At 36.8% G+C, this 121,896-nt stretch overlaps 1 protein-coding gene across 2 annotated transcripts; it reads left to right on the plus strand.

The window, feature by feature from the left end:
- Positions 48,372 to 121,600, plus strand: APOOL (apolipoprotein O like). Of its 2 annotated transcripts, XM_001925965.6 has the most exons (9): positions 48,372 to 48,517; positions 90,627 to 90,731; positions 93,845 to 93,964; positions 96,924 to 96,978; positions 98,410 to 98,508; positions 104,576 to 104,667; positions 113,845 to 113,958; positions 114,167 to 114,284; positions 121,026 to 121,600. In XM_001925965.6, the coding sequence occupies exons 1-9, from the start codon at positions 48,503 to 48,505 to the stop codon at positions 121,112 to 121,114; spliced, it is 807 nt and encodes a 268-aa protein (XP_001926000.1). In that variant the 5' UTR covers positions 48,372 to 48,502; the 3' UTR covers positions 121,115 to 121,600. The 2 variants fall into 2 exon arrangements, with proteins under 2 accessions (XP_001926000.1, XP_005657902.1); XM_005657845.3 differs by lacking the exon at positions 90,627 to 90,731 and having other exon boundaries at positions 48,391 to 48,517.

A 121,896-nucleotide genomic window follows, 5' to 3' on the forward strand; every position in this document is an offset into this window, starting at 1 on the left:
TTATATGTTTGATAGAATTCACCTGGGAAGCCATCTGGTCCTGGACTTTTATTTGTAGGGAGTGATTTTATGACCTCTTCAATTTCATTTCTGGTGATCGGTCTGTTCAGTTGGTCTGTTTCTGCTTGATTCAGTTTTGGCAGGCTGTAAGATTCTAGAAAATTGTCCATTTCTTCCAGATTGTCAAACTTGTTGCCGTATAGTTCATAGTATTCTCTTATGGTTTTTTGTATTTCTGCTGTATCCGTTGTGATTTCTCCTTTTTCATTTATAATTTTGGTTATTTGGGTTCTTTCTCTCCTCTTTTTAGTGAGTCTGGCCAGGGGTTTGTCAATTTTGTTCACCTTTTCAAAGAACCAGCTCTTGGTTTTATTAATTTTCTCTATTGTTTTTTGAGTCTCTATTTTATTCATTTCTTCTTTGATCTGTATAATTTCCTTCCTTCTGCTGACTTTAGGTCTTTTTTGTTCTTCTTTTTCTAGTTCGTTTAGGTGGAGGCTTAAGTTGTCCATTTGGGATCTTTCTTCTTTTTTGAGAAAGGCCTCTACTGCTATACATTTCCGTCTGAGCACTGATTTTGCAGCATCCCATAGATTTTGAGAGGTTGTGTCTTCATTATCATTTGTTTCAAGGTAGTTTTAAATTTCCTTCTTGATTTCCTCATTGACCCACTGTTTTTTTAGTAGCATGTTGTTTAGTCTCCATGGAGTAGGTTTTTTCTCTTTCCTTTTCCCATGGTTGATTTCTAATTTCATGGCATTGTGGTCAGAGAAGATACTTGAGATAATGTCTATGCTCCCAAATTTATTGAGATTCGCTTTATGTCCCAATATGTGGTCGGTTCTTGAGAATGTTCCATGAGCATTTGAGAAGAATGTGTATTCTGCTTTTTTTGGATGTAGTGTCCTGAAGATATCAATTAAGTCTAACTTTTCTATTGTTTCCTTTAGGCTCTCTGTTGCTTTATTGGTTTTCTGTCTAGAGGATCTGTCCATTGATGTGAGGGGGGTATTAAGGTCTCCTACTATGATTGTATTCTCATCAATATCTCCCTTTATGTCTGTTAATATTTGTGGTATGTATCTGGGTGCTCCTATATTTGGGGCTTATATGTTGACGATAGTAACATCCTCTCTTTGGATGGATCCGTTAATCATTAATAGTGTCCTTCTTTGTCTTTCTTTATGTCTTTTGTTTTAAAGTCTATTTTGTCTGATATGAGCATTGCGACTCCTGCTTTTCTGTCATGTCTATTGGCGTGAATTATTTTTCCCCACCCTTTCACTGTCAATCTATATATATCTTTTGTCCTAAGGTGAGTTTCTTGTAGGCAGCATATTGAAGGTTTTTGCCTTTTTATCCACTCAGCCACTCTGTGTCTTTTGATTGGGGCATTCAGTCCATTGACTTTTAAGGTGCTAATTGATAGATGATTATTTATTGCCATTTGATCCTCGTGTTCCAGTTGATTCTATGGTTCTCCATTCTTCCTTTCTTTTTTTTTTTTTCTTTTTTTTTTTTGGCTGGATGGTCTCCTGTTATTTTCTGCTTGAGTGTATTTTTTTTTCATTTTTTGCAAATGCAATATTTGGTTTTGGCTTGGGGTTGCCCTGTTTTTTAAGTATGCTAACCCCTTCCCATAATTGTGTGTTTTAGCCTGATGGTCCTGTAAGTTCAAACACTTCATTATTATATTAAAATTAAGAAGAGAGACATACATACAAACAAAAAGGGTTATTTACCTCCTAACATCCCTTGCCCACATTTTATGGTTTTGATGACTCTTTTATTTTTTTCTTTTTAATTTTATTTTGTTTGAAGCATGTTCATGATTAAATCTGTATGCTGGCTTATTTGAGTGACTGCTCTCTGATTGCGGTTTCCTCAGTCCTAGTTCTTCCTCTTCTTCTTCTTTTTTGTTTTTTTCTTCTCTTTCCTTCCTTTCTAATTGGTTTAGAGAAGCTCTTTCAGTATTTCTTTTAGCCTGGGTTTTGTGTTGCTGTATTCTTTCAGCTTTTGTTTGTGGGAAAAAATTTTTATTTCCCCTTCTATTTTAAATGATATTCTTGCTGGATAGAGTATTCTAGGTTGCATATTTTTTTTCCTTTTAGCATTTTAAATATCTCTTGCCATTCCCTCCTGGCCTGTAGTGTTTCTGTAGAGAAATCAGCTGATATTCTTATGGGGGTTCCCTTGTAGGTAACATTCTGTTTTTCTCTTGCTGCCTTTAGGATCCTCTCTTTATCACTAACTTTTGCCATTTTTATGATAATGTGTCTTGGTGTGGGTCTGTTTGGGTTCAGTTTGTTTGGGGCCCTCTGTGCTTCTTGTATCTTGAATCCAGTATCCTTTAGATTTGGGAAGTTTCCAGCGATAATTTCTTCAAATATATTTTCCATTCCCTTAACTTTTTCTACTCCTTCTGGAATTCCTATTATGCGTAGATTGGCCCGTTTTATATTATCCCATAGGTCTCTTATATTGCTTTCCAGTTTTTTGATTCGGTTTTCTGTCTGTTGACCAGATTGAGTGATTTCCATTATTCTATCTTCCATAGCACTGATTCGTTCTTCTGCATTATTCATTCTGGTTTTTACTGCCCCTAGTTCAGTTTGCATCTCTGCAAATGAATGTTCTAGTTTTTCTTGGCTCCTCCTTATATTTTCTAGCTCCTTTCTGAAGGTATCTGCATTACTGTTCATATCTTCTCTTCATTCCTTCAGTATTTTCACTATTTCTCTTTTGAACTCCAGGTCTGTCTGACTGCAGAGATCTGTTTCATTGTTGACTGTTTTAGGTGAGTTCTCCTGTTGGTTTGACTGGGGGTGGTTTCTCAGCTTCTTCATCTTGCTTGTTGTTTTCTTTCTCCTGAGGGAGTTGTACTCTCCGTTAATGGGTAGTGTTTGCCTTGTCACTGCCGTGGAATATTTCCTGAGGGCTGGCATTGTTGGTCAATCTTTTTTGAGGCAGTGTGGCTTTTCTGGAGTGTTGATGGGACTAACAGTGTTTCTTTGAAGCAAAGGAGGACTTCCTGAGGGCAGACAGGACTGGGAGGTCCACACCACGATGGTAGCAGATTTCACTTGGTTCTCAGCACCCCCTGGGGTCTTGGGCGGGTAGCAGGGCCCTTGGAGACCCAAGAGGCTCCTCCCCAGGGCAGCCCGATTCAGAAAAACCGTCTGAGATCTTTTCCTGATTCGGCCAGGCTTGTTGCAGCTTTTCTGGGCTGCAGGGGGTCCTGCCTGGAGCTGGCAGTCCTATGTAGCTGGTCCACTAGGTCTCAGCACCCCTTGGGGTCTTGGGCATGTAGCAGGGCCCTTGGAGACCCAAGAGGCTCCTCCCCAGGGCAGCCTGATTCAGAAAAACTGTCTGAGATCTTTTCCCAACTCGGCCAGGCTTGTTGCAGCTTTTCTGGGCTGCAGGGAGTCCTGCCTGGAGCTGGCAGTCCTATGCAGCTGGTCCACTAGGTCTCAGCATTCCCTGGGGGCTTGGGCGGGTAGCAGGGCCCTTGGAGACTCAAGAGGCTCCTCCCCAGGGCAGCCCGATTCAGAAAGACCGTCTGAGATCTTTTCCCAACTGGGCCAGGCTTGTTGCAGCTTTTCTGGGCTGCAGGGGGTCCTGCCTGGAGCTGGCAGACCTATGCAGCTGGTCCACTAGGTCTCAGCATTCCCTGGGGGCTTGGGCGGGTACAGGGCCCTTGGAGACTCAAGAGGCTCCTCCCCGGGGCAGCCCGTCTCAGAAAAACCGTCGGAGAATTAGGCCGATCTATTCACGGCCTGGCTAGGCTTGTTCTAGCTTTTCTGGGCTGCAGGCCTTTTCTAGGGGGCTGGTGGTGTTTGGTGCTGCTCTGTGGAAGTGTAGCCCCTCCAAAGAGCAAGCAGGCCTGTTCAGGGAGAGCCCTTGCGGTGGTAGGCTTCAGGCAATCGTTGAGGCCAGCCCTCCTGGATGGCAGGCAGCCCCAGGTCTGGTGAGAGCGTAGGGGGTGGCGGGGGTGAGGGGAGGGAATGCACTGGGAAGCACAGCTTTCTGCTATCTAGTGGGCCTGTAAGCTTGCTGTGGCATGGGGGGTATTCTATGGGGACCCACCCCTCCTTCTCTCCCCTCCCAAGCTCGGGTGCAGACCAGGCTCTTCTCCCAGGTTCCCTCTGATGCAGCTTTCTACTTCCCCGCCCCTAGAGTATTGTTCCCTTCCTCTGCGACAGTTTTGTTTTCTAGTCTCCCAGGCAGTCTCTGCCCCATCAAATGGTTTCTAGACCTCCCAAGCAGTTTCCGCTCTTCCCCGCCCCCCTAGCCCGGGGACTAATCTCTGGAGCCGAGGTCTCGGTGCCCAGCCCCCACCCAGGCGTCCCCCGGCCCTTTCTTGGGGATTAACCTTCGGAGGCGAGGTCTCGGTGCCCAGCCCCCACCCAGGCGTCCCCCGGCCCCCTCTCAGGGACTAACCTTCAGAGGCGAGGTCTCGGTACCCAGCCCCCACCCAGGCGTCCCCCGGCCCTTTCCCGGGGACTAACCTCTGGAGCTGAGGATTCGGTGCCCAGCCCCCACCCAGGCATCTCAATTTTTGGTGACTGTGCCCGTAGTTCAGATGGTCCGTTGGGTTCTTGATCGGTTTTTCCGTACTCCGACTTACTGCTACACTCTTCTCTGCATCTGGGGATTCCTCCGGTTCATTTGATCTTTCGCCCGGTAGGTGATTTTCCAGGGTGCGGGATCCCTTTCTCCTCCGCAGTTCCCTTTCGGGAGCGCCCGTCCCGCTGGGATTCACCTTCTCTCACTCTCCTCTTTTCTCCCGTTCTGCCCAGTAATGTCACGAACTTCTTGCCGTTATTGGAGTTTAGGTTCCTCTGCCAGCGATTGGTTGCTGTTCTGTGCGAGTCATTTCTTCTGTAGATGTGCTTTTTTTGTTGTGTTTGTGGGAGAGGGCTAGCGTGTCCCCCTACTCCTCCGCCATCTTGTCCTCTCTCCTATTTCTTTAATTTTAAATGAAGTTAAAATGTTACTATTGCCTAGTCTAACAGAGATAGCAACTTAATCATTATAAACACATTCAACCTGGTGGATTAATTAGTTAATTTGCATGTCCTTTTCTTTATAGGCTTTTATAAATTTTTTCATGAAGGCAAAATCCCAAAACTGGCCCAATTGTAAGTTTCTGTTTGTTGGTTCTGTTCCCTTTTGTTTCCTGTAAATATGTTTTCCTCAACTGCTATTTACGTTGAGGCACTAAAGCATAATTGCTGATGTTTGACTCTATCTCAGAGGTGCTACAGAATTTTTTAATGGTCACATGAGCAGATATTTATTTATATATGTGCATGCCAAATCAAAATTGCCTGTTAGCAAAAGTCATTCAATGGAGGAGTTCCCATCATGACTCTGTGGTAATGAATCTGACTAGCATCCATGAGGATGCAGGTTCAATCCCAGGCCTCACTCAGTGGGTTAAGGATCTGGTGTTGCTGTGAGCTGTAGTGTAGACTGCAGATGCAGCTCAGATCTGTGGCTGTGGCTGTAGTATAGGCCCATAGCTACAGGTCTGATTTGACCCCTAGCCTGAGAACTTCCATATGCTGTGGGTGCTGCCCTAAAAAAGCAAAAAGAAAAAAGTAATTCAATGGAAACATCTGGGGCTAAGAATTGGACATGATCAAACTTTAGTCAAGTGCATGTATTTTCCTTTTGTCAGTCATTTTTTCACGTTATCCCAGTTTCATAATGTAATTTTAGTGGAATTAAAGTAGAACACATAAAAATTGTATAAGCAGTAGCTATTAGCTACAACTATCCATTTATCCAAACCTGCTATGCCTTAACCACTTATTAGTCTTCTGCCTGGCTTTAACCATTTATTGATAGCGTCACACAAATGGTTTGGTCTTACTGGATAATTGGATTATAAATTTGGGTAAATGATATGGATCAATAAAATAGGTTTAAAAATAAAGATGGGCAAAATAATCTGACTGCTAATTAAGATGGGCAAAATAATCTGACTGCTAATTAAACTTAAAAAATCATCAAGTAGCGGTAGTGTTTTGTTTTTAACATTGTGATGAGATCATTCTTATAAGAAGCCCACCTTTTGGTGAGTCCTAATAATTGAACAGATTTTCACTGTCATGATAATTTTAAGAAATCTGACCTCACTGAACAAGATCTGCATATCAAAGGTGACATTTTCATAAACAATTAGAATGTTATCCTTAATTTGAAACCCTACAGACTCTTTAAGAGAATTCTAAACAATCTCACCAGGGATTAGTGGACCAAGATAGGCAACTGGTATAATAAGAGATTTGGGTTTTCAACCAAACTCTGTCAACAACTAGCACATGTCACTTGATTTCTGTTAGATTTCTTTCTTTATAAGTAGAGCAAAAAAAACAAGATAAATTATCTCGAAAGTCCCTTCTAGCTTAAAGATTTTGTAGTTCTAATATGCTGGAGAAGACTTTATCTGGAAAAACCTTCCTTCTATAGTAGAGGGAGGAGGTAATGGCCATAATTTGAGGAGTAATTTTACAAAATTATTGCAATCTTAGATGCCCCCCAAACATTTATATCAGTGTGAACTCACAGAAGGAAAAGGTGGCCTACTGCACAAGTAGTACCATGGTTTTAGAATTCTAAGATAAATTGTCCTCTTTAGTAACATTTCCTTAAGAGGTAGCTGACCATAGGAAAAAATGTGTAGCTTGGTTTGGCTTTGTGAAAAGGCCTGTACTTTGAGCATAAACTCTTCAAATAAAAATGACTTGGACTATCCAACTGAAACCTGCCAGAAAACTTGTTCATATTAGTAAAACCCTGTGAGATTAGAGAATATTATAAAATTGAACAGGATAAAGCAATAGTAATTTGATAATTAGTGTAACTATTACAGGTTGGACTGTAGAGATATGTGTTTCTAAAAATGCACTAAATTTAATAACATTATATAGCTGTAAGACCCTTATAATCAATATAAAAATATAAACTGGATTTTTAAAGAAAATGTCTAATATTATAAATTTAGGCTTTTGAGGAAAAGCAATATCTGCATTGGGGAGGAACTCAGTACATAGAAGTATGCTGAGATAAAATTTTCATGTTTATTATATTGAGATGTTTTAAAGGGATGAAAAAAAGCCTAATTCCATTCTCAATCATGTTCTTAATCTTGTTCACTTGGTACAGATAAAGATTGATTTATGTCCAACAAGTGTTATTTTCACTTAAACCAAAGCAAAATTTTTGGTACAGCTTTATTGTTTTAGGCTATTTATCTACACATAGAATAAGAAACTCCAAAATATTGTGATTAAAACCATCTGTGCCATCTATTAAATAACAGTAATAAAATGATAGCCAGGAATATAAAGAAAATTTCCAAGATACTAACAAACTATAAAATACATAAGAACAAATTTAATATGAAACATATAAGATACACATGGGGAGAAATGCAGAATTTTTCAGAGAGGAACAGAGATAGTCTTGAATAAATTTTATATGGCCATGTTCCTGCCTTAGGAAACTCATCATAAATATGACAAATCTCCTGGAATCAATTTTAAGTGTAATTCTATTTCAATCAAAAGTTTAATGGGATTTGTTTGGAAGTTGATCCTAACTCTAAAAGTTTATCTGTGGAAAAAAAGCATCAGAAAAATCCATGAAAAAAATTCTAAGTTTAATTAAGAGGTAATTAATTAAATAAATTAGGATAAATAAATTAAACCCTAAAAAAATCCTCAAATATACTCTAAGTGTGTAATGATTAATACACTGTTGTTATGGCAATAGTATATACAAAATGCATATATATATATATGAACATCAAAATGAAACAAATTAGAAGATCAAGAAGCAGACTAGTATAAAACATAATTTAGTATATTATGAAGGCAATATTTCAAATTATGGAGAAAAGATGGATTATTCAATAGATAATGTGGGGCAACTGTCAAGACATTTGGAGAAGAAAAATATACCTAAATCACCATATACCATATACAAAAATAATTCCAGACATACTAATGATTTGAAAGCAAAGAAAATTAAACACTTCTAAACACAATTCTAAAATCAGAAAACAATATTAATATCTGTGACTAAATAGTTAAAACTGTATACATACAAAATGCTATAAATAAAAGTAAAAGACAAGATTTTTGGGGGGAAACATTTATGCAACATATAGGACAGACAAAAGGTTAATATCCTTAATATATCAGTCGGTAAGAAAAGATTTACAGACCAATAGGAAACAAATGGCTAGAAGATAGTTAAGAAATATAAATGGCCATAAGTAAATAAAAGATAAACATATTGTCATTTGTAGTAAAAAGAAAAATTTTGTCCAAGGGTTGCTGGATTATGTTAAACTTGTGAAAATGTAATTATTTAAAATCTGCATTGTTATGGTATCCAAACTGATTTTTATCCTATGTTTTTGCAGTGTCTTGTTTTAGAAGGATCTTGCCCTCATTTTTCTCTGAGGAAGACCATTATTTTTGGTCTAGAACTCAATTTCATGCAACAGCCTGTACTGAATTGGATCATGGGAAATGCGAGGGATGGCTTTGGATAAAAAGACAGTCTAGAGGAATCTCCTTTTTTAGTTGGAAAAGATACTGGTTTATTTTGAAACAGTCAACTCTCTACTGGTTGTCGCATCTGAATGTAAGTGTACCGGGAAGGAAAGAAAATCTATGTATTATCACTGAGTTAAAATAATCCTTAATCTTTGTACTAATATTAGAGAATTTCTGACAAATAAAGGTATGCTCATAATATCTAATATTGAGAAATAGGTCACTGATGTTACTTTCTGTTAGAAAATAATTTATAGGGAAGACATTGTAATTAATGATTTTGAAACCCAAAACACCTGGTTTGTAATCCAGGTTCTTGTACTTATTAGCTTTGAAAGATTGGGCAAGTTACTTCTCTGAGACTCATTTTCTTCATTTTCTCAGAACAAATAATAGTATTTACCAAGTATTTTCATCTCTCTCTTATATATCTCTCCCTTTTAAGTGGATCCACCCTATAGACTTTTAAACATACTGAAGTCTTTCTATTTAAATAAAAGGCAGATAAATGACATAACTTTTAATGATTTTGAATGCGCCCTAAAACGACTATTTTGTGCAGAGGAGAAGGCCCCAGGCCTCATATGGATCCCATACCTCTCCAGTCACATCTTGTTCCATGCACCCCTGTGGTTTTTACCTTCCAGCCACACTGGCCTTTTTTAAGTTCCTCTAATGTGCTATGTTCCATCTATCTATAGAAACCTTCCATACTCCCTTCCTTCTTCCTGAACCCCTCACCTGATTAACTCCTAGGCTTCCTACAGATCTCACCTCAATATATCAATCTTTTAGGATAGCCTTCCCTGATCTTTTTCCCCTGACTTGATCAATAATTATTAGTTCATAACATCATGTACTTCTCTTTCATAGCATTTAACATATTTGTAGTTTTGCTTTTTTTTTGGATTCTTGTATTAAAGTCTATCCTCTATGAATCATAAGCTTTCACAAGTTTCTCTCTGTCTGTCTCTCTCTTTCTCCCTCACTCCCAACCCCCCATCCCCAATAGATCAACAGTGTATCCAGCTTGTGGCACAATATATATGCTCAATCGATATTATCTGAATTAATGCAAAGTTGTGATAATTAAATGAGTTAATGTATATGAAGTACCTTTGCACAGTGCTTGTCACATAATAGGCCCTCAATAAATGTTACTTCCCATCATATTCTTCTATCCCCTCTTCCTAAACCAATGTTAAAAATGTTCTATTTCAGGAGTTCCCATTGTGGCTCAGCAGTAATGACTAGTATCCATGAGGATGCAGTTTTGATCCCTAGCGCCACTCAGTAGGTTAAGGCTTGGCATTACCATGAGCTGCAGTGTAGCTCACAGACACGGCTTGGATCATGCATTGCTGTGGCTGTGGTGTAGGCTGGCAGCTGCAGTTCTAATTTGAGCCCTAGCCTGAGAACTTCCACATGTCACATGTACAGTCCTAAAATAATAAATAAATAAATAAATAAAAATGTTCTATTTCAAGTGTGAAATATTTTAAGTAGAGTTATGAAATATTAAATTATCTCATCTTGATTTTATAGCCTCACATGGTGAACATCATTCAACTTATCCTTGTCCAAATTAAACAGGAAAAAACATAGTAAATTCTTTCTGTAATGTTTTAATTTCATTGACAGAATATTCTTAAGATTAATTAGCTTAATACAAGCTGAATCAAAGTTGCAGTGCCTTTTTCTTTTTTTAATCATTTATTTATATATATTTTTTTCTACTGTACAGCATGGTGAACCAGATAGACATACATGTAAACATTCTTTTTTCTCACATCATGTGCTCCATCATAAGTGACTAGACAGAGTTCCCAGTGCTACACAGCAGGAACCCATTGCTGATCCATTCCAAAGACAACATTCTGTATCTCCAACTCCCTCCCCCTCCCCTTGGCAACCACAAGTCTGTTCTCCAAGTCCAACAGTTTCTTTTCTGTGGAAAGGTTCATTTGTACCATATATTAGATTCCAGATATAAGTGCTATCGCATGGTATTTGTCTTTCTCTTTCTGACTTACTTCACTTAGTATGACAGTCTTTACTTCCAGCCATGTTGCTGCAAATGGCTTTATTTTGTTCTTTTTTATGGCCAAGTAGTATTCCATTGTGTATGTATACCACATCTTCCTAATCCAATCATCTATCAGTGGACATTTCGGTTGATTCCATGTCTTGGCTATTGTGAATAGTGCTGTGATGAACATGCGGGTGCATGTGTCTTTTTTAAGTAGAGTTTTGTCTGGATATATGCCCAAGAGTGGTATTGCTGGGTCATATGGTAGTTCTATGTATAGTTTTCTAAGATACCCACATACTGTTCTCCATGGTGGTTGTACCAGCTTCCGTTCCCACCAACAGTGCAGGAGGGTTCCCTTTTCTCCACACCCCCTCCAGCACTTGTTATTTGTGGACTTATTAATGATAGCCATTCTGACTGGTGTGAGGTGGTACCTTATGCTAGTTTTGATTTGCATTTATCTAATAATCAGTGATGTTGAGCATTGTTTCATGTGCTTGTTGGCCATCTGTATATCTACCTTGGAGAAATGTCTATTCAGGTCTTTTGCCCATCTTTCAATTTGGTTGTTGGCTTTTTGCTGTTGAGTTGTATAAACTGCTTGTATATTTTAGAGGTTAGGCCATTGTCAGTTGCATCATTTGAAACTATTTTCTCCCATTCTGTAAGTCGTCTTTTTGCTTTCTTTTTGGTTTCCTTTGCTGTACAAAAGCTTGTCAGTTTTATTAGGTCCCATTGGTCTATTTTTGCTTTTATTTCTGTTGCTTTGGGAGACTGACCTGAGAAAATTTTTTAAGGTTGATGTGAGAGAATGCTTTGCCTATGTTCTCTTCCAGGAGTTTGAAGGTGTCTTCTCTTATATTTAAGTCTTTAAGCCATTCTGAGTTTATTTTGGTGCATGGTGTGAGGGTGTGTTCTAGTTTCATTGATTCACATGCAGCTGTCCAGATTTCCCAGCAATACTTGCCGAAAAGACTTTCTTTTTCCCATTTTATATTTTTCCCTCCTTTGTCAAAGATTAATTGACCAAAGGTGTTTGGGTTTATTTCTGCATTCTCTATCCTGTTCCATTGGTCTGTCTGTCTCTTTTGGTATCAGTACCACACTGTCTTAATGACTGTAGCTTTGTAATATTGCCTGAGATCTGGGAGAGTTATGCCTCCTGCTTGGTTTTTGTTCTTCAGAATTGTTTTGGCAATTGTGGGTCTTTTGTGGTTCCATATAAATGTTTGGATTGTTTGTTCTAGTGCTGTGAAAAATGTCCTGGGTAATTTGATAGGGATTGCATTGAATCTATAGATTGCTTTGGCTGGTATGGCTATTTTTACAGTATTAATTTTTCCAATCCAGGAGCATGGAATATCTTTCCATTTCTTTACATCTTCTTTAATTTCCTTGATTAATGTTTTATAGTTCTTGGCATATAAGTCTTTCACCTCCTTGGTCAGGTATATTCCCAGGTATTTGATTTTTTGGGGTGCAGTTTTAAAAGGTATTGTATTTCTATATTCTTTTTAAATATTTCATTTTTAGTATACAGAAATGCGACTGATTTCTGAATGTTAATCTTATATCCTGCTTATTTGCTAAGTTTGTTGATCAGTTCAAGCAGTTTTTGGGTTGAGTCCTTAGGGTTTTCTATGTGTGTTATCATGTCATCTGCATACAGTGACAGTTTTACCTCTTCTCTTCCTATTTGGATGCCTTTTATTTCTTTCGTTTGTCTGATTGCTGTGGCTAGGACTTCCAATACTATGTTGAATAACAGTGGTGAGAGTGGGCATCCTTGTCTTCTTCCAGCTTTTAGTGGGAAGGCTTTTAGCTTTTCTCCATTGAGTATTATATTTGCTGTGGGTTTGTCACAAATGGCTTTTATTATGTTAAGTTATGTTCCCATTCTACCCACTTTGGTAAGAGTTTTTATCATGAATGGATATTGGACTTTGTCAGACGCTTTCTCAGGATCTATTGAGATGATCATGGGGTTTTTGCCTTTTCTTTTGTTAATGTGGTGTATGACTTTGATTGATTTGCATATGTTGAACCATCCTTGTGAACCTGGGATGAATCCCGCCTGGTCATGGTGTATGATCTTTTTTATATGTTGTTGGATTTGCTTGGCTAAAACTTTGTTGAGAATTTTTGCGTCTAAATTTATCAAAGATATTGGTCAATAGTTTTCTTTTTTGGTGGTATCTTTGTCTGGTTTTGGAATTAGGGTGATAGTGGTGTTATAGAATGTCTTTGGGAGTGTTCCTTTTGCTTCAACTTTTTTAACAAGTTTAAGGAGAAATAGGTATAAGTTCCTCCTTGTATGTTTGGTAGAATTCACCTCTGAAGCCATTTGGTCCTGGACTTTTATTTTCATTTCTAGTGATCAGTCTGTTCAGTTGATCTATTTCCTCTTAATTAAATTTGGCAGGCTGTAGGTCTCTAGAAAGATGTCCATTTCTTATAGGTTGTCGAATTTGTTGGCATAGAATTCCCTATAGTATTCTCTTATGGGTTTTTTTGTATTTCTGTAGTAACCGTTGTGATTTCTCCTTTTTCATTTCTTATTTTGTTTACTTGGGGTTTTTTTTGCTCCTCTTTTTGGTGAGTCTACACAGAAGCTTGTCTATTTTGTTGACCTTTTCAAAGAACCAGCTCTTGGTTTGACTGATTGTGTCAATTGTTTTTGGAAGCTCTATTTTACTGATTTCCTCTTTGATCTTTATGATTTCCTTCCTTCTGTTGACTTTAGGTTTTGCTTGTTCTTCTTTTTCCAATTCATTTAGGTGGTGGGTTAAGTTGTTGAATTGAGATTTTTCTTCGTTTTTCAGGAAGGCCTGTCTTGCTATGAACTTCCCTCCGAGCACTGCTTTTGCAGCATCCCATAGATTTTGAGTGGTTGTGTATTCATTATCATTTGTCTCGAGGTATTTTTTAATTTCCTTCTTGATTTCCTCATTGACCCACTGGTTTTTCAGTAGCATGTTGTTTAGTCTACATGTAAGAGGTTTTCTCTCACTCCTTTTCCTACGGTTGATTTCTGGTTTCCTGCCATTGTGGTCAGAGAAGATACTTGAAATAATTTCTATGCTCCTAAATTTGTTGAGGTTAGCTCTGTGCTCCAGGACGTGATCAATTCTCGAGAATGTTCCATGTGCTGTTGAGAAGAATGTGTATTCTAATTTTTTGGATGTAATGTCCTAAAGATGTCAATGAAGTCTAACTTTTCTATTGTTTCCATTAGAATCTCTGTTGCCTTATTGATTTTCTGTCTAGAGGATCTGTCCATTGATGTGAGTGGGGTGTTAAAGTACTGCTATTATGATTGCATTCCCATCAATTTCTCATTTTATGTCAGTTAATATTTGTTGTAGGTATCTGGGTGCTCCTATATTAGGGTCATATATATTGATGATTGTAATAGCCTCTTCTTGAATGGATCCTTTAACCATTAAATAGCGTCCTTCTTTGACTTTCTTTATGGCCTTTGTTTTAATGTCTATTTTGTCCGATATGAGTATTGCAACTCCTGCTTTCCCATCTGGTCCATTGGCATGAAACATCTTTTCTGCCCCCTCACTTTCAATCTATAATTGTCCTTTGCCCTAAGGTGAGTCTATTGTAGGCAGCAGATTGAAGGTTTTTGCTTTTTTATCCCACCTGCCACTCTGTGTCTTTTGATTGGAGCATTCAGTTCATTGACATTTAAGGTGATTGTTGATAGAAATGTATATATTGCCATTTTAAACCTTGTTTTCCAGTTGATTCCATGTTTCTCTTTTCGTCCTTTCTTTTTTTGGTTGGATGATTTCCATTTATGTTTGGATACTTTTCTTTTCAGCTTTTGTGAATGTAATGTTCAGTTTTGATTTGTCGTTTCCCTGTTTTTTAAGTATGTTAACCCCTTCCTATATCTGCTTGCCTTAGCCTGAAAATCATATAGGCTCAAACACATCCTTAAAAAAATGAAAAAGAATCTAATTTTTCTTACTTCCCTTGCCCACATTGTATCAATTTGATGTCTTTTTTTTTCTTTTTCTTTTAACGTCTTCATGTTTAGGTCAGTATGCTGGCTTATTTAAGTGATTGCAATGCTTTCCAATTGTGGTTTCCTCCATCCTAGATTTTCTTCTTTTTTTTTTTTTAATTTAGAGAAAGCCTTTCAGTATTTCTTTTAGAATGGGTTTTGTAATGCTGTACTTTTAGCTTTTGTTTCTTGGAGAAATTCTTTATTTCCCCTTCTGTTCTAAATGATATTCTTGCTGGATAGAGTATTCTAGGTTGCAAATTTTTTCCTTTCAGCTCTTTAAATATATTGCCACTCGCTTCTGGCCTGTAGTGTTTCTGTAGAGAAATCAGCTGATACCCTTATGTGGGTTCCCTTGTAATTAACACTTTGCTTTTCTCTTGCTGCCTTCAGAATCCTCTCTAACTGTTGCCATTGTTATTATAATATGTCTTAGTGTGGTCCTGTTTGGGTTCAACTTGTTTTGGGGTCTCTGTGCTTCCTGTATCTTGATATCAGTATCCTTTAGATTTGGAAAGTTTTCAGCCATAATTTCTTCAAATATATTTTTCAATCCCCTTTTCTTTTCTTTTCCTTTTGGAATTCCTATTATGCATAGATTGGCCTGCTTTATATTATCCCATATGTCTCTTATATTGCTTTCATGTTTCTTCATTTGGTTTTCTGTTTGCTGTTCTGATTGGGTGATTTCCATTATTCTATCTTCCACGTGACTAATTCATTCCTCTGCATTATTAATTCTGATCTTTATTGCTTTTAGTTCAGTTCGTATCTCTGCAAATGAATTTTCTAGTTTTTCTTTGCTCTTCCTTATATTTTCTAGTTCCTTTCTGAGGGAATCTTCATTACTGTTCATATCCTCTCTTTTTTTTTTTTTTTTTTTTTTTTGTCTTTTTGCTATTTCTTTGGGCCATTCCCATGGCACATGGAGGTTCCCAGGCTAGGGGTCGAATCGGAGCTGCAGCCACTGGCCTACGCCAGAGCCACAGCAACGCGGGATCCGAGCCGCATCTGCAACCTACACAACAGCTCACAGCAACGCCGGATTGTTAACCCACTGAGCAAGGGCAGGGACCGAACCCGCGACCTCATGGTTCCTAGTCAGATTCGTTAACCACTGTGCCACGACAGGAACTCCCATATCCTCTCTTAATTCCTTCAGTATTTTCACTATCTCCCTTTCAAACTCAAAGTCTGTCAGACTGCAGAGGTCTGCTTCATTGTTGACTGCTTTAGGTGAGTTCTCTTGTTGTTTTTACTGGGAATGGTTTCTGAGCTTCTTCATCTTGCTTGTGTTTGTTTTTTTTGTTTTTTGTTTTTTTTTTCTGTGAATTTGGGGAAGCCAAACTGTAGCCTTTAAGTCTATTTCTATTGAAGAATACCCGTCTTTTTTGGCATGGGTGTTTGAATCTTTGCTGTCTCTTTCTTTGGTATGAGCAGTCTGTCATCCCCAGGATGCTATGTGTGTTTTCAGGGAGAAGGGGGCAATGGGTAGGGCCAGCAGTCAGTGCCTGATCATTGTGCTCTCAAAATAAGCAGAGACCTGCAGGAAGGTGGCACAGAATACTCCTATTTGCAGGGCCCTGGGCAATGTAAATGTGCTCTAGAGCGATCTGCAAGGTGACCAGAGAATTTGGCTGTAGCTGCAGCAGGGTGCATGAGTTCCCAGAGAGGTGAGAGCAATAAAGGCTTGTGTTTGATTGCAATGCCCTCCTTTGAGGTGATTGGAACCACAGGTGGTGCCTGTTCAGTGGGAGTGGGCCATGATGTCTCTAGCTTCTGTGATAACTGTGGTGGTTTGCCTCTGCCACCTGTAGACCATGTATGAGGTGATCCATCTTACTTAGCCCACATAGGAGGTGCTGCACAGGCTGTTCCTAGTTGTAGGATCCTGGGAAGTGACAGAGATATGGCATATGGATACTGCCCTGAACATTCAGTGGTGGCAGCAGCAGGGCCAGTGTGTTCACAGGGGTACATGAGCACCAATAGTTGATTCGGTCACAATGCCTTCCTCTTTGATGCCCTTGGGTGAATGGGGCTGCAAGTGGTGCCTATTCACCAACCCTTAGTGGTGTCGGGCCTCTGCCACCTCTGGAGCCAGAGATAACTGCAGCGGTTTGCCCCCATCACCCATAAATCATTCAAGAAACACCTGGTCCTCCTTAGCCCCCACAGGATGTGCTGAACAAGGTGCTCTTAGTTACAGGTTCCTAGGAAGGGACAGTGATCAAGCGTCTGGGCCCCTCCCAGAATGTTTGGCAGTGGCAGCTGTGGTGCCTGTGTGTGCTCCCCGGGGAGCGAGAGCAACATCAGGTGGTATTCCATTGTAGTTTCCTTCTCTGTGATGCCTTCTGAAGTGGTTGGGGCTACAAATGATTTTTGTTCAAATATCCCAATCTGTGGTAGGCCACACCCACTTCTGGAGTCAGGGATAATTGCAGTGGTTTGCTCCCACCACCTGCAGGTCTGGTCCACTCTGGGCTAGCAAGCGGCTTCCCACTGCTGGAGACACCAGGCCTATGGTGGGCTGGCAAGTGACTTCTGGTCATGAGGGGCTGCGCCTGAGAGGCAGAATCTAGGTGGGGAGAGCCCCTGCTTCCTGTGGGGAGCGATATGATCAGTGCACAGCTTCCCCAGGATCAAGGCAGGCCCCAGAGCACTGCAAAGTGGCTCAGGCTTTCTGTGGGGCAGATTGAGGTGACCCGGAGCTATGTGGAGCTTCACAGGGCTTTCCCCAGGTTGGGGCAGGGCTGGAGTCCTGCAAATTGGCATGGGAGCTTCTTGCCAGGTTGGGGCGCAGCCCGGATAGCCACTTCACCACTTCCCAGTTTGGGGGGGGGTGCTGTTCCAGGGATACTCCACCCTCTGCCATGGGGGTGGGCAAGTGCAAACCACCTGGGGTGCAAGGAATTTTCTATGGTGGTTGCCTGCCCCTTCTCCTCTCCCCTCTGCAACAATGGCGCCTTATCTCTCCTGTGGGTCCTAATCTTCTCCTATGATCCCTCTGCTGTGGCTTTCCACTCACCAGCCCTTAGTGTACCACTTCTCCCACCCATGGCGCACTGCTCCCTAGACTCTTAGGCTGTTTCCACACGGCCAACCCCAGCCGGCTCCCAGGGACTGACCCCCAGAGTCTAAGTCTCAGCGCTCAGCCCCCACCGAGCTTCTCAGGCTGTGGTGTCTGCACCAGTGGTTCAGATGATCTGTGCTTCTCTCACTCTGCTTCTGGGTTCTCAGACCTGCTGCTGCACTTTCCTTGGTGTTTTGGAGATCCCTCTGACTCCGCAGATCTTTCCATTGGTTATGTGGCTTCCCAGGGTGTGGGTTGCCTTTCTCTTTCACAGCTCCCTCTTGGGAATGCTAGTCCTGTCCTGATTCCTTTTCTCTTTTTTTCTTTTGTCCCATCCTGATTACTTTTCTCTCTCTTTTTTTTTTCTTTTGTTCTACCCAGTTATGTCAAGGGTTTCTTGCCCTTTTTGGAGGTTTAAGTTCTTCTGCCAGCATTAAGTTGATGTCCTGTGCAAGTTGTTTTACATGTGGATGTGTTTTTTTTTAAGTGCTTGTGGGAGAGGATGAGTGTGTCCTCCTACTCTTCCACCATCTTGCCTCTCTCCTCTCCAGTGCCTTTTTCAATGGATCCATTTTTGTAAGTATTTTTTCCAGGTGACCCTTTGTTAAGTTGATATTAAATAAACGATATTATGATATTTTTAATTCACTGATTGATAATTTTATATTTTCCTATAACTTGAATATTTCTATAGAAGCTTTTACTTAGAAATTACAATGTGTGTTACAAACATTATGACATATTAATACTCTGTTCCTTTTTCTTATGCTTGAAGAAATTGTGACTCAGAAAGAGTAAGTGACTTGATAGGCATTGGTAGAATTACAATGATCAGATCTTGCTGTGTTCCATAAATACTTTGGAAGATATTATTAAACCGTATCATGACAATTTCTTAGAAATTTCTTGGGTTGCTTGCAGTGTTAGAGACAGGAAGAGAAGAATAGGATAAGACAGACACGGGGAATAAATGGCCATGTTACAAATACTGGCTTCTGATGCTTGTACAGCAAAAAATTTAATGTTTAGTAATTATATAGATTTAGATTTTTGAAGAGCTTTAAAAATGAAAATAATAGTATGTGTGATCACCATTCTATATTAAACAACTTAAGGTTTTAAAATGTGTTAAGTTTGCCATAACTGCTGCCTTTGCTTGTCTTTGTTGAAATATCATTTGTCTGCTTTGAGTGCCCTAATGATGTTGAAAGCTGTTTAAGTATTTTGAAGTAACTTTTTATAATCATTAACAGAAGAGTTTGTTGTTACCATCGTTGGTTTAGTAAATGCACAGTCCATTTGCTTTGCAGAAAGCTATTTCAAGTGCATGCTAAGCAAACTACATTCTTGAGTAAGCAGTTGTTGCGAGACATGTTTTTATAATATTTTCTTAGCCTCTTTGCTGAAAACTCCATCTTGTCCTTCCTTACTTTGTCCTGTCTTCCTGCTTGAGAAACAGTCTCGGTGATGGTAAATGACTTAAGCTTAAGAACAAAGACCTAAGGGCATGGGTTATTCGCAGGGTCAGCTGAATGTGGATATAATACAATGGTCTAGGCGCACTGGACCTGTGCAGAATGGCATGCCATTTGCACAAGCATGATATGTCCTCTAAAGAATAAGAGAAAGAGGAGCCTCATGACCAAGTGGTTTATGAGTGGTCGTTAACAGAATATGCATTAGAAAAGAGAACCAAGGTGCAAACCTGGTCACCCAGGGTTGCCACAACTAAGAATGCCTTTTGCAGAAGCACAGTGAGGATTCTCTGAAATCCTATGCAGAGATAGCTAATTCAAATGCTAATGATTCTTAAATGCCTAAAGTTTAGAGTAAAAAGTTTAACCATTTACCAGCTAAGTGACTTTTAAAATAATAAAAAATAATAATAGGAGTTCCCATCGTGGCGCAGTGGTTAACGAATCCGACTAGGAACCATGAGGTTGCGGGTTCGGTCCCTGCCCTTGCTCAGTGGGTTAACGATCCGGCGTTGCCGTGAGCTGTGGTGTAGGTTGCAGACGCGGCTCGGATCCCACGTTGTTGTGGCTCTGGCATAGGCCGGTGGCTACAGCTCGGATTAGACCCCTAGCCTGGGAACCTCCATATGCCGTGGGAGCGGCCCAAGAAATAGCAACAACAACAACAACAAAAGACAAAAAAAAATAAATAAAATAAATAAATAAATAAAATAATAATAATAATAATTTAAAAAACTATACCCTGCACCTACAACCCCCTTTTCAAGAGCACAATAAAAACAGTGTGGTTTCTTGAGGTGGGGCTCTTGGTCCCTGAGACCTTGAGTCCCCAGGTTCCCACCTTTACTTAAGATAAATGTCTCTATGTCTTGTTTTAGGTTAACTTTTTTTCCTTAAGTTCCATAGCACCCGTTCCTCATCCCCATCCTGCTGAGCTGGTCTCGGCAAGCAGTCTTGAAAAATGTCTTCACCCCGGTAACCTGGCTCTCAGCTCTTCAAGTTCTAACTCTGTCTGCTAAGTCTTTTCCTTACAATATCTTATTCTTTCATTTTCCCACTTTTTTGTAGGATACCAAGGCTGACGGGTTTATATATCTACCTGAATTCCAAATTGACTTGGCTCCACATTGCAGAAGAAACTGATAATTAGTAGTAGATCCTCAAGTCCAGGGTCCAGAACAGCACTACACAATAGAAATATAGTGCAAGCCACATGTAGAATTTAGAATTATCTGGTAGTCATATTCCTAGTCTTTCAGAAAACTGGAATTCTAGAATTATGTTGTGATTGGACTTTGTGGTTAAGGGATTTCTTAGGATTAACACATTATTTATATTACTTTCAAATTAGCACACTACTCTAGTGTATTTTGTTTTACCTGCCTTCATTTTATTTGCTAAATACTGAAAATATCTCTTATCCTTCAGAGGAAGACTCATAATACATAATTTTCATTGAGTCTTTATTTGTCTTACTACAATACCTACAATTTTACAATGTTCCTTAAGTGATACATTGTCTTTCCCATCACCTGATTCCTGTAGTTAAAGAATGTAAGCATAAAATCATTAGCAAGCTTGGGAGGAGCTAAGTCAGTCAGCAGTTGTTATTTTTCCTTTGTTGATTTTTTTATGGCTTAATATAGTCACATACATGAGCTTAGCTCCATCAACTAAGGGCTTATAGGAAATCATACAAAAGATATGAAAGAAGTATGACTTGCTTCTGCTCTAATACTGTAGAAGATATTTGATAAGTTAAATATTCTACCAATTTTGAATAAATTTAGTGTGTTTTAGAACTTAGGGACAAAAATCACTACCATTAAAATAGCAGAAAAGCCTCTGAAAGCCAAAATTGTCCCTTTAAAGCTATTATATCTGTAAAATTAAGATCTTAAGAGGAAGGCAGTATACAGCTAGGAGATATTGAAAGAGGAAATACATATAACTTAATGTTATACCTTCTCTATTGTGTTAGTCAGACTCCTTTTTTTGCATATATTTTTTATCACATTTCAGAACAGATATAATGAAACTAGAGAAGGTACAGGGAAGATAACTAAATCCAATCAAGGGGATCTAAAAGTAGATTTCCAAAGAAATGTTAAAGAAATTTGTATGGTTTAGAGGAAGAGAGAGTGATGTAATTCATTATTTTAATGTAGAACTTTTAAAATTTTACAGAAAGACAGATATACAGTTGAACAATTGAAAAGAAAACTGCAGGGAGTTCCCGTCGTGGCGCAGTGGTTAACGAATCCGACTAGGAACCATGAGGTTGCGGGTTCGGTCCCTGCCCTTGCTCAGTGGGTTAACGATCCGGCGTTGCCGTGAGCTGTGGTGTAGGTTGCAGACGCGGCTCGGATCCCGCGTTGCTGTGGCTCTGGCGTAGGCCAGTGGCTACAGCTCCGATTCGACCCCTAGCCTGGGAACCTCCATGTGCCACGGGAATGGCCCAAAGAAATAGCAAAAAGACAAAAAAAGAAAAAAAGAAAAAAAAAAAAGAAAACTGCAAAGAATTTTGTTTAAATCGAAGCAGAAGAGCTTAACATAGAATTGGCTACTGAGGAAGGTGGTATAGTGTCCACCTTTTGTTATCTTAAACTCTCTCAGAGACTAAATATTCAATCCTAAAATAAGAAGTAGAAACAAATTTTTCTCTTAAAAAGCTTTCCAACTCTAAGATTGCACACCTTCTTTAGTGTGGAGTTAAGAGTGTGTGAAGACAATACTCATAGGCATATAAGGCATTGCCCTGGAAGAGAGCATAAATTTTTCACATCTGGCCTGTGACGTAAAGGAGTGACCTACTTTTTTTTCTTTTTGGCTTCACCCACAGCATGTGGAAGTTTCCAGGCCATGAATCGAACCATGCCACAGCAGTGACTGGAGCCTGGAAATTTTGGTTCCATTCCTAGGAATAAAATGTGGCTTACGCCATCTAGAGGAATACCATCAAATTGTCTTTTTAAAGTGTTACTTACCTACTCTTTGGTTTTGGAAAACAAAAATCAAATCATTATCAGAACTTGGTAATTACTTGTAGTACTATGTCTCTTTATATCAATCAGACCTATGTCTTTCCTTTTAAATCAGAGTTTCTGCTTATCTTGGTCACTCCATGGAGGCAGAAAGAGTCCTTTACCATCTACCTTTGAATTTAGTGCTGATATCAAAACTGATAACACCATACAAATACCCAATCAGAAAATATTTTATTATTTGCATAATGACATTTTCTAGGGTTATGAGGACAGTGCCCCTAAATTAATCCAAATATAGCTTGAGAGAGAAGCAAAAGGAAACTGGCTTGGCTTTTCTGGTGGTTAGAAGCTGAGGCTAGGGTGAAAAAAGGAAAGAGGGACAGTAGGGTTTACAAGCTGTCAGCCAACAAATATCATAAATGGACTTAGAGTCTTTATTGCCCTTCTCAAGATGTATATTGTCCTATTTTACTATATTTAAATATATAAAAGGAAAATATAACTACATAATTTACATTGTCAGTACTAATAGACACTTTCTCGGCAAATATTCTCTAGGGATATTACTCAGGTGACCCACACAAAAATAGATAGGGACAGCCACTTGCCCATTTGTATCCTCCAACTTTGGCTTGCTTTCCTTCCTTTTTATGCCATTGATAAGTGAGAATTTGTAGTTAAAAATATGTAAGTGTATTCCTCCTGTGCTAGACATATGTATATTCTAATACCAGAGTTTAGAGGCCATTTGCAATTGAAAAGATCTCTCTTATCCCAGTTAATAAAGGAAACTCAAAACTCTAAATCAGATCCAACTAGAGTGATATCACACCTAATCAAAGGTATATAAATAAGTAAATAATCAGTTAAGGAGAAAGATGTAGAACCACTGTGCTAAGCTTTGATTCATAACCCAAATAGCATAATCATTCTTATTTTCTCCAACAAGGTATGCTTGCCTATACAGTAAACATTTTGATGTTATTTGCGAATATTAATATGTATACCTTCTTAATCATTCAAAAAATAGACAAGTGAGGAAGAAATACTTGTAAGATAAAATATGAAGTAGGATATACCAGCAGTTTCCATACTTCTCTTTAATCTGTTATGTGAACTAAATATTAAATTAATTCCCTCAAAGTGGACTATTCTGCTGCACAATGTAAAAATACTAATGCTGATTCTATGACAGCAAAATTATTCAACTGCAGAGAAGAAAATATTTCTATTCAGTTGTACAATGTCACCTAGTATGTGAATACTTAATACATTTAAATTTTCAATTTTTAAAATGGATAAATTAAGAATTAATACTTCATATTCTAAAATATCATATTACAAAATAATCCTTATTTTATTTAAAAAAAAAACCTGAGCTTTTTTATCAAGCACTGAAATTTTTTTGGACAAACTGTTTGTAAAGTGAGAAACAAATATGAATGCCACACACCTTTTAAGAATGCATTCATTGCAAGGACCATGATATATTTTTAATTGATAATTTGCATAAACAGTAAGAAATATCACCCATTTTTACTGTTATTTTATTTTATCCAAATTCATTTTTTTTGTCTTTTTGCCTTTTATAGGGCTGCACCCTCGGCATATGAAGGTTCCCAGGCTAGGGGTCAAATCGGAGCTGTAGCTGCCAGCCTACGCCAGAGCCACAGCAACGTGGGATCCAAGCTGTGTCTGCAACCTACACCACAGCTCACAGCAACACCAGATCCTTAACCCACTGAGCGAGGCCAGGGATCAAACCCGCAACCTCATGGTTCCTAGTCAGATTCGTTAACCACTGAGCCATGACAGGAACTCCCCCAATTCATTTTTTAGATAAGCCACACCCTCAACCTGGAACATATTGAACTGTCTAATTTTTAATATCATAATCCCCTCTGCCTTTCAAAAACAGCCTGAGTGCCTTAAACTGTAATACTTGCCTTGAATTTCCCTTGCAGGATTATAACCTAATTGTTGAATTTTTCAATTTTAATAGGCATTCAGTGTTCAGATAGGCCTTTTGTCAATTACAGTATATTTACATTCACTTTTCAAAAACATAGGAACATTGCACCTTAATAGATTTAATATTAGGGAACATTGAAACATCAAAGAGTTTATGATGTTGAAATATTGATATGGAGAGAAAGAACATTCATTGAATCTGATTTAAATAGAGTAAAAACAGGAAGGCTGATTCTTATATGAATCACCGGATATTTTAGTTTTGGTAACAGGAAAGTCAAACTGGTTCAAGCCAAGAGTAGTGAATATGCTACTGACACTCTGTGTCATAAAATGCATAAGGAAAAGTTTGCTGAGTAAAAAAAATATCAGTTGCTGTTGATGCAGCAAGTCTTTTTTAACTTAAAATTCCAGAACTTGGAGTCCTGATTGTGGTTCAGCAGGTTGAGAACCCCACATTGGTCTGTGAGGATGTGAGTTCAGTCCCTCACCTCGCTCACTGAATTAAGGATCCAGCATTGACACAAGCTGCTATGTAGGTTGCAGATGCAGCTCAGATCCAGTGTTGCTGTGGCTGTGGCATAGGCCTGCAGCTACAGCTCTGATTCAACCCCTAGCCTGGGAATTTTCATGTGCCACAGGTGTGGCTGTAAAAAAAAATTTTTTTTAATTGAAATTAAATGTATTTATGTGGTGAGCCAATGAATTAGCAATAGAACTGTTGGGGATGATCTTGTTTAATTGTACATTTTCCCATAATATAGCCTTTTAGATAACTGTGAACTACATAAATATTTATATAATGATATCTTTTTGCTTTATATAAATATTTTGTGATTTAGGCTGTTTTAATATATTAAGGAACTATTCTACAAAAAGCTAGTCTTCAAAGATATTAGCAAAAGATTAAGTTACTGAGTAATGCATCTAAAAACTAACAGCAAGCCCTGGCACCTGTATCTTTTGCCTAATCCCAATAAGTCATCCCACTTAAAATACTTAACAGCCTTCCCTCTGATTTGACCTGTACAAACCAACAAGATAAAATAGTTTTCTATTCCCATATGCCACCCTTAATAATGAAAAACTTTAATAAAGGAATTAATTTGGACAGATTTCCAGCATAAAGTGTGTTCCTGAATACTAAATGACAATTTTTGATTTCCTGAAAAGTTACAAGCAGAAATATATTAGCAGAAGCTATGTGGAGTTCCTGTCATGGCGCAGTGGTTAACGAATCCGACTAGGAACCATGAGGTTGCGGGTTCGATCCCAGCCCTTGCTCAGTGGGTTAAGGATCCGGCATTGCCATGAGCTGTAGTGTAGGTTGCAGACGCGGCTCACATTCTGAGTTGCTGTGGCTCTGGCGTAGGCTGGCGGCTATGGCTCCGATTCAACCCCTAGCCTGGGAACCTCCATATGCCGCAGGAGCGGCCCTAGAAAAGGCAAAAAAAAAAAAAAAAAAAAAAATGCTATGCAGTGACCCCTTTAAGCAGGCTCAGAGAAAGAGGCTATTTGTATACCTTCCCATCTTTTTTTTTTTTTGTCTTTTTTAGGGCTGCACACATGGCATATGAAAGTTCCCAGGCTAGGGTTCGAATGGGAGCTACAGCTGCTGGCCTAAAGATCTGAGCTGCGTCTGCGACCTGCACCACAGCTCATAGCAATAGCAGATCCCTAACCCACTGAGCGAGGTGAACCCACATCCTCATTGATCCTAGTCAGTTTTGTTAACTGCTGAGCCACAAAGGGAAGGAACTCCTTCCCATCTTTTAATAAAAGAAGGGAACTCAAATATTTCCACAGATACACCCTATGAACCACAAGGTGGAACTGAATCTAAAGTTGAAGATATAGCCCCTCATCTAGATAAGTGCCACAGCCAAGAAGATTTTTAGCAGAAAAATAGGTTTGTGTATAAAACCCCTAACATTGGGGTAGTGGGAGAGCTGCAGAACTTAAAAAGGGAGCAGTAAGAGGAAATGAAAGCTATGAACCATAAGCAATGAAAAAAACCCTACTGAGTTAGGTAAATGACAGTGGAAAAAAGTGATCAGTATTTCCTCAATGCCTTTTCTTTTTTTACTGGAAAGTTCATGTGCCAATATGGCTACATGTCATTTTTTTTGTGTGTGTGCGTGTGTCTTCTTGGGGTCACACCCACGGCATATGGAGCTTCCCAGGCTAGGGGTCTAATCGGAGCTATAGCTGCCGGCCTGTGCCAGAGCCACAGCAATGCCAGATCCCAGCTGCATCTGTGACCTACACCATAGCTCACAGCAACGCCAGATCCTTGACCCTCTGAATGAGGCCAGGGATGGAACCCACAACCTCATGGCTCCTAGTCAGATTCACTTCCACTGTACCACAATGGGAACTCCCAATTTTTTCTTGAAAAGAAAATTTCAAATAATTATAAACGGAAATATCTGTACATACTCAAAAATGACTAAAATTAATGAATGACAAACCTGTATCGATTAGATAAGAGAAAGTTAACAAATTTCGCTGCACATCTCTATTCATTTAAAGCAATATTGTAAAGAATGTCTTTTGTGCTAGAATCAAAACTACACATGTTTAATCCAGAGTGGCAATTCCTACAGTGAAATGTGTTAAGAACCTTTCTTGATCAAGTTCCATACCCTTGTTTTACAGAAAAGTACTGTTAGAAATGTTCCATCAGGGCCTAGCAAAATGCCTGGCAAGTAGTGTCCACTCATCAAATTTATATTAACTTAAATGTATTTAACTGGAGAATCATACTATGTTGAGAGTAAAGTCCTAATAAATCAAGTAGTGTCAGTATCCTCCTTTCTTGCTAAAGTGGAGTGCAACTATGGGAACAAGGCAGTTATAGACATGGTTGTTCTTGTAAAAAGGTGTTTCAGGAAAGTCTCAGCACATTAAAGTGCCTTGCAAGCAATACCCACAAAAAACCTATCCAGGGCTTAAGTTAGTATAGAGATAAACAAAAGCAATATTGTATTTACCAAAAAAAAAAAGAAAGAAAGAAAGGAGTTCCCAAAATGGCTCAGCAGTAAGGAACCTGACTAGTATCCATGATGACGCAGGTTCAATCCCTGGCTTCACTCAGCTTTGCCATGAGCTGTGGTGAAGGTCACAGACATGGTTTGGATCCCCGTGTTTCTGGGGCTGTGGCATAGACCAGCAGCTGTATCTTGGATTTGACTCCTAGCCTGGGAACTTCCATGTTCCACGAGTGCAGCACTAACAAGATAAAAAAAAAAATTTAGGAATTATACATAGCATAAGTTCAGCTTTTGACTGACTAAAAGGAAACTCAATTTTCATAAAATCCTCTAATATTACAAATTAGCATCTATTACATCTATTATACTGAAATAGATGCTGATGGAGGTATAGCTGTCTTATCAGAAGTTGTTTTTAAGAAGTCTGAAATTATGAATGCATTCATTGATTAATGGAGCATTTACAAAGAAAATTTGTTAATTCTAATAACATTTAAATGAATGAACCCTCAGTGTACAAAGTAGAAGGATATTCAACACTGCATTCCATGTGTAATTACAGTTGATCATAAAGGAAAATTATTTCAGCTATTTAAAAGGTGTAAGATCCTCAAATAATAATAATAAATAATAATTTTTTAATATTCGGGCAAATTTTAGATCACCTGTAAAATATATCACTACCATTCAAATGTTTTCTCTCTCTCTCTGATAGAGTGCTAGAAAAGTGTACAAAGCAACCAGCAAGAATTAAATAAAATTTGATTAAAAAGTGTTTGCCTCCTTTCCTCCTCCATTCTACACCATTCTGGGGTGGGGGGACTAATAAGTGTTATTTGGAAAACCTCAGTAATGCTTATTGAAGAAGGGTGAATGAAGTAAACGAATGGGAAGAACTATCTACCAATAAATAATGGAGAGGTAGCTACATCTTTAAGTTTTAAATTTGAAAGTTTTTATATGGAAGCTAAAAGTTGCATTGTAGTTGCCTGGGACTTCCACATGCCTTGGAAGGGGAATGAGAAGACAAGAAAGCCATTAATCTTCTATAACAAACAAAGAATATTCTCAGAACACTGGACTAAAAAATCAGTGCCCTAATTAAGTCACTACCTTATTAACTTTAGCAAGTTGTTTAATCTCTCTGGACTTCAGTTTACTTATACACAAAATAAAGACAGTACTGTGTGGTTGCTGCGATCCCTTTCTGGTTGTACTGTAAAATGTTTCCATAATTGTTGTAAAGAAAACTGAATTCTTTGCTTTCTGTCTTTTTGCTTCTAGTGTTTTCCAAGCCTCCCATGCAAGAATCAAGAATTTCTACTTTGCTCTGAATATTCAGATGAGATGAATTAGTAAGTAGTTATCATTCATTCATTGCTTCAACTTTATTTACTGAGCTTCAGTTACGTGTCAGGTACCATCCTAAATCCAGATAATACAATGTCATGTTTTTTATAAAAAGTAAAATGATATTTTTTTCAATCCTGCTAGAGCTTAGTATAGTTGAGTAGATCTATATTAACTGAAAGAAAACTAATATGCTGGACTGTAGAGGAAGGGGTAGCATGATGCAAGTTGAGGATTTGAATTTTAAAAGAATGAACAATAAAATTTAAAAGTTATGTCATGTTTATCTTTATCATTTCACTGTCCATAAGCTGGCAACCTTTCTGTGCCACTAGTTTAAAGCTTATCATCTTTTCAAGTAAATCATATGGTATCTCTTTGTATTTCAAGCATAGTCCCTACAGAATTTGATAAATGCAGTTTTTACTTTTGTAACAAAAAATTTTCCATGTGAATAAAATATGCACTATAAGACTTAATTCAATTAGAGAAAGCAGCAGATTTTTGTTATCTTAAATTACATCCTACTGATTTTAGAGTATGTTGCCTAATGTCATCAATGAAATTTTGACTATAAGAAGCTCTTATGTTCATGTTTAATTTAGATTAAAAAATAATTAAATTACCTATAACTTGAAAGGGAAAATTGCTTATATTTGTATTCAACCTGCCATAAAGAGGGATTGTTCTTCTCTTAGTGAATTTATATAGCCCACTCTCGATCTTATTTGTCAAATTTAATCCTAATTGCTAGTCTATTATTTATGCCCCTGAGACCCAAGCACAACAACATTCTTATTGTCTTGAGAAAAAAACAACCTGACACAGCACTTAAGTAATTAAGTTGTCATAAAAACAAAATAAAATTCTGACAATATTAGAGATGCTATGTGAATATTCCTGTAAAAGGGCTGAGTCATGAGTGTAGCTCTGAACCCTCTGAAAACACTGGAAATACACAAATGTGAAAACAGTATGTTCATTCTGTTCTGTTGAGAAGTGAAACAGGAAAATTATTTGGCTTCTGAAAGACAATAAGGATTAAAGGAGAGTGTTCTTATTTTATAAAAGGGAAAATATGAATATATTTACTGGCTTAAAGGAGGGAGCCAATTAGGGGAAGATTAAAAATATATTGTTAATAGACTTGTAGTTGCTGAGGGGGAGGAGGAGGGAGTGGGGTGGTTGGGGAGCTTGGGGTTAATAGATACAAACTATTGCCTTTGGAATGGATTAGCAATGAGATCCTGCTGTGTAGCACTGGGAACTATGTCTAGTCACTTATGATGGAGCATGATAATGTGCAAAAATAGAATGTGTACATGTATGTGTAACTGGGTCACCATGCTGTACAGTAGAAAAAAAATGTATTGGGGAAATAACTATTAAAATAATAATAATTATTATTATTATTACTGTTAAAAGAAATGGCTGATGAAGCAGAGGCAAGAGAGGATGAGATCAAAGATGTATGTCAGGAATTAAGTTTTTAAAAAGAGTAAAAGGGAGTTCCCGTCGTGGCGCAGTGGTTAACGAATCTGACTAGGAACCATGAGGTTGCGGGTTCGGTCCTGCCTGCTCAGTGGTTAATGATCCGGCGTTGCGTGAGCTGTGGTGTAGGTGCAGACACGGCTCGATCCACGTTGCTGTGCTTGGCGTAGGCAGTAGCTACAGCTCCGATTAGACCCTAGCCTGGGAACCTCCATATGCCGCGGAGCGGCCAAGAAATAGCAAAAAAGACAAAAAAAAAAAAAAAAAAAAAAAAAAATAAAAAGAGTAAAAGAGATGAGGATGGATAGAAATGCAGGCAACTGTGTAAAGAGTAGAACTGAAGGTTCATCATGCTTTTTGATTTCCTATTGTCTTCATGAAGAAGGAGGCAAGGTTCTCTGAAAGCTAAATCCATTAAATATTTTTAAAATGATACATAGAAAAGTAAAAATGTGTCATTACACACAAAGAGAATAATAGAACTGAGTCTGAAACATTTGAATATTTGCACTAAACCACACTACAACAATATGAATGATTTCAGGTAAAAGCAGCTTTTAGCTTAGACTATTAAAAAGATGCCTAATTCACCTTGATTTTCAAAGTACAAGCACAACCTAAGCGAATACATTCTGTAATCAGTAAACCAGTAGAAGAACTGTGATAGACTTTAAGAATCTTAATGCCTGCTTTGTTCTCTCCATCAAAATTATTTTCTCTCCTAGTTATGTTAGAGAAATTTTAGAATTATTCTATGATAAGCCTTTGTTGATTGAACTTGACATATTGATTGTAAAGCAAGATTGTAAAGTAAAATTCTTAACCCTCTTTCAAGAATTTTATGTAATTTAGAAATTTTCAGAAGTCATTTGGTTTAAAACAAGTAGTTATATTCTATCTTTTTTTTTCTCTGAAAACACTATTTCTGTTGAGTTATTTCATTGGGAAAGTGAAAGGAGAAAGTTTAGAATTGTTTCAATTAAAATATATTTTATCTATCTAGATAGAAATATAATTTCTTTCAAATTACACAACTGTATAATGAAAAATAAATCATTGAGAATGGATTGCTTTATGTTACATGTTTTCTTTTGAAAGTGAATTAGAGCCTCCATAATTTGAAAATAGTAATAATTGATGCAAAGAAACTATACTGAGTTTAAAAGATCATGACTAAATATCATCCAAATGAATGCAGTTTCTATAATCTATGCTATGATATAAAAATATATAATAGGAAAAGGCTTTTAAACTAAATTCAATCTTACTTTAAAAATATATCCAATATGATTTTCTCTTGAAGAAATCTTAACATATATTAGCATCAAATTTTTCAAAGATTGTGTGCCTCTTCATTTTAACAGATGTGACATCTGAGACACTGATTGGATTAAAAGTTAGGTCCCAGATTTGGCTATCCATGTTAGAATTCTTAAGATTTTGTATAACCCTGGTTCTTCACTCCATGTATATAAACTTTTCTTTTATAAAATGATATATAATGTTTCTATTTTGTTTAAAATATTGTTTTTACTTTATTATGTAATACAAAGTTATTAATATTATTAAAGTATTTATACAGGGCTGTTTGAACATAAAACTAAAGAGGAAATTCTCTGCATAGACATAAAAGAGTCATATGTTTGCTTGTTAATTCGATTAGCTACATAGAAAGAAAATATTTGCACACATAGCATGAATTGTTATGTTCACTTGTCAATGGTTGGGATGTCTAGGCAAGTTCATCTGGTTATTTCTTTCACAAATCTAAGTAGATATTGCTTGAAAAGAGATCAACAGAATCAATTTTCAAATCAGATAAAGTGCTTGATCTCATGAGTAGCATTACTTCTAAAGACTCAGAAACCTTAGAAAATACGATTGCTCTTAAGATTTGACTAATTTGGATAGATGAGCTCATTACAGAAAGTCTGTATACTCTTGTTTCTGTTTGGAAAGTCAATTATCATTTTCTTCTTGGTAAAATGAAAAATAGAAAGATTGGAAGCTGGAGTTGCTGAGTAAACTTATTTGATCAGTAATACAGTTTAAAACAGCTCAGAAATTTCTTACATGCTTGTAAAATAGTAGGTGCAAGATAAATTTATCCTTGATTTTTGATTACTTACACAAGATGATAAATACCTTGGCATTAAAGCAGGAAAAAACATATATAATATGGTAAGATATAAAAATATTAAAATGCTTCCTTCACTTATTATCCAAAATAAAAAAGAGTGCCTACGGCAAGAATAAAGAGTATCTCAAGATACAACATTACAAAATACATACCATAGATATTAATACAAAGAAAATATGAAAGGCAGTCACTACAATTCATGTTTTAGAATTAAATGAAACTTGTGATGCACTAAGTATCTTATTCTTAAAACCAACATATTAATTTTGGCTTCTACCAATATATTGCCTGATTTATTTAAATAACAAAATAGATAACATATTGATCCAAAGTAGTCTAAAAATTGACTGATTAAATGAACAATCACTTAGATACACTAGGTGTTAACTAACCCTGCCAGTTAATCCAATCAAAGATGAAGAATTATTGGCATCCATAGATAGCCTTGCTTGTTTGTCTTTATCTAGGAGTTGTTTTATATTCAAGTACTGAGTTTATTAAATTACTTGTATATGTTTATGTAAAGAAGTTTCTAATAATATTTCAGGGTATATTCTGCATCATACCCTCATATTATCCTAGTCACTCTATCAAGTACGAAAAAGAATATTCTTAGTGTTAAGTATTGATAAGAAAAAACATAAAAATAATGAGCATTAACATATTCTAAACAAGTTTATCCTTATGTATTTGTTTTTCTTAGATATAATTCAATGGCCCCTTTAAAAACCTCAACAACTTACCTTTTTCCTGAGTTTCAAATTCTAGTTTTTATACTTACATAGAAAATTTTCAAATTTATCTTGTTTCAATGTGATTTATATTTTCTATATCTCCAACAGTATTATATCTATTACAAAGGCAATATGATTAGGAATTTCAAATATATTTTTGCTTGACTGTCATATAAGAAATAGATAGGGGTAAATTCTATTTCCAACTACAATGGGATAACAGGTGCCAGACTTCACCTCAAGCCTGAAATAACTAAAAAACAGGACAAACTATATGAGAAATGATTTTCAAGGCATTGAAATGAAAATAAATGATGGTAATTCCAGAGACATTGGAAACAAAGATAATGGAGCCATGCTTCTTGTCTTGAGAGAGTTTCTAGGCCAAAGAACAAGGAAGGGAAACCCAAGCAGAGCTTGCCAATTCCCTAAAATGAGGAGACAGATCTAAGAGTTGAGGGAGACCAAGAAGACTGTAATTTATAGAGGAGCATACTGAAGAGGAAAGAACTATGCAAAGAAAGAGCCTTGTAGATATGTATAAGTTTCACCTCCAGATTCAGCAGAGTACTGTTCAGCTCATGCCTGTGAGGAAAGGTGGCAAGGGTGGAGAAAGAACCTTCTGAAAGGATTAGAGGAAGTCTCCCACACAGGAAATTCACCCTAAGGACAGAAACAGAAGGACAGACAATGCATCCAAAGTTCTGACTAGTCTGGGAGTTCCCTATGGAACTGTTATCGGCTTCATCTGTCTCAGAGCATTGACAGGACTGGCAAACTTGTTTTGAAACTGCTGAAAACAGTGATCTTTATGGTACATTACGGCTTCAGGTCTGCAGACATACTCCAGGGGGAGCTAGAGAATATGGGCTACTGAAAAGAAACAAGAACAAATCACTGTGATAGCTGAATTTTGCAAATGACTTGACTAGACACTTCTCCAAAGATGATATACAAGTGGCCAACAAGCATATGAAAAATGCTAAAAATCACTATTAATCATAGAAATGCAAAGTAAAACCACAATGACATATCACTTCACATCCACTAGGATGGCCACTATCAAATGAACAGAAAATAGCAAATTTTGATCAGGATATGGAGAAGTTAGAACACTTTTGTTCTACAGGTGAGACGGTAAAATGGTACAACTACTATAGAAAAAAATATGGCAGTTCCTCAAAAAATTAAAAATAGAACTACCTTATGATCCAGCAATCTAACTTCCAAAAAAAATGAAAGCACCTTTTGGAAGAGATATTTGCACACCCATATTCATAGCTGCACTATTTACCATAGCAGGAGATTGAAGTAACCCAAATGCCCTCCAACAAGTGAATGTATAAACAAAAATGTTGTATGTATGTACAATGTAGTACTATGTAGGCCTTTTAAAGTAGGGAAATCCTGTCACATGTTAATAACATGATGAACCTTGGGGACATTAGCTAAGTGAAATAAACCAGTCACAAAAGGACAATACTGTATAATTGCATTTATATGAAGTATCTAATTTAATCAAATTCATAGATATAGAAAGTACAATAGTGGTTATCAGAGAGTGGAGGCGGAGGAAAGTGGGAGTTATTTAATGCATAAGGAGTTTAAATTCTGCAAGATGAAAGTTTCTAGAGATCTGTTTCACAACGTTGTAAGTATACTTAAACAGTACTAAACTGTAGACTTAAAAATGATTAAGATGGTAAATTTTATGTCTCTTTCTGCAATAGAAAAAAGCAATGTATTTCATCATAATAACTAAAAAGGAAAAAAAATGAACATCTCAATACAGAAAAAGCATTTGACAAAACGTATTCCTAATAATGACTCGCAGTAAACTAAGAATAGAAAGGAATTTCCCTAATTAGATAAACAGTACCTATAAAAATACAGCTAACATGATACTTAATCATGAAATACTGCAATATTTCCCCCTAAGGTCAGGAAATAAGCATTGATATTCATTCCCACTTCTCTTCAACATTATACTTGAACTTTACCCAGTACAATCAGGCAAGAGAGAGACACTAAAAGTATACAGATTGGAAAGGACTAAAACTATCTTTATTTGAAGATGATGACATGATTACCTATGTAGAAAATCTGTTCAAACCTACATGAAAGCTACATGTAACAATTAATGCTACATGCAAAAACTAATATGTGAGTTTAACAAGGTTTCAGGGCCTAAGATAATATACAGAGATCATTTCTATGAGTATCAATCAGAAATTAGAATTTTTACATGTCATTTAAAATAACTTCAAAATATATTAAATACTTATGGATTACTAAAAAAAAAAAAAGATGTTCAGGATCTGTACACTCAAAACTACAAAACATTCCTGAGAAAAATTTAGAAAAACCTAGATAAATGGGAAAATACATGGTGTTCATGAGTCAGAAGACCCAACATTAAGAAGATAGCAGTCTTCCACAAATTTATCTTAGGTCTCATTGAAATCTCAAAGTTTCAGCAGGAAATTTTTTGTATAAATTTTCAGGCTGAATCTAAAATTCATATGGAATTCCAAAGAACCTAGAATAGGTAAAACAAATTTTTTTCATTATTTAAAGTTCTATTGAGGATGGGATTAAGATGGTGGAATAGAAGGACTGGAGCTCAACTTCTCTCCTAAAAACAACAAAATTCACAACTAAAGACTGAGCACTCTTCACCAAAATGGAACAGAAGCCTTAAAAAAGATACCCTACTCCAGAAGAAAAAGAGGAGGCCACATCCACAGGTAGGAGGGGCGATTTCATGATATAAACAACCCCATACCTCCCAGGTAGGAAGCTCCACAGACTGAAAACTAACTGGTTCACAGAGACTCACCTACAGGAGTGAGAGTTCTGAGCCCCACATAAAACTCTCACGTGTGGGGATCTGGCACAGGGAGAAAGAGCCCCGGAGCATCTGGCATTGAAGGCCAGTGGGGCTTGTGTGCAGGAGCTCCACAGGACTGGGGGAAACAGAGACCCCATTCTTAAAAGACACACACAGACTTTCACGTGCACTGAGTCCCAGGGCAAAGCAAAATCTCCAAGGGAATCTGGGTCAGTTCTTGGAGGACATCCTGGGAAAACGGGTGAATGTGGCTTGCTGTGAGGGACGGACATTGAAGGCAAAGCTCTCAGGAATATTCAGCAGCCATGCCTTTCTCTGGAGGTGGCCATTTTGGGAAAATATGGCCCCACCCATCAGTCAGTGCTGAGTAGCCCCAGGGCAAACAACAATTCAGGTGGGATCACAGCCTGACCCTCAGTCAACAGGCTACCTAAAAACCCCTCAGGCACACAGCTGCCTCGAATCCCATCCAGAGACTAAGCCCCACCCACCAGAGGGATTAGAATCAGCTCCACCCACCAGGAGGCAGGCATCAGCCCCTCCCATCAGGAAGCCTACACCAAGCCCCATACCAACATCAGCCACAGGGGGCAGACATCAGAAGTAAGAGAGGCTACAACTCTATTATCTGTAAGAAGGTCACAACACCAAAGACCTATAAAAATGGAAAGACAGAGAACTATAACTCAGATGAGGGAGAAAGGAAAAATCCCAGAAAAACAGCTAAGCCATGAGGAGATTCTCAGCCTGCAGGAAAAAGACTTTAGACTGTTGATGCTGAAGAAGATGCAAGACATTGGAAATAAACTGGAGGCAAAGATGGATAACTTACAGGAAACACTGACCAAAGAGATACAAGATATAAAACTGAAACAAGAAGAGATGCAAAATACAATAACTGAAATAAAAATTTCAGTAGAAGCAGCTAACAGCAGAATACAGGAGGCAGAAGAACAAGTAAGTGAGATGGAGGGCAGATTAGTGGAAATTACGGATGTGGAACAGAAAAGAGAAAAAAGACTGAAAAGGAATGAAGAAAGTCTCAGAGAATCTGGGACAACATTAAATGCACGAACATCCATATTATAGGGGTGCCAGAAGGGTAGAGAGAGAGAAGGGGACAGAAAAAATATTCCAAGAGATAATAGCCGAAAACTTCCCTAACATGGGGAAGGAATCACTCACTCAAATCCAGGAAGCACAACGAATACCATATAAAATAAACCCAAGGAGGAATACACTGAGACACATATTAATCCAACTGACCAAAATGAAAGACAAAGAGAAAATCTTGAAAGCAGCTAGGGAAAAGAAACAAGTAACATACAAGGGAACCCTGATAAGGTTATCAGCAGAATGTTCAGCAGAAACTCTGCAGGCCAGAAGGGAGTGGCATGATATACTTAACGTGATGAAAGGAAAAAATCTCCAACCAAGATTACTCTCCCCAGCAAGGCTCTCATTCAGATTTGAAGGAGAAATCAAAACCTTCACAGATAAGCAAAGGCTGAGAGAATTCAGCAACACTAAACCAGCCTTACAACAAATACTAAAGGAACTTCTATAGGCAGAAAAGAACAAGAGAAGAAGGAAAGAAAAAAGAGCAACAAAAGCAAATTCAAAGCAATGAATAAAATGGCAATAAGAACATACATATCAATAATTACCTTAAATGTTAATGGACTAAATGCCCCAACCAAAAGACATAGACTGGCTGAATGGATACAAAAACAAGACCCATATATATTCTGTCTTCAAGAGACCCACTTCACTTCTAGGGAAACACACAAATTGAAAGTGAGAGGATGGAAGAAAATCTTTCATGCAAACGGAGATCAATAGAAAACTGGAGTAGCAATACTCATTTCAGACAAAATAGACTTTAAAATGAAGAATATTTTAAGGGACAAAGAAGGTCATTACATAATGATCAAAGGATCAATCCAAGAAGAAGATATAACAATTTTAAATATCTACGCACCCAACATAGGTTCACCACAATATGTAAGGCCACTGCTAACAACCTTAAAAGGAGAAATCGACAATAACACAATCATAGTGGGGGACTTTAACACCCCACTCACAGCAATGGACAGATCATCCAAACAGAAAATCAGTAAGGAAACACAGGCCCTGAATGATGCATTAAACCAGATGGACTTGATATTTATAGGACATTCCATCCAAAAGCAACAGAATACACATTCCTCTCAAGTGCACATGGAACATTCTCTAAGATTGATCACATCCTGGGCTGCAAGTCCAATCTCAGTAACTTTAAGAAAATTGAAATCATAGCAAGCATCTTTTCCAACCACAATGCTATATGACTGGAAATCAACAACAAGAAAAAAACTGCAAAAAACACAAACACCTGGAGACTCAACAACATGCTACTAAACAACCAATGGATCACTGAAGAAATCAAAGAGGAAATTAAAAAAGACCTAGAAGACCATGACAACAAAGATATGACACCCCCAAACCTATGGGATGCAGCCAAAGCCTTTCTAAGAGGAAGAGTTCTTAGCAATAGCAAGCCTTTCATTCTTTTTCCTATGATAAATAAATCTTTGAATGATGCTTTTTTGTTTTGATCTTTTTTAGAGGAAAAAATCATTAATTGTATTTTAGTAATAATTATTTTATACTCGTTTTATAAAAACTCAGTTGGTTTACCATGAATGCACACTGAACATGGTACAAAATCATCAATAAAAGCAATCCACTATTCTCAGAATGTCATAATGGACAACATCCTAGAGATTTGGAGTAAATATATCACTGGTCAAATAAAATCTAATTTTTACATATTTACCATTGTAGCTTCTTATATCTTTTTTCTTTTCTTTTTAAAAACAACTTATGCCAAATTATCATATTCCCAGATTCATTTGTCCAAGTGCATAATGATCAGTAGTATATATTTAAAAAAAAAATGAACTGAAAAAAAAACCTTACTTTTCCACCCTTCTAGATACTGCCCTGTCTTACCTTTATTCATAGGAAGACTTATTTATACTATTGCCTCTAATTCTTCACCTTTTTAAATCATTATTTATACTAAATATGTAATACATGAATCCACTCTCATCAGGAAAATTCAACTGATACAGAAATATGGAAAAACATTAAAGTTGTGTTCACTATCCATACTTATATTTTTATGGCCCATGGTATTTAGATTATTCATTGTAGTACTTAGACTATCTTAACAACTTTTTTACATTTTATTGACACACTTCGTCCAATAATTAATTTTTGTTCATCAAAGATCTAAGGCAACCAAAAAGTAACAATAAAATACAAATTTAACAAATCAAAGAAACAATGCAAATGGTGGAAAATACACTAGGGAAGTGAAACTGAAATATTAAGTAGAAATTAAATGAGATAAAATGTCCTTGATGGGCACATATAATCTTTGTGTACACACTAATAAGAATATAATGGGATTTCTAGAAAAATATTATATAAATATGTGAACAAAATTATTTTCTCATATTTTTCTTTGAAACTTCCAAATAATCTTAAGAGATAACTAAGAGAAAAACCACTCTATGCTCTCCCTGAGCAACCTCATCTGTAGATCACCTATATACAAGATTAAAAAATCTTTGTAGACAGTTTGGATCTCTCATCTGAGTGCAACTGAATGCCCCACAAATATCTCATACTTGGCACATTCAAAACTGAACACACATCCTCCTTCACTCCACTGTATAACTGTCCCTGGCCACATTTAATTGTAAGAAACAGAAATTTACTCAAGGTTGATCAAATTTTTTTAAAAACCTCTTGAAACCCAACTGGTTCAGGGCAGAATAGTTATAGGATTTTGCTTTTCTGCTTTAGCAGTGAGATCCTCTTTTATCCAGATTGAGAGATACTTGTAAAAAAAAGTATGGCATATTAATGCTCCTTTCCAGTAAAGGAAATTTTTATTTCCGAGGATTTGCGAAGGACGCAAAAAATTAAAAATTAATGTATTATGAAGGACTGGGGACACCAGGCTCTTTATTATGATCATCAGATCCTTTCGTGGTGTAGAGATTTTATAATAAAGTCTTTTATGAATAAAAGCCTAAAGAAAAAGTGGGTAGGAACAGTGGGGCAAAAGACAGATCGAATCCTGGCCACATTCTTGAGTGCCATAGACTGTAGTCTGGAAGGTGCTGCAGGTGGTGGGTTGCTATGAAAGGCACTGTGCAAGTACCCCAAATCTCTGATTAAGTGAAGAATTCACACCAGCACCATACCCTAGAGATGACTCACCTGCTTAGGTCACTCAACCTGGGTGGGAACTTGCCATGTTGTATCTCAAAGTATTGCAATGAGACAGGCTAAGACCTGGAACCTTGGACCCTTTGCTGCGGTACTTGCATCTGGACAAATATCTCCTCAAGCAAGAGAGTACAAAGACATTATAACTACACAAGTGCACAGTTGGGATAAACTATGAGCAAAAAGGTACAAAATGACCAAAACCCAACCGACACTTCTGAAGAGTCAGGAGTTAGGCAGGGTACTGCACAGGATCCCTGCACACAGCACTCCCAAGGGGGTGGTCAGACAACCTAAACTGCCCCTCCGGCCCAACCCATGAGTCAACCCCTACTCTCACCCCATTTAAGAGATCAACTCATCCCCCTTTAGGGAGCAAGCGAGGGAACTTGTTCCTTGTTCTCACTCTGTCATGCTGCAGGAGAAGGCCCAGTAAAGCCTGGCCTGAGTTTTCCTGTCAGGCCTCTTATCAATTTCTACTGATTAAAGAGTCCAAGAACCTGGGTTAGTAACAGCAATACAGAATTAGCATAGGACTTGGGCCTTCCTGCTACTTCCTACTATTCATAACCTCCAAGGTTTGGGCTGCAGGTTATGTGTGTGGTCTAAATATTTAAAAATCAGAATATTTTGTTTTGAAAACTTGGAACTGAGTAGAAGGGACTGCTCTAATGTTTGCCAAAGTATCTCTCTTTCTATTTTGTGCCTGAACTAATCTTGAACTAATCTTCTTTTATTTGTAACTTTATTTCTTTCAAAAATGGGAAAATTCAAGGTAGGCTCAAAAAAGCTATATATTTCTTACACATCTTGTCCTTCACTCATTTACACTAACAGATTTTGAACATTTCTGTGACAACATATTTGACAAAAAGATGAAATGAGAGAAGTCAGTACAACTATAACTCAACATACACATCCATAAAAATCAGTGTACCATGAAAACACATAATAAAAACTGCAGAGGCTATGGGGAGAATAAGATTAGGGTTTCAGCCCCAAAGCATTTCATCAGTGACACATTACAAAAAGATAGGAACTTAATACACATTTTTCTTTGTCTTCTTAGGGCCATACCCATGGCATATGGAAGTTCCCAGGCTAGGGGTTGAATTGGAGCTGAAGCTGCCAGCCTATGCCACAGCAACACCAACACAGGCCATGTCTGCAACATATACCGCAGCTCTCATGGTAATGCTGGATCCTTAACCCACTGAGCGAGGCCAGGGATTGAACCTGCGTTCCTATGGATACTGGCTGGATTTGTTACCACTGAGCCACAACAGGAATTCCAATAAACATTGTATTACACTTTCACGCATGTTAAAACAGTTAAGAAATGTATAAATACTGTATACAGTGCATAGCAAAATTACCTAAAGTTTGCTTTTGGAAGTAGATGTATGAAAAGTTGCAGCCTGGGAGTTATTGTGAAGTAGTTTTAAACAGAGATATCAAAAGTTGCAATATTTCACAGCCTTAAATCCTAGATCATACTATTCTTTCTTTCAAATGTAAGCCCTTCAAGAGATGTATATAATAGATAACTATTTCATTAAAATTGAAAATGTAATCCAAAGTAATCCTTTTCCTTCAATTAACATGTGTTTCACTGCTAGAAATTCTTCTGTAGCATCACCCAAGGCTGAAAGCTTTGGAAATTGCACCAATGTTTTAAACCACCACACCAAACACTACTCAAAATTAAGGGAGCCACTTCTGGAGGATTCGACAATTTTCATTTAAAGCCTTTGTGTATAGATAGTGCCTTCTCATTGATTAAGAGAAAGATTGTTCCCCAATATTCTACTGTTTAGTCTTCAATCCATAGACTCATCAATCTTTTCATTTCTTCTATTACTTTAGGCTTCATTCATGATTTTATATTTATTTTATTTTATTTTATTTTATTTTCCCACTGTACAGCAAGGGGATCAAGTTATCCTTACATGTATACATTACACTTACTTTTTTTTCCCCCACCCTTTGCTCTGTTGCAACATGAGTATCTAGACATAGTTCTCAATGCTATTCAGAAGGATCTCCTTGTAAATCTATTCTAAGTTGTGTCTGATAAGCCCAAGCTCCCGATCCCGCCCACTCCCTCCCCCTCCCATCAGGCAACCACAAGTCTCTTCTCCAAGTCCATGATTTTCTTTTCTGAGATGTTCATTTGTGCTGGATATTAGATTCCAGTTATAAGTGATATCATATGGTATTTGTCTTTGTCTTTCTGGCTCATTTCACTCAGTATGAGAGTCTCTAGTTCCATCCATGTTGCTGCAAATGGCATTATGTCATTCTTTTTTATGGCTGAGTAGTATTCCATTGTGTATATATACCACTTCTTCCGAATCCAGTCATCTGTCGATGGACATTTGGGTTGGTACCATGTCCTGGCTATTGTGAATAGTGCTGCAATGAACATGCGGGTGCACGTGTCTCTTTTAAGGAGAGTTTTGTCCGGATAGATGCCCAAGAGTGGGATTGTGGGGTCATATGGAAGTTCCATGTATAGATTTCTAAGGTATCTCCAAACTGTTCTCCATAGTGGCTGTACCAGTTGACATTCCCACCAACAGTGCAGGAGGGTTCCCTTTTCTCCACACCCCCTCCAGCACTTGTTATTTGTGGATTTGTTAATGATGGCCATTCTGAGTGGTATGAGGTGGTATCTCATGGTTGTTTTGATTTGCATTTCTCTTATAATCAGGGATGTTGAGCATTTTTTCATGTGTTTGTTGGCCATCTGTATATCTTCCTTGGAGAAATGTCTATTCAGGTCTTTTGCCCATTTTTCCATTGGTTGATTGGCTTTTTTGCTGTTGGGTTGTATAAGTTGTTTATATATTCTAGAGATTAAGCCCTTGTCGGTTGCATCATTTGAAACTATTTTCTCCCATTCTGGAAGGTGTCTTTTTGTTTTCTTTTGGGTTTCCTTTGCTGTGCAAAAGCTTTTCAGTTTGATGAGGTCCCATGGGTTTATTTTTGCTCTAATTTCTATTGCTTTGGGAGACTGACTTGAGAAAATATTCATGATGTTGATGTCCGAGAGTGTTTTGCCTATGTTTACTTCTAGGAGTTTGATTTTTATATTTCTTGAAGTATTTCCAGCCATAGATGTTTCTTTTATCATCACAGTATTGTCTCAGATGGTTCAAAATGAAGATTTCTCTTCCTCCTGCTCAGGAGCTATCATCTATTCTCTTCCTTCTTTCAAAATGCTTGATAACATCAAGTGGCTTTGGTAGTATAATGGTGAGCACAGCTGCCTTCCAAAATGCTTGATTATTTCAAACTTCTCCTCAATATTTAAAACTTTCCTTTTTCTCACAGCACTTGGTGTTTTTGATCCAGAGTACGTAGACACATATGGGATATTGAATGAGTGTTTTCTTACATAGAAAAGCTCAGAAATAAAAAATAATAGAAAAACACAACTTTGAGGGATAACACCTGGGTGAACCAAGGTATCTGGTAGATGTTTGAGGAGCCTGTGTGTGTGTGTTATGTATTACACAATTTGATTGAGCTAGGTGCTCAATCTGTACCCACATAGTGTTTCTGCACCCACATTGTGTTTCTTATGGGTGAAATAGTGCATGAGTTAACATGAAATTTATGTAATTTTCAAATTATTTCCTAATATATTTGTTATATTGAAACAAATTCAACTTTTATTTTATTCTGCTTTTCAGGGCTACACCCATGGCATATGGAGATTCCCAGGCTAGGGGTCGAATCAGAGCTACAGCTGCCAGCCTACACCAAAGCCACAGCAACCACCAGATCCAAGCTGCATCTGCGACCTAAACCACTGTTCACGGCAATGCCAGATCCTTAACCCACTGAAGCAAGGCCAGGGATCGAACTCACAACCTCATGTTTCCTAGTCAGATTTGTTTCCTCTGTGCCATGATGGGAACTCCAAATTCAACTTTTAAAAACAAGTATTGGAAGTTGGCATGTGCTGGAGTGGGTTGATGATCTAACATTGCTGCAGCTGTGATGCAAGTCACAACTGCAAGTGTGGGTTCAATCCCTGGTCCAGGAACTTCCACATGTCATGAGTGTGGCAATAAATAAGTAAATTAAATAAAAACAAGTGTTATTGTAGAACTGACTATACAAAACTCACCAAAGCAGCCATAAGAGGAATTGGAAAATTTCAGAGCATTTTAATTAATTTATTTATGTATTATTTATTTTTTATTAAGGTATAGTTGATTTACAATGTTGTGCCAATTTCAGCTATACAGCAAAGTGACCCAGTCATACATATATTCTTTTTCTAATATTATATTTCATCATGTTCTATCCCAAGAGATTGGATATAATTCCCTGTACTGTATAGTAGGACCTCATTGCTTAACCATTCTAAATGTAAGTTGCATCTACTAACCCCAAACTCTTTGTCCATCCCACTTCCTCCCCCCTCCCCCTTGGCAACCACAAGTCTGTTCTCTATGTCTATGAGTCTGTTTTGGATTTATATTAAAAATCTTATTACAGAGAAATCTCTAGGCCCAGATGGCTTCTTTAGTGAAATCTAGTAGACATTTAAGGAAGAAATAATGCCAATTTTAAACAAACTCTTCCAAAAAATAAAGAGGAAACTCTTCCCAATTTGTTTTATGAGGCCAATAAAACATTAATACCAAAATCTTAAAAGAAAATTACAAACCAATAACCATCATGGACATAGATGTAAAAAAATCCTAAAGAAATATTAGCAAATGAAATTGAGATATATAAAGAGGAAAATGTATCAGTCTGTTTAGGCTGCCACAACCAAATATCATAGACCTGCTGGCTGAAACAACAGAAATATATTTTCTAATAATTCTGGAGGCTAGAAGTCCCAGATCAAGGTGCAGTAGGGTTGGTTTCTGGACACCATTAAAGAGATAAAAAGACACATCATAGTGTGAGAGAAGATATTAATAACACGTATAACTGCAAAGTGCTTGTAGAAAGTCTTATAAAGAATAGCTATAAATAAATTAGAAAAATGGACAACACAATAGAGAAGTTGGCAAAAAACTTGGATAAGCACTTTATGAAAGATAACATCAAAATAGCCAGTTGAAATATGAAATGGTGATCAATTTCATTAGACATGAGGGAAATGAAAATTAAACTTGAATGAGATACTACTAAACATCCACCTGAATGGTTAAAATAAAAAATGACAATGCCAATTGTTGATGAAGGTGTTGAGCAACTGAAATCTTCAAACACTACTGGTGAAAGTGTAAATTGGTACAATCCCTATGGAAAAATTTTTGACTGCATCTACTAAAGTTGAAAAAAGGCATGCAGTATTATCTAGCAATTCCGCTCCTGTCTTCTGTCCCATGGCCAGTTTCACTAAGGCAAAAAACAGCTGTAAATGGATTCCCATTGAATTCACTCTGGGTCAATCTGATGGTCCCTCACCTCATGCTCATGCTATGCTCTTTTCACCTTGCATCCCAGGGCTCCCCTGTTGACGTGAAAGCATGTGGTGCTATAGACCCACCCAACTATAGACCATCTAAATTGGTGGGTTGGTTAATGACATCCTAGTTACTCACTGTTTAAGACTTTTTCAAACTGGTCTGACAAATCACTGATTCTGACAGTGATCCTTGTAGACTTTTCCCTAAATGGTTGGGAGTCATGCAATTATTTTTTATGCTACTCTCCTATCACATAGCCTTAGTCATAGACAAAGAATGTCTTTATGGTAGACAGACTTCTGAAATGGCCCCAAATGATTTGCCTCCTGGTAGTCAAACACTTTATAATCCCCTCCCTTTGAATGTGGGCTGGAACAAGTGACTCACTTGTAAGAATAGACTGTGGCAGTATGTCACTTATATAAGTGATTAAGCTGCCTCTTTCTAGACTGTCTCTTTCTTGCTGACACACTCTTGTCTTCTTACTTGCTTTGATGGTTTTCTATGAAGAGGTATATAGATCAAGTAACCTAGAGAGGTCCTCTGGCCAACAGTCAATGATGAACTGAGGTCTTCAATCCAACAATCCACAAAGCACTGAATCTTGCCTACAATCACATAAGTGAACTTGGAAGTGGACCTTTCTTCAGTATAGCCTTCAGGTATGACAACAGCCCTGGCCAACAACTTGATTGCAGCCACGTGAGAGACCCTGAAGCAGAGGACTCAGCTAAGTCATGCTCAAATACCTGAACCACAGAACCTTTGAAATAAAAAAATGTCTATGTTTTTAATCCAATAAGTTTTGGAGTAATGTGTTATACAACAATGACTGATACAGCCTTATTCTTGACTTTAGAAACCTTGTAACTGTTTCTTCCATTACTTGGCAGTTGAAAAAAAAATCACTCAATTAGAGTAGCCTACACTCAGTTACTTGGACTTCTCCCTTGAAATATTTATCTAAGATGAGTTTAAAACTGCCTGTCTTCTCTAACCTACTTTTATCTGATTAAGTTCTGTATATGTATTATTTTGAAGCACCATATATTATCTATAGGGAACTACCTCACCTCTATCAAATGCTGTCAATTAATGATTTTAGAATTATCTATTTAAAATACCTACCATCCCTAGTTAATAGGTGAACACATAATCCAAGATGGACCAATCAGGCACTCTTTCTGTGGAATTTAAATTTTGAGCAGTGTAGTAGACATTATTGGGGGGTTTGGTTGGTTGGTTCTTTTTTCTTTTTTCCTTTTTCTTCTTTGTTTCTGCTTCCTTCCTGCCCTCCTTCCCTCCCTCCTTTTTTCCTTCCTTCTTTTTCATTACTAAGACCTAACCCCCTACCATTGGGTGGAATCCTTGATTCTTTGAGTTTTTGTAGGAGGCATACCCTACCTCCCAACCTCCCCAAGAAAAGAAAATATCAGCTATTTCCTCTCTCAACACTTTGACATGGGCATATATTTAGGCTTGTCCAGTGGGAGGCTTTCATATGGGACTTTGAATCTTGAAGGAATAACTGAAATATGCATAGCTATCCTGTGTAGCAACCTTAGCTGTGTTGCCTGCATCTTAGCCTTCACTGATTCCTGCTCACATTTCTGATCCTGTCTTTGGACTTTCTCTTAATTTGGTTAATTGCCTAATATCTTCCCAAATTATTTTATATTTAATTTAGCTAAAACTGCTAACAACTATTGCTTACAACTAATACTTATGATGGATATAAGAAGATTGCACAAAATTGAAAATTGTTAGAACACACACTTTTAGACAGTGAGGCCTGAAACTGATTTCCAATTAGTTTCTTCTATCTAGGTTCCTCTTGCTATCTTGTTTGCTGTCTTTTTAAAGGGATGGTTATTTAGATTTTCTTTTGATTCTGTTATTTATCTCTAATAAGTTCCATTTTTGTTTATATTATCCACAACTGGATATTATTGCTTGCAATAAAAAATGCTGACCAATACAGAGGATGGTATCAGAAATAAAGAGTAGTTCAGACAGAAAGGTGTAGGGATTTTGAATTCTCTTAGGCCTCTAGATCCTCCCAGATAGCCCCATTCAAATATTAGACTATCACCCTTTCTTGCTCAAAGCTTTAAATTTTCACATAAACGACCCATCAAGGTTAGGTATAAATTCAACTGAAATAATTTTAGAAATCCAAAGAATCAAACTTTGAGTTTGGCTTTTAAAAATCTCAGCTTTTTTTTGCCATGAGAAGTAAAGGGACTTTTTTTAGTGTGGCCACCAAAAGTCCTTTAGATTTATCATATGCCTTAAGGTAAATTTAAGAAGTTGCACAAACTTTTCCTCTCATGTTAAATTAATGCCATCCTGACACACTGGCCTTTTTATTATTATTATTATTGCTGTTCCTCCTGTGTAGGACCTTCTTCCCTAAATTCCTTCAGGACTTTTCTCAAATGTCAAGTTATGAGACAGCCTTTCCCTAACCTATCTAAACCAGTAAATTCCCACCCCATCCCATACTGTTTTATTTTTCTTCACAGCATTTGGCACTTTGCAACGTTTACTTGTTTCTCTTCCTCCTGGAAGCTTAAACTCCGCGAGGGAAGATACCACGTTATGTACTTTACTTTGAACAAGTGCCTGGCATATAGTAAATGCTTAGTGATACAGTCTTAGGCTGTATGAACTTGCCCATGTATTGCAGAGGTAACAGGTTCTTTTCATGACTAAACCACTATTTAAGATAGTTGGACTTGGATTTTAAGTCCTCATCTAGACAAATCACTTATGCCTAAAACAACGAATATAATGAAAAGTTCTCCACCCAGCAAAGTAACGTTCAAGTGGACTGTGGAGAATATTAACGGCGTTACCAAGAATAGCGACAATCAACCACATGGTTGAACCTTTTCTCCGGAAGGGAGCTGGTGAGCTGCAGTAGCTTCCCAGAGCCGCACCGGAGAGCTGGGGAAATGGGCGGAGAAAAGGCGGAGCCGACCAGCGAGGCATGGGACTGGGAGGTGCAGTCGTGCGTAGAGCCTAGTTGAACTGTTTTGTTCCTTTCCGCTCTCCGTGTGAAGACCTGGGCGGAGAGGGTCACAGATATGGCGGCCTTTAGGGTAAGTAAAAGGTACCTTAGTTTTTCTGGGTTCCAAGAGTACTTCAGTAACTATAGAAGTGATCCTCCTAATTTCAGAAGGGAGCTCCACAGCTAGAGGTGAGGTGGAAGTGGGGTTGTGAGAGAATTGGCGAGGTCGGGGACTCTTTAACGTTTGAAGCCTCAAGACACCTGCCTCTCCGCTTTAGTTTCCTCAGCCTGGGACGATACTCTCTCCTCAATTCTCTGCGGTCGACCGTTTATACTGCGGCAGAGTGAAAACTGCCAAACGGCTGAGTGAAAATGGCCGGCCGGGGCAACGAGCAGAGGAGACTTGGGTTTGAACTGAAACAAAGAGAAAGGAATCCCGGGCAGTTGTCTGGGTGCACAGGGCGGGGCCTCACGACCCTTTGAAGGACTTTGTTCAAACGTTATTATTTAGGGTGAAAGAGACCAGGATAGAGACATCCCAAGTCTCTGTGTTGAGCGGGTTTGTATTCACTGTTGTTATTCTCCGAGTTTGAATAACAAACCTAAGTTTCTTTTGAGTTCCATAATGGGAAAAGGTGCCTTTACTTCGGAATCTCTGTGCAGGAAATGACTCAACCGGCTGCTAGCTGCAGTTCCCTAAGTAGATTTCATTAGCTGTAGTGGACACAAGTCTACTCTTCTAGTCCATGATTTTCTTTTCTGTGGAAAGGTTCATTTGTGCTATATATTAGATACCAGATCTAAGTGACATCATATGGTATTTGTCTTTCTCTTTATGACTTACTTCGCTCAGTATGAGAGTCTCTAGTAGACTTGTGGTTGGGCGGGGAGGGATTGGGAGCTTGGGGTTAATGATGCAAACTGTTGCTTTTGGAATGGATTAACAATGAGATCCTGCTGTGTAGCACTGAGAACTATGTCTAGGTACTTAAAACAGAGCACGACAATGGGAGAAAAAAATATGTATACATGTATGTGCAACTGGTCCCCATGCTGTACAGTGGGGGAAAAAACATGTTGGGGGAAATACCAATAAAAAATAAAAAATAAATTAAAAAATAAATAAAAATAAAAAATAAATTAAAAAAAATTTTTTAAAAAGTAGTCGACAAATATCAATGAGTAGATGAGTATCTATGAGTAGATATTTGTACCAGGTTTTAAGTATAGAATGCACTGTGCTTGCAGGAGATACAAATATAAATAATTCAGGCTTAGTATCTGTCTCGATTCACCATTCTCAATCCATTTCTGTTTTCAGAATTTAGCTGAATTATCACAACACCCTTCTAACTGGATTGCTGCCTCTAGCCTGGCTTTCATGGCATTTATTTTCCTCTGCACTGCCAGAGTACTAAAATGCAAATCTGATTATGCCCTTCTACTGCTTAAAGACCTTTATTGGCACCCTGTTATCTGCCCTCCGGGGTCAGGTCAGACTGCTTTGTCTAGGACAGCCTACCCTGCCTGGCTTTCCAGCTTCATTTTCTGTCTCTCAGGATATCTTCCAACATCTGTACTCCAAACCTTTTTCATGTCCTTTCTCTGAGCCTGAAGTATCTATCCCATCCTCATCTAGTTAGTTCCTACTCATATTTCATTCATTCACTTAGCAAGGATTTGTGTGCTGCCTTCTCATATGCTAAATACAAAATGCCTTTTCCAGGATAGTGTCCCAGACCTCCCCAGTCTAATTTAAATAACTCCTTTTTGTGCTCCCAGAGGACCTGGGTACACTTTTGCCATAGGACTTACCACACTGCAAATAATAAGAGTATTTACTTGTCAGTTCTACCCTTTTAAACTGTAAGGTACTTGAGGACAGTGATTGTAATATATTAACTCTTGTATTAGTACATAAATGCCAGGTAATGAAGATAAAAGAGATTAAATTAAGCAGTGAAGGTGCATCATACAACAAATGTGATTCAGAGTAGGGGAAGTGCCTGCCTCAGGAGAAGTACAAAGTGACCTGAAGGTTCTGAAGAGAGAGCTCACACCTGGTTGAAAAGAAAAAGAGATCATGAAGGAAGTACAGAGAGAAAAGGACGGGTCAGTGGTTAAAAAGCAAACCTGAATAGTGTGTTGTCACTGAAGCCTAGAGAAGGAGAAAGTTGAACAGTCTTTTGATTTGGCCATTAATAAGTCACTGGTAGCTGCCATTTATTAAGTGCTTACTACAAAGCCAGGCATCATGCTAAAATACTTTGCATGTGTTATTTCGCTTAATTCTCAAGACAACTTTATGTTGTAGATATTATCATCACCATTTTGCAGATGAAAAACTAAGGTTTAGAAAAGTCAGTAGTATCCCCATTTTTTTTTTTTTTTTGTCTTTTTGGCATTTCTTGGGCCGCTCCCGCGGCATATGGAGGCTCCCAGGCTAGGGGTCTAATCGGAGCTGTAGCCACCAGCCTATGCCAGAGCCACAGCAACGCAGGATCCGAGCTGCGTCTGCAACCTACACCACAGCTCACGGCAACGCTGGATCATTAACCCACTGAGCAAGGGCAGGGATCAAACCCACAACCTCATGGTTCCTAGTCGGATTTGTTAACCACTGCGCCACGACGGGAACTCTAGTATCCCCATTTTATACATGAAAAACTTAGGGAAAAAAATGCTTGCTCCAGGTTATACAGCTACTAACTTGAAAAACAAGGTTCGAACACAGGTATATTTCTCTTCAAAGTCCCTGATCTTTCCACTGCTCCTTGCCTCTGAAAGGGAGGTCTTCAGAGAAGACCTCCTTAGTCTTACTCATTAGTCTTCAGAGAAATGTTGTGGTGAGAGGTAGGAAAGAAATCTTGAGATGAGGTAGCAAATTCCAGAAAAGGTGTCTTATTGTTTTAAAAAGTAGAAGACTGTGTGCCAAATAAATCTCAGTAAAACTGGGGGAAAAAATGTCAAGAGACCTGAGCAGGTTTGGAGACAAGGGGAAATGTGCCAAGAACTAGTATAGAAGAAAGAATTAATAATAGTGATCACAGCTGTTTTATGCTATTGAACATTTCCTGTTCTAGGTATTTTGCTAAACATTTGTGAATTTTTGCATTTATGCTTCATAGTGTCCCTATGAGTAAGTGCTATTATTACCAGCATTTTACAGATAAAGAAACTGAAGCTTTAAAAGGTTGAGTAATTTTCCCACAGTCACACAGTTGTAAGTGGTAGAGCTGGATCTGAAATCCCACCATATGAGTCCAGGTCACGAGGCTTAAGCTTGAGGATGCATCTGTGAGGCGGAGGTATAAAAAAGGGTGATCTGTGGTAATTTTGAAGCCCCAGAGTTTTAATAACAAGGATTAAGTTAGAGAGGAGTCCTGAATGTTGGAAAATAACTCTGAAAATAGTTTACATATATTTTGAAATATAAGAGCTTTTTGAGCGGATGTGATTGTGAAACACTGATTTGGAATTAGCCTTGAGAACGAGAACTGTACTGATTTATCCTCCTGACTTCTTCTTAGGCGAGTGTGGTCATCATACTACACCATGGAACCCATCTCCTCCTGACTTCTTGAATCAGAGAGAATGGCTGGAGGACTGTAGTAGTGTTGAAAGCCAAATTTCATTAATGCCAGAGATTGATTGAATATGAGAAAAATTTGGGTTCTGAAAGATACCTGTTTATAATAGAATGCTTAATATTGAAATATGGCTATCATGTATTGAGTATTTCCTTTGTGTCAGACACTGTACTACACTGTTGATGAATATTATTTCATTTAATTCTCAAAAAGTTTTCTATGGTAGGTAATTTTATTAGTTCAAAGAACAGTAGTAGAGCAGTAAGGAAATCAAACCTGGAATAGGGGATTGTATTCAGAGAAAAGTTTGTTGAGTTTAGGATTTTAGCTATTAACAAGTTCTGGGGAATGGTAAATTCTGGGTGTACTGATGGAGTGGTTAACCACAGTGGAGTGAATACGAAGGTCTAAGAAAGTGAGGTCAAAGAACAGTCAGGTGAGGCTTTTGAGTGATTTGCCCACATGGACATTAAAGTCACTCAGAGTTATGGCAGAATTTAGGGTATAGAAGAAGACCATTAACCAGAATCTTAAATCTTTTATGTGATGAAGTAACCAGGAGGCAGGTGCTAAGGATGAGTAGATGAGCCTCAAAGAAGACTTACTTTTCTTTCCTTTTTTCTATTTTTTCTGTTGAAGTGTAGCATACATATGATAAGGTACACAAATCATAAACAGTTTGGTAAGTTTTCAAAAAATGGTCATACTTGTTCAACCAGAACCACCTCCGAAAAAGAACATTACCAGTAGCCCAGATCTCCCCTTTTTTCCTCCTTCACTGTAGATTAATTTTGCCTGTTTTTGAACTTTATGTAAGTGGACTACGCAGCTTTCTTTCTTTCTCTCTTTTTTTTTTTTTTTTTTGGCTTATTAGGGCCTTATCTGCAGCATATGGAATTTTCCAGGCTAGGGGTGGAATTTTGGAGCTGCACTACAGCTCATGCCATCGCTGGATCCTTAACCCACTGAGTGAGGCCAGGGATTGAACCCTCATCCTCATGAATACTAGTCAGGTTTGTAACCCACTGAGCCACAATAGGAACTTATTTACTCTGTTACGCCTGGTTTCTTTTGCCCAGTATTATGTTTATGAGATTTAGCCGTTATGCATGTATATTAGTTCATCCATTCTTATTGCTGTATGATATTCTGTAAGATGAATATATCATGATTTATTTATCCATTCAACTATTTATGGACATTTCAATTATTTTCAATTTGAGCTATTAACAAATTATGCTTTTATGAACATTCTTGTGTATGCCTTTTTGAACACATTGTGCATATTACTGTTGAGTGTACACCTAGGAGTGGGATCGCCAGGTCATAGGGCATGCAGCTTTGGTAGCTACTGCCAGATAGTTTTCCAAAGTGGTTGTACCTCAAAGGACAGTCATATTTCATTTCAGCAAGGAGCAAAGAGAGTAGACACAATGCAGGGGCATTTGGAGTTTGGGGGAGTAGAAGGAAGTTTGGTTAGTGGAGAGAAAATGCAGAGCACTGTAGGGATTAGAGATGATAGGTGACTCAAGAATTGTGTTTTGGGGCTGGAGCCAAGGGTGATGGGGATGGGAAGGAACATGGACAACATAGACCTAAAGGTTTCAGGATCCTTGATAATACCAGCCATATATTCTTTTGTGTCAACTTTAGTCCTTGTCTCTTTCCTCTACTTTGTTTCATGTAATTGATACCAGAAAATAGTTGGAACGTAACAAAGTGAAGTTCATTTTCAGTGTAACTTTGAAAATTATTGCTTTGGAACCCTTAAACATACTTGATATAAGTTCCAGGATGTTGCTTTATGCCATAAAGTGAAAATGATCTGTACTTTGCCTCCTCCCACACCCATATGACTGAACTAACTCTTCCCTGAGATGCCATCCTCACATATGGCTATTAGGTGTTCTGTGAACCTCATTTAATATGGAAATAAAAGATTACTTGACGTGGACCCTAAAATTTTTACACAATAGGCTCATGTGAGTCAGTATTTCTTAGTTTTAGCTGTGCATTAGGATCATCTGGGAAGCTTAAAAATGCCTGAGCCCCACCTCAGATGGGGCCTTTTAATGTTTTAAAAGCCCACCAGTGATTTAGATGTGTTGTTGGGTTCAAGAACCAGTCTTTTATACAAGTTATAGAGAAAAGAGTATTAGGCATTTTCAGTTGATGAAGAACAGGCAGGTTCAAGTTATCTTCAAGTAGTAGTTTAATGGAAAGATATATAGATAAGGAATAAAACCTAGGAAATTATCTCACCAGCTAAACAAATCTCCAGAAGAACCATTCAGGATACCATAGCAACTCAGGTATTTACCATTCTCATGGCTGTTCTGCTTCTGCTAATGTTATGTTTCACATCCAGACTTTCCTAGAGAGAGGATCTGATTGGGTTGACTAGTCACTAACCACTGCCAAGTACCCTTCTTAGGCAGAAATTGCTCATTAGACCCCTTTACAAGGCAGTCTTTTGTTGACTGCCTTTGGCTCAGGTACCAATCCCTCATCCATCCAGTTTTAATCAGTGTATCACTCCCATAGTTCACAGCATAGTGACATATGTTAGGAATTACAGAAGGGAACAATATAGTTGTCAGATGTTCCAAGGCTTCTTAAAAGGGGCAAGCAATGGATAGATACTTTTGGGATTCATGGTCTGTCTGGTACAATTTACTTTTGAATAATTTTCAGAAGTAAGTAATAAAGTTGTTGAAAATATGGTGGAATATATTTAGAGTTGCTATTAAAAGTTAACTTATTAAGATCTTATAATTTAAATTAGGAAATGGTTTCCCAAGGATAAAAAAACACTGAGACAACCAATGTAGGTAGCAATCTGTGGTGGGTAATAAAATTTACTTAGGTATAATTTGGAACATGTTCGGGACAGGGGGGACACATAACCCATATCTGTAATCTCCTGAGTGGGACCATCTGTTACATAGACTTGATGGATATTAGTACTCTGAGTTAAGACATGAGTTACATACTGACTGTAGATTTGGCCTGGCTGATTTGGGATCTTTTCTCTCAATCATTCTGAAACTCACCAGGGATTTCTAATATCACTAGGCTAACTAGTACTGCCCCATCCCCTCCTTAGGCTTGCTCTTTGTAGTTCACCTCATTCATTCATATTTCCAAATTCCTACTTGACATCTTTGAGTACATTAAATTCAGCATGTCTAATGTTTCTTTATCTTTACCAAATTTGATTATTCTGCTATATTTCTTATTTTATTTAGGAACATAAACATCTAATCTTGGGGTCATCTTTTTTTTTAATTTTTTAAAATTTTGTATTAAAGTATTTACAATGTTGTGCCAATTTTTGCTATACAGCAAAGTGACACATTCAGTAATACACACACACACACACACACATATATATATATACATATATATACATTCCCTTTCTTATATTATCTCATATATTATCTTCCATCATGGTCTATCCCAAGAGACTGGATATAGTTCCCTGTGCTATACAGTAGGACCTCATTGCTTACCCATTCTAAATGTAATAGTTGGCATCTACTAACCCCAAACTCCCAGTCCATCCCACTCCCTTCCTGCTTCCCCTTGGCAACCACAAGTCTGTCCTCTATGTGAGTCTGTTTCTGTTTTATAGATAAGTTCATTTGTGTCATATTTTAGATTCCACATATAAGTGATATCATATATTTGTTTTTCGCTTTCTGACTTACTTCACTTAGTATGAGAATCTCTAGTTGTATCCATGTTTCTGAAAATGGCATTATTTTGTTCTTTTTATGGCCAAGTAGTATTACGTTATATATATGCACCACATCTTCTTAATCCATTCATCTGTCGATGGACATCTAGGTTTCTATGTCTTAGCTATTGTGAATAAGTCAGCTGTAGTGAACATAGGGGTGCATGTATCTTTTTAAATTATAGTTTTGTCTGGATTTATTGCCCAGGAGTGGGATTCCTGGATCATATGGTAGTTCTACTTTCATCTTTCTGAGGAACCTCCATTCTGTTTTCCATAACAGTTGCACCAACTTATATTTCTACCAACAGTGTAGGAGAGTTTTCTCCCCACCCTCTATAGCATTTGTTATTTGTAGGCTTATTAATTAATGATGGCCATTTTGACTGGTGTAAAGTAGCACCTCACTGTAGTTTTGATTTGCATTCTCTAATAATTAGTGATGCTGACTGTATTTTCTTGTGCCTACTGGCCATCTGTATGTCTTTTTTGGATAAATGTCTGTTTAAATCATCTGCCCATTTTTTGATTGGGTTGTTTTTTTGTTGTATGAGATGTTTGTATATTTTACAGATTTACCTCATAAGTTGCATTGTTTGCAACTGTTTTTTTTTTTCCCATTCCATAGGTTGTCTTTTTGTTTTATGGTTCCTTTGCTGTGCAAAAGCATGTCAGTTTGATTAAATACCATTGGTTTATTTTTGCTTTTATTTCTATTGCCTTGGGAGACTGACCTAAGAAAACATTTGTATGGTTTATGTCAGAGAATGTTTTGCCTATGTTTGCTTCTAGGGGTTTTATGGTGTCTTTTCTTATGTTCAAGTCTTTAAACCATTTTGAGTTTATTTCTGTACATGGTGTGAGGGTGTGTTCTAATTTAATGGATTTACATGCAACAGTCCAACTTTCCCAGTACCACTTACTGAAGAGACTGTCTTTTTTCCATTTTATATTCTTGCCTCCTTTGTTGAGGATTAATTGACTCTAGGTGTGTGGGTTTATTTCTGGGCTCTCTATTCAGTTCCATTGATCCATATAGCTGTTTTTATATCAATACCACAATTTTGATTACTGTAGCTTTGTAATATTGTCTGAAGTCTGGGAGAGTTATGTCTCCTGCTTTTTTTTTTCCTCACAATTTCTTTGACAATTCTGGGTCTTTAATATTTCCATATAAATTTTTGCATTGTTTGTTCTATTTCTGTGAAAAATATCATGAATAATTTGATAAGGATTGCATTAAATCTGTAGATTTCTTTGGGTGTTATGGCCATTTTTAATGACATTAATTCTTCCAATCCAGGAGCGTGGAATATCTTTCCATTTCTTTGAATCCCCTTTAATTTCTTTTATTAATATTTTAAATAGTTCTCAGCATATAAGTCTTTCACCTCCTTGGTCAGGTTCATTCCTAGATATTTAACTTTTTGGGGTGTGATTTTAAAAGGTATTATATTTTTATATTCCTTTTCTAATATTTCATTGTTACTATCCAGAAATGTAACCGATTTCTGAATGTTAATTTTGTATCCTGCTACTTTGTAGAATTTGTTGATCAGTTGGAGTAGTTTTTCTGTGGGGTTCTTAGGGTTCTCTATATATAGTATCATGGCATCTGCATAGTGACAGTTTTACCTCTTCTCTCCAATTTAGATACCTTTTATCTCTGTTTTTTTCTTAAAATGTCCCCTACATCCATACTGTTAACAAGTCTTGTGGATACTTTTTTCTTTCATACATTGTAGTTCTTCTATACCTTACTTCAAAAAACATCTTAATGCCTATAACATACAGGAGATAGTGATAAACATTGGGGATACAAAAATTAACAAGATGTGAACAAGAACTACACAGAAGAGAAAACACTAAATCTAATAAGCACATGAAGAGATGCCCAAATTAATTAATGGATAACTGCATATTAGAACAATGGATAACACTTTATTAAGCTAGGGGAAAACAGAATGCTGGTTAAGTACAAAGTTGGTAGGGATATTGGAATATAATCACCCCCATGTAGGAGTTCCTATTGTGGCTTGGCAGGTTAAGGACCTGATGTAGTCTTGTGAATAGTGGGTTCAATTCCTGGCCTCAGTCACTGGGTTGAGGATCTGGCATTGCCACAAGCTGTGATGTAGGTCACAGATAATGTCTTGGATCCAGTGTAGCTGTGACTGTGGTGTGGGCCTGCAGCTGCAGTTCCAATTTGACTCCTAGCTCAGGAACTTTTATGCCATAGCTGTAAAAAGGAAAAAAAAAGTATCCCCATGTACTACTGGTGGGAGTGTTGACTGATAGAGGCACGGCGGTGATCAATCTGATATTATTTAGTGAAATTAAGTATATACACATATCCTATGGCATGGCAATTCTGTTCTCGTGTGTATATCACAAAGATAGACAAGTTCATGAGGGCTCTTCTAGAAGGATATTCATTGCAGTGTTTTTTATGGTGATGGGGAGCTTGAGGCAATATAGGTGTCCCTCACTGACATTGGATAGATGAAAAATAGATATACATCATATAAAATTATATAGGAGCTAGAAGAAATGGGCTATGTGTACATATAGAAACACAGGTAGATTTAAAAAGCTATGTTTTATGAAAAATGGTAAGAAACAAAATAATTATACCATTTACATTGTAAAAAAAGAAAAAATGAGACATGTGACAATTAAAAACATGTATGCATTACTACAATATGCATTTTGCAAAAGCTCAAAAAAGATAATCATTAAGTATATTGATATAGCTATGTATGGTAGGTGAATTATAGTGAAATTTGGGGACTAAAGGAAATAAATTAATTTTAAAAGAAGGAGGACAAAGAAGAACAAGACCAAAGTATTATTTTCAAAGAATGGACTCTAGTGGATGAATCTGATAAATAAACACAAATTCTATTCAAAATAAAAAATATGTATATAATATATCTAAAAGTTACTGTGGGAGAAAAGAGAAGGAAATCGTTTAAATGCCCACAGAACATAAGGCTGCTTCATAATATTTCTTTTAACTCAACTAGTATGTATTAAGCATCCACCATAGGTTAAGAACTGCTAGTTGCCAAATAATGGTAGATTTTATTTTTGATTTCAGGTATTTGTTCTCTCTTCCTGTGAGAGGATTATATACTCCTGCCTAGATTTCTTGTTTTTTTCCTCTACCACAAAAATGACTTGTATTAATTTACTAGGTAAATAATTTTATAATTTGGTTTTGGCTTATTGTGGTAGTGATCAAAGTATGATTAAAGCAAAATATTTACTCTGCCTTAGTCTAATTGAAACACAAATGCTTGTGTTTATCATGTAAAAGCCAGTAGATGTAGTGCATGTTAAAGAGAATTTGATTTTGTAAGCAGAGAAAATACTTTATATCCATTCACTCATCTGGACTAATGGGGGGAAAGGAACAGCATAAATAATTGAAAATCAATATTTGCACTTAGCTTAGGAATGTATTGTTATATTTATTTTCCAGCTTATAGCAAAAGCTGAAATTTGGGGCCTTTGTGACAAAAATTCACAATAGAGCTCCTATGACAAAAATTCAGAGCCATTCAGCTGTCAGGGACAATTCATCCTCTTACTGAATTGTCTTGGAACATTTGACAAAACCTAGTTGACCCTAAATGTAACGGTTTATTTTTGGATTCTCAATTCTATTCCATTGATCTATGTCTATCTTTATGCCAGTATTACACTGTCTTTATTACTGTAGCTTTTTATTAAATTTGAAATGAGAAAAGTGAGTCTTCCAGCTTTTTTTTTTTTTTTTTTTTTTTTTTTTTTTTTTTTTTGCCACACCCGTGGCATGTAGAAATTCCCAGGCTAGGGATCGAACCCACACCATAGCAATAAACAGAGCCACAGTGGTGACAATGCTGGATCCTTAACCCACTGAACCACCAGGGAACTCCTTTGTTTTTTTTTGTAAATATAATTTGTTGTGAAATAGTTTCAAATTTATAGAAAAGTTACAAGAAGAGTACAGAGAATGTATCTTCTTAAATCAGATTCTACAGTTGTTAACTTTTACCATTTTCTCCCTTTCCCCTCCATTATTATTATTCCTTTTCTGGTCAGTCTGAGAGCAAGTTGCAGACATGTTGCTATTTCACCCCTAATTATTTCACTATGTATTTCCTCAAAAAGAAGTATACTGTTCTGTAACTTTTGTGCAACCCTTCCTTGGGACCTTAACACAGATACAACACAACCATTTAATCCACAGATGCAGTTCATATATACCCCTTGGCCAGTGTCTCCTTTTCTTTTCCTTTTCTTTTGTAGGCCAGGATCCAAATCCAGGATCATGTATTACATTTCCTTATCATATCTCTTTCATCTGCTTTAATATATTTTTAATAAATTTTACTGGAGTATAAATGACTTACAATGTTGTGTTAATTTTAGGTGTACAGCAAAGTGAATCAGCCATACATATACATATATACCTATTCTTTTTCAGATTCCTTTCCCATATAGGCTATCACAGAGTACTGAATAGATTTCCCTAAGCTATATGGTAGATCCTTGTTACTGATTGGTCTACTTTAATCTTGATCATTTCCTCAATCTTTCCTATCTTTCATTAGTGACCTTGACAGTATTATTCTTCCAGTTCTATTGAGATATCATTGACATACCGCACTGCATATGTTTAAGATATTCAAAATGATTTGACTTAACATCATGAAATGATTGTCACAATTAGTGAACATCCATCATCTCATTTAGATACAAAATTAAGGAAATAGACAAAATGTTTTCCCTTGTGATGAAAAATTCAGTTTTAGTCTTTTCTTTCTGGTTTCCTTGCATTTCCATATGAATATTAGAATAAGCTTGTCAGTTGTAAAAAGGGCATATGGAATTTTGATAGTGAATGCCTTGAATCAGTAGATCAATTTGGAGAGTATTACTGTCTGGACAATGCTAAGTGTGACAATCTTGGGGTATCTTTCAATTGATCTAGGTCTCCTTTTATTGTTTTCAACAATATTTTGTAGTTTGCAGTCTGAAAATCTTGCCCTTATTTTGCATGTCTTGTAAGACTTGCAAATTGAATCTTGTACTAAATTTATTCATATTTTTAATGCTATCGTTGATGAAATTATTTTTGTAATTTCATTTTCAGGTTATTCCTTACTGGCAAATAGGAATAAAAATACATGTTAATTTGTATCCTGTGTACCTTGCAACCTTGCTGAATTAGTTTATTAGCTTAAATAGTTGGGTGAATGCATGTATGTATGTATGTGTGTATGAATATATTCCTTAGGATTTTAACATATATGTGATCATGTCACATGTAAATAGAGAGTTTTACTTCTTCTTTTCTAAACTGAATGCCTTTTATTTCTTTTTATCATCTAATTGCCCTAACTGGAATCTCCATTACAATGTTGAATTGAAATGGTGACAATAGACATTATGTTCTGATTTCTGATCGTGGGGGGAAACATTCAGCCATTTATCATGAAATAAGTTAGCTGTAAGATTTTTATTGATGCCCAGATTAAGGACGTTTTTTCCTCTTCCTTGTTTATTGAGTGTTTATTTTATTTTTTCAAAACACGGAAGAGTACTGGTATTTGTCAAATGCTTTTTCTTTCTTTTTTTTTATAAATGATTTTTTTCATTATAACTGGTTTACAGTATTCTGTCAATTTTCTACTGTACAGTAAGTTCCCAATCAATTCCACTCCCTCCCACTCCCCATTAAAAACCACAAGTCTATTCTCCAAGTCCATGACTTTCTTTTCTGTGGAAAGGTTCACTGGTGCTGTATATTAGATTCCAGATATAGTGATATCATGTGATATTTGTCTTTCTCTTTCTGACTTAGTTGGCTCAGGATGAGAGTCTCTAGTTCCATCCATGTTGCTGCAAATGGCATTATGTCATTCGTTTTTATGGCTGAGTAGTATACAAACACACACACACACACACACACACACACACACACACACACACACATCTTTTTAATCCATTCATCTGTCGATGGACATTTAGGCTGTTTCCATGTCTTGGCTATTATGAATAGTGCTGCAATGAACATGGGGGTGCATGTGTCTTGTTCAAGGAAAGTTTTGTCTGGATATATGCCCAAGAGTGGGGTTGCTGGGTCATATGGTAGTTCTTTTCTAAGGTACCTCCATACTGTTCTCCATAGTGGTCGTACCAATTTTCATTCCCACCAACAGTGCAGGAGGGTTCCCTTTTCTCCACACCCCCTCCAGCATTTGTTATTTGTGAACTTATTAATGATGGCCATGCTGACTGATGTGAGGTGGTACCTCATAGTAGTTTTGGTTTGCATTTCTCTAATAATCAGGGATGTTGAGCATTTTTTCATGTGTTTGTTGGCCATCTGTATATCTTCTTTGGAGAAATGTCTATTCAGGTCTTTTGCCCATTTTTCCATTGGGTTGTTGGCTTTTTTGCTGTTTAGTTGTATAAGTTGCTTGTATATTTTAGAGTTTAAGCCATTGTCAGTTGCATCATTTAAAATTATTTTCTCCCATTCTGTAAGTTGTCTTTTTGTTTGTCTTTTTTCCTTTGCTGTGCAAAAGTTTGTCAGTTTGATGAGGTCCTATTGGTTTACGTTTGCTCTTATTTCTGTTGCTTTGGGAGACTGACCTGAGAAAACATTTGTAAGGTTGATGTGAGAGAATGTTTTGCCTATGTTCTCTTCCATGAGTTTGATGGTGTCTTGGCTTATATTTAAGTTTTTAAGCCATTCTGGTTTATTTGGGTGCATGGTGTGAGAGTGTGTTCTAGTCTCATTGATTTGCATACAGCTGTCCAAGTTTCCCAGTACCACTTACTGAAGAGACTGTCTTTTTTCCATTTTATGTTCTTGCCTCCTTTGTCAAAGATTAATTGACTGTAAGTATCTGGGTGTATTTCTGGGTTCTTTATTCTGTTCCATTGGTCTGTATGTCTGTTTTGGTACCAGTACCACACTTACTGTGGCTTTGTGATATTGTCTGAAGTTTGGGAGAGTGATGCCTCCTGCTTAATTTTTGTTCCTCAGGATTGCTTTGGCAATTCTGGGTCTTTTGTTGTTCCATTTAAAGTTTTGGATTGTTTGTTCTAGTTCTGTGAAAAATGTCATGGGTAATTTGATAGGGATTGCATTGAATCTATAGATTGCTTTGGCTGGGCTGGTATGGCTATTTTTACAGTATTAATTTTTCCAACCCAGGAGCATGGAATATCTTTCCATTTCTTAACATCTTCTTTAATCCTTGATTAATGTTTTATAGTTCTTGGCATATAAGTCTTTCACCTCCTTGGTCAGGTTTATTCCCAGGTATTTGATTTTTGGTGGTGCAATTTTAAAAGGTATTGTATTTCTGTATTCCTTTTCTGTTTCATTTTTAGTATACAGAAATGCGACTGATTTCTGAATGTTAATCTTATATCCTGCTGCTTTGCTGAATTTGTTGATTAGTTCAGGTAGTTTTTGGGCTGAGTCCTTAGGGTTTTCTACATATAGTATCATGCCATCTGCATACAGTGACAGTTTTACCTCTTCTCTTCCTACATGGATGCCTTTTATTTCTTTTGTTTGTCTGATTGCTGTGGCTAGGACTTACAGTACTATGTTGTGTAACAGTGGTTAGAGTGGGCATCCTTGACTTCTTCCAGATTTTAGTGGGAAGGATTTCAGCTTTTGTCAAAGGAGTATTATGTTTGCTGTGGGTTTGTTGTAAATTGCTTTTATTATGTTAATGTATGTTCCCTCTCTACCCACTTTGGTAAGAGTTTTTATCATGAATGAATGTTGGACTTTATCAGATGATTTTTTGCATCTATTGAGATGATCATGTGGTTTTTTGACTTTTCTTTTGTTAATGTGGTATATGACATTGATTGATTTGCCTATGTTGAACCATCCTTTGCACCTGGGATGAATCCCACCTGGACGTGGTGTATGATCTTTCTTATATGTCGTTGGATTCAGTTGGCTAAAGTTTTGTTGAGAATTTTTCCGTCTGTATTCATCAAAGATATTGGCCTATACTTTTCTTTTTTGTCTGGTTTTGGAATTAGGTTGATGGTGGCATCATAGAATCTTTGGGAGTGTTCCTTCTTCATCCTTTTCAAAAAGTTTAAGGAGAATGGGTATAAGTTCCTTTTTGTATTTTTGGTAGAATTAACCTGTGAAGCCATCTGGTCCTGGACTTTTATTTGTAGGGAGTGTTTTTATGACATTCAATTTCATTTCTAGTGGTTGGTCTGTTCGGTTGATCTATTTCTTCTTGATTCAGTTTTGGCAGGCTGTAAGTCTCTAGAAAGTTGTCTGTTTCTTCTAGGTTGACGAATTTGTTGTAATATAATTGTTCATAGTATTCTCATATGGTTTTTTGTATTTCCACAGTATCTGTTGTGACTTCTCCTTTTTCATTTCTGATTTTATTTGGGTTTTTTCTCTCCTCTTCTTGTGAGTCTAGCCAGACATTTTTCTATTTTGTTTACCTTTTCGAGGAACCAACTCTTGGTTTTATTGATTTATTTCTATTGTTTTTGACTCTTTACTTTATCGATTCCCTTTCTAATCTTTATGATTTCGTTCCTTCTGCTGATGTTAGGTGTTGTTTGTTCTTCTTTTTCTAATTTATTTAGGTGGTGGGTTGAGTTGTTGTTTTGAGATTTTTCTTCTTTTTTGAAGAAGGCCTGTATTGCTATGAATTTCCCTATGAACACTACTTTTGCAGCATCCCATAGATTTTGAGTGATTGTGTCTTCATTATCATTTGTCTTGAGGCACTTTTTAATTTCCTTCTTAATTTCCTCACATTGGTTTTTTAGTAGCATGTTGTTTAGTCTCCATATGGTCAGTTTTTTCTCATTTCTTTTCCTGTGGTTGATTTCTAGTTTCATGCCATTTTGTTCAGAGAAGATACTTGAAATAACTTCTGTACTCTTAAATTTGTTGAGGTTAGCTTTGTGCCCCAGTATATGATTGGTCCTTGATAATGTTCCATGTGCACTTGAGACGAATATATATTCTGATTTTTTTGGATGTAATGTCCTGAAAATGTTGATTAAGTCTAAATTTTCCATTGTGTCATTTAGGATGTGTGTTGCCTTATTTATTTTCTGTCTAGAGGATCTGTCCATTGATGTGAATGGGGTGTTACTGTCTCCTACTATTATTTTATTCCCATCAATTTCTCCTTTTATGTCTGTTAGTATTTGTTGTAGGTATCTGGGTGCTCCTATATTAGGGGCATATATGTTGATGATTGTAATATCCTCTTCTTGAGTGGATTCTTTAACCATAAAATAGTGTCCTTCTTTGTCTTTCTTTATGGCTTATATTTTAAAGTCTATTTTGTCTAATATGATTATTGCAACTCCTGCTTTCCCGTCTTGCCCATTGGCATGAAATATCATTTACCATTCCCTCACTTTCAATCTGTAAGTGTCCTTTACCCTCTGGTGAGTCTCTTGTAGACAGAAGATTATAGGTTTTTGCTTTTTTATCCATCTGCCACTCTGTATCTTTTGATTGGAGCATTCAGTCCATTGACATTTAAGGTAATTATTGATAGATATGCATTTATTGCCATTTTAAACCTTGCTTTCCAGTTAATTCTGTTTCTCCTTTTTTTTTGGTTGGATGATTTCTATTTATTTTATGCTTGAGTACTTTTCTTTTCAGTTTTTGTGAATGAAATGTTTGGTTTTGATTTGTGGTTGACTTTTTTTCTTTAAGTATGTTAACCCCTTCCTGTGTCTGCTTGCTTTAGTTTGATAGTCATATAGGCCCAAACACGTCATTAAAATTTTAAAAAAAAGATCTAATTTTTCTTTGTTGTTGTTGATGTTGTTGTTGCTATTTCTTGGGCCACTCCCACGGCATATGGAGGTTCCCAGGCTAGGGGTCCAATCGGAACTGTAGCCACCGGCCTACGCCAGAGCCACAGCAACGCAGGATCTGAGCCGCATCTGCAACCTACACCACAGCTCACGGCAACGCCGGATCGTTAACCCACTGAGCAAGGGCAGGGACCGAACCCGCAACCTCATGGTTCCTAGTCAGATTCGTTAACCACTGCGCCACGACGGGAACTCCGAGGATCTAATTTTTCTTACTTTCTTTCCCCACATTGTATGATTTTGATGTCTTTTTTTTTTTTAACATCTTCATATTTAGATCTGTATGCATGGCTTATTTAATTGATTGCTTTCCAATTGTGATTTCCTCCATCCTATTTCTTCTTACTTCTTTTTTCTTTCTTTTTTTTTTTTTTTTTTTTTTTTTAGAGAAGCTCTTTCAATATTTCTTGTAGAATGGGTTTAGTATTGCTGTACTCTTAGCTTTTGTTTGTTGGAGAAATTCTTTGTTTCCCCTTCTATTTTAAATGACATTCTTGCTGGATAGACAATTCTAGGTGGCAAAATTTTTCCTTTCAGCACCTTAAATATGTCTTGCCACTCCCTTCTGGCCTGTTGTATTTCTATAGAGAAATCAGCTGATAGCCTTATGTGGGTTCCCTTGTAATTTTCGCTTTGCTTTTTTCTTGGTGCCTTTAGAATCCTCTATTTCTCTGTAACTTTTCCATTTTTATTATAATATGTCTTGGTGTGGTCCTGTTTGTTTTCAACTTGTTTGGGGCCCTCTCAGCTTCCTGTATCTTGATATCACTTTCCTTTAGATTTGGAAAGTTTTCAGACATAATTTCTTCAAATATATTTCCAATCACCTTTTTATTCTCCTTCTGGAATTCCTATTACATATAGATTGGCCTGATTTATATTATCCCATAGATTTCTTATATTGTTTTCATGTTTTTTCACTTGGTTTTCTGTCTGCTGTCCTGATTGGCTGATTTCCATTATTCTATCTCCATGTCAGTGACTTGTTCCTCTGCATTATTCATTCTGCTATTTATTGCCTTTAACTCAGCTTGCATCTTTGCAAATGATTTTTATAGTTTTTCTTGGCTCCTCATATTTTCTAGTTCCTTTCTGAGGGAATCTGCATTACTGTTCATATCCTCTCTTAATTCCTTGATGTTCAGCCTTAATTTCTTTGGTACTTTTACTATCTACCTTTGTCTTTTTTTTTTTTTTTTTTGTCTTTTTGCCATTTCTTGGGCTGCTGCTGCAGCATATGAGATTCCTAGGCTAGGGGTCCAATCGGAGCTATAGCGGCTGGCCTACACAGAGTCACAGCAACGCGGGATCCAAGCTGTGTCTGCAACCTACACACAGCTCACGGCAACGCTGGATCCTTAACCCACTGAGCAAGGCCAGGGATTGAACCCGCAACCTCATGGTTCCTAGTTGGATTCATTAACCACTGCACCACAACGGGAACTCCACTATCTACCTTTTGAACTAAATGTCTGTCAGACTGCAGAGGTCTGTTTCATTGTTGACTGCTTTTGGTGAATTCTTCTGTTGGTTTAACTGGGAATGGTTTCTGAGCTTCTTCATCTTGCTTATGTTTTTCTTTTTCTGTGAGTTTGCAGAAGCCAAACTGAAGTCTTGTAAGGCTACTTCTATGCAAGAGCACCTCTTTGTTTTTTTTGGGGGGGTCTACTATTTGTTTTTGGTGTGGGAGTTTGAATATTTGCTGTCTCTTTCTTGGGTGTGAGCAGGCTGTTATCCCCATAATGCTCAGTGTGTTTTCAGGGAGAAGGAAGCAATGGGTAGGTCCAGCAGTCAGTCCCTGGTCACTGGGCTCTCAACAGCAACGAGGACCTGCAGGAAGGTGGCACAGGCTACTGCTAGTTGCAGGGCCCTAGAAAGTGGTAATGAGCTCTACGCAAATCTACAAGGTGACCAGAGCATTTGGCAGTAGCAGTAGCAGGGTATGTGACTTCCCAGAGGAGTGAGAGTAACAACAGCTAGTGTTCAATTGCAATGCCCTCCTCTGAGGTGATTGGAATCACAGGTGGTGCCTGTTTAGGGGTCCCTAGTGGTAGTGGGCCATGCCCACATCTGGAGTCAATGATAACTGCGATGGTTTTCCCCCGCAACCTGTAGACCATACACAAAGCCCCCTGTCTCACTTAGCCCACATAGGAGGTGCTGCACAGGCTGCTCCTAGTTGCAGGATCCTGGGAAGTGACAGAGATCAGTCGTGTAGATACTGCCTAGAGCATTCAGTGTTGCAACAGCAGGGCCAGTGTGTTCCCAGAGGTGCAAGAGCACCAACAGGTGGTGTTCGGTCACAGTGTCCTCCTCTGTGGTGCCCTTGAAGTGATTGGGGCTGCAGTGGTGCCTGTTCATGGACTGCTAGTGGTGGCGGGCCACTCCCACCTCTAAAGCCAGAGATAACTATGGTGGTTTGCCCATGCCTCTTGTAGACCATGCAAGAAGCACCTCATCCTGCTTAGCACCCACAGGAGGTGCTGCACAAGCTGCTCCTAGTTGAATGTTCCTGGGATGGGACAGTGCTCAAGCGTCTTGGCACTGCCCAAAGCATTTGGCAGTGGCAACAGTAGGACGGGTGTGCTCCCAAGGGAGTGAGAGAAACAACAGATGTTCTGTTGCAATGTCCTCCTCTGTGGTGCCCTCTGAGGTGGTTGGGGCTATGAGTGATTTTTGTTCAGGTATCCCCAGTGGTGGTGGGCCATGCCAACATCTGGAGTCAGAGATAACTGTGGCGGTTTGCACCTGTCCCACTTAGCCCACGCAGGAGGTGCTGCACCAGCTGCTCCTACTTGTAGGGTCTTGGGAAGGGACAGTGACCAAGTGTCTGGGCACCTCCCAGAGTGTTTGGCAGTGGCAGCTGCAGGGTGGGTGTGTTCCCGGGGTAGTGAGAGCAACAGCATATGGTGCTTGGTTGGCACCACATCGCACTTATCCCCCTGATGCCTTTAGCCCACACAGTAGGGGCCTGGCCACTGGTAGCCTGCACAAGAAGCACCCAGTCTCCTGTAAACAAGCAAGAGACTTCTTGCAGCCTGCCGCTCGCGCCAGAGCCTCCTGGTCTCCCATAAACTAGCAAGTGGCTTCTCTGCCCACAGCCTGTGCCAGAGTCCCCTGGTCTCCCATAGACTAGTGAGTGGCTTCTCTCTTCCTGCAGCCTACACCAGAGCCGCCCGGTCTCCTGTAGACTAGTGAGTGGCTCCTTGCTGTCCACAGCCTGCACCAGAGCTGCCCTGCCCTCTGAGAGACCACAGGCATGTGCTCTCATGCTCAGGCATGGGGAGTTTCCAATGGCAGTCTGCCCCTACTCCTGTCAACCTCCCCAACAGTGGCGCCTTGCCTCTCCTGCAGGTCGGGACCTTCTCCCGTGTTCCCTCTGCTGTGGCGTTCCACTCCCCAGCCCATAACGTACTGCTCCCCAACACATGGCGCACTGCTCCTTAGCCCCCTTAGGCTATTTCCACACCACCAGCCCCAGCACTCTCCCCGGGACTGACCTCTGGAGCCTGAGTCTCAGCACCTAGCTCCTGCCCAAGCATCTGGGCCAGTGGTTCAGGTGATCTTTGCGGCTCTCACTCTACTTTGCCCTTCTCAGTCCAGCTGCTGCACTTTTCTCTGCAACTTTGAGTCTCTGAGATCCCTCTGACTAGACTGATCTTTCCATAGGTTAGGTGGCTTCCCAGGATGTGGGTTTCTTTTCTCCTTCACAGCTCCCTCTCAGGAATGCTAGTCCTGTCCTGATTCCTTTTCTCTTTTTTTATTTTGTTCTACCCAATTATGTCAAGAGTTTCTCGCCCTTTTTGGAGGTTCAGTTGACGATCTATGTGAGTGGTTTTACATGTAGATGTGTTTTTTTGATGTGTTTGTGGAAGAAGGTGAGCGCGACCTCTTCCTACTATGTCATCTTGTTCCACCTCTGTTATATCAAATGCTTTTTCCATATCTATTTATATGGTCATGTGTTTACTGTCTTATTTTATTAATATGGTATATTATATTGATTAATTTTTGAATGTTGGACTAACCTTGCATTCTTGGTATATGTCTCACTTGCTCAGATGCATAAGTCTTTTCATATGAGTCTATATTCAGTTTCTATTATTTCACTGAGGCTTTCTAATACATATTTATAAGCAGTTTCAGTCTGTAGTTTTCTTGTGATGTCTTGATTTTGGTGCCAGGTCAATTCTGTCCTCATAGAATGAGAAGGTAAGTGTTGCCTCCCCTGCTGTTTTTTGGAAGAGTTTTTGAAAGATTAGTGTTAATTCTTCTTTAAACATTTGGTAGAATTTACCCATGAAGCAATTTGTGCATAAGATGGCACCTGCCAGAGTTCCCATTGTGGCATAGCAGAAATGAACCAGACTAGTATCCATGAGAACGCAGGTTTGATCCCTGGCCTCGCTCAATGAGTCAAGGATCTGACATTGCCATGAGCTGTGGTGTAGGTTGTAGAGGTGGCTCGGATCCTGTGTTGCTGTAGCTGTGGCATAGGCCAGCAGCTGTAGCTCCAACTCAACCCCTAGCCTGGGAACTTATATATGCTGCAGGTGCTGTCCTAAAAAAAAAATGGCACCTCTCAGCAGCATATTGTTTCTGTAGGAAGTATTTGTTGAGTTGTGCTCATGGCTAGAAAGAGTCAATGTTATCAAAATGACTATACTACCTAAGACAATCTACAGATTCAATGCAATCCCTATCAAATCACCAAGGACATTTTTCACAGAACTCGAACAAAATATTTTAAAGTTTGTTTGGAAGCACAACAGACCCAGAATAGCCAAAGACATCCTGAAAAAGAAAAATGGAACTGGAGGAATCAGGCTCCTGGACTTCAGACTATACTGCAAAGCAACAGTCATCAAAACTGTATGGTACTGGCACAAAGACAGAAATATAGATCAGTGGAACAGGATAGAAAGCCCAGAATTCAAGCCACACACCTACAGCCAACTCATCTATGACAAAGGAGACAAGAATGTACAATGGAGAAAGGATAGCCTGTTCAACAAGTGGTGCTGGGAAAACTGGACAGCCCCATGGAAAAGAATGAAATGAGAACACTCCCTAACACCATACACAAAAATAAACTCCAAATGGATGAAAGACCTAGATATAAGACCAGACACTTATAAAACTCTTAGAGGAAAACATAGGCCAAACACACTCTGACATAAACGACAGCAACATCTTCTCAGATCCACCTCTCAGAGCACTGACAACAAAAACAAAAATAAACAAATGGGACCTAATCAAACTTCAAAGTTTCTGCACAGCAAAGGAAACCCTAAACAACATGAAAAGACAACCCACAGAATGGGAGAAAATCTTTGCTAGTGAATCGCCAGAAAAGGGATTCATCTCCAAAATTTACAAACACCTTCTGCAGATCCATACCAAAAAAAACAAACAACCCCATCAAAAAATGGGCAGAAGATCTAAACAGACAGTTCTCCAAAGAAGACACAGATGGCCAAGAAACACATGAAAAGATGTTCAACGTCACTCATCATTAGAGATGCAAATCAAAACCACTCTGAGGTACCACCTTACACCAGCCAGAATGGCCATCATCCAAAAGTCTATAAACAAGAAGTGATGGAGAGGGTGTGGAGAAAAAGGAACCCTAGTACACTGTTGGTGGGATTGTAAATTGGTGCAACCACTGTGGAAAGCAGTATGGAGATTCCTCAGAAAACTACACATAGAACTACCATTTGATCCAGCAATCCCACTCCTGGGCATCTACCCAGAGAAAACCACCACTCGCAAAGAGACATGTACTCCAATGTTCATTGCAGCACTATTTACAATAGCCAAGACATGGAAACAACCTAAATGTCCATCGACAGAGGAGTGGCTCAAGAAGAGGTGGTACATATATACAATGGAATATTACTCAGCCATTAAAAGGAACGAAATGCCAGCATTTTTTGCAACATGGATGGACCTAGAAACTATCATGCTAAGTGAAGTCAGCCATACAATGAGATACCAACATCAAATGTTATCATTTACATGTGGAATTTGAAAAAAGGACAGATGGAACTTCTTTGCAGAACAGATGCTGACTCACAGACATTGAAAAACTTATGGTCTCTGGAGGAGACAGTTTGGGGGATGGGGGGATGTGCTTGGGCTGTGGGATGGAAATCCTGTGAAATTGGATTGTTATGATCATCATACAACTACAGATGTGATAAATTCATTTGAGTAATAAAAAAAAACTTGAATAACTTTTAGACTTCTTGCCTTTAAGAACAAAGTATCCTGTTTAGAGAAATAGTAATCGTACAAAATAAGATGTGGTTAAATTCTAAATTATCACAGGCCTTCATAGACTTTATGTCCTTTGTCTGTAAATTTTCCCATCTCTTCGAAATACCTGAAAATGAGGATATATGTTCCTTATCTCTGCCCCCTAAATAGAATAGGTCAATTCCTTCTCTGTGTCCTCATTGTACACACCACTGTTATACTGGATATAACCACATATTGCATTTCTTGTGTTTTTTTCCCTAAGTTGAAGGTTTCCTTAAAAACAGGGATCATGTTTTATTCACATTTCTACCTCATGTCTCTCATAATTATAGTTTAAAATGTATTAATTGCCAAAAAGGTTAATGTTAACATGAGCTATACTTAATGTATTTTTTTCAAAACTTCACTTGAAAAAAAATTGCTTTTAAAAATTACTTCTAGTGACTTGAAGGTTGAACCTTTATTGATATTTATTGATAATATTTCTGCAGGTCAGAAGAAATATTTGAATAAATAATGACTGAGACTTTTCCAAAAAGAATGATATACCTCAAATCACAGATCTAAGAAGCAGAGAGAACCTCATATAAAATAAATACAACACATACATACAAACACATCCCACTATGCTGTACACATCATTTTCATACTGCTGAAAAATAAGAGAAAATCTAGAAAACATCCAGAGAAGAAGCATTACATAAAGAGGAACAAAAATGAGCATTACAGCGTATTTCTCAGAAAAGTACACAAACTAGAGAATGTTTCTTAAGGAGAGTTTTCTTTGTGATTGAAGCTGTGACTCAGACTTGTTAAATTATATTTTTACTTTTCTTTTAAACAACTGAGTGTTCTCATCTTTAAAACAAAAATAATCCCAACTTCAGAATCTCCCCCTTATTCTAGAAAAGGAAGTAATTAATTGTGCTCTATACTGGATTTAATATCATGGTAATCACACTTCAGCTTCCTTATCTTCAAATAGAGGCATGTGGTTACTTTTTTAAGACTGTATCTTTAACATCATTCCAAGATGGGGTATTTGGTTTGTCCTGAATCTGTTATTAACTTGCATTTAGGAATTCCTTATTGAATTAAAGGCTGAATTATCTGAGGGTTCTAGCTCTATAAAATGCCTCAAGTTCTGTTCAACAGTTTAAAGATTATACACTTAGTATAGATGTGCACAAAATCTACAACATCATTTCTTCTCTAAAGGAATTTACAGTTTTGTTGACAGAAGACATATCTACATGCAATGAATAGTGTTATGAGAACATATATTAAAATACTATAACATGTAATATATATAGTAAATCCTTAGCAATTCCAGAAGTGACTCATTTATGATAGTTTAAAGCCTCTCAGACCTTAAATGATAGTATCTAGATTACTAAGACTGAAGCAGTTAGCCTGTCTGCATGGCTCTAAGTTGAACATTAAGTTTCAGGAACTTGAGGCAATTAGGCTGGCTAAATCAGAAAGGTTAATTTATGTTTACTTATGGTGGAAAATGGTGGCGTGTTTGACTGTTAGGATAAGTTGGAATTTTATTTTGAAGGCAGCAAAAAGCCATTGAAACAAATCCAATGATTTATGATTTTTAATTTAAAATATTACCAATGTACAAAGAAGTATTAATGAACACTGCAATTACAGTTGAAACCTCCTATGTATCCCTCAAACTCTGATTGTATTTCCCTCGCTCCCTGAATTCCCTATAGTTACTCTTCTAACTTTTGTATTTAACATTGCTCTGCATGCTTTTAGACTTTTACTATATATGCATGTATTCCTAAACTTTATACACTATTGTTTTGTATGCTTTTAAGCATTTTATAAATTGTATTTATGCTGCTTATGTTCTCCAACTTGTTTTTATCAAAGCATTGCTTGTGATATCTATACGTTTGTGTGTGTAGCTCTAGTGCATTCATTTTCATTGTGTATAGTATTCTGTTGTAAGAATATATAGCACGTTTATTTCTCTGTTCTCTTAATGGAGTAATTGAGTCACTCCCCCCACCCTTTTTTCTGTTAAAAATAATGCTGTTGTGAACAATCCTATACAAATCTCCTTGGGCTTGTGTGAGAATTTCTCTGTTCTACTTGCTGTATGACTTTGGTCAAATCACTAAACCTATCTAATCCTTAGTTTTATCTGAACAATTAGGATAAGAATAGTCCTTATTTCATAGGGTTTTTTACTAGGAATTACTGAAAAGATGATAATGATGTGCACAATAATATGCCTGGGCTATGTAGCAAATATCCAGTAGTTCCTAGCTGCTATTTTTGTCTTTATTAGTATTTAAATCTCTATATTCATAGCACCTAGTATAATATTGAGTTTTCCTGACCTTCAGATCTCAATTTATGTCACACCTCCTTCATGCCAATGGACTGATAAACTGTTTCTCATGACAGAAACAGTAGTCTTGAGCAAGTAAAATAGGAATTCATTGTGTTATATTATCAATTTTTATTGAAATGAATATATACAGATTTGTTTCTTCTTAGGCTTATTTTGATTTCTTTCAGACCCTTGGTTATTCATGATATTTTTAATGACAGAAACTGTCTTTAAATGCATAAAATATGTTTACTTGGTTACCATACCATTATGTGTAAAATGTTCTCTTTCTCTCTTTGTCATTCAAAAAAAGCCACTAAGCTAGAAATTCAAATGCACAGGTTATTGCAGATTTTTTACTAAAAAAATATCCAGTGAAACCTGACTTAAAAGCTTCTTTAACAATAATCCAAATTGGGAGTCCCCCTCATGGTGCAGTGGGTTAAGGATCTGGCATTGTCACTGCAACGTCCTGGGTTATTGCTATGGCACAGGTTCCATCCCTGACCTAGGAACTTCTGCATGCCGCAGGTGCAGCCAAAAAGAAACTGAACAACCCAAATTGAAGGATTCTATTGATAAAATTCTAATAGAGTAGGAATCAAATTACCATTTTCTTTGATCATCTGTGAAAGCCTAACTGATCAGAGTGTAAATTAAGGCTTACTGGAGTCTCCAACTTTTGAGGATTGAGATGCTAAAGGCTTTATAGTTTGTGGCCGTTTTACCCCTATAACTTTTCCACAGGTTCTTCATTTTTTATCTGAGTATTTCAGTCCTTCGAAATAGACTTTGAAATGCTGACATGGAAGGCCCAAATTGTACAGATACATTTTTGTAGTTTTATTATTTGTTCTTCATCACCACTATCTTTTTCAAGAGTTTTATGAGAAAATGCAGGCAGAGTTTTTAAATTTCCTATTTCAGCAAAGTATCTGCTTTTTGTGTACCAGTATAATAAATAATCCTGTAGCTGATGGTCTCTGCTGTTCTTAGTAGATTTAATGATAGTTTATTCTCTTAGAGATGATTCACCCATTCATTATTTTCTGAAGAAAATAAGCACCATGATATATACAGACCTTCTGTTAGTGACTCACTGGTGATTACTTTAAAACAAGGCATCCTTTTGTGAGACTTTTATGTTGCTGTCAAGAAATAGCTCTTATGCTATAGCTACAAAATGAAGCTTTAGCACCTTTTCTTGTTTCAATTTTAGTAAGGAAAAAGATACAGTAATATCTCTGCTAAAGCAGAAGATGAGTTCAGTGGCACTTGCCATTGTCAGAAATTTACCCTTGGAAAGTAGTACAGGGGACACAGGAGTGCATTCCAGAAGTTAGTAATGGGGAATTAAAATGTGCTTTCGTTGGCAAGAGTGGCCGGGCCTTTGCCACATTACCCAAAGGAATGGAAGGCTGCAGGTGCAGCCAAAAAGTGAAAATTATATGTGTATGTGTTTCAGTTGAGACTACTAAAGAATTTTTTCATAGAGCTGTAAAAAGATGGAATGATCTATTAGCAGAGTTTCTCGTTACTGAAGGGGGTCATACATAGACTGGAGGGTCACTTGGTAGTGTGTTATAGAACGGATTCTATCATTAGAGGAATGGTTGGACCAGAAGATCTTTAAGTGCCCTTTGCATTTTAAGACTGAACCTCTAGAAGAAAGAAGGTGATATGCCTGAAACACAGCCCTATATTTTCAAACCAATTCTCTGTTTTACCATTTTATGTTGAATTAAATAATCATTAGTTTATTCAGAGCAGTGCTTGATCTTCAGGCCAATTTGTGTTCTTCCTACCTCCTACCTAATATTTCAGAAGAGACTCAACTTCATCAGTTGTATAATCATGTCCTGGTGTTTACTTTCCTTATGAGTGGTTATATACTTTAGATCTGTGGGCAAAGGAAATCACCCAGAAAGAACAGTACTGATGTAATCAGTCACAGTCTTCTCTCCCTTGGTGATAAGGCACGCTATTAGCCCTTCAGATCTACCACAGAAAGGAAAGGGAGAAAGAAGGAAAAGTAGGAAATAGAGGTAAATAAGGATTGAAAAATAATTGGAACAAATAGTTGCTTTAAAAAATGGTGGAGGAAAGAGGTGAGAAGAAAGAGCAAAAAGTGGGAGAAATTAGAGATGGGTAAGCTACTTTTTCTTTTACCAGGGATGGCAGACTGTAACTTCTGTCTTTTCTTTACCCAAGTCTAGTGATCTAGAGTCATAAACAGCCCTGTGGTAATTAAGTTTGCCTTGTGAACAGCTTTGCCGGCACCAGCCCCACACTGAGAGGGATACTTCTTTTCATACCTTTCTAGTCCCCTCCATGTATGAATCTCTTGATCTCCAAAAACTGAAGCCTTTTAAAAACTATATTTAAGCAGCTATAATATAAAAGAATGTTTCCCTAAAGGAATTCCTTAAGCAAGTATTATCAACCATTCTAGCTAAAAATGCATCAATTTAGATAGAAAGTGTTATACTTTAAGGTATTTATTTGATACAGTATAATAATCATTACATTAATTTAACCAAGAAATTCTGTCATGGCTTGTGCAAAATAGAATGTTGTTTCTAATAAGAAAGAATCAGGCTTCCTCTCTTATCCACTTACAGTCTTCAGAAAGTCAAAATTTAATCAAGAAATGTTATTAGAATACTGCCTTCCAGAGTTCCCGTCATGGCTCAGTGGTTAACTAATCCAACTAGGAACCATGAGGTTTCGGGTTTGATCCCTGCCCTTGCTCAGTGGGTTAAGGATCTGGTGTTGCCGCAAGCTGTGGTGTAGGTTGCAGAGGAGGCTTGGATCTGGCGTAGGCCAGCTGCTACAGCTCCAATTAGACCCCTAGCCTGGGACCCTCCATGTGCCTGGAAAAGACGAAAGGAAGGAAGGAAGGAAGGAAGGAAGGAAGGAAAGAAACTAACTCTGAGATATTTCACAACACCAAAAGCACAAAAGATAAAATGTTGAAAGCTGATTCAAAAAAAAAAAAAAATACTGCCTTCCATTTATCTAACTCTAAACAGTTTATAAACTTTTCATCTATTTTGGTATTTGATTCATAGAACATTCCTGTGAGGGTTTTTTTGTTTTTTTTTTTTTGGTTTTTTTTTTTTTTTTTTGTCTTTTTATGGCCGCACCCATGGCATATGGAGGTTCCCAGGCTAGGGGCCCAATCAGAGATGTAGCTGTTGGCCTATGCCAGAGCCACAGCAATGCGGGATCCGAGCTATATCTGTGACCTACACCACAGCTCATGGCAACACCAGATCCTTAACCCACTGATCGAGGCCAGGGATCAAACCTGCATCCTCATGGATGCTAGTTGGGTTCATTAACCATTGAGCCACTATGGAAACTCCTCCCCTTTTTTTCATGGGCTGCACCCACAGGCATATGGAGGTTCCCAGGCTAGAGGTAGAATTGGAGTTGTAACTGCTGGCCTACCTCATGGCCACAGCAACTCCAGATCCAAGCTGCATCTGTGACCTACACTGCAGCTCTCGGCAATGCCAGATTCTTAACCCACTGAACAAGGCCAGGGATCGAACCCATGTCCTCATGGATACTAGTCGGATTCGTTAACTGCTGAGCCACAAGGGGAACTCCCTTGTAAGAATTGTTAATAAGGTGAGGGAATATACTTTAAGGCATTTATACATGTATCATGATAAGATGTATTTGTGATAAATTTTAGTTGTGTTGAGGCTGGATTATTTGAGTCCTCAAAAGCTTCAGAGAGTATGGTAGGACCTGCAAGCATATGCAAAATTTTGAGAATAACTGCATTCAGGGGGACTATAGTGGATAATTTTCATTGGATTCACAAAAAATTAAAACCCTCGAATCAGTCTTACAATTTTAGGTTAGCTTTAGGACTTTTAGTTATCATTTGCCTTTACAAATGCTTGGCATATAGGTATTCAATAAATGTTACATAGAAAAACTTGGTAGGTTACCTATGTATACTGCCTTATTTAAACCTGTGAATTATTTTATTACTTTTTTGAGATCCTTAGTCCTATAAAGCCCTTTGAATACAAAAAGACATAAGACTATTCATAAGGACCCTACATTTTAGCAGGGAAAAAAAGGCTATATATGTTTTAAAAGCTAAATAATAATAAAACAATATGTTAAATTCCAAGTTAGTATTTCACACAAATAAGAACTGTATGAAATCAGAGAGAGAGCTCTGAATGAGCTAGTAGTACTTGAGCTAGACCTTCAATAAAGGGCAGGGTTTAGGTAAGTGTATTTACCCAACAAATACTTTTTGAGTACCTGCCATGTGCCAAGCACTTAGGTGAAGGAGAGGGGAAGACATTCTAGCAGGGAAAATGAAGTGAATGAAGGCACTGAGGGAGGAATATACTTGGCATGTTTCAGCCTAGGAAGATTAATTTGGCTAGAGCCAGAGAGACAGGACATTTGGTTTATAAGATATTTGGACAATAGCAAAAGGTCCTTGAAATTTGGTCCTATCTAAAACATCCATGAGTTGGAGTTCCCATCATGGTGCAGCAGAAACAAATACGATTAGGAACCATGAGGTTGCAGGTTCAATCCCTGCCCTTGCTCAGTGGGTTAAGAATTCAGCGTTGCCGTGAGTTGTGGTGTAGGTCTCAGACGCAGCTTGGATCTGGCATTGCTGTAGCTCTGGCATAGGCCGGTGGCAACAACTCCGTTTAGACCCCTAGCCTGGGAACCTCCATATGCCGCGGGTGCAGCCCTAAAAAGACGAAAAAATTAAAAATAAAAAAAAAATAAAACATCCATGAGCATATTTGGTCTGTGCCAAATGGTGTTGGACAGGACCAGATATCAAGGACCTTTTGGCTTAGACCAAAGGTCTTATGGGCATTTTGAATAAGATCAAAAATTTACTAACCAGACGGTATATTCAGAGGGATAGACTAAGATGGTTTATTTGTTTATGGAGCCAGGAGAACAAAGCAACATTTTAGAAAGCTGAATTTTGTTTCCTGTGTAGTTTATTCAAACCTATTGTGAAATACAGTAGCAACTGGAATCTAACTCCTTGGAAATCATCTCTTATTACAGTCTTCTCAAGTAAATAGAATGCTTTCAATATTCTTTTGCCACATCCCTACAAGGTAGATATAGCCTAATTTCCTTGATTCGTGTGTGTGTGTGTGTGTGTGTGTGTGTGTGTGTGGCATGCATATTTGTATATATGCATGTGAAAAAGGTAGCTGCTAGGTGTTTTTAAAATTTAGTTACCCATTTTGACAATAAGTTAGTATTTGTCTGACTCTGATTATCATAAACTGACTAAAGTGAATTATGCCAGTCTCTGTCACTATTTCTGGAGGATTTTTTAAAAAATGTTTATTTGTATAACTACTGTATTCCCTATTTTTGTTTTCATTTTTAAATTTCTACTTATTTTTATTTAAGATAAACTTTTGACATTTTCAAGTATTATGCAGTAATAATTACATCACAATTATTGAATGTTCATAAATTCCAAAGTAATTTTATTCTTTCGTACAAATCATAATTAAAGCACTCGATGCTTGAAATGCTTTAACATTTATGTTCTATAATTTAATAAAACACTAAAAACCTTATATATCCGATCCATATCGAGGTGGGCAGTTATTTGTTCTGGCTAATTTAAGATTGGCCTTTTAAGTGGTGGAGCGTTAATTTTGATGCTTATAGTTCAAGTGTACCATATACTTCCCATCCATCTTAAAGCAGAGAGAATTTAACCCATTCTTCATCATTCAGTATCTTCATTATTTAACTTTGCCATTTGTAATAGCTATAGCTGTTATTCTTAAGATGCAATATAGATAGTGAATGGTGTTGAACACAGAAATAGCCTTAAAATATGGTATCTTGAAAACATTTCTGGTGTCATTTTCTTTTTTCCACCGAAATGTGAAATAAAATATATACAGCCTCTTAGCTTTGTGGACAGTGTCACTTGCTCAGTGAACCAAAGGCAGCCTTTTTTTTTTTTAAGGGTTTTTCTGTCTTTTAAAGGTCACTAGTGATGCCTGTACCCTTTTACTTGTCTGCCCCCATTGAAAATATTTTGTATGTTTTCTGTCCCATTAACATAAAATACTTTCTCATGCACAATAGACATTCAAAAATTAGTATTTAACCCTTTCTTGTTATTAATGTATTAGAACAAAAGTATTATTTTGTCAGCACATTCATATTCAGGTTATTTCACTTTTACAGATATGCTAAAAGTCACTGTTTTCTCTTAGTATTCATTAATATTTAATTTCCAAGAAAAGACCAGACCCTATGCACCATTTAAAATGGCATTTTAAATATAGGCAACAGAGCGGAGAGATGGATTAATGTGAGTTTTTGATAAGTCACTGAATGAATTCTAAATTTCAGTCTACTTCTAGATTTCTTATTATATGAGAGAATAATGTTTTGTCATTGTTGAAGCCAGTTTGAGTTGGGGATTCCAAAACCTTAGCATAAACTATTCTAAGTCCACACTATTGGATAGTTGTGAAGATTAAAAGACTTGATATATATATGTAAGTACCTGGCACATAATAAATGCTCCTTAAACACAGAATCCTGTCTCCAGGGATCCCTTGTATTTTCAGGAACACTATATTAAGGCATAGCACAGGTACCACTACCAGGTTGTAGAGCTGTTACATCATCCATTTTTAACTTCATTGCTGGTTCTATTTCTTGCCTAGCAATAGTGTGTGCCTCTGCTACTGTCTTTCATTCTGCTTTTATTCTTTCTTATCTTGTATATTTCTTGTTAATTCTTTCACTTCTTGGCTTTTCTATGATAAATCTAGCCTTTTATAAATACAACTAGCCAATTGGAATACCTTTGCTCAGCTCTTTGATTCTTCTCCCTTTTGTTGGTTACTGAATGTTTTAGGGCAGCTTTTCGGCCACAGGAGATCTAAAACATGAAGTCTTATTTCTTTTTTCTCTTTCCGGGTTTTAGAACTCCTTTAGATACCTGAAAGTTTTAGGTAGCAAAGGTCATACTGTACCTAATAATAAGCTTGATTTATAAGAGAGACAGATTTCCAAAAGCTATAGGAAAATTAATCTCCTTACTTTGGAGCCATACCATTTTTCTTAGTCAAGTCCAACTGGTATAACAGAATACGTAGACTGGATCATTTAAACAGCAGACATTTATTTCTCACAGTTCTGGAACCTGGGAAGTCCATGATCATGGTGCCAGCAGATTTGGCACCATGGGTTGCAGACTGTTTCCATCAAGCTATGTGCCCACAGTGACCTCTTCTTTGTGCGGACTGGGGAGAGGGAGAGGTTTCATGTCTCTTCTTTTTCTTATATGGACACTAATCTTGTTATGGGGCTCCACCCTTGTGAATTCTAAACCTAATCACCTCCCAAAGGCCCCACTTCCTAATACCATCACATTAGAGGTTAGGATGTCGTATGTGAATTTGGGGGGATAAAACATTCAATCCATAATATTTTTTAAATTTAAAAAATCTTAACATTAGTCAAGTTTGGTAGCCCTGGGAAAAAATATCTTTTATATCTTTTTTTGCAGAATGTCTCCCCACCACCCTCTTATTTCAGTTTGGGATTGCATTTGATCACTATGTGTCCCCACAGTGCTGTTAGACTAGAAGTAATAAAACTGCTAATCAAATATTTTATAGATATTAAGAAAACACTAGGTGATAGTGGATAACTATCATAGAAAGTAGCCTTATGTTTATAATAAAAGTAACAGACTTAATTTTTCCCAGGTGGTACTTTTTTAGTTTTGTTTTTAGCAAAAATGTTAGTTCGGGGCTAAAAGGAAAATAAGCAAATTCACGATTTGACAGGTTTCCTTTCAAACAAGATGACAGACGGTTCTCTAATACATTTGGGGTTTATTTGTAGACTTTTGATGACCATTAATAAATTAAACCATGTTCGTATTTCATAAGCCTTGCCTTTCATACCATAACATTTTTTTAAAATTTTTTGTCTTTTTGCCATTTCTTGGGCCGCTCTCGCGGCATAAGGAGGTTCCCAGGCTAGGGGTCTAATCAGAGCTGTAGATGCCGGCCTACGCAGAGCCACAGCAACGTGGGATCTGAGCCACATCTGCAACCTACACCACAGCTCACGGCAACGCTGGATCCTTAACCCACTGAGCAAGGCCAGGGATCGAACCTACAACCTTATGGTTCCTAGTCGGATTCGTTAACCACTGTGCCACGACGGGAACCCTTATAACATATTTTAGATGAGAGACTTGTTTGAGGCATAAATCTGGCTTATTCCAAGTTTAAACCTATGGAATAATATATAATAATATATAAACAAGTTATCTTGAACATGCTAATTTTTACCCCCTCCTTTAAGTTTTAATGCTTCAGAAAAGTGGTAATGAACTGTAGGCCAAATGAAAATCTAAAGAATGTATAAAGATATGATTCTTCTTTTTTTGTTTTTTTTTTTTCTTTTTAGGGCCACACTCATGGCAGCATATGGAAGTTCTCATGCTAGGGGTCGAATCAGAGCTACAGCTGCCGGCCTACACCACAGCCACAGCAATGCAGGATCCGACCCACATCTGCAACCTACACCACAATGCATAGCAACACTGGATCCCCAACCCACTGAGCAAGACCAGGGATCAAATCCATGTCCTCAGGTACAATAGTCAGATTTGTTTCCACTGCACCACAACGGGAACTCTGTGATTCTTCCTATTTTAAACCTTAGATCTTATACTGTCCAAGGATAGGTTACTTTGACCTGATGATTTGCTATCATTAATTTATACTAAATTTATACTAAAACATGTACTTGATACAAGGATGGAGTAGCTACACTACTAAGATTTAGTCATTTAAGGAAAATCTAATTTGTGGGGTTCCATATAGAGTGAGAAAACAAATCTAATTAGAGGGTTAGGAAAAACTACATGAAGAGTGCTATATATAAGTAGTTAAGAACAGCCAAGATTTAGTAGAAAGGGTATTCTTGGGAGTAATGATATGGAAACAGGCAACCAGTTGAGTTTAGTAACATCAAAGAATTCCTGAAGAAGAGTAGTGAACAGAGACAAGGATAAAAAAGTAATAGTGAATTTCCCTTGAGTTCTTTCTTCTGCTATTTTCATGTCAGCATATATGTCGTGAATGGATGGATATAGAGTTAAAACTAATATATTTAAAGCAAAAATCATGTAAATATTTTAATCTCTTCTATTTTTATTGAATAGATTTGACATGTAACATGTAGTTTAAGGTATACAATATGTTACTTTGATACATATTTATCTTGTAATATGATTGTTAGAACATTTATCAAATTCCATAATTTTAGTGCAGTATAACCTATATCCATTATGCTGTTGTACATTTGATTTCTGGCTTATTTACTACTCGTGACAAATTTGTGAGCTTAAACACCATCCGTCTTATTCCCCTCCCCTACATAGATCTAGTGACCACCATTTTACTCTTTTTTTATATGTTTGACTTTTTTAGATTCCACATAAAATTGGTATCATCCGAAACTTGTCTTTCTCTGACTTATCTTGCTCAATATAATGTTCTCAAAGTCCATCTGTGCTGTTTCAAATGGCAGGATATCCTTCTTTCTCATGGATGAATAATATTCCATTATGTATATACTTCCACATCTTTTTTCTTTTTTTTATGATTTTTTTATTTTCCCACTGTACAGCAAGGGGGTCAGGTTATCCTTACATGTATACATTACAATTACATTTTTCCCCCACCCTTTGTTCTGTTGCAACATGAGTATCTAGACAAAGTTCTCAATGCTATTCAGCAGGATCTCCTTGTAAATCTATTCTTTTTTTTATATATATATAATTTTTTTTATTTTCCCACTGTACAGCAAGGGGGTCAGGTTATCCTTACATGTATACATTACAATTACATTTTTTCCCCCACCCTTTGTTCTGTTGTAACATGAGTATCTAGACAAAGTTCTCAATGCTATTCAGCAGGATCTCCTTGTAAATCTATTCTAAATTGTGTCTGGTAAGCCCAAGCTCCCGATCCCTCCCACTTCCTCCCCCTCCCATCAGACAACCACAACTCTCTTCTCCAAGTCCATGATTTTCTTTTCTGAGGAGATGTTCATTTGTGCTGGATATTAGATTCCAGTTATAAGTGATATATGGTATTTGTCTTTGTCTTTCTGGCTCATTTCACTCAGTATGAGATTCTCTAGTTCCATCCATGTTGCTGCAAATGGCATTATGTCATTCTTTTTTATGGCTGAGTAGTATTCCATTGTGTATATATACCACTTCTTCCGAATCCAGTCATCTGTCGATGGACATTTGGGTTGGTTCCATCCTGGCTATTGTGAATAGTGCTGCAATGAACATGCGGGTGCACGTGTCTCTTTTAAGGAGAGTTTTGTCCGGATAGATGCCCAAGAGTGGGATTGTGGGGTCATATGGAAGTTCCATGTATAGATTTCTAAGGTATCTCCAAACTGTTCTCCATAGTGGCTGTACCAGTTGACATTCCCACCAGCAGTGCAGGAGGGTTCCCTTTTCTCCACACCCCCTCCAGCACTTGTTATTTGTGAACTTATTAATGATGGCCATTCTGAGTGGTATGAGGTGGTATCTCATGGTAGTTTTGATTTGCATTTCTCTTATAATCAGGGATGTTGAGCATTTTTTCATGTGTTTGTTGGCCATCTGTATATCTTCTTTGGAGAAATGTCTATTCAGGTCTTTTGCCCATTTTTCCATTGATTGATTGGCTTTTTTGCTGTTGGGTTGTATAAGTTGTTTATATATTCTAGAGATTAAGCCCTTGTCGGTTGCATCATTTGAAACTATTTTCTCCCATTCTGGAAGGTGTCTTTTTGTTTTCTTTTTGGTTTTCTTTGCTGTGCAAAAGCTTTTCAGTTTGATGAGGTCCCATGGGTTTATTTTTGCTCTAATTTCTATTGCTTTGGGAGACTGACCTGAGAAAATATTCATGATGTTGATGTCAGAGAGTGTTTTGCCTATGTTCTCTTCTAGGAGTTTGATGGTGTCCTGTTGTATATTTAAGTCTTTCAGCCATTTTGAGTTTATTTTTGTGCGTGGTGTGAGGGTGTGTTCTAGTTTCATTGCTTTGCATGCAGCTGTCCAGGTTTCCCAGCAATGCTTGCTGAATAGACTTTCCTTTTCCCATTTTATGTTCTTGCCTCCCTTGTCAAAGATTAATTGACCATAGGTGTCAGGGTTTATTTCCGGATTCTCTATTCTGTTCCATTGGTCTGTCTGTCTGTTTTGATACCAGTAGCACACTGTTTTGATGACTGTGGCTTTGTAGTATTTCTTGAAGTCTGGGAGAGTTATGCCTCCTGCTTGGAAATAGCCATCCATCAAATCACTTGCCCAAAGCCATACCACTAGTAAGTAGTAGAACTAGAATTTGAATTTGAGTTTCTGAATTCTTGCATTTTCATACTAAATTTTCATGGTGTCTTTTGACATATTTTTCAGTCTTCCATATTTCTTTTATCATGATAATGTAGGATGATCAATTGATAATTCTTATTCAAGTTCAGAACTATAGGATCTTGCGTTAACTTGATCAATCTTACATCTTTCCACTACTGAAAATCCAAATCTTTAAAATGACAGTATATTTAAGTAGATCATTGCAAAATATACACACAGCAGTTTCATAATAAAATGCTAAGGCTGCCAGCGGCAATTGGATTATTAAATTTTAAGATTTGTTTGTTTTTTTGATATTTTCTTAGTCTGTTGGGTATATAGCCCATTATTGATGGACAAGTACTGGTTGTAAATTCACATTGAATTGTTCCTGTCTGTATGATTATTGCCTCAACATTGTTTATTTCATTTCCCTTTTAGTTTTTAGGGCTTACCTTTTTAAGTTTCAGTTTTGTTTTATACTTATCACAGGAGTCTTGATTTAGTCAAATAATTTTTTTACATGATATATATGTCTCTAAAGCAGAATTAATGATTAGGATTGATTTCAAATTAGCCTATAATAAAGATATGCTCTTTATTACAAAATAGGTAACAAATTCTTAGAGAACTTCAAATTTCAATTTTGTTAGTAATGAAAACAGATGTTTTTGTTCCCAAGTGAAGTTGGACCAGTTAATGCTTTGCCTTATTTTTTTAGCTCTCATACTGTGGACGAGTGTCCCTTTTGTGGTCTAATTAGTACTGTTTTCACATTTTTTTGGAGATGCTGCTCTTTAAAATGTCTCCATGCATAGTGCAGAAGTGCTATTTTGTGTTCTTAAAATGCAATAAAGTTGTGATATGCCTTAGAAAATATGTATGTTGGATAAACTTCATTTGGGCATGAGTTATAGTGCTGTTGACTGTGAGGTCAATGTTAATGAATCAACAATATATGATAAATAAGGTGTCTTTAAACAGAAACACTTTAAAACAAGGTTATGTATTGATCAGTTGATGAAAATGTAACCAGAGCCTCCCAAGAAATTAACACTGTATTTTCCCTAGAAGCATCCGTTCAGTATTCCCTAAATCTGTGTTCATGACTACTTTATGGACTATTACTACTGCAGATAGTAAGAATCAACTATACTTTGATTATAGAAGCAATTGCAAGCATTGAATCTCATGGGGGAGTTAGCTGGTGCTTATCTTCAGTCATGTTATCTATATATCTGTACATGATAGAATTCTGTTCTAGGGCCTGTTTGTTATCTTTAGGAGGAAGCCAGTTTTTATCTCTCATTGATTTCAAACAATGCATGTATAATTTTGAATTGACAAGTCATTATTTTGAAGTTACAAATAATTTCAACTCAAGATCTTACCTTCTTGTGAAAACTAGGCTTTCCTCTGCTCAATTTTAATGCTATTTAACTAACAGCCTTATGAGCCTGTAAATTTTTATAACACCCCCAACTCTGATGCTTTTTAAATATCTTATTTGATTTTCTAAATCAGACATTGGCAATTTTTTTTCAGTAAAAGGACAGATAGTAAATATATTAGACTTTTAAGACATGTAATATCACATATTCTTTTTTTGTTCTTTATTTTTGATTTTACAAATTTCTAAAGTTTTAAAACATGTTTAGCTCAGAGTCCAGGCCAGATTTAGCCCAAGCTGTAGTTTTCCAAACCAAATTCTAAATTTTTCAGTGTGGCATATAATCAGCTGCCTCTCTTTGGATAGTAATGCCTTTTTCATCAGTATAACCTGTGTTTTGAAAAGGCCTGAGAGTGCCAATCTGCTTGTTTTTTTTTTTTTTTTTAATCAAAATCTTGGCCTTTTTGTGTAGAGGCAATAATATGCTATATTTTTTATTTTTATTATGGTCCTCACTAGAGCCCGATTAACATCAAATTCGTGTGAGAAGAAAAATGGGGAGTTAGCACAGCTAGTTAACATCTTTATTCATCAGTCAGAAGGAATGAGGAACTAAATTGCCCATTTACCATGTGCAAGCCATTTTTATGTAATTCTTTAATCCTCAAGATAATCATAAAAAGGAAGGCACTCTTTTTTTTTCAGATATATAACCTGAGATTCTAAGATAGCGCTGTCCAATAGAACTTTTCTTCAATAATGAAATTATTATGTATCTATGCCCTGCGTTATGTTGTTGAGCACTTAAAATGGGGCTCATGTGATTAAGGAACTAAATTTTAATTTTTTTTTCTTTTTCAGCCACACCTGCAACATATGGATGTTTCCGGGCCAGAGATCAAATCCGAGCCACAGCTGTGACAACGCCAGATCCTTAACCCACTGCACACAGCTGATGATCAAACCGGCAATACCAGCCACAGAGATGAGCCAGATCATTAGCCCACTGCCCCACAGTGGGAACTCCTAAATTTTATTTATTGTTAATGAACTTAAATTTAAATAACCACTTGCAGCTAGTAATTACCACATTGGGCAGCATAACTCTTAAGAGCGTAAGTAACTTGCCAAGGTTTAGACAGTAAGTTCCACAACTGGAGTTCAAAGCCAGGTCTGTGCAACTCCTAAGCTTATGTTTTTTCCATTGTGCTACACTGCCTTATCAATAAAAGTCAAGGTGGATGGATACTGCCCTACAGAGTAGAAAATGTAGCAGAGATCCTTAGGCATTTTTCAAGGTATACTGTATTAACTTTTTAGACCACTAGTTCAGTTAGTTAACACTCTGAAACACTGGATCATAATGATTAAGTAATACCTTTGAACTTATTTTAGAGTCTACATATTATTATTTTTTTCACTATGTGAAGTAAAATAACTATACTCTTGAGAACATAGGGTGTTGAAAATTTTCAGATGTTAGCATACTTCAAAAATGTTTTTGTTATATCTAGGGAGTAAAGTCTAATCAGGTATTGTTTAAATAGCTTTTAAATATTGTAAGAAGTGAAATCCTTCAAATAATCACTTCAGAGCTTTATTAAAAATATTTTCAGCTACATGGAAAAACATCCTTCCTGGCATCAGTTTTAATATGTTTTTTATTGATACCTGACATAGATATTGAATGGAAATCTTGTTATTTCATTAGTAAATACCTACTGGGTACAAGAAGTCAAAAATAATATCTTTTGGGAAGGCAGGCCTAAATAAATCATTTTATGATGCTGACATATATACTAGAGGGAGGCCTGAAGGGGAAAAAACAGTGAACAAAATTTCTCTTATTAGTGTTGTCTTTGTCTTACCCTATATTTCTGGAGTCACAGTCTAAATCAGAGTCATGCCTAGTTTAAACAGAAAGTTGCTTAATTATTGCCTGTAGTTTCCCTTATTGTACCCAGAAAATATTGAAAAATATGTCAGAAATGAAGTGCAGACACTATCACTGTTATCAGAGAACATTTAGAATCCCCTGTCCAGTGTTTCTTCCAGTTCTTGAAAAATTCCACTGTGTGTAAGCTAGAGAGACCTCTTCCATCTGGATGTTTTTTATCAATTTCAGCAAGCCTCCTTTTCCATCTAGAGAATTAAGCTCTTAAAATAGTCATTTCCTGAAAAGCTTTTCATTTTGCTTTGTTGAACGGATAATCTCTATGAATTATTTTGGTACTTGGATAAACATTTTACTGGAACATTTTGTTCTTAGAGCCACTAATTTTCCTACCTTTTTTTTGTTGTTGTTGTTGTTGCTTTTTTAGGGCCAAACCCACAGCACATGGAAGTTCCCAGGCTAAGGGTCAAATCGGAGCTACAGCTGCCAGCCTGTGCCACAGCAATGCCAGAACCAAGCTGCATCTGCGACCTACATCTCAGCTCATGGTGACGCTGTATTCTTAACCCCCTGAGTGAGGCCAGGGATCAAACCCACATCCTCATAGATACTAGTCGGATTTGTTTCCACTATGCCACAATGGGAACTCCTTTTCCTGCTTTTTTAATTCAAATCAAATTATATCCCAAACAAAGATCACTTTGTCTTTGGATCAAGCATGAGAAGGGTAAAAAGGAATGCACTGGGAAAGTTAAGGGCAAAAGATTTGTAATGGAAGTTATTTTTATAAACAATATAATTATACATTTTATTTCAAGATGCAACCTGAGTCACCCAGTACTTCAGATCACCCTTATCCTTTACTTTCTCCATAGCATTTACTGATTTGTAACATACAATATAATTTATTTATTGTGTTTATCACCTGTCTCTACTCCACTAGAATGTCAGCTCCATGAGAGCAGGAATCTTTGTTTTATTCCCTGGTAGGTCTGGCACCTAGTATTTGTTCAATATTTGTAGATGAGTGATTATCGTAATCTGTCCCACTTCACCCCTAATATTTTGTATTCACTTCTTCCTGGTAATTATTATATTACTATATTCCATATGAAGTAGGTAATTAACAAATTGGTAAAAATAATACTCTGGGAGTTCCCGTCGTGGCGCAGTGGTTAACGAATCCGACTAGGAACCATGAGGTTGCGTGTTCGATCCCTGCCCTTGCTCAGTGGGTTAAGGATCCAGCGTTGCTGTGAGCTGTGGTGTAGGTTGCAGATGCGGCTCGGATCTCGCGTTGCTGTGGCTCTGGCATAGGCCGGTGGCTATGGCTCCAATTAGACCCCTAGCCTGGGAATCTCCATATGCCGCGGAAGTGGCCCTAGAAAAGGCAAAAAGACCAAAAAAAAAAAAAAATATATATATATATATTGCTCTGCCATCTAGCATGAGAAGAGAATTTTAGGAATTAAATCCTAAAATATATGAAGTAATTTGGAGTGTTTGACTTTTTAATAATGTTAAATGAAACTCAGAGTGTTCCTCAGATGCGCCCCTCCCCCCCCCCCGAATTTATCAAGAAATGGAGGATGGGAAGCTTTTCCATTGAAAATACCTTTTTATATATCTTTCTCAGATGAGAAAGCTGACAACCATGCCAGTAGGTCTAATATGTGCATCTGTAAGTGTGCATGTGGCCAAAGAAGAGGAATCCAGAAAGCAGCTAGTGAAACCAGAGCAGGTAACTTCCCTACAAAATTTTGTGAATTTTGTAAAACATAAATGTGATGCAAAAGCTGTGAAATTTGGTTTTGTTGTTGTTGTTGTTTTGAGTTTACTGATCAAAAATGTCTTTGAAGTATTTGTTGGGCATGTTTTATAAGTTGAGAGAAATAGTTACAAGGTGTCTCAAACACTGTATTATATTTAGCCCAAACATCTAAAATCCTAACTCTAATGAAAAACAATTGGTGATTTTTTAAATGAATAATCAATGAAAAGTACAGAGTTTTAGTACTTCTAAGCAGTCTGATTGTTCTTTCTTGAAAATTTTATACAGGTAGACCTGATATTGGAAGCCCTAGTTTAAGAAATTCATTAAGATCTCAGTTTTGAAGGAGATCTTAAGTGTGTTCTAGTTCAGCTTTCTCTGTGGTACTGTAATCCCCTCTACAGTAGGCACACTAACTGGCTATTTCTACATGAATAAAATTCTGGATTTAGAAACCTAAGTCCTGCACTGAAATCACCTAGTAACAACATCTTCTGGGCGGGGGGGGAAGGAACCTAGGGCAACCCATTCCATTTTCTGGCAGCTTTTGTTCAACTTAAGATTCTTTCTTATGCCAAACACAAACCTGTCTCATAATTATTAAGTTCTACCCATTGGCCCTGTGCCTCTTGCATTGGTGCCATACAGAACATCTCTCTCTCTTCCACAAAAATAGTTCTTCAGATGTCTATTACAGTTTAAATAGCTTTGCTTCCTGGATAAGTATATTAGTAGTTTAACCATTCTTTTTATAAGCTTTGAGTTCTTTCACTTTCATGATCATTCTCTGCCAAACATGTTCAGGATGGTTAGTTTTTTCTTGAGGTATAAGAATCCTGACTACTGTAGTAGAGTCACATTCCGACTTTTTTTGTTCTAGATAATATATTTCTATTAATACTGCCTAAGATCACATTTGTTGTTTTATTTATTTTTGTTTTGAGTCCTCATAATCAACCTTGCCTATAATCACCCATTGACTGTGCTACGGTGAAGTGCAATTCTCTAAAGTTGATTAAATATTTTTAAATGGGCTACTGGTAATCTGTGTCTTTTCCCAGTTTGTACTTATGCATTTATAGACTTTTTGTACTTAGTTACAGGTACATTTATGCCTTTTAACTTTTATCTTGTTGATCTAGTCTATCCTGCCAGCTTCTTGGTCTCTCATTGTGGTTACTGATTCTATTTACCATTGTACTTTTCATCTTTTCTAGCCTCAAGTCACCCTTAAGATTTATCTATGTAATTAGAAATGTGTATGTGTCAAACAGGCCTGAATCTGAATCCTGACTCCACCACTGACTGGTTGGCACTGGACAGAATTCTTAATAGTGGCATAAATGTTCTGTTGTATGAATATAACATTTTCAAATTACAATTTCCATAAATGTTTGGAAATTTAACGTATTTCAGGTAATTTTCCTGTTGTAATCAGTGCTTTGTCAGAATGCTTTGTACATAAACATTTAACTATTTCCTTACAATAAGTTTCTAGAAATGGAATTGTAAGTTAGAAAGCATGAAAAATAATTGCCAAACAATGCACTGCCAAATATGTATTGTCAAATTGCCGTGCATAAAGGTGATATTTATACATTCATTAGACAAAAAATTTCCTGAGCTCCTCTTATATATGTGTTAGATGTATTCACAAAGCACTATGTAAAGTTTTATTAATTTTCCTTAGCAGTATAGAATAGATTCAACTCTCCTTCATACTTGTTGACTCAGTATTCTTTCCACCTTTTTTTAATCTTAGAGAAATATTTTTAAGTCTACCTTGAAACTCCCACCTTTGGGAAACTCAAAATCTAGGTTGGACAATAGATAATTAGCAATTGTCCCTAAATAGCTGAATTTACATATTTCTGAATTTTTAAATATGTGCTCTTTGCTATATTATGAAATACACATGATTCCTTGGTATTTATTGTATTCCCCAGTACATTTTAAATAGAACTTAATTGAATTACCTATTAAACAAAGTTGATAATGCCGGTACCATTTTTTCCTCATTCTGACCTAGGGACTATTCACAAAATCAGGATTCAATCCTTGAGGAACTTAAAATTGCTGAAGGAATGAAAATGTAATTTGTATGAAATATTTCCAGGTACTTTCATTGTGTAAAGTGAGTTATGCCTTTGTTTAAATCAATTTACAAAAAAATACTTTATATGAAGTATTCTGGTTAATTGAATCTTCTGGTAAACTTGTGGCTAATCATAAAATCCTTTTTAAGTTCAGCTCATCTTGTTAGACATCTTCTTTAAAAGTAGCAATATACTTTTATATAATTTTACTTTTATATAATTAATAAGATGGTCTTATTAATTACCATCTAGTGAATATAATTAAATCTTTCATTTTTAGAAAACTGCAGAGCTATGAGGTGACCTTTTTATAAAACCATAAAATTCACAGTATTCTGACTAGAAAATAACTGGCAGTTGGGTTGTGTGGATATAGTCAACCACATACATTACTGGATGTTTCTTTTTAAAGTATTTCTATAATGCGAGTTTGACTTTTCTTGTTGTTTTCTTGTTTTCAGCCAAAAAATAATGGAAGAAATATTAATTTGAGAGTTCTAGTTACTTTGGTTCAATTTAAATGTTGTTAGTTTACTGAATCTTAGCTTAAATTTTTTTTTTCCTTTTTAGGGCCACACGCATGGCACATGGAAGTTCCCAGGCTAGGGGTTGAATCTGAGCTACAGCTGCTGGCCTATGCCACAGCAATAGCAACACGGGATCCCAGCCTCATCTGAAATTTATACCACAGCTCATGGCAACACCAGATCCCTGACCCTCTGCTCGAGGCCAGGGATCAAACCTGCATCCTCATGGATACCAGTCGTGGGTTCGTTTCAGCTGAGCCATAACGAGAACTCCTCTTATAATGTCTAATCAGGTACAAACAAGTTGTACTTATACAGTAGATGGCATTTAAGCCAAGGGCCTCCAATCCATGATGAGAATGTTCTTTCATTGGTCAAGACAAAATTCTCAGAATGGAGTAGAAATCCCAGCTATTGTATATTTTTGACATGATGATTTTTTTTTTTTTTTTGCTTCTAGCTCCCTATATATACTGCACCACCTCTTCAGTCTAAATATGTTGAAGAACAGCCTGGTCGTTTACAAGTGGGCTTTGCATCCATTCGCACTACAACTGGTCGTTATCTTGGCTGGTGCAAGGTAAGTGAATTCTAACAGTGGTTTGATGTTGGAGGTTTTTTGTTTGTATTACATAACAATTGATCCAGTTATCCATTGATGTATAACAAACTACCCTAAAACTTAGTGGTTTTAAACATCAACTATTCTATTACATCTCATGATTTTGTGAGTCAGAAACATAATCAGGCTTTAAACAGGTGATTCTTTTGTTGCATATGGTGTTGACAGAAGTCACTCAAAGGTACTTGTCAAGTGAATGGGCTGACCTAGAGATTCAAGAAAGCTTCACTCAACCCTGGCACCTTGTCACAGATGATCGAGGCACCTACACCTGGACTCTCAGGTAGTCAGATAGCTTACATGGACAGTTCAGGGCTCCTAGTGAAAATCTTACAAGAGACTCTTGTCAGAATTTTCCAAGCTTCTTACCTATCTTAAGATGTCCCAGAAAGTCACTTCTACAGCATTCCATTGTTGAATCAAGTTTCTAAGGCCAACCCAGTTTTTACAGGAGAGGAATTAGATCCCACTCTCAATATGAGTAGCAGCAAAGAATTTGTGGCCATATTTAATCTACTATACCAGCACTGCATAGATTAAAGTAGTTCAGCAGGCATTTACATCACGTAGCATGTATAAAACATTGCTTGACCTTTTAGGTGAAATTCTGAGATTAATTCTGTATTGTTCCTTATTTGGCTGAGTAAAAAGTTCACTTGGGATAAGACCATTCTGACTACAGTCAGCTATTGGGCAAAATAGAGTTTACCTTATTTTAATATTTAGTCTTCCAATCAGCATTATCCAGCAGCAGAGTGGTGGAGTAAGCTAGTACAATACTACTGTTCCATTATTATCTAATCCGCATAGGTGTTAGCATCAACATCTCCATTGTTAGTGCCATAATGATAATGCTGGTACCATTTTTTTCCTCATTCTGACCTAATAACCACATAACTTTTCCTCAAATCTGACCTACCCAATTGTGAACCCTTGTGCTTCTTGTTTCTAATTCATTTTTAAAACGAGAAGTCTAATGATTTTGTGAAATATCAAATCTGTGAACTCTGCTCATTTCAGATGATATTTCAAACATCTAATGAATACATGGTGTTATTTTTTTTTATTTGTGCCTGTCAAACAATTCTAATAGACTCTTAATACACTCTTAATAGTTTGACTAGTACTACATATTCTTAATAGTTTGGTCAGCAGGAAATAGCTTAACTAATTAGGTGCTTAGTCACGTACCCGAGGCTATATGCCAATAGCTGGATGATTCCGACTGAAGTCTCTTGAGACTTTTTCCAAAGTTCTCAAAGTTGTTTCAGAGAGGTAAATTGTTCCTGAGAGATTGTAAATTGTTCTCGAGAGATTGTTAAATAGAAAATTTCATAGCAGCTAGTTCAGAGAAGGAGACCATGTATTTGGATTGTGTTTTCTAGTTCCATCGATAGAGTACAGCATGACTATGGGCATTAACTACTGGTAAATCATTCAGAAATATGCTGAAACCAATAGGTTAAAGAAGGGTGCTTTAGAATGCATTTCATCTTTGATGTAAGCATTTCATCTTTAATTTTATCTTAAAAACGTAATCTATTTTTTAAAAATTACCTCTGACTCAAATTACATTCTGCGTTAAACTTAGACTCATGTAGGGCAAATTCAATTCCTATTCCTACTCCTTACTGTTTTAAAATTTAGATAGCAGTGACCTCCAGTGGTAAAAGTGAATTTCTAAACACACCTAAGAAGAAATTTCCCGAAAAGAACTGACTAGTTTTCTTCCTCAACAGTTACATGATTCCCAGACAACTGGTCGATAAGTATTGTAACTTTGAAGGTGAAATTTTCTCAAGAGCCTATCCCTTAAAAGAAGTAGCTCATTAATAGTTAGGATATGTGTTGGTTTGTATAGCTTTAAACCGTAATGAACAGGATAAACTTCTGCATTTGATTATCATGAAAATATCTGAAGCAGTTACTAATACCAAGATCTATCTATAGCAATAACATTTCTTTCCCGTCTGATAAAATCATTTCTATTTTCTTTGCTTTGAAAATCTGTTTTGTTGTTTTTTAATCCCATGGTTTCATAGCAGCTAGTTCAGAGAAGGAGACCATGTATTTGGATTGTGTTTTCTAGTTCCATTGATAGAGTACAACATGACTATGGGCATTAACCACTGGTAAAACATTCTTTGCCTTTGTATTTCTTCTAATGTAATTGAGATTGTACCTATCACTTAATAAATGTGTGTAACAGTATTTCTGGCATTAGCTTAAGTTAGTTAGAAACAGGTAATTTAATTTAAAGCCCTAATCCTTCCAATGGGTAAATATAATCTTGATTTATAGAGAATTTATGTTCTTACTGAAAACAAGATGGGCACTAGTCTGTATAGGATAATTTCTATCCTGAGATAAATGTTTTATTTAGAGTTTTTTCTCATTCTCATGCACATTAAGGAAAAAGAGAAGATGAAGTACTTTTCTTTATGCTTTTTGTTGTTGTTTTCTCCACAAATCATTGTTGTTGCCGCCACATCTTTATTAATCAGGTATTGCTTCTAAGCTGAAATATTCATCTCCATGTTTTATTTAAGTTCCATTCATTTTTCTAGTCTATCATAAACTAATATGATAACTCATTGTATTTCTGCAATAACTTTTCTGTGAGCTGCTCTGATTATTTTATAGGTATTGCTTTACCCATTTATATGAGGAAATTAGTAAACAAATGTTATCCATGTTAAATGGAATGAAAAACAAATGAAGAGAAGCTAAGTTGAATAAGTGCCCTCATAGAGAGTAAATAGGAAAGCTAGATTTAGATTTGGGTGCATGCTAAATCAGCATTTTCCTATAATCTCAGAGACATGTTCTGTTTGATCTAATTATCAAATTTTATAATTATCTAATTATCAAATTATCTTAAAAAATGCTGATGTCCTTTCTCCCCCCTTTTATTTAGAGTGCTTATGTCTTCATGAAAAATGGGATAAAGGATGCAGTACAATTTGGAAAAGGTAAGTTAGTGAACCATCAATATAATTAGAAATGTTGTATAGTCTTTTTAACTTGCAAGGTTTAAATGTCAGAAAAATTAACTTGGTATGTTATCCATTATCATGTTTTACTAACTCAGAAGACACCCTGTATAGGAGTTTATAAACAAAGCACTATTTAGTATCCATTATTTAGCAGTTATTATACGCTAAGGCACTATGATAAGCATTTTATATATCTAATTTAATTTTGTATCAAATACCTGAGTGTTGGTATTATAATTATTCTCATTTTATAGATGAGGAAATGGGTTTGGAAGGATTAGGTAGGTTACCAAGGTCATATAGCTAGTAAGTGACAGCATCTGGACTATGGTCTGTTTTAGCTACAGAACCCGTATTATATACTCATGAAGCATAAATTAGAAACATAACTCCATTGTTATCAATTAGTTTAATTAAGTGCTATTTGCTGTTAAAATACATGATATTTTGCTATCGATTGCTAGGAAAGACTACACCAATTAGTCACCCTAGAATATTGGAGCTAATGTTGGAAAACAATTGCATTTGACTCTTTACTTTGACAATGGTGTTTGGCAGCAGATATAGCTTCCTAATATCCTTATTATAAGCCAGTTGTCAAAATAAATGTGTGTGGGGTACGGAAGGATCAAATAAAATTTTAAATGTCTCCATCATGTTGATGATCTATATATGTATTATATTTAATGTGTGTGGTAATTAATTCTGAGTTATAATCCTTATTAACCTTGAGGAATATGACTTTAAGTGATCACTATTAATAACTATAATAGAAGAGTGTGTTTTTGGATTGTATGGAACCGGAAATAATTTAAATATATAAAAAGCCAAGATACTGGGACCTCTGCCCACTCTCCATCTGTTTTTTTGTGTAGGCTCACTAACTTCTCATCTTGATCATTGATTTTAACCGAGAGCAACAGCTGCTCCGAGGTTATTGTGGAGTAATGACAAGCAGCATACAGTGACTTCATGTTTCCCTAGAATGTTATTCAAAGTTCCCTGATAAAGTTTCTATGTCAGTACTGAATCCTACCAATGTTTGAACAGATAAAGCCAGAAGCATTTCTACTACAGAGGTATAATACATACACAGTCAGGAACTTACTTTATAGTAATCCATCATAAGGTGTACACTCCAGCATCATATTTCATTAAAGTATAGTAATCAACTGTGTTAAGAAAATACCATTAATTCAGCTGTGGAAGAAAGATTTTATTTGGTAACCAGTAACTATCATAGCTGGCTTTTTAAGTTGCTGCTCAAATCATTTTTTGTAGTTCTTTTGAAGAGTATTTAAACCGTCTGTTATTATCTTACCAATCTGTAACTTTTCTGCATTGTACCTATATAGAATGCCCAATTATAGTGAGTTATTTATATTATGTTTTAACTGATTTCTTAAGATGCGTATGTCTATTTGAAGAATCCACCTCGAGACTTTCTGCCAAAAATTGGAGTAATTACAGTTTCAGGATTGGCAGGCTTTGTTTCAGCGAGAAAAGGTAGGGTTAAAAATATATATATTCTCTTTCAATGCCATTATATTTCTGAATTTTACTGTTAACAGGAGAACCTCATATCTCTTACTGAATATTATTATGATAGGCCACCATAAAATTTTTTAGATTCTATAGTACAGTGTATTTACTTTTATTAAGACTTTTGTGTTTTCAAAAATACAGCTATTCCCAAGAGTTCTTGCTGTGGCACAGTGGGTTAAGAATCTGACTGAAGCAGCTTGGGTTGCTGTGGAAACATGGGTTTGATTCCTGCCCCAGAGCAGTAGGTTAAAGGATCTGGCATTGCCACAGCTACAGTTCAGATTCAGTTCCTGGCTCAGGAACTTCCATATGCTGCAGGTGTGGCCATAAAAAATAAAATACAGCTATTCCCAAAAAGTTCAGTATCATTAGTTAATAGGGAAATGCAAATGAAAACTACAGTGAGATACCACTATATACCTATTAGAATAAAATTAAAAAGACCTACCATACCAAGTGTAGCCAATAATGTAGAGCAACTGACACTCTCATGCACTACTGGTGGGAATAAAAAATGGTATACCCATTCTGGAAAATGGTTTGACAGTTTCCCATAAAGTTAAGCATATAATTACCATGAGACCCAGTAATCCCACTCCTGTATATTTACCCTGAAGAAATGAAAAACCTGTATGCAAATGTTTGTATTAATTCCATTCATAGTCACCAGAAGCTGGAAGCAACTAAATGACTTTCCAAATAAACTGTGGCACATTCATATAAAAGAATACTACTTAGGAACAAAAGGAATGAGCTATTGACACATGTAGCAATATTGATAAATCTTGAGTTTAAAAAGCCAGTCTTTAAAAGTTACATATTGTGTAATGCCATTTATATGACTTTCTCAAAAAGACTGAACCATAGTGACAAAGAAGTAGTCAGTAGTTCTCAGAGGTCTGGAATGGAGAAAAGTTATGACTGCAAAGTGGTAGCATAAGAATTTGGGGGAGCCATGACTGCAGCATGTGGAATTTCCCAGGCTAAAGATCAAAGCTGTGCCACAGCAGTGACCTGAGCCACAGCACTGATATCACCATATCTTTAAACCACTGAGCCACCAGGGAACTCTGAGATATTTTTTAGGAGTGATAGAACATATTGTGATTGTAGTTGTGGCTTCATGACTCTCTACCTATATTAAAATCGATAGAACTCTACCCTAAAAAGTTTAATTTCCTGGTCATTTAAAAATAAAATTTGAAAAATATATAGCTATTCCTATTGAAATTATGATTTATCATTTCATTTCTCGTTTTTTGGATAATTTTATTTTTTATGAGATCTTAAGAGTCTCTAGCTATTAAAAAAAATCTTGAGAGTTTCACATTAATATAATAATGTATACTAACCAAACTACTTTTCTCTACTTAGTTATGACCACCCATATTTGGGAGACTATATTGAGCATTTAAGACAGAGATGCCAGTATCTCAGAAAAAAACATATTCCCTCTTGGTCTCATCCTGATCAGGGTTGTTGGAACTGACATCAGCTATCTCAGAATGTAGGCTTTTTTAAGTAGGCAACTCACTCACTGCTCTTATCCAACACGTGAGGGTTGAGATATTTGATTTCTTTTCCTCATCTTTGTACTCTATCTATACCAACTTTGTCCGTCCTTCCCACTATACCACTTGTGTAGAGGGTCCTCAAGACCAATCCCAGGTATGACGGTTAGCTCAGAAAACTCAGAGGATTCAACCTATAGTCCTAATCATGGCTAAGATTTATTACATTGAAAGGATCCAAAGTAAAATCAGCCAAGGGAAAAGATACGTGAGGCAAAGCTTAGAGGAGACCAGGTACAAACTTCTGAGAGTTTTCTCCTAGTGGAGTCATATAAGATGTTCTTAATTCCTCCACTAATGAGATGTGACAATAATTGTGAGATGTTGTCAACCAAGGAAGTCTCATTATAGACTAAGTGGCCAAGGTTGCTATTGGGGTTGGTCACATAAGTACTATCTGTCAAGCATGTACCACAATTCCAGAGTCCTAGAAGTAGTTGTTCAGCATAAGTCATGTTATTGATACAGTTTAAGTACAGCATACCACTCTTATGGTTCAGGGAACATTTTCTGTTATTGTAGTAAACCTCTTACTAGTCAAGTTCCCAGATGCCAGCCAGGCCCAGTCTTGCAAACAGGCCTTTCTAACAATGACAGTCTGGCTCTTTTTTGTACATCATTCAATAACTTTCTTTCGTAAGCGCATAGTGAATTTTGTTTTTGCCCATCTTCCACCTCTGGGTTATGGAAATCTCCCTCAGTAGGCATTATTGACTCCTGTCTTCACCTAAGCCCTTACTAAACTGGTGCAGTTCTCTGCTCAGTAGCATTTTAAGTACCTTCCATATATGACCTGTCCCCCGATGTCCGTCATTGTCCCCAAACTAAATTACATGTGGTTGGAAGTCACAGTTCTGAACCAGTCTGCAATCTGACATCAGATACCTTATAGTTGGTTTGCCCAGCTTTTTTCCTTAAAGTACATGTAATTAGATAACAAACCTTGTGGGAATTATAAGGACATTCCAGCATTCTAACTCTAGTCCATATGTCTTAATCCAAAAGACCTAACCCTCTCCCTCTAGCTAATATAAATGGCTCCTTGTATCATATTTGTTATTCTAACACTATATGTAACTTCTAATTGAATGCATATTATAAATTATTTATTAGGAAAGACACTGAAAATCAAGATTACCATATGTAACAATAAGACAAAGAATTCTATTTTGAAGGAGGGAAAAACAATGTGTATACATATATATGTGTGTGTGTGTGTGTGTGTATACATATATATGTATGACTGGGTCATTTTGCTGTACAGCAGAAATTGGCACATTGTAAATCAACTATACTTTAAGAAAATAAAACCATAAAAATAAATAATAAAATTTGAAGGATACTGGCTAAAGCATATTACTCAATTCTCAGTGAGAAATTCATAATTCACTTGTAAGAGAAAATGTTCCTTAGGTCATTCACAGTGACTCCAAGTATCAGAGCTAGAATAATCTAACCGAGTGTTTTTCAAATTGTACAGTTCAGCTTATAGATAGGTAGTGAAATAAATATAGTTAATCTCAGGAAACATTTTATTAAAGAGTGAAAATAGATAATAGCAAATATCAGAGTGTTCTTTACTCAGTATAAATAAATGTTGTTTCAGTGGAGTGTGTATGTGTGAGAGAGACAGAGATAGAAATAGACGGAGAGAGAAAAATATGTCGTAGGGCATAATATAAAATTTATTCTTTAATATGAGTCATGGTCAAAAAAGTATGAAAGCTATTTGTTTAGTTTAATCCTCTAATGCTACAGATAGAAGACCAGAGAAAGGAAATCACTCGATGATTTCATAGTACATTTTTTTTTCTTCTAAGGGCTGCACCTGCAGCATGCAGAAGTTCCCAGGCTAGGGGTCAAATTGGAGCTGCAGCTGCAGGCCTGTGCCACAGCCACAGCAATGCCAGATCCAAGCCACATCCATGATCTACACCACAGCTGGCAGCAACACTGGATCCTTAACTACTGAGTGAAACCAGGGATCAAACCCACATCCTCAGGGATACTAGTCAGGTTCTTAACCCACTGAGCCACAGTGGAAACTCTCTCATAGTACATTTTACATAGCTAGTTAGTACCTGTGTCTAGAGTCCTTTTCTACTTATGAGAGTAGGGCTATTACCCAAATAAATTTTATTTTCTTGTTGACTGGCTGTGCATATCAAGTAAAGAGAGGATGAATGTAAGTCTTTTTAATATTTAAAATGATAAAGATGTGATAAACACATATACACACACAATGGAACATTATTCAACCATAAAAAGAATGAAAATGACGCCATTTGCAACAACATGGATGAACCTAGAGCTTATCACATTAAGTGAAGTAAGTCAGAGAAAGACAAATATCATATGATATAACTTATATGTAGAATCTAAAAAAAATGATACAAATAAACTCATTTACTGAATAGAAAATGACTCACAGACATAGAAAACAAACTTATGTTTACCAAAGGGGAAGGGAGGATAAAGATACATTAGAAATTTGGGGTTAACGTATACATACTACTATAAATAAAATAGATAAACAGCAAGGGCCTACTATATAACACAGGGAACTATATTTTCAATATCTTTTTTTTTTTTTGTATTTTTAGTGCCACACCCATGGCATATGGAAGTTCCAGGCTAGGGGTCTAATCGGAACTATAGCTGCTGGCCTACACCACAGCCACAGCAACAGAAGTGCCAGATCTGAGCCATGTCTGTGACCTACACCACAGCTCACAGCAATGCCAGATTCTTAACCCACTGAGTGAGGCCAGGGATCAAACCTGCATCCTCATGTATACTAGTCAGATTCTTAAACCACCTGAGTTACGATGGGAACTCCTCAATATCTTGTAATAACCTATAATGGAAAAGAATCTGAAAAATTATATATATATATATATATGTATATACTGAATCACTTTGCTGTACACCTGAAAACTAACACAACATTGTAAATTAACTATAGTTCAATCTAAAAATGGTTTAAGAAAAGTATAACAATTACAAAAATAAAATGACACATCAAGGAAAAACTACCACCTTCCAAGTCTAGGAGCAGCACAATTAGGGGAATTTGGCCAAATCAAGGAAACCTACATCAAGAGATTTTTAGGTCAGTAACATCAAGAACCAAACTACAGATACCAGAATAATAGTGAGCCAGGACTAGAGTAAAGGAACAACTTAGGACATATTTTAATACAATTAGACTCTCTTTCCCAGTATAACAAAACCACATCTATATCTAAAGGAAAGCTAACCTAAAGGTTGAAGCAGTCTAACACCCACCCAGCCCCAATGCTCAGTCTGTTGGAGACATGACTCTAGAAGGCCTTCTTACTAATAGTTAAACCAGAGAAATACCTCTTGTTCTTACCTTCCCTAAACTGCAAAGTTGCCTGCAAACATTGCTGGGTATTTTTCATCATAGTCTTTACTGATAGACCAGATAGACTGTATCATTTTTAAATTAAGGGTTGTAAGAGCTGTTCCAGAGAATAGAAGTACCTACCCCAATTAGAAATCCCATCATCTGATGGCCCAGATTGTATTTAGAGTCCAGGGTTCCCAGAAGAGTATTTTAGATAGATATTGTTTTGGACTAAGGGTCTGTTGGAAGTAAAGTGCTGCTGAGAGTGGTGGGTTTCAAGCTATTATATAGAACCTAGGGTTCCATGGAAGTGTTTAGGTGTGGTACAGGGATAAGGGAAAAGCCATGTAGGTAGGGCTTGTTCACTCTCCCAGGTGTTATAACCAGAGTAGCTTCAAGTCTGCAAGTTTTATATGTGAAGTTCCTAGTGAGATTCTATTTGGAAGTTTTTTTAAGGACTTCATTATTTTAAAAAAAGTTTGTAAAGGACTCTTAGATGCTTAATTAAGGCACTTTTGGAAATAATTGAATTATCACAGGTTACTTGCAATTATTAAATTATTAATTCAGTATTCTAAAATCAGTGAGATGAAAGAGTCATGTACATTTTAAAATTCTTAGCTGATTAAATGGTTGGATCCTTCGGCTTTCTAAGGACTTAATCAAAAAAGGATATATGAAAAGAGTACATTTCAGTTTAACAGGGGTGTCACAAACATGATAGTGATTAATTCTCTATATTATCATGCATCATTAGATACTTGAAAAAAAATGTGGTTACAACTCTGGGACATGAAAAAATACCTAGTTTTAAAAGAAGAAAATCATCAACCCCCTTTGTGTAGGTAATTATCAATGTTAGATTGAGAATCCTTTTCTTAAATTGGACATGACAACTAAGGGCTATTAATTGAATTTTAATCCTTAAGTACATTTTACCTATCATCTTGATTAGTATTATTACCTACAGAATAAATTAATGTAGGATAAAGGCTTAAAGGGGAACAAAGAAAATATTAAAGTTATAAAAGCATCAAGTCTCTGATAGTATCTATTTGGAGTTTAATAGTTTGTTTGACTGTCATAGGTTCTAGGTTTAAGAAAATTGCTTATCCACTGGGACTGGCCACTATAGGAGCAACTGTTTGCTACCCTGTTCAATCAGTAATAATTGCAAAGGTAAGTTCTTTTTAAGTGATAGCTTCATTTCAGTATTTTTTTAAACTCTCAGTATAACAATATTTACATGTCATCAACAAAATCTTAGCCAACCGAATCCAACAACATACCAAAAAAATTATACACCATGACCAGGTTGGGTTCATCCCAGGTTCACAAGGATGGTTCAACATATGCAAATCAATCAACATCATACACCACATTAACAAAAAAAAAGTCAAAAATCATATGATCATCTCAATAGACGCAGAAAAAGCATTTGACAAAGGCCAACATCCATTCATGATCAAGACCCTCGCCAAAGTGGGTATAGAGGGAACATTCCTGAACATAATCAAAGCCATTTATGATAAACCCACAGCAAATATAATCCTCAATGGGGAAAAACTGAAAGCCTTCTCACGCAAATCTGGAACAAGACAGGGATGCCCACTCTCACCACTGCTCTTCAACATAGTTTTGGAAGTCCTAGCCACAGCAATTAGACAAACAAAAGAAATAAAAGGCATCCATATAGGAAGAGAAGAGATAAAACTGTCACTGTATGCAGATGACATGATACTATACCTAGAAAACCCTAAGGACTCAACCCCAAAACTCCTTGAAGTGATTAATAAATTCAGCAAAGTAGCAGGATATAAGATTAACATTCAGAAGTCAGTTGCATTTTTGTATACCAGCAATGAAACATTAGAAAAGGAATACAAAAATATGATACCTTTTGAAATTGCGCCTCACAAAATCAAATACCTCGGAATACACCTGACCAAAGAGGTAAAGGACCTATATGCCGAGAACTATAAAACTTTGATCAAAGAAATCAAAGAAGATGTAAAGAAATGGAAAGATATTCCATGTTCCTGGATTGGAAAAATCAATATTGTGAAAATGGCCATATTACCCAAAGCAATCTACAGATTCAATGCAATCCCTATCAAATTACCCAGGACATTTTTCACAGAACTAGAACAAACAATCCAAACATTTATATGGAACCACAAAAGACCCAGAATCGCCAAAGCAATCCTGAGAAACAAAAACCAAGCAGGAGGCATCACTCTCCCAGACTTCAAGAAATACTACAAAGCCACAGTCATCAAAACAGTGTGGTACTGGTATCAAAACAGACAGACAGACCAATGGAACAGAATAGAGAATCCGGAAATAAACCCTGACACCTATGGTCAATTAATCTTTGACAAGGGAGGCAAGAACATAAAATGGGAAAAGGAAAGTCTATTCAGCAAGCATTGCTGGGAAACCTGGACAGCTGCATGCAAAGCGAGGAAATTAGAACACACCCTCACACCATGCACAAAAATACACTCCAAATGGCTGAAAGACTTAAATATACGACAGGACACCATCAAACTCCGAGAAGAGAACATAGGCAAAACACTCTCTGACATCAACCTCATGAATATTTTCTCAGGTCAGTCTCCCAAAGCAATAGAAATTAGAGCAAAAATAAACCCATGGGACCTCATCAAACTGAAAAGCTTTTGCACAGCAAAGGAAACCCAAAAGAAAACAAAAAGACACCTTCCAGAATGGGAGAAAATAGTTTCAAATGATGCAACCGACAAGGGCTTAATCTCTAGAATATATAAACAACTTATACAACCCAACAGCAAAAAAGCCAATCAACCAATGGAAAAATGGGCAAAAGACCTGAATAGACATTTCTCCAAGGAATATATACAGATGGCCAACAAACACATGAAAAAATGCTCAACATCCCTGATTATAAGAGAAATGCAAATCAAAACTACCATGAGATACCATCTCACACCAGTCAGAATGGCCATCATTAACAAATCCACAAATAACAAGTGCTGGAGGGGGTGTGGAGAAAAGGGAACCCTCCTGCACTGCTGGTGGGAATGTAAACTGGTACAGCCACTATGGAGGACAGTTTGGAGATACCTTAGAAATCTATACATAGAACTTCCATATGACCCTGCAATCCCACTCTTGGGCATCTATCCGGACAAATCTCTACTTAAAAGAGACACATGCACCCGCATGTTCATTGCAGCACTATTCACAATAGCCAGGACATGGAAACAATCCAAATGTCCATCGACAGATGATTGGATTCGGAAGATGTGGTATATATACATAATGGAATACTACTCAGCCATAAAAAAGGATGACATCATGCCATTTGCAGCAACATGGATGGAACTAGAGACTCTCATACTGAGTGAAATGAGTCAGAAAGACAAAGGCAAATACCATATGATATCACTTATAACTGGAATCGAATATCCAGCACAAATGAACATCTCCTCAGAAAAGAAAATCATGGACTTGGAGAAGAGACTTGTGGTTGCCTGATGGGAGGGGGAGGGAGTGGGAGGGATTGGGAGCTTGGGCTTATCAGACACAGCTTAGAATAGATTTACAAGGAGATCCTGCTGAATAGCATTGAGAACTTTGTCTAGATACTCATGTTGCAACAGAAGAAAGGGTGGGGGAAAAAACTGTAATTGCAATGTATACATGTAAAGATAACCTGACCCCCTTGCTGTACAGTGGGAAAATAAAAAAAAAAAAAAAAAGAAATGAAGGCACTTATAAGCTAAAAAATAAAGAATAGAGTTCATAAAGTATATCTATTAATAAAGCTTCATTTTCTACCCTCAAAAAATAAATAAATAAAATAAATGTCATACAGCACCTGCAACATTTAATTTTCGGAGAAATATTGTTGGTATCAACTCTTATGTTGGCAAAAATCACATTAGCATCTTATCATGGTAAATCCCATTCTTAATTACATAATTATCACAAATAAATAGGATGTATTTGTTTAAATATAATTCAACAGTATAAATGCTGATTTGAGGATTAGGTTAGAATTTATGTGGAGAAATACTGTTCCATTGTTGAGCTACGTAAAATTCATATTTTAGTTAATAGAAAATTACACCTGCTGAAAGTTGCCAGTTCAGCAGATTAACATGGTGCAAGAAACAACCAATTGATAGATAATAGAGGCTTCTGAGGAGTAAAAATATACACACATATATACAAACTCAACTTTGAAATCTGTATTACAGTTGTTTTGTCATTTTCTTGTGAGCTTACCCTACAAATCCAAAGATTCTGCTCATGATTTGAACAGTTTGTGTCAGTGGTTTTATTTTATTTTATTTTACTTTATTTTATTATATATATGTATATATGTATATATATTTTGCTTTTTAGGTCCACACCAGTGGCATATGGAAACTCTCAGGCTAGGGATAGAATCAAAGCTACAGATGCCTGCCTATGCCATAGCCACAGCAACATGGGATCCGAGCCACGTCTGTGACCTACACCATAGCTCACGGCAGCACCAGATCGCTGACTCACTGAGCAAGGCCAGTGGGGATGGAACCCGCATCCTCATGGATACTAGTTGGATTTATTTCTGCTGTGCCACGACAGGAACTCCTTGGTTTTTTAATTTTAACAAATATTTTGATTGAGAAAGGCAGCTTTGGGATATACAGTTTTTTCTTTCTATTTTTTCTTCCATTAATTACCAGTATTTAACATTTCTCCCTCACACTTGAAGCAATGTGTAGTGTTACCAGAAAGACTTTCTGTACTTGTATTCTCATTACTGTATCTTTTTAATTATTGATGTAGATAAAACTGCCTATTCAGTATTTTAAGAATGTCAAGAATATAGTGCCCTATGTAGTTTGTAATAGGATCAAGCTGCAAAAGCTTACAGCAAAGGAGGAAAACATTATTAATTAAATCTAGTAAAACTTAAGATAATTGATGGATAAAATGATAAACTTATTTTAAAAATTATTTCCTAAGAATTTACATAGGAATTAGCCACTTAAATTCATATAATGTTAGTGCTGAAAGAAATCTTTGAGCTCATTACATTCAACTTCCTCATTTTCTCATTTGCCAATAAGGAAACTGTGGCCCAGAAAAGTTTCAAAGTGACTGATTTGTCCAGGGCTCTATTCAGCTTCATAGGTCTTGCTTCCCTATCTATTTCTCTTCCCAGTGCATGATGCTGCCACTGATTGTTGTTGTTCATTTGTTTAGAAAATGACTTTTTTTTTCAAATAAAATTGATACCCACTTATTCTTCAATCATTTAAGCATTACAAAAAAGTGTAGGAAAAAACCCAACTAACCAACTGAAATTTTTTCCTATCCAGAAAAATGTCAGTATTAACATTTGATAGAATATTATTCTAGATATTTCTTCATTCATACATAGACATAGAATGATAGATGAGTGAATAGGCATATATGGTTTTATAAGAGGATCCTAGTATAGTATGCACCTTGTTTTTTATTTTAAAAATGAAGTATTAAATTTAATTTTACTTTAAGAGAAAGAAAATAAAAACAAAATGCAGAACTTGGGAGTTTCTGTCATGGCTCAGTGGTAATGAACCTGACTAGTGTCCGCGTGGTCATGGGTTTGATCCCTGGCCTCTCAGTGGGTTATGGATCATGGTGTTGTCACAGATGCGGCTCAGATATGACATTGCTGTGGCTGTGGTGCAGGCTGGAAGCTGTAGCTCTGATTTGACCCCAGCCTGGGAACTTCCATATGCCACGGGTGTGGGCCTAAAAAGTGAAAATAAATAAAATCAAATGAACATTTAAAAACATTACAATAATGTGAGTGCAGAATCCTCTTAGATTTTTAGTATTTCTCTTAGCCTTTTGTCTTGTGCACCTCAAATTTGATAGTTTTTTTAGTAATTCACTTTTGAGTCTTTACAAAACTTAATTTTTGTAAATGCAACAATTCTCTTTACACTTATATTTCATCCTGTTACATTTAAATTGTTTAATTATAGTAAAACTTAATTATCCTGAAAACAAATACAACTTATTCTTTCTTTTTTTTTTTTTTTTTTTGGCCACATCCACAGCATGTGGAAGTTCCTAGGCCAGGGATGGAACTCATACCACAGCAGTGACCTGACCCACAGTGGAGACAATGCTGGATCCTTAACCCACTGAGCCACCAGGAAACTCCTAATATAATTTATTCTTGATAAGCATACAAATCACTTGTGAAAGACAGTAGTTGGGTATATTGTAAAGTACCTACTAGTAATGAATATTCAGCATTCTATAAATATCACTTATACACTTTTAAAACAGCTTTTTGTTAATCAGACAAGTCTTTTTAAAAAATGTCAGGTAAGAGCTCTTCTGTTATGTGTGTATTTTTGGAAAGAAGCAGCTCATAGATTTTAAGAGATTCTTTAAGAAGTCTGCAATATAAAGAAGGTTACAAAATGATAGTCCAGAAAGTTCTTTGAAAAATAAAAGTCACACTCCAGTTACTATTTCAGAAACGCACTTCAAGATGAAATTGCTCTTTGCTTTTTATATTTTTCCTCACAGTATTTTCATTATTAACTTTTTTTTTTTGTAGAGTAACAAGAAATCTGTCTTTGAAAACTAACATATCTAGGAATAAACTTAATAAAATCGAATTTTAAAACTTAGATTTTAAAAACTATTAAACTTTACTGAAGGGCATTTTTTAAGCTTGACTACGTTTTGTTCTTGAATAGACTTGTTTTCTGAATGAAATGATTCAATATTGGAATATGGCAGGTGTTTTCAAATTTATTTGGTTCTTACAAAATCCCTGGATTTGGAGGGAATGTGACATTCATCCAACCAGTATTTGCTGTCCATGTGCAATGTGTATGGAACAATACTATAGTTATAGCATAAATAATAAAATATACCAAGAGAACAAAAGAGAATGTTAAAAAATATATCGAGTGTGTCTTTGTATACGTTGTGGGGTGTGGGGGAGGGTATGGTGCAAGTGGCAGTTCAGATCAGTGTGTAAAGAATGCGTGGACAGGAGTTCCCGTCGTAGCTCAGTGGTTAGCAAACCCAATTAGCATCCGTGGGGACATGGGTTTGATCCCTGGCCTCGCTCAGTGGGTTAAGGATACAGCGTTGCCGTGAGCTGTGGTGTAGGTCGCAGATGCGGCTTGGATCCCGCATTGCTGTGGCTGTGGCGTAGGCCAGTGGCTACAGCTCTGATGCAGCTCCTAGCCTGGGAACCTCCATATGCCACGAGTGCAGCCCTAAAAAGACAAAAAATACAAAAAAAAAATGCATGGACTATTCAAGAAATGTATCAAATAAATTCCAAGTGGAATAAAGATCTAGTGGTAGGAGTTCCCATTGCAGCTCAGTGGGTTAAGAACCTGACTAGTATCCATGAGGATAAAGGTTCAATCCCTGGCCTCCCTCAGTGGGTTAAGGATCTGGCATTGCCACAAGTTGCAGCTTATGTCACAGATAATGGTTCAGATCTGCTGTTGCTGTGGCTGTGGTATAGACCAGCAGCTGCAGATCCGGTTTGACCCCTAGCCCAGAAACTTCCATATGTTTCAGGTGTGGCCCTAAAAAAATAAAAAGAATCTAGTGATAAAATATAATAAAATATCAGAAAAGCGGAATATTTGTGTAATCTTGAGATAGAAAAGGCCTTAGGCAAAACATAATCCAAAAGCCGTCAAAGAAAAAAATTAATAGATTTTACATCAAAGTAGTATATTTCTGTTGATCACAATATACCATATACAAAGTTAATGAATGAAAAATGGGGGAAACAAGTTGCAGCATGTATAACAAAGGACTAAATAATAGTATCCTTCTGTATAGTAAAAGTTTCTATAAATCAGCAGGAAAAGGATAAATGCTCCCCTAAGAAAATGAAGAAAGTATATGAATAAGTGCTACACAAATTAGAAATATAAATGGCCTAATATATGAAAGATACTTAATTTCATCAGCAATCAAATAAATTCAAATTGAAAAAATCATTTAGATATTGGTTTTTAGCCTATCCAAAGATTTAAAACACTCATAACACTGCTGCTGATAAACAGGGTTGGAAAATAGATATATACTCTTGGTGGGAGTGTAAATTGCTACAGTACATTGCTTACTTTCTGAGGGCAGTGTGGCAATATTGTCAAAAATTCAAATATATATGATCTTTAATCCAGATATTTCACATCAAATTTTTCCAAAGAAATACCACAAGGGTATATAGTCCCAGTTGTTTGTGTAGGGTGGTAATTTGCAGCATGCTTATAATTGCCACAAAGGAAGTATCCCATATGCCCATCAAAAAGGGATTTGTTAAACAAATCATAATGCCCATATGCCCATCAATAGGGGATCTGTTAAGCAAATTGCAATGTACCTATTATAGAATACTAACTATCCAGCTATTACAAGCAGATCTAATGGCATATAAACTGATAACATCTCGATGACATAATGTTAAGCTTTAAAAAAATCACATCTCTGAGTTCCCTTGTGGTGCAGTGGAGTAAGGATTTTGTGTCACTGAAGCGGTTTCGGTCACTGCCATGGTGTGGGTTTGATCCCTGGCCCAGGAACTTCCATATTCCACAGATGCAGCCAAAAAAAAATCACATTTCGACATAGTATGTATCATGTAATCCTGTTTGTGTTTACAAAAGAAACAGTGTATGTATGTGCAGTTTTCCTAAACATTAATTTAAAACATAATTGAGATTGTAGTTTATAATCTATTCTCTGTTCTCTTTTTTGCAATTCAGTAGTTCATCATGGTTTTCTATCCATGTCACTGCATATAGATCTACCTCATCCTTTTTGGTAGATCTATAAGTATCAACATTCCATTTTATTTTATTTTATTTATTTTTAGGCCTGCACCTGCGGCATATGGAAGTTTCTGGGCTAGGGGTCAAATTGGAGCCATAGCTGCCAGCCACAGCCATAGCCACAGCAACATCAGGTCTGAGCCGCATCTGCAACCTAAACTGCAGCTTGCAGCAACGCCAGATCCTTAACCTACTGAGCAAGGCCTGGGATCAAACCCTTATCCTCATGGATACTAGTTGGGTTCTTAACCCACTGAGCCACATTGGGAGATCCATCATTCCATTTATTTTTAAATGCTATGCATATGCACATATAACATACATATTAGACTAAAAATTCAGGAAAAATATTCACACAACTGTTAAAAAAGGTTACATCAGGGGGAGGAGGAGGACTTTCATACTAGTGGACTGACTGAATTTTCTTAAGTACTGCTATCTACTTAGCAAAAACAATAAAAATATTTCTATTTAAGGAAGAAAAACATAGTTTTTGAAAATTTGTGTTTATATAAAGTGTAATCCTGGAAAGCTCCCCCAAACCTCTTTAAAATTTGAGAAATCGATAGCTGTTGACATAACTTTAACCATAAGGAACAAAAGGATAGGAAAAGAATCAAAAGAAGGAATCATAAGATTTTCAAAGGGAAAAAGATATGAATGAAAATAGCAGCTTCAGGAATTCAGTCAGCATGGTAGCCTCTGCTTTAGTGTGTTTTTAGTTCACTTTGTATTTCACGTTTCTACTAAAAAAGTATTATTCTCTGGAGAAACACATTAATTATTTTTCTTTCTGACTGGAGAAAGCACCATAAAAATTCAAGCAAAAGCATTAACTTTGTAGCATCTTAAAATCTTATTTCTTATTTCTATGTCAACTGTTTATTATTTGGAACTGTCTTTCCCAAACTCCTATTAAACAGATAGTTCGTTGTTGTGTTTTGTTTTTGTTTTTGTTTTTGGCTGTGTCCACAGCATGCAGAAGTTCCTGAGCCAAGGATCGAACCCACACCACAGCAGTGACAATGCTAGATCCTTAACGGTTAGGCCATCAAGGAACTCCAGACATAGTTTTACGTATGTTACAGTGTGAATGGAAACTACATGTTTAAGACTATTATTTTTTTAGCATATTTTTAGATTCACAACAGAATTAAGGAGAAAGTATACAGATTTCTGGTACACCCCCTGTACCCACACACGCATAGCCTCCTCCATTATCAACATCCTTACCAGGGGTACATTTGTTGTAATTGATGAACCTACACTGACATATTTTACACTAAGATTCACTCTCGGTGTAAAACTTATATACTTACATAAGGCAAATAATATTTCATGTAAGATATAGAAAATGAGGCTTTGTGTTATATGATCTAGAGATTTATATCTTTACTATTGATTCTAACCTGAGTGTTCATATAAAATACCATGTGTAAGTTTTTTAATATTTGTTATTTTAACTTTAAAAAAAATGTATTATTTGACTCACTTTTTTTTAAATTAGGTAACTGGGAAAAAGGCATATACTACAAGCCAGGAAATTTATGAAGCAGTTAAATCATTGTGGACAAATAACAGCAAAAAAGAGTCACTTCCTGAACCTAAAGAAAAAACTAAGGTAGAGTTTAAATGGTTCAAAAGGTAGACTTTGAGTTTTGTTTGGGTGGCTGTTAGCTTGTAATGGGACTCCAGGACAGAAGTCAAGGATGGAATGAAAGGAAATGAAAGAGCATACTACTACCTTGGCATGCTGTAATTTTTTAGGACATTTTATTCTTTTAGTAAAATAATTTACTTATGAAGGAAAAATCTTTTTTTGTAAACAGCTGGGAAACTCTGCCAAAATAGCAATACCTGCAAAAACAGCTCAGAACCTGAAACAGTCAGTGCCTTTGCCAACAGAACTCAGCTCTGAAACAAAGACCAAATCAGAATCCACCTCAGGTTTGTTTGAAATAACTCAGTTTTAATTTCTGAAATAATTTTATAGTATTATAATTAGTAGTTAGAACTTATTTATGTTTTCTTCATAAGTGTTTTGTCTTCCACATATCTGTAATCTGTATCTTTTAAAGTTAAGTATTCAGATACCTAATTGCAACATAACTCGTAATATAGATCTTTGCAAATGAGAATATGGAGTGGCACTGATAGGTTGAGTGAGTGAAGCATTTAATATCACTTTATAAATGTGAGCTTTTTAATCAGGTGGAGGAAAATGTGTCTTTCTGGATTCTATCAGTTTACAGGCTAAAACAATGAATCATATCTACATTAAAAAATATCAGCTTTGCATTTCCTTTTCTTCTTTTTTTTTTTTTTTTTTTTCCTTTTTATGGTCGCACCTACAACATATGGAAGTTCCCGGGCTTGGCATTGAATTGGAGGAGCTGCAGCTGCTGGCCTACAACATAGCCATAGCAACGCCAGATCCAAGCCACATCTGTGACCTACACTGCAGCTTGCAGCAATGCCAGATCCTTAACCCACTGAGTGTGTCCAGGGATCAAACCCACATCCTCATGGATACTAGTTGGGTTAGTTATCATTGAACCATAGTGGGAACTCCCAGCTTTCCATTTCTTATGCTATTTACTCCTTTCAGTCTTGGCTTATTCTATCAGTTTAATTTAGTTTAGATACTAGGAGAACTTTCAGTATCATACTAAAAATAGCACCAATTAATTAATAATAATGACTAATAAGTAATATATTTACCAATAAAAGGTATAGGCAATTAATACTTTGTGAGACCAAATGATGACAATTATACTTTCTAGGCAAATTCTACCCAGTTTTACTGTGATCAGAAAGAAAGAGTGTTTACTACTATGTCAACAGTATATTTACATAAATTCACCATATTTTTATTCGTACCAAGTAAATGGTAGTACCCATCAAGTTATCTTATTACAAAGGAAATAGGACCAAGTCAAAGGTAGAGAATTAGAGAATAATGAAAATATCTGCCCTTTACTGAGCAACTGCTGTCGTGCAGAGAGCTGAAACTACAGTATGTTATTCAATCCTCACCAACCCACTCCAGAAAAAAAAAAAAAAACCTCTGGTGTATATGTAATTTTCATTGTTTTATGGTGAAGAAACTGAGACTCAGGGAGATTAAGTAACTTGCCCAAATTCATACAGTTTGTGAATAGAGTTGTGTTTATAGCTTGGATATTCCTGATGCCAAAGGCCAAGCTTTTTTCACTGCTTATAGATTATCTAATTTAAAACCAGAGTTTGGTCTCTAATTTCAACCTCCTCTTCTCTTAGTTTTTATTAAAGCTGTCACTGAGAAATCTGATTTTGAGTTCTACTAAATTCCTGTCACCTCTCCTTTCTAATGAAGATAAGTTATACAGTTTTAGACTCTCTCTAAATAATCCACAGTTGACTATATTCCCACAAGTATATAACATAACCAATTTTTCTAAATGCCTGTCAACTCCAGAGATCTTTGTGGGGATGTTATAGCTTAACAATGTCAATTCTTTTCTTCACACATCTGGATTCTAGAACCTTTTAGCTACCTGTCATGGGTTATGTAGTATATGAAAAGCATTCTAAGGAGGCATGTAGAGGAGAGAGACACCCACTACTATTCATCCTTATCATATATCATTCAGAGTTGAGTGTACATCAAGCTCATACTAAGTTCTCAATGAGTGTTAGAAGAGATCATTAGCATTTGACTGAGTAATTAGCCATTTTGCTGATAAACACATTTATTGTCATTGAACACACTTTGGGAGCACATTACTTAGCTAGGGAGCCTAGTCATGCCACCACTTCTTAGCATACAGAATAGACTGGGTATACTGTCCAACTATATATCATGGCTTTGAATCTCAATTTAGTTTTTCTTTATCATTCATATACATTCTTGGTGACAGCTGTTATTTTGGTAATCACAAATTTAGAAATTTGGTGATATGGACGTCTTCAAAATCTGATAAAAGCAGAATGAAATCTCTCACAGTCTCACAAGATTAATGTCCTTCTTAAACAGAGATTGACAAACAATGGACCTTGTGCCAAATTTGGCTCACTATTTTGTTCATTTCGTAAGCCAAGAATGATTTCTATGTTATTAAGTAGTTTGAAAAATCAAAAGGAAAATCTTTCCTGACAAGTGAAAATTGTATGAAATTCAAATTTCAGTGTCCATAAATAAATAAAATTTTATTGGAACACAGCCACACTTACTCATTTATGTATTGTCTGTGGCTGCTTTCACCCTGCAGTGGCAGAGGTGAGACAGTAATTCATTGCTGTTTTATAACTTTAAATATCTTTATTCCTTTCCTGTTTGTTGTAACACCAGCTTTTTAAAAATTCTGCTGAAAAAAACTTTAAGCAGAAATTGTTTTACAAAGAGATTAAAAATATGATAAAGTGCAAAGAAAAGCATTATATAATGATTGGGGAGTTGAGACTCAAGAATAGTTTTATGACTGCTAATTCTTTGGGAGGACTAAGAGCCCTTGATCAAAAAGAATGAAAAAATTCTAAGAGAAAAAATATAATTCTTAATTACTCCAAAAAGCATGAGATGAACCTTTTTAAAAAGGCAGAAATCATGGAGTTCCTGTTTTGGTGCAATGGATTAAGGATCCAGTGTTGTCTCTACAGTGGCATAAGTTCAGTCTTCAGCCTATCTTGGTGGGTTAAGGATCCCACATTGCTGCAGCTGTGGCATAGGTCACAGCTGCAGCTCAGATTCAATCCCTGTCCCAGGAATTTCGATATGCTGCGGGTATGGCCAGAAAAGGAAAGAAAAAAAAAAGGCAGAAATAAAATGACCAAGGCTAGTTCTAAACCAGCGGGATCCACATCACAATTTCTTGAGTCAGAATCTCCAGAGTTGAGGCCTCCAAGCAGGTGGGTTGTAAGAAAACTTCCATGGGGATTCTCTATGCCTGTTCCTCTAGTTAATAATATATGACATAAGCTGTGAAAATCTGAAGGCAAAGGGTAAGTTAATAAACTTTTAACCAGATCTTAGACAAGAATATAAATTAAGGAAGTGAGTTAGAGAGCTTAGTCAATTGATGGATATTGTTAAGCAAATTAGACACATTCAGACTTATATAAAATAATTATTTGTCAGTGCTTACCATATGTCTATGTGATAAAAAGTGTTAATAAAACTATTCCATTGTACACTTTTTACTTGTACTGAGCAAAGGCTTCCACCAGGTGGCAGTAAAGATGCATTTGAAAAAGGAGTAGGCAGCACCAGTTTCTTTTTTCTTTTTGCTACAAACCCCTTCTCAGAATGTTTTTAAATGGCATAAATTAAAATACATAGTAATTATGAGCTTCCTAATTGTATTAAATAACAATATCTAACAACATATCTGATAAAGGCCATAGTTTAGAAGTAGTAGTAAGTGTTAATATTTCAAGATATCTGCAACTGCAGTGTGATATGAAAATATCTGTGATTTCTATTAGTGGCAGAATCAAAGGTACAGTTAATATTAGTGTGGTTTGTTGCCTGCATTCATTTTTGAAAAAAAATGTTCATTTTCAATTAGAGGTTAAAGAAAATAAGGACAGCTTTCCCCTATTCAAGTTAATAGATTGTTATGAATTATATCTGCAGAAACTACCCCCCCCAAAGGGATCCCAGGTTAAAAATCTCTATCTTACAGAGCACTATATTCATGTCATAGGTAGTGATTATTTAAGATCTGGCTGTTTTTAAAATATATTTGGTGGTGAAGTTACACGTAGTTCTATCACAGTCTATAAAACAGAAACTGTTTCTGAAAAGATAGGTGTAGGATTTCCCACTGTGGTGCATTGGGTTAAGAATCCAACTGCAGTGGCTCAGGTTTTTGCAGAGGTGCAAGTTCAATCCCAGGTCTGGTGCAGTTAACCCAGATCTGGTGTTGCCACAGGTGCAGTGTAGATCACAGCTGTGGCTCATTTTCAATCCCTGGTCTAGGAACTTCCATAGGCCTTGAGTGCAGCCATAAAAATTAAAAAAAAAATGAAAAGATAGGTGTAAAATAAATAGTTATGTAAATTATTTCTCTTTTATTTTCATCATAAAACTAGAAATTAAATTCCTCTATGAAAAAATGTTATGTCTCCCAAATGTAAAATGAAAATCATTTCAGAATGAATTGGAGTTAGGAAAAGATTTAAAACAAAAATTTGTGAAAAATTTTTAGCCTTATGTCACAAAATAAATACAAAAATTGTTCTTACCACTTTGTATTATTGTAATGAATATTAAAAGTAATTGTATGATATTGTTACCTCTCTACCCCCATTTTACAGAATAACCAGGGATATTGTGTTGGGGGTCAGACGAAACTGGATTCAGTTCTGGCTCTACTACTTATCATCTAGATAACATTGGTCAAATTTCTTAACCTCCTTAAATTAAAATTTCCTACCTGTAAAACAAAGATAACATAAAAAATATCATCTATCTCATGGTATTATGAGACAACACGTGAAAATAATGTAGCGTATTGCCTGGCACACAGTTTATCAAGATCACAATTTATCTACACATTGCCAAATCCAGGAGTCCATTCTCAATCTCTATGTTAGGTAATCCATCAGTAACTTCTAAACACGAGTGATTACTCCATCCTCCTTGAAATAATCTCTTCAGTTGGCCTGTGGGATATCACTTACTCTTGGTTCTCTTGCTTCACCAACTGGCTGTTTCTTCTAAGTCTTCTCTGCTACATTCTAATGTTCTTAACCTCAAAAAGTTGGAATATCCAAAGGGCTCACTCCTTGGACCTCTTTTCTTACTTGCTAGATGATACCATAGTTTTAAATGCCATGTATAGGCTAGGATTGGGAGGGTGCGAATAACATATACACACTACTGTATAAAATAGATGATTAAAGAGACCCTACTGTTTAGCATAGGAAAATCTACTCAATAGTTTGTAATAACCTGTGGGGGAAAAGAATGGATATATTTATATGTATGACTGATTTGCTTTTCTGTAGATCTGAAACTAATACAACATTGTAAGTCAAATATACTCCAATAACTTAAAAAAAATAAAAATAAAATTATAAACCAGCCCAGGCTACTCCTAAACTCTATAGATTCATATTTCTAGCTGCTTGTTCAATGTTTGTATTCAGATGTCTAGTTAGCAATTCAAATATAGGACATCTGAGACACTTCATTTGCCTTCATTGCCCCAAACATGCTTCCACATTTTTCCCTATCACAATATCAATTCCATTCATGTGTTTTCTCAAGATAAAGTCTCTCACACAACATAATCCTTTTAGAAGATCCTGTCCATTCTACCTTAAGAAGTTATCCAGAGTCCCAGTTCCTTCTCACTACCTCTACTGCTACTGCCCTAATGAAAGCTATCAGTGTCTCCCTCCTGGGGTACTACAGTAGCTTCCTTACTAGTCTCCCTACTTCCATGCTTCTACCCCTATAGTCTCTTCTCCCCATAGCCAAGAGTAGTCTTTTAAAAAACATAACATCTAGGAGTTCACATCATGGTGCAGCGGAAGCAAATCCAACTAGGAACCATGAGGTTGCGGTTCGATCCCTGGCCTCACTCACTGGGTTAAGGATCTGGTGTTGCCATGACCTGTGGTGTAGGTTGGAGACACGGCTCGGATCTGACGTGGCTGTGGCTGTGGCGTAGGCCTATGGCTACAGCTCCGATTAGACCCCTGACCTGGGAACCTCCATACGCTGCAGATGTAGCCCTAAAAAGACAAACAGACAAAAAAAAAAAATCTATCATCAATGAGATCCTGCTGTATAACACAGGGAATTATATCCAGTCACTTGTGATGGAACATGATGGAGGATAATAGGAGAAAAAGAATATATATATATATATATATATATATATATATATATATATATGTCTGAATGGGTCACCTTGCTGTACAGTAGAAATTGACAGAACACTGTAAATCAACTATAATGGAAAAAATAAAAATCATTTAAAAAAACATAACATCATGTCACTCCTCTGCTCAAAACTATCCAGTGACTTCTTGTTTCACTCAGAGTAAAAAACAAAAACTTCGGCATCCTCTGGTGGCACAGCAGGTTAAGGATCTGGCATTGTCACTGCTGTGGTGAGGATTGCAGCTGTGGTGAGGGTTCAATCCTGGAAACTTCTGCGTGCCCCGCCTCCCCCAAAAAAGAGAAAAACTTTGCCATGGCCGTAAGTGGCCTAGCCTTCTATTCTTTTCTAATCTTGCCTCCTACCACTCTCATTGGATTCACCATCATTATGTCTTGCCAACTCTGTTCCAGCCATATTGGCCATTTTACGGCTTCTCAGACATGCCTAAGGTCCATTACACTTGCCGCCTGCTCCTCCTGTAAAGAATTTCCCTCAAATATCTACAGGACCCCCACCTTCACCTCCTGAAGTTCTTTTCTCAAATAGCACCTTTCTAGAAGGCTTTCCCTGGCCACCCTATTTAAAACTGCAAATCACCCAAGCACTCCATATGCCCCTCCCTGTTGTATTTTTCTGCATAGCGCTTACCACCTTCTGATATATCTTTTGCTTTATTTATTCTCTCTCTCAGCCAACTTGAATGTAGGTCCATGCTGGCAGAGATTTTTATCTGTTTTGTTCTAATGTATACCCAGTATCAACATGAAATGTGTTAAATGAATGACTGATTTTGTTCATTTTAATACTTTATCAGGTGCTACACAGTTTTTGCTTGACCCCAAGCTCATAGATCATGGGCAGTCCCATCCAGAAGATGCAGATATGTACAGCACGAGAAGCTGAAATAGTCTGCACAGAGAACCACGAGATGTATGAAGTTGCAAAAAACGATGGAAAAAATCATGTAATGGGTAACCGTGATGCATAGAGTATACAAAAAGTTTTCCCCTTACATCTTCTAATGTATAGTTTGAGGAATCACACAAGTGATTAAAACACAAACTGTGATTACAATCCAAACAATATCAAATGATCGATGAGAAGGTAGATAGATGTAGAAATATTAGGATGCATTTGATGACTTTTAAGGGTGTTTATTAAAAAAATAAGGAGTAAATGTATGAACACTGATGACACTAAAATCTGAGAAAATATGTATGTGTATATATAAGTATTTATATATATATACACATATATATTTGCTTTTCCTTTTTCTGAATTAATGTCAGCTAAATAGGAATGGTGCCTGGAAGGATGTGTTCCCTTCTCAGCTTTCATTTTTCATTTCCTGGAGCTGTAATAAAATATCCATATTTTATCACACTTGAACTGGGCTTTGTCTTTTTGTTTTATTAATGTCAACTCCTCTTAAATGTCCCAAAATATCTTTAACTATTTAAGAGGGCTGTATGCTGCAGACCCCCAATTTTGTAGAATTGGGACCCCCAATTCTGCTTAGCATCCCTTCTATTGATTCCTAGGTGTTTCTCTATTCTGTTCTCCAGGAAAGGTATTACTAGCCTTTTTTTATTATTTTATTTTATTTTATTTTATTTTCCCACTGTACAGCAAGGGGGTCAGGTTATCCTTACATGTATACATTACAATTACATTTTTTCCCCACC

The sequence above is a fragment of the Sus scrofa genome, chromosome X, assembly GCF_000003025.6.
Source record: "Sus scrofa isolate TJ Tabasco breed Duroc chromosome X, Sscrofa11.1, whole genome shotgun sequence".
Taxonomy (NCBI): domain Eukaryota; kingdom Metazoa; phylum Chordata; class Mammalia; order Artiodactyla; family Suidae; genus Sus; species Sus scrofa.

What these genes read in the sequence shown, in the direction of transcription:
- APOOL (XM_001925965.6), top strand. An exon ending in AGCTAGTGAAACCAGAGCAG is followed by an intron (nt 90,732 to 93,844) that starts GTAACTTCCCTA and finishes TTTTGCTTCTAG; the next exon opens with CTCCCTATATATACTGCACC. An exon ending in AATCAGTAATAATTGCAAAG is followed by an intron (nt 104,668 to 113,844) that starts GTAAGTTCTTTT and finishes TTTTTAAATTAG; the next exon opens with GTAACTGGGAAAAAGGCATA.